Source organism: Carcharhinus amblyrhynchos, chromosome 26 (genome assembly GCF_965287045.1).
Source record: "Carcharhinus amblyrhynchos chromosome 26, sCarAmb.v2.hapA, whole genome shotgun sequence".
In the NCBI taxonomy this organism is placed as follows: Eukaryota; Metazoa; Chordata; class Chondrichthyes; order Carcharhiniformes; family Carcharhinidae; genus Carcharhinus; species Carcharhinus amblyrhynchos.
The window spans coordinates 9,316,687-9,460,865 of NC_137349.1; the positions used below are offsets into that span (position 1 = coordinate 9,316,687).

At 46.7% G+C, this 144,179-nt stretch overlaps 2 protein-coding genes across 3 annotated transcripts; both read left to right on the plus strand.

Annotated features, from left to right (window-relative positions):
• Positions 1–16,447: 16,447 nt before the first annotated feature.
• LOC145358744 (N-acetyllactosaminide beta-1,3-N-acetylglucosaminyltransferase 3-like) lies at positions 16,448–77,844 on the plus strand. 2 transcript variants are annotated; one of them, XM_080213002.1, is made up of 2 exons: positions 16,448–16,584; positions 75,462–77,844. In XM_080213002.1, the coding sequence occupies exon 2, from the start codon at positions 75,469–75,471 to the stop codon at positions 76,612–76,614; it is 1,146 nt and encodes a 381-aa protein (XP_080069128.1). In that variant the 5' UTR covers positions 16,448–16,584; positions 75,462–75,468; the 3' UTR covers positions 76,615–77,844. The 2 variants fall into 2 exon arrangements, with proteins under 2 accessions (XP_080069128.1, XP_080069127.1); XM_080213001.1 differs by lacking the exon at positions 16,448–16,584 and adding an exon at positions 62,062–62,211.
• Positions 77,845–136,055: 58,211 nt separating this feature from the next.
• On the plus strand, positions 136,056–142,198 carry insl3 (insulin-like 3 (Leydig cell)). The gene is made up of 2 exons (XM_080213120.1): positions 136,056–136,266; positions 141,909–142,198. The coding sequence occupies exons 1-2, from the start codon at positions 136,056–136,058 to the stop codon at positions 142,196–142,198; spliced, it is 501 nt and encodes a 166-aa protein (XP_080069246.1).
• The last annotated feature ends 1,981 nt before the right edge of the window (positions 142,199–144,179 follow it).

Below are 144,179 nucleotides of genomic sequence, written 5' to 3' on the forward strand. Positions count from 1 at the left end.
ACCCTTTCCTTGGCTATCCTCTTCCTCTTTACATATGCATAAAAAAGCTTTGGGATTTTCCTTAATTCTGCCTCCCAAGGACATTTCATGGCCCCCTTTTTCCCTTCTAAGTTCCTGTTTAAGCTCTTTCCTGCTATCTTTGTGTTCCTTGAGCCTTATCGGTTCTCAATTTCCTGAAATATATGTATGCCGCCGCTGTCTTTTTCACTAAGCTCACAATCTCTCTTGCCATCCAGGGCTCCTGAATCTTGCTAACTTTACTCTTCATTTTTACAGGGACACACTTGTTCTGACTTATTAACAACTGACTTTTAAAAGACTCCCTCCCACATATTAGATGAAGATTTACCCCCAAACAGCCACACCCAGTCTATATTTCCTAGTTCCTGCCTAATATTGTCGTAGTTAGCCTTCCCCCAGTTTAGTACTTTCACTCTGGGATAACTTCTATTCTTTTCTACAAGTTTTTTGAAACTTATAGAATTGTGATCACTGTTCCCAAAAATATCCCCCATTGAGACACCAGTCACCTATCTGGGCTCGTTTCTCAGAACCAGATCTATGATAACTCTTCTCGAGTTGGACTATCTATACGTTGCCTCAAAATGCACCCTTGGATACACTGAACAAACTCTGCCCCGTTCAAGCCCCTGGCATTGTAGGAATCCCAGTCTATGTTGGGGAAGTTAAAATCATCCATCATATTCTAAATGTATTTATACCCTGTCCCTCAATATCTTCTCCAAAAGCTTCCCCAGCACTGATGTCAGGTTCACCGGTCTGTAATTTCCTGGATTATCCCTGCTTCCCTTCTTAAATAAAGGAACAGCATTGGTTATTCTCCAGTCCTCTCAAACTTTGTCTGTGGTCAAACAGAGTGTGAAGATATCTGTCAAAGCCCCAGCTATTTCTCCCCTTGCCTTCCAAAGTAGCCTGGGATAGATCCCATCTGACCCTGGGGACTTGTCTACCTTAATGCAATTGTCGCCTGCTGCACAGCCTGTTTTAACCCTTATACGGTGGACAAATAAATATGAGTAGACGTCTTATTAGTACAAACAATATTTATTTAAACCCACACAATCAATAATCACCCACCCAACCCACAATAAGTTATCTTACAGAAAAATACTAAAGTTCAAGTACAATACAAAACCTTGACTTAACTTTGCTTGACTGGCAAGTGCCCAAGCAGATATGTGCACTGGTCTTGGTAGTCGTCTGCGTAGTTTGGTCCCTTGGTCTGGTGTGGCACTCTGGCTCTGGTCTTTCTTCCTTCCTTCTCTTCCTGTGGTGGCTCTCCTCGAGCTGGCGATGGTCACCATTGTTGTAGCTTGTTCGTGGGGTCAGAGAGAGATTCCTGGTTGTGCAGCACCCTTTATACCCCATTTGGTTTCATGCCCCTTTTTGGCCATTGCCAATCAATTGATCAGGACTTGATCCCCCTGATCGATAAGAGTCCAATCATGTGCTACCACACTGCTCTTTGGGTGTGTTTCCAACGGCTATGTCTGTACGTGCTGGAGGCACATAGGTCACATACCTCCCTCCTAAATAAAGGTTCACGGTGCCCTTATGTCTGGTACAAAACCCAGTGTGACCACAAAGTCTCTTTCATCCTGGAGATGAAACAAGCCAGTGTGACTATAAAGCCCCTTTCATCCTGGAGATGACCCGTATCCTGTTTATTCACACGTCAGGGTTGCGGCCTGTCGTTTTAGTTCTTGCCCAATTGTCCCAGAGTGCTTTACAAAACGCCATTTTAGATGGCCTGTTTGGCCACAGTCCCCCCTTTGATCCAGAACGCCAAGCGTGATGGGTCACAAACTCAGGACCAGTATGTGTCAGGAATTCCACAGTCATTCAGTCAAGTAAGGCCCAGGCATTGACATGCACAGTAATAATACATTCATACAACATATTCCAGAAACTACAGACAACAACACTCTACCTGGTCTGGCTTACACGTGACTCCAGAGCCACAGCAATGTGGCTGACTCTCAACTGCCCTCTGAACAAGGGCAACTAGGGATGGGCAATAAATGCTGGCCAGCCAGCAACGCCCATGCTCCATGACCGAATTTAAAAGACAACTAAATTGAAGATAGCATACAATCTTTCTACAAAAGCCACAGGGCTCTCACCCATTCCATGATGAGGTTTGTTTTGATCAGGACTTGAAGGAACCAGCAGGAACAAATTCCACAATTTGCTGTGGCAGGATTCAAACCCGGGTCTCCAGAACATTAGCTTAGTTTCTGGATTAATGGTGTAGTGATAATACCACTGGGCCATCGCCTCCCCTTTGATATAGAGCAGAAGATCGGGCTGATGAAGGTACGCAGAATTTGCGCAAACAGTTAGTGAGTTATTTTCATGGGTTAGGGCAAGAGAATTGTCAGAGAGCCCTGGGGACATTTGCCAGGAATCAGACAGGAACTGAAAATCATAAATTCCAGTCCTGGTGTAACTTCATTATAAACCTGAGATCAATTGCAATTACAAACTAAATTGGGGCAGCAGGTCAACAGGAACTTCCAGTTCAGACAAGCTATAAATGTGCACAGAGCCAGGGCGTTTTCACAAGGGTCACACATTGTATTGTGTTTTCCATAATTAGCACAAAATTGTTGTACTTGGCAAAGGACAAAGAGCAGTGGTCAGCAGCCACGTTCATTACGGAGCACTGGTCCTCTATCTGTTGTTTACAGGACTCTGTGTCTCCCAGTTGAAGTGTTTTGTTGCTTTTATGAAACCTCGCTGATGTTATGTGTGAGAGTGCTCCTACCCGAAACACTGGTTTCGCATCGTGTATTGTTTTTGGGTGTTAGCGAGGAACGCTTGCAGAAACAGTGAAAACTGTAGGGTGACACAGTGGTTAGTGCTGCTGTCCCACAGCGCAAGGGAACCTGGGTTTGATTCTTGTCTTGGGCCTTCATAGCGAGGGGGATTGAATATAAAAGTAGGGAGGTCTTGCTGCAGCTGTATAGGGCATTGGTGAGGCCGCAGCTGGAGTACTGTGTGCAGTTTTGGGCGCCGCACCTGCGCAAGGATATTTTGGCCCTGGAGGGAGTGCAGAGGAGGTTTACTAGGCTGATACCGGAGTTGAGGGGATTGAGCTATGAGGAGAGGCTGAATAAACTAGGCTTGTACTCGTTAGAGTTTAGAAGAATGAGGGGAGATCTCATTGAGACGTATAAGATGATGAATGGGATGGATAGGATAGAGGTGGAGAGACTCTTCCCGCTCAAAAAAGACAGTAGGACTAGGGGGCACAGCCTCAAGATAAAGGGGAGGCGGTTTAGAACGGAGTTGAGGAGGAACTTCTTCACTCAAAGGGTGGTGAATCTCTGGAATTCTCTGCCCGTTGAAGTGGTGGAGGCTGCCTCGCTAAATATTTTTAAGAAGCGGGTTGATGGGTTCTTGATAAGAGAGGGGATTAAGGGTTATGGGGAGAGGGCGGGAAAGTGGAACTGAGCCACAACAGATCAGCCATGATCTTATTGAATGGCGGGGCAGGCTCGAAGGGCTAGATGGCCTACTCCTGCTCCTACTTCTTATGTTCTTATGTTCTTATGACTGTCTGCGTGGGGTTTGCACGTTCTCCGCGTGTCTGCATGTGTTTCCTCCAGGTGCCCCGTTTACACCAACAGTCCAAAAATGTGCGGGTTAGGTGGATTGGTCATGCTAAATTTCCCCATAGATCAGGGGTACTAGCTGGGGTAAATACATGGGGTTACGGTGATTGGGCCTGGATGGAACTGTTGTTGGAGCAGACCCGATAGGCTGAATAGCCTCTTTCTGTATTGTAGGGATTCTATGAACTCAGATCTCTCTTTTGTTAAACAAACAAAATAAGTATTTATTAAAGTGTAAGAAAGATAATAAAACACTACAAAGTACAATCTTATATTTTGACACATTAATAATAAGCACTTGTTCCTCAAAAACGGAAAACCCAAAAATATCTTTTTCCCCAGTGCCTGAACTCTGCTGAGACCCCATTTCCCACGTAACGCCCATAAACCTTTTAGTCAAATCTAGCCAGTGATTTCCACGTTTTAGAGATTAAGTGATCAGAATCTGGGAGTTGCTTTCAGTTCAGCAAAACAAAACTATCTTTTGCACAAACTGGCTTCCCTTCAGCACCTATCTTTAGCTCAGCTACTTCCTAAATATGGCTGCCTCTCTCTGTCTCTCTCTTGTGCTGCTGCTTTTCCAATGCCTCATCTGTATCTAAACTGCTTCCTACTTCCAGCACGCTGAATATAATTATATCAATAGCAAAGAACATGCTGTATCCTATTCTTTCCTTTCTCTTGGTTGCTGCTCAGGCATGGTTGACATGGAAGTGTCAATTACAAGGGGGCACAGGTTCAAGATGAGAGGGGGAAAGTTTAAGGGAAATGTGCAGTGGAAGTTTTTCTACATAAAGAGTGGTGGGTCCCTGCAACGCGCTGCCAGAGGAAATGGTGGAGGCAGACACATTAGCAACATTTAAGAGACATCTGGATGGGTACATGAATAGGGAGGGAATAGAGCGATACGGACCGAGTAAGGACAGAAAGTTTTGTTTTAGTTTAGGTCATGATTGGCACAGGCTTCAGATGGAGGGTGTCGGGGAGGGGGGGGACAAAGGGCCTGTTCCTGTGCTGTACTTTTCTTTGTCCTTTGCTGTTTGTACAAAATACACGATAGTTTGATTTTACTTGTGAAAAAAAATCATTTTATTAACAGCCTACCAATTCACGACATTGCAAAAATATACCTCATAAAATTTCTGAAATAAACATTGCAAAACCTTTGACATTGTCAGGGCAGGACAGAGCAAGGATATTCACATTTCCTACACGGATCAGAAGGCGCTCTGACGTTCTTCAATACAGTAAGGAGAACATTACAAACGTAACATTATTTCCATTGCTGAAAGTACAATGTTGTTCAAATTTAACACAGAGGTCATGCTGCACTCTGAGGTGCTTCAACACAAACCGTGTACTGTCAAAAACAAGCTTACAGTCCAAGGGGTTCGACACCATTACCAGCCCCTGGGTATACAACGGCTGAAAGGTCTCACACGCTGGCCTCTTCCCATTGGGCAGCACAGTAGCACAGTGGTTAGCACTGCTGCTTCACAGCTCCGGGGTCCTGAGTTTGATTCCCAGCTCAGGTCACTGTCTGTGTGGAGTTTGCACATTCTCCTCGTGTCTGTGTGGGTTTCCTCCCACAGTCCAAAGATGTGCAAGTTAGGTTGATTGGCAATGCTAAGAAATTGCCCCTTAGTGTCGAGAGATTAGTGGGTATAATATGTAGGGATATGGGGGTAGGGCCTGGGTGGGATTGTGTTCGGTACAGACTCAATGGGTCGAAGGGCCTCTTTCTGCACTGGAGGGTTCTATGGTTCATTGGGCCTTGATGGTGGCTTTAGATTGATGTTTTCTCTTCCTGTTGATAACGATATGGAATTAGTATCTGACAAATCTTTATTTTATACACTATTCCTAGCTTAACTTTGATTTGATTTGTTACTATCACATGTGTTGGGATACTGTTTCTTGCGCTACACAGACAAAGCATACCATTCATAGAGAATGAAAGGAGGGAATGTTAAGGTGTAGAGAAAGATCAACTTAGTGCAAGGTAAGTCCATTCAAAAGTCTGGTGGCAGCAGGGAAGAAGCTGTTCTTGAGCTGGTTGGTACGTGACCTCAGACTTTTGTATCTTTTTCCTGATGGAAGAAGGCGAAAGAAAGAGTGTCTGGGATGCGTGGGCTGTGTGACCTGTGCTGGCTGCTTTCTCAAGGCAGCAGGATATTGAATTTGATGATCAGCCATGATCATAATGAATGGTGGAGCAGGCCCGAGGGGCCAAGTGGCCTACTCCTGCTTCTAATTTCTATGTTAGGGCAGTAGCTACATTGATTATATGCTCTTGGACCCCGTGGAGAATGTGCTAGATGAGGGAATAGGCTGTCCACTCTGAAATGTCCCCTATCTTTCAGGCAGCTTGCCTTCTTGAGGTTTAGGTTCCCCTGGAAGGAGGGGGAATATCCTGCAGGGCCCGAGTGTGAGCCCAGGCAGGGGGGCTCCGTGTGATCCGAACTTCTCCTATGAGACTATGTTCGTGATATCCTGCATGTGAGTGTGTACACTGTCAAACCACGACTTGCGCCTATGGTCTACGCTGGTGTTCCTCTTTCTCTCCGAGGTTTCCTTCTGTTATCGGGGTCAGTAGGGGTACTGATTTAGGCTCTGATCCCACAGAGTAACTCTCACCTTGTTGGTGGGGGGGGGAGGATTGTATCTTTACTCGGGAGGTCCCATCTGTGGGTGTCTTGTTGATTCTCCTTCTTCTGGGGTCTCCTTGGTGGGGAAATGGGTGAAATTTTCTGGCTGATGTTGGGGTTTGAGTGGCACCTCCAGTGTGGCTAGGGATGAGTGAGGCTGGTTTTGTTGTGAGCCCATGTGTGGTGTGTTCTTGGCATATTGGTTCCTCTTTTCAACTGTCTCAATATCCCTGACTTTCTCAGACTGTGTAGGCAAGGGTAGCGGTTTCAAAAATTTGTACCTTGGTGTGGAGATTATATTAGTGGTTTGGGTCTCCCTGATGGATGAAGTCCTGTTATCTCTGGACCTGAAGCAAGGGGCGCACCCAAAGCTCCCAGCATGGAGTCAGCATCTGCAGAAGTTTTGTCAGCCCGCTGGGTATGGTCCGGGTCACGATCTGAGCCCACAAAATAAAGGGAAGATCCAGCTTGGATTGGCTGTGAGTGCATAAGGAGACCCGAGACTGCTCGGTACCTCAGAGGGCGATCACGCTGTGTCTCCCAGTGGGTGAGGTCCTCGAGGCTTGGGAAGGGATGGGGTAGGGACAGTGACTGCTTGTGGGGCAACATGGTGGCACAGCGGTTAGCATGGCTGCCTCACAGCACCAGGGACATGGGGTTCGATTCCCGGCTTGGGTCTCTGTCAGTGTGGAGTCTGCGTGTTCTCCCTGTGTCTGCGTGGGTTTCTTCTGGGTGCTCCAGCTTCCTCCCACAGTCCGAAAGACATGCTGATTAGATGCACTGGCCATGCTAAATTGTCCCTTAGTGTATCCGAACAGGTGCCGGAGTGTGGCCACTAGGGGATTTTCACAGTAACTTCATTGCAACGTTAATGTAAGCCTCACTTGTGACACTAATCAAGAAACTTTAAACTTTGCACGTGTGCAGTGCTACCTTCACTACCCATCTTAGGTGAGGCTGTCACTGATTGGTTCAGTAAAAAGTCTGACAACACCAGGTTTTAGTCCAACCTATTTATTTGATAATATACTCGCAAGCTTTCGGGTTAGCCCCTTCGTCAGGTGAATGGAGAGTTCTGGCCTCAGACAGAGCATATAAAGCGACACACGACAGCGCAGAGTCGCTGAACAGAGACTGATAGCCAAGTTCCGCACACATGAGGACGGTCTCAACAGGGATCTTGGGTTCATGTCGCACTATCTGTAACCCCCGTGACTTGCCTGGGTTTGCAAAACCTCACTTACTGTACTGTCTGGAGACAATACACATCTCTTTAAACTGTGATCAGTGCTCCTTCCACTCACATTATCAGCCACTTCAGGTCTTGAACAGCAGGTTAGGTGTAAGGATTCGCATTCTAATCAGTAATCTCTAAACTGTCTGTGCTTTATATGCTCTGTCTGAGGCCAGAACTCTCCATTCACCTTACGAAGGGGCTAACCCGAAAGCTTGCGAATATATTATCAAATAAATAGGTTGGACTAAAACCTGGTGCTGTCAGACTTTTTACTGTGTTTACACCGGTCCAACGCCGGCATACCCACATCATGACTGATTGGTTCAGCCAGGGGTCAGGGTGTGTCACGGGCCCTGGCTGTTTGCCGTATCACTTTAGATTGCCATTACTGTTACCACAGCTACAACATGCTAGGTCTGAACTCTTGCAAAGGGACTCTGTAGCAGACCAGGGTATTTAGTTAAATATGAGTTTATTTAGGCCAGTTACAACACGTACAGGATAACTTACTATGAAGGCATTTGTCATCTCAGGGAGCCCAGGACATGACTGACTGATTTCCAATGCTACAATGTCATCTGCATCACAGATTAACCTCCCCGTTCTGTGACACAATCGTTGAACCCCAGAAGTGCAGAAGAGGCTATTCGGCCCATCGAGTCTGCACAGACTCTCTGGTAGAGTTTTTTACCCAGCCCCCCCTTCCCTGTCCTATCCCTGTAACTCTAGCATGGCTAATCCATCTAACCTCCACATTTTCAGACACTAAGGGGAAATTTAGCATGGCCAATGCAGCCAATCAACGCATCTTTGGACTGTGGGAGCACCCGATAAAACCCTTTATACACCTTTATACAACAGTTCCTTCGCTAATTTTGCAGATTTATTGGTCTATTTAGCAGCATACCTGAACACACCTGGTACCCAGCACTAGCCTTGGTAACTGGGGGTATACCAGACAATCATGGTGTCACTCTTGGTGCTACTCCCTATTCTCTTGCTCTAGTCAGCCAGCCAGCCGGCTCTGTGCTGTACATGTGCCGCCATCCCTCAATGCCCACTTTTTGATTTGATTTATTATCGTCACATGTATTAGCATACAGTGAAAATTGTTTCTTGTGCCTTAAACTGACAAAGCATACCGTTCATAGAGAAGGAAACGAGAGAGTGCAGAATGTAGTGTTACAGTCATAGCTAGGCTGCAGAGAAAGATCAACTTACTGCAAGGTAGGTCCATTCAAAAATCTGACAGCAGCAGGAAAGAAACTGTTCTTGAGTCGGTTGGTACGTGACCTCAGACTTTGGTATCTTTTTCCCAAAGGAAGAAGGTGGAAGAGAGAATGTCTGGGGTGCGTGGGGTCCTTCATTATGCTGGCTGCTTTGCTGAGGCAGCGGGAAGTACAGACAGAGTCAGTGGTTGGGAGGCTGGTTTGCATAATGGATTGGGTTACGTTCATGACCTTTTGTAGTTCCTTTCAGTTTTGGGCAGAGCAGGAGCCCATACCAAGCTGTGATACAACCAGAAAGAACGCTTTCTATGGTGCATCTGTAAAAGGTAAAACTATCACTGGGAGGGGGTCAGTAGCTCCATATAATACAACAGGGCCAATCTAGGGGCCTCGGCTAATCCTCCAAAGACATTCATTCAAATCCTGCCCTGCCAGGTGGAAGAACTTAAAGTTTAATTAATTAATAAATCTGGAATAAAATAATTGAACATTGCAGTATAGGAGGAGACCATTTGGCCCATCGTCTGGTTGCTTGTTCGAGCTGTCCAATTAGTTCCACTCCCCTGCCTTTTTTCCCAGAGTTCTGCATTTCGTTTTCATCAGCATTTATTTGGTTCCTGTTGAAGGTTCCTTTTGAATCTGCTTCCACTTCCTGTTCAGACAGCACGTTCCAGATCACAGCAACTCCCTGAGAACAAACAGAATTTCCCTCATGTTGCCCCAGGATCTGTTATCCTGAATCTATGTCCTCCAGTTATTGACCATCATGTCAGTGGAAACAATTTCTCCTTATTTAACCCATCAAAACCTTTGATGATTTTTAAACGATTCTCCTCCGAGCTTTCACTGCTCAAGAGAGAACAAACCTTGTTTCTCCCGTGTCTCCACTTAACTGAACTCCCTTATCTTTGGTGCCTTTCCGCTAAACCCTCTCTGCACCCTCTCCAATGATCTGAAAGAACCATAAAACCATGAGGCATCAGAGCAGAAACAGGCCATTTGGCCCATTGAGTCTGCTCTCCCATTCAGTAAGATCATGAATGACCTGATGTGATATTCCTCAACTCCACTTTCTTGCCTTATCCCCATTACCCTTGATCCCTTTACTGATTAACAATCTGTCTATCTCCGCCTTGAACATACTCAATGATCCAACCTCTACAGCCCTCTGTGGTAAAGAATTCCACAGATTCACTATCCTCTAAGAGCAGAAATTCCTCCTCTTCTCTGTCTTAAATTGATGACCCCCTTACTCTGAGATTATGCCCTCTGGTCCAAGACTCTCCCATAATGGAAACAACCTCTCAGTATCTTCCTGTCCAGCACCGCCCCGCCCCGAGAATCTGATATGTCTCAATAAAGTCATGTCTCATTCTTCTAAACTCCAATGAGTGCAGGTCCAACCTATTCAACCTCTCCTCATAAGAAAATCCCTCCATACCCGGGATTGACCTAGTGAACCTTCTCTGGACTGTCTCCTATGCGAGTAAATCTTTCCTTAGATACGCGGACTAAAACTGTTCACTGTATCTCAGGTGTGGTCTAACTAGTGCCTTGTATAGTTTTAGCAAGACTTCCCTATTTTTACAATCCATTGACTTTGAAAACCTTATATCTTGAGCAAGAACCTCCCCTTCACCCCCATCAATGAGCTGTACTTACTATCTGCGCCAACCCTCAGTTGGGTTCAAACTCAGTGGGGGTCCATGGTTTTAGGAGTCCCCTCTCAGAGACTTGACCTTACACCCCCTCAAGAGTGCCATCCGTGGTTCAGTGGGTCGCACTCCTACCGTTGAGTGAGAAGATTGTGAGCTCATGTTCCAAGCCAGAGACCTGAATCACAATCTGCGCTGAGATGCCCATTGCAGTACTGAGGGAGTGCTTCATTGTCATGGGTCCACCTTTCAGATGGGGCATTAAACTGAAGCCACTCAAGTGGACATGGGCAATATTTGTTTGCATTAGTGTAATTATTTTCACCAAAAAAATGTTGTGTATGATCTTCACAGAATAGTGGCTTTACTCCGTGTTCAACAATAAATACTGTTCCTTTCCTGTCAGAATTCCTGAATTATTGCAGATTGCCAAATAACCCGAGGGAGTTGTAGATCCAGTCAGAGGGAACAGGATGAGATAAGAGATGATTGGACTGAGCTGATTGATTAGGGGTAGGATTTTCCATTCTGGAGACCATGTTGGCAGGAAAATCAGTGTAATTCCCACAGGACAACAGATTTTGCGGCAGGTAAGACAGGAAGCCCTGTTGTTATCTGATGGGGTCAAAAGTGCTGGCGCCATTTTTAAAGAACACATTCAAACCCGTCACGAGGGTAGGGGAGTTAGGGGGAGACAGTAACCACAAGGCCTCAGCCTTCCCCTTGCTTTTATAGGGCAATAATGTTCTGTCAATATAATAACAGAGGAACAGTCTTGAAAAGGGGTGTGAAAGGAATGTGGGGAGGCAGTGGTGCAGTGGTATTATCATAGAACTAGTAATCCAGAGACCCAGAGCAATGATCTAGGGACCTGGGCTCAAATCCCACCGAGGCAGATGGTGAAATTTAAACTCGATTAAAAATCTGGAATTAAAAGGCCAATGCTGACCACGAAGCAATTGTCAATTGTGAGGAAAAACTCATCTGGTTCACGAATGAGCTTTAGAGTAGGAAAACTGTAGCTCTTACCCAGTTTGGCCTACACGTGATTCCAGAGCCACAGCGATGCGATGGATGGGCAATAAATGCTGGCCAGCCGGCAATGCCCTTGTTCCATGAACAAATGAAACAAAAATTGAAAGCCTGAATTTACTTTTCACCATCACTTCAATGTGTCCCGTGGCCAAAGTGTAGTTACTGTTATAGTGTAGAAAAAGTTTGTAAAAAGATTATCGCTGAAGATAATGATGTGGCTTGGCCAATCAACCCAAAAGCTCACAACCAATGCAGAGCTGATCAGACATTGCCCTGGTGTAAGAATATTTCCTGTAACATTATTGTAGAATGCTCAAATTGTTGCCTTGAATTTCACTGATGTAACATTTGAAATGAGGCTTTTGTATTCTTGTCATTTGTCATAAATTTCGGGTTAAAGAATATGAAATCCTGCAAGGCCCAGGGTGAAGCCTCACAACAGCTCAAGTGGTTTTCCAACTCAAAGATTTGGGCATGACCATATTAAAGATCCTTAGACAGAATGAGCTGCTTGGAATAAGAGACTCTTTCACTGTCCAACCACCTGACCTGACTTTTGTCATGAAGAGTTAAGTAATTACTTTCAAAATATATTTGAATTTGATTTATTATTGTCATGTGTATTAGTATACAGTGAAAGGTATTGTGACCTGCGCACTAAACAGACAAAGCATGGTGTTAAGAGAGAAGAAAATGACAGAGTGCAGAATGTGGTGTTACAGTCATAGGTATGGCGTAGAGAACAATCAACGTAATGCAAGGTAGGTCCATTCAAAAGTCTGACAGCAGCAGGGAAGAAGCTGTTCTTGAGTCGGTTGGTATGTGACCTCAGACTTTTGTATTTTTTTTCAACTGACGAAGGTGGAAAAGACTATGTTCAGGGTACGTGGAATCCTTAACTATATTGCTTGATTTTCTGAGGCAGCAGGAAGTGTAGACAGAGTCAATTGATGGGAGGCTGGTTTGTGTGATGGACTGGGCTTTGTTCATGACCCCTTGTAGTTTCTTGTGATCATGGACAGAGCAGGAGCCATACCAAGCTGTGATACAACCAGAAAAAATGCTTTCCATGGTGCATCTGTGAAAATGGGTGAAAGTCGTGGCGGACATGCCGAATTTTCTTTGCCTCCTGAGAAAGTAGAGGCGTTGGGGCACTTTCTTGACTATAGCATCGATGTGGAGGGAGCAGGACAGGTTGTTGGTGATCTTGACACCTAGAAGTCTGAAACTCTCAGGCACTGTTAGAGAGAATGTGGCAGCCAATTTGCGCATCGTAAGCTCTTCACAAACGCTAATGCAACTTTGGACAGATTATTTGTTTTAATGATGTTGGCTTAGGAACAAATATTGCCCAATGGACACAAGTCTTCTTGTGAAAATAATTAAAATGAAAGCAAACAAATATTGCCCAGGGGCTTCAGTTTAATGCCTCATCTAAAAGGTGGTCCCGTGGCAATGAGGCACTCCCTCATTACTGCAAGTAATGGTTAGGTGACCCAAACAGGCGCAGGGCTGTGGCAGCTAGGGGAGTTTCAGAGTAACTTCATTGTATGTAAGCCTTACTTGTGACTAATAATAAAACTTTAACTTTAACTTTTAACTTTAAATTTATGGGAATCTCAGTGTGGATTGTGACTCCGGTCTGTGGCACTGAAGTCACATGTAGACCAGTCTGGGTAAGGGGAGGACAGATTTCCTTCCCTAAAGCACAGTAGTGAACCTGATGGGTCTTTCCCAACAGTTGACAATTTTTTCATGGCCATCATTGGAGTTTTAATTCCAGGTTTTCAATCGAGTCTAAATTTCACCATCTGGCATGGTGGGATTTGAGCCCACGTCCCCAGGTCATTGCCCTGGTTCTCTGGACTACTGGCCCAGAGATAACACCACTGCCTCCCCACATGCCTCTCACACCCCTTTTCAAGACTGTTCCTCTGTTATTGTATTGACAGAACATTATTGTCCTATAAAAGTAAGGGGAAGGCTGAGGCCTGAGGCTGAGGTCACTGCCTCTCCCTAACTCCCCCATCCTCGTGACATGTTTTCCCATTGAATGTGTGCGCTCTTTAAAAATGGCGCCAGCACCTTTGACCCCATCAGGTAACAACAGGCCTGGGTGGCCATCTGCCTCACCTATCGCAAAATCTGTTGTCCTGTGGGAATTACACTGATTTTCCTGCCAACCATTATACATGGTCTCCAGAATGGAAAATCCTACCCCTAATCTATCAATCTGAGTCCCATCATCTCTTATCTCATCCTGTTCCCTCTGACTGGATCAACAACTCCTTCAGTTTATTTGGCAATAACTCAGGAATCACTGTCAGTAACTCAGGAATTCCGGCAGGAAAGGAACAGTAATTATTGTTGAACACAGAGTAAAACCACTATTCCGTGACAATCTTACACAAGGTCTAACATTCTTCTCGTGAAAATGATTGAACTAAAATAACCAAACTGAAGGCAAAGCAAGGAAACCCCCTAAAATAAAAAAAACCCAAAATGTACAAGAAACTCAAAACATCAAACCAAAATGTGATTAGATGAGTCAATAGTACAGCCCAGCCCCTGGGGTGCCCAATGGGCATGGAGGGCCTCAGTGGTGCTCATCGACATCGCATGCTCTGTCTCCAGGGACACTCAGTTGCGAATACAGCTGCAGTAGAGGGGCAGACAGCCAGGTTGCACATCCTCCCCCCTTCCCCCCTCAGTCACGCATTGCCTGGATCTGTTGATGGCAAGCTGAGAGCAGTTTGTTTTCTGTCACAGTTCTGTGGTTCTTTCTTCCGCACTGACCTCCCTCTCACTGTACAGTTTTACTTTGAAAAATGATCTCCCCACCTTGCAAAGTGAACGGGTAAAATCTGGTCCATTTCTCAGTTTGATTAAGTGATTTTGATTTTTGATTTGGTTGTTTTGATTTGATTTATTATTGTCACGGTGAAACGTACTGTTCCTTGCACGCTGTACAGACGAAGCATACTGTTCATTGCGAAGGAAAGGAGAGGGAGTAGAACTTAGTGTTACAGTCACAACTTGGGTGTGGAGAAAGATCAACTTAATCTAAGGTAGGTCCATTCAGAAGTCTGACAGCAGCAGGGAAGAAGCTGCTCTTGAGTCAGTTGAGACGTGACCTCAGACTTCTGTAGAAGGCGGAAGTGAGAATGTCCAGGGTGCGTGAAGTCCTTAATTATGCTGGCTGCATTTTTGAGGCAGCAAGAAGTGTAGACAGAGTCAAAGGCTGGGAGGCAGTGACGTTCAAACTGTTCCAATGGGTTGAAAACTTTGTGCTTCTCGATCCATGTCCTGCCTCACAGGTGCAGTCCCAAAAGAGTCACAAATTGGCTTACAAAGAGGGTGTGTCAGCCTCTGATAAAGCTAACTTCTCCAAGTATCAGAAAGGCCTAACTGACTGGGCCGGATAGAGTCATAGAACCCTACAGTGCAGTGGACAGAAGGGCATTTCTTCACCCAAAGAGTGGTCAGCCTCTGGAATTCGCCCCCACAGAGAAAACAGTTGATGTCAAAACATGGTGGGTGGGATTTTATCCCGAGGTCACTAGATCTTTCCATGGTTCAGTCCTCGCCCACTCCGATTCCTGTGGTGAGTGGGATGGTAAAATTTCAGCCTGTATGTTTTCAAGAAGCACTTAGATATAGCACATGAGGTGAAGGAGATCAAAGGATTGGAGGTGGGGGGAAAGGCGAGATCAGGCTACTGATTTAGATGAATAGCCACGATCATGAACAATTGCGGAACAGGCTCAAAGGGCCAAATGGCCTCCACTTGCTGCTGCTTTCAATGTTTCTGTGACCCCATTATAAATGCACCTTCTTTGGCCATCATGTCCTGAGGCGGGACTCAAACCCAGAGCTTCTGGCTCAGAGGCAGGGATGCTACCCACTGCACCACAAGACACCCTTAATCCAGGGGATTGATGGTTAAAGAAAACAAGCTAAAATCTGTTTTGGGGTCTCGGAATGTCAAAGAGGACATGCCCACAAGTTGGTTTGAGGTCTGTACAGGTCACCGTGGCAGTCAACCATTGATCATAGAACCCTACAGTGCAGGAAGAGGCCCTTTAGCCCATCGAGTCTGCACTGAACACAGTCCCACCCAGACCCTACTCCCAATATCCTTACATATTATACCCGCTAATCCCTCTAACTTACACATCCCTAGACACTAAGGGGCAATTTCCCTTATGGCCAATCAACCTAACCCGCACATCTTTGGACTGTGGGAGGAAACCGGAGCACCCGGAGGAAACCCATGCGGACATGAGGAGAATGTGCAAACTCCACACAGACAGTGACCCAAGCCAAGAATCGAACTCAGGACCCTGGAGCTGTGAAGCAGCAGTGCTAACCACTGTGCTACCGTGTCGGTAGGATTCTACACGGAATCAGAGTGGGAGAGGGGCAGACGGTGGAAATGTCTGCTGTCCTCGGGCAGGATTTTCCAGTCTCGCTTGGGTGATGCTGTAACGTGGTTAGCACTGCTGCCTCACAGTGCCAGGGACCCGGGTTCGATTCCCAGCCTCGGGTCACTGCCTGTGTGGAGTTTGCACGTTCTCCCCATGATGGTGTGAGTTTCCTCCGGGTGCTCTGGTTTCCTCCCACTGTCCAAAGATGTGCGGGTTAGGTTGATTGGCCGTGCTAAATTGCCCCTTAGTGTCGGGGGACTAGCAAAAGTAAATACACGGAGCTATGGGGATAGGGCCTGGGTGGGATTGTGGTCAGTGCGGACTCAATGGGCTCCTTCTGTGCTGTAGGGATTCTATGATTAAGTTAGAAAATAACAGGAGTTTTCATTGGTAAAATCCGAATCTGTAGACCAGACTTTTAACCATTCAGGCAGCAAGATGATACTGATTGGCATAGTCCCAGCCTATAAGAGATCAGCTTCTACGTGTTTTCATTGAAGGTTGGGGAAATTTGGTCTTGTTTGTTACAACCCTGTATAGACGCGTTGTGACTTTAGCTAGTTCCCTGCATCTTGTGAAGTATTACGTAGCTGTGAGGGTTGGATTTCCTGCTGCTGATTAGAGTAGCAATTCTATTGTGTCCAGAATTGGCTGTGAGTGTTGGAAATATCAGCTGCAGAGGCTCCGTTTACTGTGCAATGCCTGTGACTCAAAGGTAGGAGTTTTATTATTCACTCCAGCGACGCGGCGAGGACAGTAACTCTCGAGGGTAAGAAGGCAGAAAGAGCCTTCAGTTGTTCAGCGGGGAGCGTGCTGAGCAGCTTTGCAGAGTTTCGCACACACAACGGGACCCCAAACACTGCGACCCAGAACATTGCTTTACACAAGGTGCTCAACACATGGGATGGGTGAGTGAGTGAGTGTGGGAGTGTGTGCGAGTGCGTGTAAGTATGAGTGTGAGTGAGTGTATGTGTGCTGTGCGAGTGTGAGTGAGTGGGTGTGTGTGCGTGCAAACGTGTGTGTGCGCATGTGAGTGTGAGCGAGTGTGTGTGCCTCTATGTGAGAGCGTTTGAGTGAATGAGTGAACTAATGTGTGTGTGAGTGAGTGTCTCTTTGTGAAAGAGTGTGTATACGTGTGTGAGTGTGAGTTCACATGAATGTACGAGTGTCTGTGGCTGAGTTTGTGTATGTGTGTGTGTGATCAAATATGTAAGTGCGAGAATGTACGTGTGAGTATATGTGCGTGCGCATGCATGAGTATCTGTGAGTGTGTGTGTGAGAGCGTGTGAGTGTCTCTGTGTGAGTGTATGAGAGAGTGGTGGAGGCTGCCTCGCTAAATATTTTTAAGAAGCGGGTTGATGGGTTCTTGATAAGAGAGGGGATTAAGGGTTATGGGGAGAGGGCGGGAAAGTGGAACTGAGCCACGACAGATCAGCCATGATCTTATTGAATGGCGGGGCAGGCTCGAAGGGCTAGATGGCCTACTCCTGCTCCTATTTCTTATGTTCTTATGTTCTTATGTGTGTGAGAATGTCTCTGTGTGCGTGTCCCTGTGAGAGTGTGGTGTCGGTGTCTCTGTGTGACAGCGTGTATGAATGTGAGAATGTCTGTGTGAGAGTGTGTGCGTGTCTCTGTGTGAGTAAGTGTGTGACTGTGTGTGTGTAAGTGTGTGGCTCTGTATATGTGAATCTGTGAGTGTATGTGAGCGTGTAAGTATGTGCTGAGTGTGTATGGAGGTGACAAGAGGATCACATTGAGATTTGACATCCTGCACCATGAACAGTTTCCTGGCAATCTCTTAATTGAGGTATCAATAACAATCAAACAGAAGGAAAAGAAACAAAAACACTCAGCAGTGAGGAGAATCTGTATTTATATAGAGCTGTTACATGGCAAAATTGGTTTCCTCCCACACTACAAAGATGTGCAGGGTAGGCTGATATGCCATGAAAAATTGCCCTTTAGTGCAAAGGGAATGGCAGGGTAAATATGTGGGGTTATGGGGATAGGGCCTGGATGCGATTGTTGTCAGTGCAGGCTCGATGGGACAAATGGCCTCCCCTGCACTGCAGGGATTCTATGAAATGCCCAAGGTACTTCACAGGACACTGATCCACGTGGGTGTATGAGAACGGGTGGGTGAAAACTTGGTCAGAGAGGTAGGTTTCTGAGAATGTCTTAAAGGAGGAAAGAGAGATAGAGGAGCAGAGAGGCGTATGAGGCATCAAGAGCTTTGGGCTTCCCAGCTAAACGCAGCCTCCAATGGGCAAGTGATTAAATTTGGGGATGCGGAAGAGGAGGAATGCAGAGATCTTGGAAGGTTGCAGGGCTCAAGGAGATTGCTGAGATAAATCAGGAGGAATTGACAATGGAACAAAAAGAATGAGATTTTTAAAACTGAGCGTTGCTGAACCAGAGGCCCACGTAGGCTGGAGAATTTGGATCTGATGAATAAAAGGGACTTGGAGCCAGCGTAGGAGCAGGCAGCAGAGTGTTTCAGATAAGTTTTACTTAAACAAAGTGATTTATTAACCCTGGACCTCTCAAAGTACTTTACAATCAACAAAATACCTTTTAAAGTGTAGTCACTGTTCTAAAGTAGGAAACATTACAGCCAATTTAAGGTGCCACAAATAGCAACGTGATAACAACCTGATTACATATTCTAATAATGCTGATTGAAAGTTAAATGTCGGTCAGGATATTGATCCTTGTACCTTGCTGATTAACGTCATGGGATTTTTGATGCTGACTTGAGAGGTTTAACATTGCATCCAAAAGGCAATACACCTTCTACAGTGCAGCACTCTCTCAGGACTGCACTGGGAATGTCCATCTTAATTATGTGCTCTCGTCTCCAGAGAGTGTCTTGAACCCATGCCTGTTTAACTCAGATATGGAGATGCCGGTGTTGGACTGGGGTGGGCACAGAAAGAAAACCCACAACACCAGGTTAAAGTCCACCAGATTTATTTTGGGAATCACGAGCTTTCGGAGCGCTGCTCCTTCATCAGGTGAGTGGAGGATCTGATGAAGGGGGGGTGCTTCAAAAGCTTGTGATTCCAAATAAACCTGTTGGACTTTAACCTGGTGTTGTGAGACTTCTTACTGTGTCTTACTAAGAAGCAAGAACTTTAACCACTGACATTCTAGGTTATGAAACTGGTGGCTCGGTGGCACAGTGGTTAATACTGTTGCCTCACAGTGCCAAGGACCAGGGTTCGATTCCCGGCTTGGGTCACTGTATGTGTGGAGTTTGCACATTCTCCCCGTGCCTGCGTGGGTTTCCTCCGGGAGCTCTGGTTTCCTCCCACAGTGAAAAGATGTCTGAGTAATGTGAATTGGGCATGTTAAATTGACTCTTAGTGTCAGGTGGATTATCAGGGTAAACATGTGGGGTTACGGGGCCTGGGTGAGATTATTGTTGGCGCAGGCTCGATGGCCCCCTTCCGCACTGTAAGGATTCAATAATTCTACGAACAGGCACTCGGTTGGATTTTCCTAACTAGGAGGTCGCAATCAGAAGACGAGAATAATTCCAGGTTTCGAATTTAACTGAGAATTTGTTGGAGGAACTGCCTGAATTGGTGTGGCGACAGCTTCCATGTCCAGGCCCAGCTGGAGGACCAATCAGAGACCTTCCAGATTGAAGGGTCCATCAGGCAGCAGGGCAGGATGGGTCAGAGAGAGGCAGCTTCAAAACACAGGCCAATACTTTGAAATATTTAAGGATAAATTGCTCCCACTCAACATTTGATTGGATTTTTTGTTGCCACGTGTATTAACAGTGAAAAGTATTGTTTCTTGTGCACTGTCCAGACAAAGCATACCATTCATAGAGAAGGAAATGAGAGAGTGTAGAATGTAGTGTTACTGTCGTAGCTAGGGCGTAGAGAAAGATCATCTTAATGCAAGGTAAGTCCATTCAAAAGTTTGACAGCAGCAGGGAAGAAGCTGTTCTTGAGATGGTTGTTATGTGACCCCAGGCTTCTGTATCTTTTTCCCAAAGGAAGAAAGTGGAAGACAGAATGTCCAGGGTGCGTGGCGTCTTTATTATGCTGGCTGCTTTGCCAAGGCAGCAGCGAGCGTAGACAGAGTCAATGGATGGGAGGCTGGTTTGCGTGATGGATTGGGCTACATTCACAGTCTTTTGTAGTCCCTTGTGGACTTAGACAGAGCAGGAGACATACCAAGCTGTGATACAACCAGAAAAAATGCTTTCTATCATGCACCTGCAAAAGCTGGTGAGAGCCGTAGCTGACATGCCAAATTTCCTTAGTCTGCTGAGAAAGTAGAGGCATTTGTGACAGAGGGAGCCCTGCTATCGGGTGGCCAGTGACTACCTTGGCACCCGGGCAGGAAGCGAGGGCCTCTAGCCAACACCGAAACCCTGACTGTCTGCCCACATGCAGGTTTCATAACGGGGCCCACTACCACCTGCAGGAAGCTGACTGCAAGATCCCATTTGGGCCTGTTTGATTGGGCTGAACAAGCCTCTCCCTGAGCCTAATTGGCTGCGTGGGGAATGGGCAGTCTGGTTGGGGCCCGAAACCACTGGCGCTAAGAGCATGGTTGGGAAACCGGCATGCCGGCTGGTTTCTCCCCGGCACCGTCCGCTTCCATTCCCAATGGGCAAGTCAATGGCAGACGCAGTACCATCTGGAAAAACGTGAGGTTTGAAGCACTTTGGAAGCAAAATCAAGCGAGCAGATTACTACCTGGTTGGCTGCAAATTGGGAGTGTGCAGCGGGATCTGGGTGCACCAGTCACTGAAGGTAAGCGTGCAGGTACAGCAGGCAGTAAAGAAGGCAAATGTCGGCCTTCACTGCGAGAGGTTTCGAGTAAAGGAGCAGGGTTGTGTTGTTGTTGTAATTATTCAGGGCCTTGGTGAGGCCATGCCTGGAGCGTTGTGCGCGCTATTGATATCCTTATCTGAGGAAGGATATTCCTGCTCTCGAGGCAGTGCAGCAAAAGTTTATCTGGCTGATTCTGGGAATGGGTGGGGCTGATGTATGAGGAGAGGTTGACTGGGTTCGGATTGTTTTCACTGGAATGAGGGGGTCTCTCATAGAGACTTATAAAATTCTAACAGGACTACGTAGAGTAGATGTGGGAAGGATGTTTCCGATGGTGGGAGAGTCCAGAACCAGGCGTCACGGTCTGAGAATTTGGGGTAAACATTTAGGACGCAGATGAGGAGACATTTCTTCACCCAAAGAGCCTGTGGAATTCACTACCACAGGAAGTAGTTGAGGCCAAAACATTGAAATTATTCACGAGGCGAGTGGATATAGCACTTGGGGCAAATGGGATCAAAGGTTATGGGGAGAAAGCAGGATTAGACTATTGAGTTGGATGATCAGCCATGATCGTGATGAATGGCGGAGCAGGTTCGAAGGGCCAAATGGCCTCCTTCTGCTCCTATCTTCTTTGTTTCAACCCATTAAAGCAGGAGGGCCAATGGTCATGACATGGTCCCTGCCATGGGCTTGCTGTCCAATGATGAAAGGCAGAATTAATTGCGTTTATACTCTCTGGAGTTTAGAAGAATGAGAGGCGATCTCATTGAAACATGTAAGATGGGTCTCGACAGGATAATCACTGAGAGATTGTTTCAACGGGGCGGGGAATCTATGAGATGGGGGCACAGGATAGGAGGATGATCATTTAGGACTGAGATGAGGAGAAATGTCTCCGCTCTAAAGGGTTGTGAATGTTTGGAATTCTCCATCCCAGAGGGTTGTGGACGCTCCATCATTGAACATATTAAAGGCTGGCTCAGACAGACTTTTGGTCTCTTGGAGAATGAAGGGAGATGGGGAGCAGCTGGAGAAGTAGATTTGAAGCCCAACATTAACAATGCTCGTATTAAATGGTGGAAGAGGCTCGATGGGCCGAATGGTCTACTCTTGCTCCTAGGGTGGCACGGTGACACAGTGGTTAGCTGTTGCCTCACACTGCCAGGGACCTGGGTTTGATTCCTGCCTTGGGTTACTGCCTGTGCAGAGTCTGCACATTCTCCCCGTGTCTGCGTGGGTATCCTCCAAGAGTTCCGGTTTCGTCCCACAGTCCGGAAGATGTGCTGGTGAATTGGCCGTGCTAAATTCTCCCTCAGAGTACCCGAACAGGCGTCAGAAGATGACGACTTGGGGATTTTCACAGTAACTTCATTTGCAGTGTTAATGTAAGCTGACCCATGACGCTAATAAATAAACTTTAAACTTAAGCTTTTGTGTTTTTGACTCTGGTTGAGTCCCGCAAACCTGTGAGATAGCACCCGGACTGAAGGCAGTTATCTCAACGTCCCAGCCAGGGCTTTCATTTCCTCCGACTTCCTGCCACTGAATAGAATGGTGTTGGACGAGACTCAGAAACAATCCGAGGTCCAGGAACAGTTAAACTCCTTCCTGTCCAGGACCCAGCTCGACATTAACGGAATGGAAACCATTGTTAGCGACAGTCGACTGCTTGTTGTTTCCTGCATATTCCCTGAAGGTTTTGTCAAAGAGCACTGTGAGGTGAAGGTGGGCGAGGAGAAGTACAGCAATGTCCCAGGCAGTTAATGTCAGGCTGCTCTCCTTCATACAAAAGATCTTTAAAATCTACCATCCCCCCCACCACGCCTTCCAATCCCCTGGCAAAATACTGTTGAGTTTGGGAATTAGTTGAAATTTTCAAAACTGGGACTGATGGATATTTATTAGACACCCAGGGATTAACAGTAATGAATCTAAGGCCAATAAATGGAGTCGAGATACTTGTTAGCCTTTCATAGAATCCCTGCAGTGCAGAAGGAGGCCATTTGGCCCATTGAGTCTACACCGACCACAATCCCACCCAGTTCCCCCTCCCCATAACCCCCCATATTTACCTTGCAAATCCCCCTGACACTTTGGTCAATTTAGCACGATCAATCAACCTATTCCGCATATCTTTGGTAGGAAGAATGGTAGGAAGGACTATTACTTACGGGGCGAAAAACTGCAGCAGGCGACGGTGCAGAGGGACCTCGGGGTCCTTGTGCATGAGTCGCAAAAACCCAGCTTGCAGGTGCAGCAGGTGGTCAGGAAGGCGAATGGGATGCTGGCCTTCATAGCGAGGGGGATTGAATATAAAAGTAGGGAGGCCTTGCTGTAGCTGTATAGGGCATTGGTGAGGCCGCAGCTGGAGTACTGTGTGCAGTTTTGGGCGCCGCACCTGCGCAAAGATATTTTGGCCTTGGAGGGAGTGCAGAGGAAGTTTACTAGGCTGATACTGGAGTTGAGGGGGTTGAGCTATGAGGAGAGGCTGAATAAACTGGGCTTGTACTCGTTAGAGCTTAGAAGAATGAGGGGAGATCTCATTGAGACGTATAAGATGATGAATGGGATGGATAGGATAGAGGTGGAAAGACTCTTCCCGCTCAAAAAAGACAGTAGGACTAGGGGGCACAGCCTCAAGATAAAAGGGGGGCGGTTTAGAACGGAGTTGAGGAGGAACTTCTTCACTCAAAGGGTGGTGAATCTCTAGAATTCTCTGCCCGTTGAAGTGGTGGAGGCTGCCTCGCTAAATATTTTTAAGACGCGGGTTGATGGGTTTTTGATAGGAGAGGGGATTAAGGGTTATGGGGAGAGGGCGGGAAAGTGGAACTGAGCAGCGACAGATCAGCCATGATCTTATTGAATGGCGGGGCAGGCTCGAAGGGCCAGATGGCCTACTCCTGCTCCTATTTCTTATGTTCTTATGTTCTTGTTGAAGCATTTTAATCCACGTCACTGAGTCCCAATCCAGGAACTCCTTCCCTCACAGCACTCCCTCACTAGCGAGGGTGATTGTCTTCCATGATTCTGAAGGTGGTTGACTAGTTGGTTCAGGATCTGCAGATTTTATTCAGGTATTTGTTGCCCTGTGGGATGTCTGCTCCCACATCGAGGCTGTTCTTTTTGCAGACTTTGCTTTCCCTCTTTGTTTAGTCGTCATTGGTTCTCAAAGCTGTGAGGAGGATGCAGAGAAGCTTCATTGATTTGGACAGTGTGTGGGGATTTAGTCTATGTTATTATTGGAATTCAGCCTCCTTGGGCAGGACAAATTAGTCGCTGCCCCAGCAGACTCACTCACTGCCCCTGCTGGAGTGGTCACTCCTCCACTTCTGAAACAAGGTCAATTTATCCCTCTTGTCCCTCAGCTCTGGTCACACACGACCCTCGCTGGTTAAAGCTGTGGGTAGCTGAGTTGTGAGGAACTGCAAGGTTCATTCCCCCACTCAGAAACATTGAAGGAAGCTTGATATCAGCCAGGATGGTGGGGGCAGGGAGACTGGGTTCCAGCTCCAGTGATTTGGACAGGCTGAGTGTGTAGGCAACTGCATGGTAGATGCAGTATAATATGGACAAATGTAAGGTTGTCCACTTTGGTAGCAATAATCGGAAGACAGATTATTACTTGAATGGGGGTAAATTGGAAGAGGTGGATACTCAACGAGACCTTGGAGCCCTCGTGCATCAGTTGGCGAAAGTAAGCGTGCAGGTACAGCAGGCAGTAAAGAAGACAAATGGTATGTTGGCCTTCATAGTGGGAGGATTTAAGTATAGGGATAGAGATGTTTCGCTGCAATTGCGTAGGGTGTTGGTGAGGCCACACCTGGAGTATTGTGTGCTGACGAAGAATGTCCTTGCTATAGAGGGAACACAGTGAAGGTTTACCAGGCTGATTCCTGGGATGGCAGGGCTGCCATACGAGGAGAGACTAAATCAGTTTAGGATTATATTCATTGGAGTTCAGAAGAGTGAGAGGGATCTTATAGAAACTTATAACATTCTAACAGGGTTAGACAGGGTAGATTCAGAAAGAATGTTCCAATGATGGGGGAGTTGAGATCCATACTTTGAGGATCAGGGGTAAAACTGAGGTGAGAAGAAATTTCTTCACCCAGAGGATGGTGCAGAAAGTAGTTGAGGCCAAAACGTTGTGTGATTTCAAGGAAAAATTAGATATAGTTCTTGGAGCTAAAGGGATCAGGGGAAATGGGAGGAAGGGGGATCAGGATATTGAATTTGATGATCAGCCATGATCAAAATGAATGACAGAGCAAGCATGAAGGGTCAAATGGCCTCCTCCTGCTTCTAGTTTCTATGTTTCTAAAATACCGGGATTGTCCTCACGGACTCCGTCCCCATCTGGTTGGGTCCAAGGCGATTGTCTCCCAGGAGTTGATGTCAATGTTGCATTTCTTCCTGTCGCCTCTCAGCATTTCCTTGAAGCATTTCTCCTGCCCTCCTCTGGCCTGAGATACGGAGGCCCCACTCCGGAAGCCTGGTATTTGACATCCCAACTATATGACTGACTTAATAGAGTCACACCACACACACACCTGTGATGGTTCAAGAATGATGTGGATGTGCCGGCGTTGGACTGGGGTAAACACAGTAAAAAGTCTGACAACACCAGGTTTAAGTCCAACCGATTTATTTGATAGTAAACTCACAAGCTTTCGAGGTTACCCCCTTCGTCAGGTGAATGGAGAGTTCTGGCCCCAGACAGAGCATATAAAGCACAGACACTTTACAGATTACTGATTAGAACATAAGAACATAAGAACATAGGAAATAGGAGCAGGAGTAGGCCATCTGGCCCTTCGAGCCTGCCCTGCCATTCAATAAGATCATGGCTGATCTGTCGCTGCTCAGTTCCACATTCCCGCCCTCTCCCCATAACCCTTAATCCCCTCTCTTATCAAAAACCCATCAACCCGCTTCTTAAAAATATTTAGCGAGGCAGCCTCCACCACTTCAACGGGCAGAGAATTCCAGAGATTCACCACCCTTTGAGTGAAGAAGTTCCTCCTCAACTCCGTTCTAAACCGCCTCCCCTTCGAATCTTTACACCTAACCTACTGTTCAAGTCTTAAAGTGGCCAACAATGTGAGTGGAAGGAGCACTGATCACAGGTTAAAGAGATGTGTATTGTCTCCAGACAGTACAGTAAGCGAGGTTTTGCAAAACCTCACTTACTGTACTGTCTGGAGACAATACACATCTCTTTAACCTGTGATCAGTGCTCCTTCCACTCACATTGTTGGCCACTTTAAGACTTGAACAACAGGTTAGGTGTAAAGATTTGCATTCTAATCAGTAATCTGTAAACTGTCTGTGCTTTATATGCTCTGTCTGGGGCCAGAACTCTCCATTCACTTGACTGAGGGGATGACCTCGAAAGCTTGTGAGTTTACTATCAAATAAATCGGTTGGACTTAAACCTGGTGTTGTCAGACTTTTTTACATGGTTCAGGAAGACATCTCACCTGCACCTTATCAGGAATAATTAGGGATGGGCAATAAATCTGGCCTTGCCATCAATGCCCCTACCCCACAGTGAATCAACAGAAATCCCCTAAAGAAATTTGACTGCTTGGAGGTGGACAAGTAGAAATAGACCCTTTGATGGTTTGGTGGACATTGATTAATTGGTTACATTGTGCTGATATGTGTTAACTTACCCAGTGTTTTGTTCACATTGTGTCACTTGGAGGAAACGTATTAAAGTACAGACAGTAACTACAGCAGAGTACGCAGACAGCATCTCTCTCTCTCACACACACACACACACACACACACACAATCTGAGCAGATACTCAGCATCTTGTGTCTCTCTAAACTGTTCACTTGTGGAGTTTAGCTTCTAAATAACCTGCCTGGATAATGATTTGATTTTCCTTAATCTTTTATGGGACGTAGCTAGCCAGGCCAGTGTTAATTGCCAATCCCTAACTGCCCCTGAGCTGTGTGGCTTGCCAGGCCATTTCAGAGAGGAAGTTACGAGTCCCAGAGCATTGTCAGCTGTTCTCCTTTCACTGTTTGTCTTTGCATCCTTTTTGTTGACCAGCTTTGTGTAATTGCAATGGAACTCCTGTCTTTCAAACACAGATTGTATCTCTTTTTCCCAAAAGACCTTTGTTCTTAGTGCTGCATCATGAGGCAAACACAATACTGACCAGCTCCCACCCAAATCTTTTATTCAAACATTGTGAAACATTGAAAAGGAACACAATGAGTGGAACATTTGGGATGAAGACTCGGTGAGGGGGCATGGTGGAACGGGTTGGTTCCTGAAAGTGGGAGTGACAGGGCACGAAGGGGTGGGCTTGAAGAGGGTGTAATGGTGGAGTGGTAACCAGGGTGAGATCCGTTGCCTGCAGGTGGAGGTCCCAGAGTGAGGCCAGCACACGTGGGAGGGAGGATGGATTTCTCCCGCACCATTGCCAGGAGGAGGCGACCGTGAGTTGGTGGGAGGGGGCGATGACCAATGAATGGTGGTTAATGGGGTTTACCCAACACCAGCACAAGACAGCTGCTGAGGTAGCAAGGAGTGTGTGTCACTGCCTCCATGCTGAGGTGTCAAATAAGTTTCTAGCATACATAAAGGGAGAAGGCCAAGAGAATTTGGTGGCGCGGTGGCACAGTGGTCAGCCTCACAGTGCCAGGGTCCCGGGTTCAATTCCGGCCTCGGAGGACTATCTGTGTGGAGTTTGCACATTCTCCCCATGTCTGCGTGTGTTTCCTCCGGGTGCTCCGGTTTCCTCCCACAGTCCAAAGATGTGCGGGTTAGGCGGATCGGCCATACTAAATTGACTCTTAGTGTCAGGGGAGCTCGCAGGGTAAACATGTGGGGTTATGGAGCTAGGATGGGATTGTTGTCGGTGCAGACTCAATGGGCCGAATGGTCTCCTCCTGCAGCATAGGGATTCTATGAATGGAGGGGAAGCTGCTCCAGTTGGGGCTGCAAACGTGCCACTTGCTCTCGTGGCCTCCTCTTTATGCTCTGGAGCCTCAGGCCTCAAAGGCCCTCGGGTGAACACCGAGATGCCACCTTGGTGCTGTCGGCAGAGGTTCTGCGTTGCTGAGGGATGTTGGCGTTTCCTCCAGAGGCAGAATGACATCAGTCCAGGCAAGTTACCCATGATTGGACCATTCATCTTTCCGACTGGCTTTCCACCTCTGCTCGCTGGGCAACAGTGTCAGGGCTGCTGGAAAATATCTCAGTCACGGACTGTGTCAGGAAAACCTCCTCTCATGTTTACCAGTTCCCCCCAGGAGCGGAGGGTGTGGACTGGGGAAAAGGTCGAGAGAAGGCTACAGAGGAACTTCACTCAAAGACTCTAGCCTCAAAACAAACCTTCTGCCTTTCAGATTGGATGTTAAGGTGAGGCCCCCTCTGTACCTTCTCATGTAGATGTTAAAGATCCCCACGCTCTCCAGGATTCTCCGGTCTCGCCCGTGGCTGCGATTCTCCGGTCCCACTGCAGTGAATGAAGATTTGGCTGAGCGCCAAATTCTCCGTTCTTGCCTTTAGCGGTGATGGGGCGAACGAGGTTGGAGAATTCTGGCCTTTTTGGTTTTAACTTTTGGGTGGAAGGAGAGAATGGCCGGAATTTTACCACCTCGCTTGCCCCAGAATTGGGGATGGGTGAGGTGGGCATTCTCTGTTGGCCTCGGAAGGGACTTTATGAGCCTCGGGTGGGTGAGGTGGTAAAATTCCGGCAAACGTCTCTCCAATGTCCTTTTCTTAAATTCATCCATGGGACATGGGCATCGCTGGCTGGTCAGCATTTATGGCCCATCCCCAGTTGCCATTGGAGGGCTGTCAACCACATTGCTGTGGCTCCGGAGTCACGTGTAGGCCAGACCAGGTAAGGTCGGCAGATTTCCTTCCCTAAATTACATTAGTGAACAAGGTGGGTTTTTCCCGACAATAAACAATCGTCATCAGTATGTTCTTAATTCCAGATTTTTTTTATTGAGTTCAAATTCCACCACCTGCCGTAGTGGGATTCGAACCTGGGTTCCCAGAACACTAGCTGAGTTTCTGATTAATAGTCTAGCGGTAATAAGACTAGACATCACCTCCCCTGCAACAACCTACATCACTAAAATGGATGATCTGTTGGTGGTTACTGGTTGTAGGTGCTTGAAGATTGGTTGCCAAGGTTCCTCCATTACAACAATGGACGGTTCAACCACTCTGTGACTTGACACCCTGAATGCCTTTTGTGCAAAACGCTTTGGGATGTCTTGCGGTTGTGAAAGGTGATGCGTAAATGCAAGACTCCCTTGGTTGAACATACAATATTAACTTGCTTTCCTGTTGGTTACTTCTCACCCTCATTTTCTGGTTTCTCGCTTTATTTAAATATCACATTTTTCTGTCTGTGTGAATCTTTCACCTTCATTGAAACATAGAAGATAAGAGCAGGGGGGGCTCCTTTGAGCCTGCTGCGCCATTCATTACAATCATCCAACTCAATAGCCTAATCCTGCAGTTCTTCACTCAAAGGGTGGTGAATCTCTGGAATTCTCTGCCCGTTGAAGTGGTGGAGGCTACCTCGCTAAATATTTTTAAGACGCGGGTTGATGGGTTTTTGATAAGAGAGGGGATTAAGGGTTATGGGGAGAGGGCGGGAATGTGGAACTGATCCACTTCAGATCAGCCATGATCTTATTGAATGGCGGGGCAGGCTCGAAGGGCTAGATGGCCTACTCCTGCTCCTATTTCTTATGTTCTTATGTTCTTATCTTCCCCATAACCTTTCCTTCATCTGCCGGCCTCTGTTTTGAGGGGGAGGAAGTGAAAATAAATTCTTGGAGGAACCAGAATCAATGATCCAGAAAGTTAAGAGTATTTTTGCTTTTGAGCCTCTGCGTTTGAGCTGAGCACTCCAAAGTATTTGGCGGAATTATAAACTCGGTCATCATGTTCGGAACAGGAAGAAGGAATTCAAGCAGTTTATTTGAAGCCACCACACCATGTGTGGGTGGGGAGTAAGGTGAAATAGCCTTTCAGCAAGTAAATATATGAGGCTGATTCGAGAAACGTGTGGTTACTTGTTAATGGAAAAAAAAAATGACATTTACATTGCGCTTTCCATCGCCACAAGCTGCCTCAAAGAGCTTTGTGGCTGTTATTTATATCAAAACTTTCAGCAACACGCTAACAACCAGAACATGGGACAGCACGGTAGCACAGTGGTTAGCATTGCAGCTTCACGGCTCCAGGGACCTAGGTTTGATTCCTGGCTTGGGTCACTCTTGGTGTGGAGTTTGCACATTCTCCCCGTGTCTGTGTGGGTTTCCTCCGGGTACTCCAGTTTCCTCCTACAGTCCAAAAGATGTGTGAGTTAGGTTGATTAGCCATGCTAAAATTGCCCCTTAGTGTCCTGATTTGCGTAGGTTAGCAGGATTAGTGGGTAAATATGTAGGGATATGGGGGTAGGGCCTGGGTGGGATTGTGGTCGGTACCGACTTGATGGGTCAAATGGTTCTTTCTGCACTGTAGGGTTTCTAAGCATCTGTGATGCTGAAATAATGTGGAGATGCCGGCGTTGGACTGGGGTAAACACAGTAAGAAGTCTCACAACACCAGGTTAAAGTCTAACCAGTTCATTTGATAGTAAACCCACAAGCTTTCGGAAACGCTGTTCCTTCGTCGAATGAGTGGGAAGTTCTGATCAGAGAAGAGCACACACAGTTTACAGAATAATGATTAGAATGTGAGTCTTTACAGCTAACCTGTTATTCAAGTCTTAAAGGTGCAGACAATGTGAGTGGCGATACCATTAAGCATAGGTTAAAGGGATGTGTATTGTCTCCAGACAAGACAGTAAGTGAGATGTTGCAAGTTCAGGCAAGTCATGGGGGTTACAGATAGTGCGACATGAACCTAAGATCCCGGTTGAGGCCGTCCTCATGTGGGCGGAACTTGGCTATCAGTCTCTGCTCAGCGACTCTGTGCTGTCGTGTGTCGTGAAGGTCGCCTTGGAGAACGTTTAACGATCAGAGGTCGAATGCTCGTGACCACTGAAGTGTTCGCTAACAGGAAGGGAACAGTCTTGCCTGGTGATTGTTGAGCAATGTTGCTCAGCGTTCTGACTTGCCTGAACTTGCAACATCTCACTTACTGTCTTGTCTGGAGACATTACACATCTCTTTAACCTATGCTTAATGATATGTCCACTCACATTGTATGCATTTTTAAGACTTGAATAGCAGGTTAGATTAGCATTCTAATCATCCTGTAAACTGTGTGTGCCTTTGTATGTTCTTCTCTGATCAGAGCTTCCCACACACCCGATGAAGGAACAGCGTTTCCAAAAGCTTGTGGGTTTACTATCAAATAAACTGGTTAGACTTTAACCTGGTGTTGTGAGAATTCTTACTATGCTGAAATGAGTCAGGGGAACTATCCCACTCTTCCTTGAAGTACGACCATTGTATGGTTTACGCCCACCCAAGCAATATAGGGCACCAGTTTAAACATTTTATCAAGAGGAACAAATGCCAGTGTGGCACACCCTTAGATGTACATACACCATATATACTGCAGCAGTTCAAGAAGGCACCTCACCATCATCTGGGCAACTAGTGTGTGTGTGTGTGTGTGTGTGTGTGTGTGTGTGTGTGTGTGTGTGTGTGTGTGTGTGTGTGTGTGTGTGTGTGTGTGTGTGTGTGTGTGTGTGTGTGTGTGTGTGTGTGTGTGTGTGTGTGTGTGTACGCGCGCACTCTGAGTATCCAGGTCTCTGCACACATTTATGCACGTGTGTGAGTTCCCATGGGCACACACCTATATTTCTGTTCATTCCTGTGTTGTCTGTATATACATATACTGAGGGCAGAGGTTCTAAAAAGGGACACTAGACTTATCCCACAGTGCCGTTATTGTAGAGAGTTCCAGGATTTTGACCCAGTGACAGTGGAGGATCAGCTGATATACTTCAGGATGGTGAGTGGCCAGGAGGGGAACTTCCAGGTGATGGTGTTCCCAAGTATCTGCGCTGCCTGTCCTTCTAGGTGATAGTGTTTGTGGGTTTGGAAGGCGCTGCCTCGGGATCCTTGGTGATTTCCCGCAGTGCATCTTGTAGATGGTACACACGATTGCTATTGTGCGTTATTGGTGGAAGAATTGAATGCTTGCGAAGGGTAGCAATCAAGCGGGCTGCTTTATTCTGGAGAGTGCTGAGCTTCTTAAGTGTTATTGGAGCCGTACTCATCCGGGCAAGTGGAGCGTGCATTGCATCACACTCCACTTGTGTCTAAATGGTGGACAGGCTTTGGGGAATTGAGAGGTGAGTTACTCGTTGCAGGATTCCTAGCCTTTGACCTGCTCTGGTATTTACATGGTTAGTCCGGCTAGTCCAGTTGGTCCCTGGTCAATGGCAACCCAAGGATGTTGATTTCTTTCCTTCCCCCTAACCCAAGGAGACTGGGGCTAAATGTGACAAAACCCCAACCCTGATCCCACAACCATGGCAGTTTGAAGGTGATTAGGGATTGAGATCTGCTGTTCTCAGAAACTCTCGGCAATAAACAGGCTGAGATTACAAACCATTTTACTCGTTCTGCCCCACTCCCACTCTTTCATCTTCTAACTAAAAGTGAAACTTGCTAACTACAGTTAAGGTATGTTGACATATGCATGAGTTCCCTTTTCGCTGAGTTACTGGTTAAAAATACACTCCACGCACAACACAATTCTTACCCAAGCATTCACAATCAATGCAGCCAAAACAGTACTGAGGAATCACAGAATCCCTACAGTGCAGAAGGAGGCCATTCGGCCCATCGAGTCTGCACTGACCACAATCCCACCCAGGCCCTATCCCCTTAACCCCCCATATTTACCCTACTAATCCCCTGTTGCCAAGATCAATTTAGCATAGCCAATCAACCTAACCAACACACCTTTGGAGTGAGGAAGGAAACTGGAGCACCCAGAGGAAACCCACGCAGACACAGGGAGAATGTGCAGACTTCACACAGTCACCCAAGCCAGGAATTGAACCCGGGTCCCTGGTGCAGTGAGGCAGCAGTGCTAACCACTGTGCTACCGTGCTGCATTGTCCGAAGTACTTCATTTTTAAAGTTTAACAGCAGTTGTAATGTAGAAAATGCAACAGGCCAATATGTGCACAGCAACTTGCTGCAAACAACAATGTGATATAATCAGTTAATCTGTTGATTGAGGGATTAAATATTGACCTGGACACCAGCTGGAATTTCCTGCTCTTTCTTGAATTGACTAAGTGGATTTTGCTCTTTTAAATCCACTTGGCAGGAGAACTAGAACTTGGATCACCTGACAGACAGTGCCTCTGACAGTGCAGCATTCCAACACTGGGTCTCCCTGGATATATTTCCGAGCTGGGATGGTGAATGATTGGAGGGGCATTTGCAGGTGGTGGTGTTCCCAGGTATCTGCTGCCCTTGTCCTTCTGTGCGGCAGATGTCATGGGTTTTGAAGGTGCTGTCACAGGAGCCTTGACAAGTTGGTTCTGTGCCACAAGGTACCTGATAACCTCACTGGGGATGTCAATATCAGTGGGTGCATCTTGCATCTTTACAATATGGCACACCCTCGTCATTCAGGACTCAGGGCAACACAGTGGTTAGCACTGCTGTCTCACAGCGCCAGGGACCCGGGTTCGATTCCCAGCTTGGGTCATTGTCTGAGTGGAGTTTGCACATTCTCCCCGTGTCTGCGTGGGTTTCCTCCGGGTATTCCGGTTTCCTCCCACTTTCCAAAGAAGTGGGGGTTAGGTTGATTGGCCTTTAATTGCCCCGTAGTGTCAGGGGGTTAGTAGAGTTAACAAGTAGGATTATGGGGATAGGGGCTGGGTGGGATTCTGGTCAATGCAGACTCGATGGGCCGAATGGCCTTCTTCTGTACTGTAGGGATTCTATAATGTCTACAATTCTATAATGTTCTGCATCTAACAGACACTCCACCACACCCATGACAATGTTGCCAGTCCCTTGCTCACCTCTCACTGTCTCCACAAAACTCCACCTATATTCAACATTACCATATATATCATCCCAACATGGAGCTACACAACAGCTCACATCCTCCTCTCACTCTTTCAGGGCTGGGGGGCGTGCAATGTTCTGTTCCAGAAGGCCAGTAAGTGAAGAATGACATTGGAATCAATCTTGCAGCTGGAGTACTGTGTGCAGTTTTGGGCGCCGCACCTGCGCAAAGATATTTTGGCCTTGGAGGGAGTGCAGAGGAGGTTTACTAGGCTGATACCGGAGTTGAGGGGGTTGAGCTATGAGGAGAGGCTGAATAAACTAGGCTTGTACTCGTTAGAGTTTAGAAGAATGAGGGGAGATCTCATTGAGACGTATAAGATGATGAATGGGATGGATAGGATAGAGGTGGAGAGACTCTTCCCGCTCAAAAAAGACAGTAGGACTAGGGGGCACAGCCTCAAGATAAAGGGGGGGCGGTTTAGAACAGAGTTGAGGAGGAACTTCTTCACTCAAAGGGTGGTGAATCTCTGGAATTCTCTGCCTGTTGAAGTGGTGGAGGCTGCCTCGTTAAATATTTTTAAGAAGCGGGTTGATGGGTTTTTGATAAGAGAGGGGATTAAGGGTTATGGGGAGAAAGCGGGAAAGTGGAACTGAGCAGCGACAGATCAGCCATGATCTTATTGAATGGCGGGTCAGGCTCGAAGGGCTAGATGGCCTACTCCTGCTCCTATTTCTTATGTTCTTATGTTCTTATGTTTTCTCAGTCCTAAATTTATTTATTAGGTGAAACATTACAACACAGGCCTCCTAACACAAGCCCATTTCAATACACGTCTCTCTTTTCATGTGCTTAAGTGTATTCTCAATCAGTTTTCATGTGGCCTCCATCCAGTTTGACACATTTATTACACAATTAACGCAGGAGGAAGCAGGGATGGCGAAGTCCTACAGCAGCAATGGTTCTCTGAATCCTGGCCAACTGCCTTGGGACTTTTGGGATTCAGTGGATGACGCATCTTCCTGTTTTATGCTCCTTCTCAACTCCCACCTCATCTGCATCTGGCTATGTGACAAGCTGCAGATGGTGTGACTGTCAATTTCTCACTTCCCAGCCCTTCCCACAGAGCAAACTCCCCTCCTGTGTCCCTGACACCAAAGCATACCCCACACCCCCTCCCCCCTTCCCCCCTTTCTGTCCCCCACTCCCCCCTCCCCTTCCCCCACTCTCCCCTCCCCAACTCTCCCCTCCCCTCCCCCACTCTCCCCTCCCCCTCCCTCCTCCCCCTCCCCCACTCCCCCGCTCCCCCTCCCCCACTCCCCCCTTTCTGTCCCCCTCTCCCCCCTCCCCTTCCCCCACTCTCCCCTCTCCCACTCTCCCCTCCTCCTCCCCCACTCTCCCCTCCCTCCTCCCCCTCCCCCACTCCCCCGCTCCCCCTCCCCCACTCCCCCCTTTTTTGACTTTGACTTTGCTGCAATGAGTGGCCAGGCTCTTTAGATAATCCTATTGCCAGGATTCAGGGATGATGGCACAGATGGTACCAGGGCCTAAGTTGTCTAGTGCAACACATCAGCCAGGTGCACTGAGTGACATCAGACCCATGCGTTCAGGTTAGCACAACTGTGCTCCAACCCCTTCATGTCTCACCACTCCCCCCACCAACTCTCCCCACCCCTGACTCTCCCCAAACCACTCATCCCCATTTCTGTTACCTTCCCCAACCCCACAATCCCCTGAGATCTCTGTGCTCCTGTAAACTCTGACCTCTTGAGCAATATCCATGTCTGTCACTCGACCACTGGGGGCAATGCCTTCACCTGCTGGGATCCTAAGCTCTGGAATTCTCTCCCTAAAGCTCTTTATCTTTCAAACTCTCTCTAACTTTCTCTCAGTCTCCCTAACTCTAACTCTTTCTCTCCAGCTCTAACTTTCCCTTGCTCTCTGTAACTCTGTCTCTGTAATTTCCTTTCTCTAACCTTCTCTCCATAACTTCCTCTCTCCAACTCTCTCTATAACTCTCTCTCTCCAACTCTCTCTCCAATTCTAATTCTCTCTAACTCTCTCAATCTCTCTCTAACTCTCCTCCCTGAAAACAATCCTTTGAACCAGCCTCTTTGACCAAATGTTTGCCCACCTTTCACGGTGTCAGTTTCTGTAAGATTGCGCCCGTCCATGAGGCACCTTGGGACATTTGTATTACGTTAAAGGTGCTATATAAATGCAAATTGTGATTTTAATTATGTAGGTGACTCAGACTCAGAAACATAGAAACTAGAAGCAGGAGGAGGCCATTTGGCCCTTCGAGTCTGCTCCGCCATTCATCTTGATTGTGAACGATAATCAAATTCAATATCTTGATTTCCCCTTCCCCCCTATCCATTGATCCCTTTAGTCCTAAAAGCTATATCTAATTCCTTCTTGAAATCACACAGCATGTTGGCCTCAACTACTTCCTGTGGTAGCGAATTCCCTCTGGGTAAAAAAATTTCTCCTCACCCCACTTTTAAAAGGTTTAGCCCTTATCCTCAAACAATGACTCTTCCCCCACCATTGGGAGCATTCTTTCTGAATTTACCCTATCTAACCCTGTTAGAATTTCATAAGTTTCTATGAGACCCCCTCTCGCTCTTCTAAACTTCAATGAATATAATCCTAACTGACTTAGTCTCTCCTCAAGTGACAGACCTGCCATCCCAGGAATCAGCCTGGTAAAGCTTCGCTCTACAGCAAGGACATTCTTCCTCAGTTTAGAACACCCAAACTGCGCACAATATTCCAGGTGTGGCCTCACCAACGCCCTATACAATTGCAGCAAAACATCCCTCTCCCTACACTCAAATCCTCTCGCTATGGAGGCCAACATACCATTTGCCTTCTTTACTGCCTGCTGTACCTGCGTACTTACTTTCAGCGACTGATGCATGAGGACTCCAAGGTCTTATTGAGTATCCATCTTTCTCAATTTACACCCATTCAAGTAATAACCTGTCTTTTGATTATTGATACCAAAGTGGTTTTACCCACATTACACTGCATCTACCATGCAGATGCCCACACACTCAGCCTGTCCAAATCACGCTGGAGCAACTCTGCACCTTCCTCGCAGCTCACCCTCCCACCCAACTTTGTATCATCTGCAAATTTGGAGATAATACATTCAGTTCCCTCTTCCAAATCATTAATATATAATGCGAACAGTTGGGTTCCTAGCACAGATTCCTGCAGAACCCCACTAGTCACTGATTGCCAATCAGAAAAAGAACCATTTATGCCAACTCTCTGCTTCCTATCTGTTAACCAGCTTTTTATCCATCTCAAGACATTACCTGAAAACTCATATGCTTTAACTTTACGTAGTAGTATGTTATATGAGACCTCGTTGAGGGCATGGCACAGTAGTTAGCACTGCTGCCTCACCGCATAGGGAGCCAGGTTCGATTCCAGTCTTGGATCACAGTCTGTGTGAAGATTGCATTTTCTCCCTGTGTCAATGTGGGTTTCCTCCAGATGCACCGGTTTCCTCCCACAGTCTGAAAGACGTGCTGGTTAGGTGCATTAGCTGTGCTAAATTCTCCCTCAGTGTATCCAAACAGGTGCTGGAGTCTGGTGACTAGGGAATTTTCGCAGTAACTTCATTGCAGCGTTAATGTAAAATTACTTGTGACTCTAATAAATAAACTTTAAACTTTTGAAAATTCTGAACGTCTAAATAAATCACAACCACTTGTTCTCTTCAGTCAGTTCTACTGGTTCCATCCTCAAAAAATTCCAATAGATTTGTCAAGCATGATTTCCCTTTTGTAAATCCGTGCTGTCTTTGTCTGATTATCCCACTGTCATCCAAATATTGAATTATGAAATCCTTGATAATAGACTCCAGCAACTTTCCCAGTACTGACATTAGGCTCACTGGGTTATAGTTCCCTGATTTCTCTCTACATCCCTTTTTGAATAGCAGGCTTACATTCGCCACCCTCCATCTGTAGGAACCAGTCCAGACTCCAAAGAATTTTAGAAAATAACCACCAGTGGGTCTACTATTTTCGGGGCTATTTCCTTAAATACTCTGGGATGGTTGCATGGTGGCACAGTGCTTCCTCACAGTGCCAGGGACTCGGGTTTGATTCCTGACTTGGGTCACTGTCTGTGTGGAGTTTGCACGTTCTCCCCGTGCACAGATGTGGGGATTATGCTAAATTGCCCATAGTGTCCCGGGATGCATAGGTTAGAGGGATTTGTAGGGTAAACGTGTGCAGTTGTGGGCTTAGGGCCTGGGGTAGGATTGTTGTTGGTGCAGACTCGATGGGCCGAATGGCCCCCTTCTGCACTGTAGGTTTTCTATGATTCTAAGATTATCAGGACCTGGAGATTTACCCACCTTCAATCCCATCAGTTTCCCCCATTTCTCTACTAATGCTGATTTCCTTCAGCTCCTTACTAAACCCAGCAGACAGTAGCTATACTTCAATGCCAAACCGCACCATGAGATTGTTGGACATGACCTGTGAGGGTCAAACAGAACGCGGGGAAATAAAATGTTTCAGTCCAGGAGAGTATAAAAAGCCAAAACAAGGAAGCAGAAAGCTGAGCTGCCAGAGTGATAAATATTACAAACCAAAACTAATCAGCCATAACAAAGCTAACAAAATGACTGAGCAGACTATAAACAGCAGAATGGTACAGTCCATTAACTGCACCCTTTGAATAATGTTACTGGCCCTGGTCGCCAAGAAACGAGAGAGAAAATATCCACGCATCAAACAGCGAGGCAGCCAGCAATTTTGAAACTGATCTGGTGCCTCAGCCGTAGAGATAAATGGGAGGAAGTTGGAGCTCGTTCGCTTGGGAGTGAGGCAATCGGTGGGAGGTGAATTCGTAGGCAAGACAAGACTCTTAAACCGGAGAAACGGTAAAAAAAAAAGCACATCTTTCCCAATCAGCTTTGATTTGTGTGGGTGACTAGCAGGATATACCTTTCAGCTGTAGGCCTGGTGTCAGGGAATTAGGTTACGCTGAGTGAGTGTGGATTTAACATTGGATAAAGGAGACAAAAACCAGGAAATCAAATGACTGGAGCAATGTTGGGGTCCCTCAAAGATGGGCTGAATGGTTTGTCTCATTGCTAATTATCTTGTGACAGGCAAATGGTAGGGCTTTTGATCATGGCACTAAAATAGTGGATCCCTATTTCCAGAGCCGTATGTTTAACAACGGAAAAGTCTATTGTTTTCAAACATTTGGATCACTCCTTATTCCTCAGGGAGGCAGCTTAAACACCTCTATATAGAGATCATAGAAGAAAGGAGAATGTAATTAATGAAAAAATATGTGCCAGATTCAATAAAAACACTTAGTTAAACTAACGGGAGAGGAGAGGTGTAAGGAAGAGAAGCATTAGGCCCGATTTTACCATCAAGTTGCACCCTTTCTCGAGCACAAAAACTTGGTAAAGTTGGATGTGAGATGAGTACCGTGATCCGTGCCCACCTCCAAGTCAGTTCCCCCATTACCAAGGCCTGAAAATGGCCTTGATGAGGACCATGCCTCAAATGGGCACGACTGCCATTTTAATGTATTTGCATGCATTTAAGTTGACTTAATGGGTGCACGCACAACCTTACCGGCACTTCCCCCTTCACCACCACATTCACCCATCGACGCAAAACAGACATGCTCCACAAAAGTCCGATTTGGGCGCTCCAGTTAGTGAGGATGTAGGTGCCAAGTGTTCAACGGCCCTCTGCTAGAGATCTGTAGGGGGTGTTGGGCAGGGGATCCGCTGCCACTCAGCCTGAGATCAGTGGGGTGGGGGTAGGGGGCTTCCGCTGCCATGCTGCCTGAGATCATTGGGGTGGGGGTAAGGGGTTTCCAGTGCCACTCTGCCTGTGATCAGTGAAAGAGAGGGGAGGTCCGCTGCCACTCTGCCTGAGATCGGCAGCGGGGAGGGGCCTGTGATCGGTCTGGGCTGGGAGGGAATGGGGGGAAATGGGGGTCAGTAATGTTGGGGGGCGCTGGGGCAATGTCTGTGGGGGCCAGGGAGGGGCATTACCCTGCCTGGCAGCGATGTGGCAGGGGAGCAGCATTCCATCATTTCTTTTTCTGCACATGCGCAGTTGGAGGCGCCGATTGCAGCTGCAGGATTTTGGGCGCGTTAAATTCTACCCATAGGCTTCTGCAGCACGATTTGTACTTGGTGATATCTTTTCAGGCAGAGTGCGTAGGGGGTGCCTGAGAACAGGTCTAAAAGTCGGACCTGAAACACTCCCAGTTTCAAGTCCGCCCAGCACTTAGAATCAAAATGGTAAAATAAGGACCTCTTTTTTGTTTATTTATTAGTACCACAAGTAAGGCTTACATTTACACTGCAATGAAGTTATTGTGAAAATCCCCTAGTCACCACAGTCCGGCACCTGTTCAGGTATACTGAATTAGTATAGCCAATGCACCCTAACCAGCACATCTTTTGAACTGTGGGAGGAAACCGGAGCACCTGGAGGAAACCCATGCAGACATGGGGAGAACTTGCAAACTCAACACAGACTGTGACCCAAGCCAGGAATTGAACCCAGGTCCATCGGACTGTGAGGTAGCAGTGCTAACCACTGTGCCATTGAGCCATCTCTACATGTTAAAGGCTGCATTCGGCAAATTCATAGAATAAAGGTGTTATTTTGCATAAGCTTGGAGGAACAGATCAATTGGCAATTTAAAAAATAATTTTGCAGTTTCATTCTCAGTGCAGAGTGAAACAGTTTTTTTGTTCCAGTTTTTATATTTAGAATGCTTGCTGATGCCTTGTTTTGGAGAAAGTTAGGAGAGAGAAAAGGAATGTTTTTGGAGGATAGTGTATGAAAAAAAGAGACAATGAACGTGGAAGAACAGCTACACACAGGAATAAAGCACATCACGTGTATAGAGTATTTGAGTAGAGAATAGTGTAAATGTACAATGCCAGGAAAAATATCTTGACAGGATATTTGTGTAGCTTTTACAAAACTAACTGGGAGTAAGCACATTTGGTTTTGGAGCAAGTTTCTCCCTTTGTAGAAATGTTTCACCTTTATCTTCCTGCCTGAATCCATATCCAGCAACTTCTGTCCTTAGATAACTTGCTTCACTTGCAGTGGGCAGCAGGGTGGCACAGTGGTTAGCAATGCTGCCTCACAGTGCCAGGGTTCTGGGTTCAATTCCTGTCTTGGGTGACTGTCTGTGTGGAGTCCGCACGTTCTCCCTGTCTCTGCATGGGTTTCCTCCGGGTGCTCCGGTTTCCTCTTGCAATCCGAAAGACTTGCTGGTTAGGTGCATTGGCCATGCTAAATTCTCCCTCAGTGTACCCGAACAGACACTGGAGTATGGAGACTAGGGGATTTTCATAGTAACTTCATTGCAGCGTTAATGTAAGCCTACTTGTGACAATAAAACAAGCTGGTTAGGTGCATTGACCCAAACAAGCACCAGAGGGTGGTGACGAGGGGCATTTCACAGTAACTTCATTGCTATGTTAATGTAAGCTTTACTTGTGTCTCATAAATAAATAAGCTTTAACTTTTAACTAAACTTTAAGTTAATGCCCCTAATTTTAAAGTGACTGATGCGTTTGTATAGGATATTGTCATAAATTGCTAATGCTTTTATGTGAGTTATAATGGGATATTGACAGATATCCCTACTGTTTTGAAAGGGGGTACTTAAAAATATTCTCTCTTGTGGTGTGAGTGTCAAAATACATTCCCGGGATGTGGGCATCGCTGGCCAGCTCAGCATTCATTGCTATCCTTAAGTGCCCTTGAGAAGATGATGATGAGCTGCCTCCTTGGACCACAGTAAGAAGTCTCACAACACCAGATTGAAGTCCAACAGGTTTATTTGGTAGCACGAGCTTTCAGAGTGTTGCTCCTTCGTCAGACGCTCGCCTGATGAAAGAACAGCGATCTGAAAGCGCTGGCACTCCCCGATGAAGGAGCAGCGCTCCGAAAACTCATGCTACCAAATAAATCTGTTGGACTTTAGCCTGGTGTCGTGAGACTTCTTACTGTGCCCACCCCCATCCAACACCAGTAACTCCACTTCTTGAACCGCTGCAGTCCATGTGGTGTAGGTACACCCACAGTGCTGTTAGGGAGGGAGTTCCAGGACTTTGACCCAGCAACAGTGAAGGATTGTGCAAGATATTTCCAAGTCAGAATGGCAAGTGATTTGGAGGAGAACTTGCTGTTGGTGTCACAGAACATCTTTTATCTCCGATAGAAGCTCAGCAATGAGGAAGCTTTGAAACACTTAATACTCTTAATTAGCCCAAGTCAATTAGGTAATAAAATTAGTTGGGTGGTAAATCACAAATTGTTAATTGTAGAGTAAATAGATATAAGTACTAGTGATAACAACTTAAAAGGCAAGAGATTGAACATAAGAACATAAGAAATAGGAGCAGGAGTAGGCCATTCAATAAGATCATGGCTGATCTGAAGTGGATCAGTTCCACTTACCCGCCTGCTCCTCATAACAGTTAATTCCCTTATTGATCAGAAATCTATCTACCTGTGACTTAAACATATTCAAGGAGGTAGCCTCCACCACATCAATGGGCAGAGAATTCCAGAGATTCACTACCCTCTGAGAGGAGAAGTTCCTCCTCAACTCTGTTCTAAACTGCCCCCCCCTCCTTATTTTAAGGCTGTGCCCTCTCGTTCTGGTTTCCTTTCTAAGTGGAAAGAATCTCTCTACCTCTACCCTATCTAGCCCCTTCATTATCTTATATATATCTATAAGATCCCTGTCATAAGATTACTATCACTAGAGAGGTAGTGCTTGATCGACTAGCAGGACTGATGGTGGACAAGTCCCCAGGACCGGATGGAATGCATCCCAGGGTTCTGAAGGAAATGGCAGGGGTGATAGTAGATGCCTTAGTGATTATTTACCAAACTTCGCTGGATTCCGGGGAAGTGCCGGAAGATTGGAAAATGGCTACTGTTACGCCGCTGTTTAAAAAAGGTAGCAGGCAAAAGGCAGAGAATTATAGGCCGGTTAGTTTAATGTCTGTTGTTGGAAAAATGCTGGAATCCGTCATCAAAGAAGAAATAGCGAGGCACCTAGAGAAGAATTGTTTGATAGAGCAGACGCAGCATGGATTTGTTAAGGGGAAGTCGTGTTTGACAAATTTATTGGCATTCTATGAGGATGTAACTAGTGCGGTAGACAGAGGGGAACTGGTGGATGTGGTGTTTCTTGATTTTCAGAAGGCGTTTGATAAGGTGCCGCACAAAAGGTTGCTTCAGAAGGTTAGGGGGCATGGAGTTGGGGGTAAGGTGTTAGCATGGATAGAGGATTGGCTTTCTAATAGGAGGCAGAGAGTTGGTATCAATGGGTGCTATTCTGATTGACGGTTGGTGACTAGTGGAGTGCCGCAGGGATCGGTGCTGGGGCCTCAGCTATTTGCCATTTATATAGATGATCTGGAGGAGGGGGCTGAGTGTAGGGAGTCAAAATTTGCTGATGACACAAAGATGAGTGGAAAAGCAAATTGTGCAGAGGGTGCGGAAAGTCTGCAGAGGGATCTGGATAGGCTGAGCAAGTGGGCGAGGACCTGGCAGATGGAGTATAATGTTAGCAAGTGTGAGATTATCCACTTTGGCAGGAATAATAGTAGGAGGGATTACTGTTTAAAGGGCGAAAAGCTGCAGCATGCTACAGTGCAGAGGGACCTGGGGGTCCTTGTGCATGAGTCGCAAAAACCCAGTCTGCAGGTGCAGCAGGTGATCAAGAAGGCGAATGGGATGCTGGCCTTTATAGCGAGGGGGATAGAATATAAAAGCAGGGAGGTCTTGCTGCGACTGTACAGGGCACTGGTGAGGCTGCAGCTGGAGTACTGTGTGCAGTTTTGGTCGCTGCACTTGTGCAAGGATATTTTGGCTTTGGAGGGAGTGCAGAGGAGGTTCACTAGGCTGATACCGGAGATGAGGGGGTTGGACTATGAAGAGAGACTAAATAGACTGGGTCTGTACTTGTTGGAGTTTAGAAGGATGGGGGGGGATCTTATAGAAACGTGTAAGATAATGAAGGGGATAGATAGGGTAGAGGTAGAGAGATTCTTCCCGCTCAGAAAGGACAGTAGGACGAGAGGGCACAGCCTCAAGATAAGGGGTGGGCAGTTTAAATCGGAGTTGAGGAGGAACTTCTTCACTCAAAGGGTGGTGAATCTCTTGAATTCTCTGCCCATTGATGTGGTGGAGGCTACCTCGCTAAATATATTTAAGACACGGGTAGATAGGTTTTTGGTAGGCAGGGGAATTAAGGGTTATGGGGAGAAAGCAGGAAAGTGGAACTGAGCCACTTCAGATCAGCCATGATCTTATTGAATGGCGGGGCAGGCTCGAAGGGCTGGATGGCCTACTCCTGCTCCTACTTCTTAGGTTCTTAAGATCCCCCCTCAGCCTTCTAAACTCCAACAAGTACAGGCCCAATCTACTCAATAAAAGTGACTTGAAAGTGAATTGCCTTGATATCTTAGTGTAGTTTCAGCAAAACCAGATCCAAAGAGTCTAAGGACACCCACTGCCTGTACCTTTGGGCTGGATTTTGCAATTCTTGGCAAGCTGACAGAGGCAGAGTGCCAGTGGAATGTTCCATTTGCTCCTGGACTCAGCACACCGGATCAAGCATTGAACATCCAATCATCAGCGTGAATCGTGGGGCTCCCGCGTCCAATCAGGAGTCTAGGCTGGGATGCTATGTGGCAGTGGGGGTTATGCTGTGAATGGATCACAGCCCCCAATTCATGCAAAAGACCATTGACCCCTGGCAGGGTTTTCCAGTCTTGTGGTGAGCGCAGCCGGATAATCCCACCCTGTGACTCTGATGACTGGCTCAAAGCGGTGAGAAGCCAGGAAACATGCAGATAGCTCAGTAAAGTTAATTTATTAGTCACAAGTAGGTTTACATTAACACCATGGGAGGAAACTGGAGCACCTGGAGGAAACCCGCGCATTTTGTGAATGAACTCATGTGAAAAACTGGCCCTTTGTTTGCCAAGTCCATTGAACCAAAACGCAGTTCCTTTTGGGAAAATTGTTCATACTGTGTAAGAGTTCAATATCTTATCCGACGTCTAAGTGCGATAACAGCTTCAGAATTTAGTGAGAAAGGAAAATGAAAGCAATATTAACAATGCTAAAGTTAGTCAGAAATAAGATAAAGTTTCTTTACTTTCAAAGATAAAGATTATGGTTTAATCTGATGAAATTTCAGGGTAATTAATTATTACCTGGTTAATCTTTAATCTTATAGCCACTTCAGATGTTCTTAAATCAGCTGCTTTTTCAGCATTAAATGCAGAACGTGCCTTCGAGGAACCAAGCTTGGCTCATTTCTCAAACATTTATTTTGATCGAGATGTTCAAAATCAGGATGAGGCTGGACAGAGCAGACAGGGAGAAACTGTCCCCGCTTGTAAAAGAATCAAGAAAGCAAGGCATAGGTTTAAAGTGATTTGCAAAAGAAGCAAATGTGAGAAAGATGATTACTTGAATAGAAACAATGTGGAGAATCAAACATCCACTCACTCTGCCAAATCCCCATGACCTCTCTCATTTCCCATGGCCAATCCACCCAAACTACACATCCTGGGACACTAAGGAACAATTTAGCATGGCCAATCCACCCAACTTAGAAAGAAAAAGTGAAATAATATTTTGAGTGACGTCATGCCTCCTCAGTTCGTAGCCTTATCCTGGCCTAAAACTATGCCTCTCATTCTAAAATGTCCAACAAGAGGAAATGTTCACTCTATGTCTACTCTGTTAATTCACTTTAGCATCTCAAACGCCTCAATTGGATCTCCTCTCATTCTCCAGAGAGTACAGGCCAAAGCTACTGAATCTCTCTTCATAAGAGAAGTCCTTACTAATGACTAATAAATAAACTCTACTTTAAAACAACACAACTCAAAGAGTCAAACACACACGCACTGAAATGCTTGTCATTACCAGGAACCTTCTTACCAGCGAGCGCTGGCTGGTGTCTCCCATCCTGGTGCTGCCTAAAGACTCTAAAGAAAAATTGTAAGAAAAGTAACTATTCCAGTACTCCACTATCACGGAAACTCCAGGTCATATCTCAGTCTGGCTCAGTTACTCCCACTGAGCTGTTTAGCCCTTCAATGGCCTGTTATTAAAGAGACCTGATCATTTTTTTTTACATTTATTTATTAGTGTCACAAGTAGGCTGAATGGTATGTTGAGAGACAGGTTGGCATGTGGAATGAACAACCTGATAATCTGGAAAGGATTACTGGCAGAACATGACCTGGACTTAAAGAGAGCTATTGCAAAGTGCAGAAAAACAGGCTCCAGAACTACAATGATGTCCAAAAGTGATGTCCTCCAGATTGAGAGAGGGACCATGAATGATAGTCTAATTTATTTATTTATTATTAGTGTCACAGGTAGGCTTACACTAACACTGCAATGAAGTTAGTGTGAAAATGCCCTGGTTGCCCCACTCCAGCACCTGTTGGGGTACACTGAGGGAGAATTTAGCATGTCCACTGCATCCAAACAGCATGTCTTCAGTCGGCAGTTAGGAAGGCAAATGCAATATTAGTTTTCATGTCAAGAGGGCTAGAATGCAAGAGCAGGGATGTACTTCTGAGACTGTATAAGGCTCCGGTCAGATCACATTTGGAATATTGTGAGCAGTTTTGGGCCCATATCTAAAGAAGGATGTGCTGGTCTTGGAAAGGGTCCAGAGGAGGTTCACAAGAACGATCCCTGGAATGACGAGCTTGTCATATGAGGAAAGGTTGAAGACTCTGGGTCTGTATTTGTTGGAATTTAGAAGGATGAGGTGGGGGGGGGTCTTATTGAAACTTACAGGATACCGCGAGGCCTGGATAGAGTGGACATTGGGAGGATGTTTCCACTAGTAGAAAAAACTAGAACCAGAGGGCACAACCTCAGACTAAAGGAACAATCGTTTAAAACAGAGATAGTGAGGAATTTCTTCAGCCAGAGGGTGGTGAATCTGTGGAACTCTTTGCCGCAGAAGGCTGTGGAGGCCAGGTCATTGAATGTCTTTAAGACAGAGATAGGTAGGTTCTTGATTTATAAGGGGCTCAGGGGTTATGGGAAAAAGCAGGAGAATGGGGATGAGAAAAATATCAGCCATGATTGAATGGTGGAGAGGACTTGATGGGCCGAGTGGCCTAATTCTGCTCCTATGTCTTCGGACTGTAGAAGGAAACTGGAGAACCCGGAGGAAACCCATGCAGACGGAGAGAAACCTATGCACACATGGACTCCGCGCAGACAGTGACCCAAGCCGGGAATTGAACCCAGGTCTCTGGAGCTGCGAGGCAGCAGTGCTAACCATTGTGGCACCGTGCCATCCCTGATCATTTTACCAGGTGGAACTTTCTTACGTGAGCAGGATCTCGGAGGAGGATCCACACTCCCTTCCCAGTTCGCCTCCTGTTTCAAAGCAAACTCCCAGAAAGAAATCTTTCCATTTCCTGTTTGGAATCCTCTTCTATTTAAAAAGAAAGCCCATTGTAAAACTCATTGTACTCAAACATTATAAAGGATGAAAAACAGATGGAAAATACAAGCAGCAGATGTTGGACAGGTGTGGGACAGGTTACCCAGCAAAATGCCACACTCTCAGAGGGTCAGTGCTGAGGCAGTGCCGCACTGTCAGAGGGTCAGTGCTGAGGGAGTGCGGCACTGTCAGAGGGTCAGTGCTGAGGGAGTGCGGCACTGTCAGAGGGTCAGTGCTGAGGGAGTGCGGCACTGTCAGAGGGTCAGTGCTGAGGGAGTGCCGCACTGTCAGAGGGTCAGTGCTGAGGGAGTGCCGCACTGTCAGGGGGTCAGTACTGAGGGAGTGCCGCACTGTCAGAGGGTCAGTGCTGAGGTAGTGCCGTGCTGTTAGAGGAAGTGCTGTTTTTTGATGGGACATTAAACTGATCTCCTAGTTGGACATGAAAGAGTCCATGCCACTTGTTCAAAGAGGAACAGGGAAATTCTCCTTGGTGTCCAGGCCAATATTTATCTTTCAGTTAGCACGACTAAATGCAGGTTGCCCGGTCATTACCACGTAGCTGATTGTGGGATCTTGCTGTGTGCCAAATGGCTGCAGCATTTTCTCCACTACAATAGCGAGTGCCTGTAAAATGCTTTGTTCCTCGTAAAAGCAGTTTGGAATGTGCTGAGATGTTGAAAGTTACTTGGTAAAGGTCAGTTTCCTTTTCCTACCATGAGAATAGGATTCTCGACATTAACCGGGAGAATGCAATAGATTGTCAACCACGCAACAACAATTTGATTTAAGTGGCAAGTGTAACCTCAATGAGCAGTTGAAGAATGTGCAACAGTTGCTGTTGTGAAACTGAAGTGGTTGCCTCATGCAGGCAGAACAAAGGTACAAACATTTGGTGGCTGAAGAGTTCTGACTCAATTCTGGTATTGACTCATGTTGCTGTCCCTTCATGTTATATGGCTGGTATTTCTTTGATAATGAGCCCGAAAGGGCTATTTGACTTTGTTGGCCATCACAGGTGAATCCAACCATGTTCCCACCACCACAACCCCCCCAACACTCACATGCGTCAGTCACAGAGACAGACAGAGAGGAGGACGTACAACAAAGTGTTGGTGCTTCATAGCAACGCCTCTGTAATTGCCTCCAAAACAGCTCATCTCTTCTCACAGTGCATCAGGGAAAACACAATACACGAGCAGGGATGCCACTACCCCGCCCCCCCCCACTCCAGAATGTATATTGGTCTTCAGAGAAGCAAACATTCTTGCATTCACATAGCATCTTTTACAACCTCAGGACTGCTCAAAGTGCTTTACCGTCAATGATGTACCACCATAGAGTTGTCATTGCTATAGGAAACAGGGCTGTGAACCTGTGCACAGCAGGATACCAAAGGCAGCAATGAGATATGACCAGATTCTGTTATCCTGATGTTGGCAATAAAATTGGGAGTTTGCCCATAGTTGTCCTGCGACTCGTGCTCTTGAGTTGTTTTCCTGTCTGGGTTCTGGATTAGTCCTGAGCTGTCTCTGCCCTGGATTCTGTGTTAGTCTCGAGCTGTCTTTGTCCTGGGTTCTGGATTAGCCCCGAGCTGTCTCTGCCCTGGGTTCTGGATTAGTCCTGAGCTGTCTCTGCCCTGGGTTCTGGATTAGCCCTGAGCTGACTCTGCCCTGGGTTCTGTGTTAGTCTCGAGCTGTCTTTGTCCTGGGTTCTGGATTAGTCCCGAGCTGTCTCTGCCCTGGGTTCTGTGTTAGTCTCGAGCTGTCTTTGTCCTGGGTTCTGGATTAGTCCCGAGCTGTCTCTGCCCTGGGTTCTGTGTTAGTCTCGAGCTGTCTTTGTCCTGGGTTCTGGATTAGTCCTGAGCTGTCTCTGCCCTGGGTTCTGTGTTAGTCTCGAGCTGTCTTTGTCCTGGGTTCTGGATTAGTCCTGAGCTGTCTCTGCCCTGGGTTCTGGGTTAGTCTCGTGCTGCTTTCCTGTCCTGGGTTCCGGGTTAGTCTCGAGCTGTCTATGTCCTGGGTTCTGGATTAATCTCAAGCTGTCTCTATCCTGCGTTCCGGGTTAGTGTCCAACTGTTCTCCTGTCCTGCATTCCGGGTTAGTCTCGAACTGTTCTCTGTCCTGGGTTCTGGGTTAGTCTCGAACTGTCTCTGTTCTGGATTCCAGGTTAGTCTCGAGCTGCCTCTGTCCTGGGTTCTGTGTTAGTCTCGAACTGTCTGTTTCCTGGGTTCTGGGTTAGTCCCGAACTGTCTCTGTTCTGGATTCTAGGTTAGTCTCAAGCTGTCTCTGTCCTGGGTTCTGTGTTAGTCTCGAACTGTCTGTTTCCTGGGTTCTGGGTTAGTCTCGAGCTGTCTTTGTCCTGGGTTCTGGATTAATCTCAATCTGTCTCTATCCTGCGTTCCGGGTTAGTCTCCAGCTGTTCTCCTGTCCTGCATTCCGGGTTATTCTCGAACTGTTCTCTGTCCTGGGTTAGTCTTGAGCTGTCTGTTTCCTGGGTTCTGGGTTAGTTTCGAGCTGTCTCTGTTCTGGATTCCAGGTTAGTCTTGAGCTGCCTCTGTCCTGGGTTCCGGGTTAGTCTCGAACTGTTCTCTGTTCTGGGTTCTGGGTTAGTCTCGAGCTGTCTCTGTTCTGGATTCCAGGTTAGTCTCCAGCTGTTCTCCTGTCCTGCATTCCGGGTTAGTCTCGAGCTGTCTCTGTCCTGGGTTCCGGGTTAGTCTCGAGCTGTCTCTGTCCTGGATTCCAGGTTAGTCTCGAGCTGTCTCTGTCCTGGGTTCCAGGTTAGTCTCGAGCTGTCTCTGTCCTGGGTTCCGGGTTAGTCTCGAGCTGTCTCTGTCCTGGGTTCCAGGTTAGTCTCGAGCTGTCTCTGTCCTGGGTTCTGTGTTAGTCTCGAGCTGTCTTTGTCCTGGGTTCTGGATTAGTCCTGAGCTGTCTCTGCCCTGGGTTCTGGGTTAGTCTCGTGCTGCTTTCCTGTCCTGGGTTCCGGGTTAGTCTCGAGCTGTCTCTGTCCTGGGTTCTGTGTTAGTCTCGAGCTGTCTTTGTCCTGGGTTCTGTGTTAGTCTCGAGCTGTCTTTGTCCTGGGTTCTGTGTTAGTCTCGAGCTGTCTTTGTCCTGGGTTCTGGATTAGTCCTGAGCTGTCTCTGCCCTGGGTTCTGGGTTAGTCTCGTGCTGCTTTCCTGTCCTGGGTTCCAGGTTAGTCTCGAGCTGCCTCTGTCCTGGGTTCCGGGTTAGTCTCGAGCTGCCTCTGTCCTGGGTTCCGGGTTAGTCTCGAGCTGTCTCTGTCCTGGGTTCCGGGTTAGTCTCGAGCTGTCTCTGTCCTGGGTTCCGGGTTAGTCTCGAGCTGTCTCTGTCCTGGGTTCCGGGTTAGTCTCGAGCTGTCTCTGTCCTGGGTTCCGGGTTAGTCTCGAGCTGTCTCTGTCCTGGGTTCCGGGTTAGTCTCGAGCTGCGAGTAACTTTAAGGAGAAGTTTGACAGATTTTTGATTGGTAATGGGTTGAAGGGTTATGGGAAAAAGGCAGGAAAATGCAGATGAGGAGCAAATCAGCCATGATCGAATGGCAGAGCAGACGTGATGGACATCACGGTGGTACAGTGGTTAGCACTGCTGCCTCACAGCGCCAGGGACCCGGGTTCAATTCCAGCCTCAGGTGGAACAAAGAACAAAGAAAATTACAGCACAGGAACAGGCCCTTTGGCCCTCCAAGCCTGTGCCGAACATGCTGCCCGACTGAACTAAAATCCCCTACCCTCCCAGGGATTATATCCCTCTATTCCCATCCTATTCTGCTCCTATATCGTGTGAACTTATGAACTAAATTCACACAAGTCCTTATGTGTGTTGACTGTAACATATTTCTGGGATGCCTCGTCCAGTTTGAGTTGAAGATAAGCACGGCTCATATTCAGCTGGGTCCATTTGCCCAGCAGCTAACTTGATGTACAAGTCTTCAATCCCGGGTTTAGGATATCTATCTAATTTAGAAACCTGGGTGACCATTGACTGATAATCCCCACAGTTGTGGACAGATTTATTCAGCTTGAGGATGGAGACGTTTGGTCCAACCTACTCCGAAAATTATACATGTCCTGTAACACTCAGACCTTCAAGGTGCTCACGTTCAGCCTTCCCTTTCTCTAATAGGGAGCAGGGGGCAGGTCCTGCTCTGTGATATTTTGGCCTGGCATTGTGGTCTTCTGGCTTGGGTTCCTCTTACTTTCACAACTCCTCTCTGATGTTTGTTAATGACTTCATACAGCCCTCCCCTTCCTAGCCAGGAGATCTCCAACTCATTTAATCCGATTTGCTGGAGCTAATCTCTTCCCATTAGGCTCAGTCCTTAGAGTCATGGAATTCCTACAGCACAAAAGGAGGCCATTCGGCCCTACACCAACAACAATTCCACCCAGACCCTATCCCCGTAACCCCACATATTTGCTCCGCTAATCCCCCTGTCATTAAGGGTCAATTGAGATGGCCAATGCACTTAACCCGCATGTCTTTTGGACTGTGGGAGAAAACCAGAGCATCCGGACGAAACCCATGCAGACACGGGGAGAACGTGCAAACTCCACACAGACGGTCACTCAAGCCGGGAATTGAACCCGGGTCCCTGGCGCTGTGAGGCAGCAGTGCTAACCATTGTGCTACTATGCCTTGCCCGTATGTGATAATGAGTGGGAGTTGGGTTGATTGCTGTCCATAGGTCACTAGGGTCATTATAGTGCCCTTTACCCTGGATAGTTCACTGGTGTAGAGTCTGGTCCTTGTGTTCTCCAGTTTCTGAAGCTGCGTACTGGTTTGGAGGTAGTTATATGTCTACTCCCGATAAAGGAAACTACGGCTCCTGTGTCTGTCTCCATTTCCAACAGCAGATTAGCAGATCTTTCTTTATTGAGGCAACCTTGGTCATGATAAAATGATTTAGTTGCATTGTTTCTTGCTCTGATGTACCGCCATGGTACTGGCCTTGACTTCCTTCTGGGGCAACACACGTTTTGTCTACTCCTGTAACAGTGCCTTGACTGAGTCACCAGGCTGTGCCTATAACATCCCAACCATTGGCACTTGCAATGTTCCCGAGTGTGATCTCGTTCACATGGGGATATCATTACGTTTCCTCAGCTGCTACGTGAGATTAGCTGGGCCTTGATTTTGTCATGGGAACCCTGACACCTTACTTGCACGAGCGCCCTTAGAGGAACGATGGTTAGGGGTAGCACAGTCACTCAGTGGTTAGCACCACCGCCTCACAGCGCCAGGGACCCGGGTTCGATTCCTGGCTTGCGTCACTGTCTGTGTGGAGTCTGCATGTTCTCCCCGTGTCTGTGTGGGTTTACTCTGGGTATTCCTGTTTCCTCTCACAGTCTGAAAGATGTACTGGTTAGTTGGATTGGCCATGCTAAATTCTCCCTCAGTGTACCCGAACAGGCGCCGGAGTGTGGTGACTAGGGGATTTTCACGGTAACTTCATTGCAGTGTTAATGTAAACCAACTTGTGACACTAATAGTAAATAAAGAAAATAAACTATCATTCATGGTTCCACTCTTAATCTGGAGAACATTGTTTTTGGATACCCCTTCTAGCTCTAGACCTCCTTTTCCTGCACTTTGCAATGGCAAGGCTATTTCAATAGGTCTCTTTAAGTACAGGTCAGGTTCTGTCAATACTCATTTTTGGATTATCAGGGTTGTTCATTCCACATACCAACCTGTCTCTCAACATTTCATTCAGAGGTGACCCAAATTCAGAATTTTCAGTCAGTTTGCACAATCTGGCCAAAACATCTATATGAATTCCCCTGGCGTTCTCCCTAATGTATTAAAATTACATCTCTGGATTATGATAGAGGATTTTGGTCCATAGCGGTTTAGAACATAGAATCCCGACAGTTCAGCAGAAAGCCATTCGGCTCTGACAGAGCATCTAACCCAGGCCCTATCCCTCTAACGCCATGTATTTACCCCACTAATCCCCCTAACCTACACATTTGGGACACTAAGGGGTACTGTAATCAAATCTGAGAGGTTTTTCTATTCATTTGTCGCTGGCTGGCCAGCATTTATTGCCCATCCCTAGTTGCCCTTGTGCAGAGGGCAGTTGAGAGTCAACCACATTGCTGTGGCTCTGGAATCACATGTTGGCCAGGCTGGGTAAGGATGGCCTGAAGGGCATTAGTGAACCAGATGGGTTTTTCCAACAATCGTCAACAGTTTCATGGTCATCAGTAGATTCTTAATTCCAGATATTTTTAGTTGAATTCAAATTTCACCATCTGCTGTGGTGGGATTCGAACCTGGGTCCCCGAAACACTAACCGAGCTTCTGGATTAATAGTCTAGTGATGATACCACTAAGCCATTATCTCCCCTTCGATTCCTGGCTTGGGTGAAGTCCAAAGGTGTGCAGGTTAGGTGGATTGACTGTGCTAAATTGCCTCTTAGGGGTAGCTAAAGTAAAACGTTTATTTATTAGTCAGGCTTACATTAATACTGCAATGAAGTTAATGTGAAAATCCCCTAGTTGCCAAACTTTGACGTCTGTTCAGGTACATTGAGGGAAAATTTAGCATGGCCAAAGCACCTAACCAGTGCATCTTTGGATTGTGGGAGGAAACCGGAGCATCCGGAGGAAACCCGTGCATTCACAGGGAGAATGTGCAAACTCCACACAGATAGTGACCCAAGCCAGGGATCGAACCCAGCTCCCCAGCACTGTGAGGCAGCAGTGCTAACCACTGTGCCACTGTGCCATCCACTGTAAATGCATAGGGTTACAGGAATAGGGCTTGGGTGGGATTGTGGTCGGTGCAGACTCAATGGCCTCCTTCTGCACTGTTTCTATGATTCTAAAAACACTGATAGTGCGGAGAACTCCACTGCTGTTTGTTGAAGGGATGTCAGACCACAATGTACAAACTGGACACCCTGATCAAAGTGAAGAGTAGAAAACTGTGGGATCATTTAAGAACAGACAGAACATTGCAACAAAGAGAGCTCAAAGCTCTTGGAGATGTTTGCACTCAAAATGGGATGAGTGGCTTTTTGTATCTGTAGCTGCTTCAGAAACTTTTAGTTCCTCATCTGAGTTCAATTAACTTTTTTTCATTAGTGTCACAAGTAGGCTTACATTCACACTGCAATGAAGGTGCTGTGAAAATCCCCTGGTCGTCACACTCCAGCGCCTGGGTTCGGGTTTTGATTTTGATTCGGTTTTATTTATTACTGTTACATGTATGTCACATCAGCATACAGTGAAAAGTATTGTATCTTGCATGCTATACAGACAAAACATACGTTCATAGAGAAGGAAAGGAACGAGCACAGAATGTAGCGTTACAATCATAGCTAGGGTGCAAAGTGAGACCAACTTTGTGTGAGGTAGGTCCATTCAAAAGTCTGATGGCAGCAGGGAAGAAGCTGTTCTTGAGTCGGTTGGTATGTGAACTCAGATGGGTACGCTGAGGGAGAATTTAGCATAGCCAATGCACTTAATCAGCACCTCTTTCAGACTGTGGGAGGAAACTGGAGCACCCGGAGGAAACCCATGCAGACACAGGGGGAACGTGCAGACTCCACATAGACAGTGACCCAAGTCTGGAATCGAACCTGGGTCTCTGGTGCTGTGAGGCAGTAGTGCTAACCATTGTGCCACCATATCATCCCTGGACCTTTCTCAGATGAACAGGATCTCCGAGGAGGATCCATACTATCTTCCTAGCCCGTCTCCTATTTCAAAGCAAACTCCCCAAAAGAAATCTTTCTGTTTCTTGTTACGAGATCATGCAGAGTGACCCAAGCCAGGGACTGAACCCGGGTCTCTGGCGCTGTGAGCAGTGCTAACCACTGTGCTGCCCACAACTCAGTCTGGACTGGAAATCAATGTCTGTGGGGTACTATCTGCTTCAAATACTTGCAGCTTTATCCAAAATCTTTAATTAAGGTTGATCTTTAATTAATGAAATGAGAATGTTAGATGCAAACATTTATCAAAGGACAAACTGTGCACCTTGGGAACAGAATCAATGGATGACAGATTAATGTGAATATCTGATAAAGATACAGGTGACATCGTAAATGAGATGCATTTGGGGTTAATAATAAACTTCAGATGGATTCCAAGAATTGAAATATGTGTGAACCTTTATTCCTGTTGTGAAAATTGGCATGAATTCCTATTATTAACACAGTTGACCATCCCTGCCAAACAATATTTCTCAGGGGTAGAGGTGTTGGAATGTCTTGAAGGTGGTAAAGACAGAGAGAGAAGTTGGAGAAATGTCAAGGAAGAGCAAGTTATTCTACATCCAAGCAACCACGGTTCACTCGGTTGTAGCTCAGTGGGTAGTGGTCATGCCTCTCGGACAGATGCCTGTGGGCTCAGGTTCCACTCAGAGTCACAGAATTGTTATGGTACAGGAGGCCATTTGGCCCAATGTGTTCTATGGCTCTTGGGGCTAAAAGGGATCAAGGGATATGAGGGGGAAATGAATCATAGAATCCCTATAGTGCAGAAACAGACCATTCATCCCATCGAGTCTGCACCTCCACCAATCCCACCCAAGTCCTACCCTCACTTACCTACCCTGCATAATTCCTCTAACCTGTCATATCCTGGAACACTATGGGGCAATTTAGCATGTCCAATCAACCTAACCTGCACATCTTTGGAAACCAGAGCAAACCCAGGCAGACACGGGAAGAACATGCAAACTTCACACAGGTAGTGAGTGACCCAAGCTGGGAATCGAACCCGGGTCCCTGGAGCTCTGAGGCAGCAATGCTAACCACTGTGCTACCGTGCCGCCCAAGCCACTGTGCTGAGATATGGAGGAGGGGGATAGCAGGACATTAAGTTTTTGGATCAGCCATGATCAAAACGAATGGTGAAGTAGGCTCGAAGGGCCGAATGGTGGGTTTCTAGTTTCTATGGGTGGGATTTTACGGCCTTACTCCAGTGAGATCGGAAAATCCCGCCTGAGGTCAGTGGGCATTTCCATTGTCTGTCCCTCACCCGCTCCGATTCCGTGGCAGGCGGGGCGGTAGAATTCCGGTGTGTGTTTCTGCACCGGTTCTCCAAAATGAGCTGGCCTAGTGCCCTGCCTTTTCCCCATACCCCCGGCTATTGTTTCTCTTCAGGTAATCATCCAATGTCCTCATGAATGCCTCAACTGAATCTGCCTCCACCACACTTCCATCCACCACACTCCAGACCCCAACCATTCGCTGTGTCAAAGAGATTTGCCTGACTCCGGAGTATCGAATGCAAAATCCGGGCCAATACTCCAATGCAGGATTTGGGGTGTGCAGCACTGTTGAAGGTTCTGTCCTTTGGCCGAGCGGTTGAACCGGCGACTGGTGAGAAAGATCCCCTGGAGCGATCTTTAGGAGCTGATCTATCCCTCAATAAGGATCAACGGGCACAGATGACCCTGTGGTGACCTCGTTGCTGTTAGTGGGAGCTTGCTGTCCATAAACTGGCTGCATCATTTCCAACCTTACAGAAGGGATTGTACTTTTAAAAAACTTCTTCATTAACTGTGAAGCACATTGGGACATCCAATAAGATTGGAAAGGTGCTGTTTAAATGCAAGCCTTACTTTCTGGGACAGTCACGTGGAGGCTGTTTGACTGGCTCCCCACTGGCGCATGGCTTCCACAAGTCTCCGGCAGCTGCACTCCTGGCATTGTCAGCTCAGTACACCCACGGGGAGAACGTACAAACTGCACACAGACAGAGACCCAAGGCTGGAATTGAACCCGGGTCCCTGGCGCTGTGAGGCAGCAGTGCTAACCACTGTGCCACCATGACGCCCGCTGGCTCTGTTCTCTTTTTGCAGATGCTGTCAGATCTGCTGGTATTTTCCAGCATTTTCTGTTCTTATTTCAGATTCCAGCGTCTGCAGTTACTTGCTTTTACCAGAAAAGAAAGGGAAATGCGTTGACAACACTCAAGGGGAAATAGAATCGATTGCTGGGGTTTTCCAATGCAGGAACAAGACAAAGCAGTACTCAGTGAATGGCAGGACTCTCAGTTTAGAGGAATAGTGGGATCTGGGGGAGCCTGTTTACATATCCCTGGAGTTGGCAGGACAGGTTATTAAGGTAGTTAAGAGGACAGAGGACATGGGTTACAGCATAGATTAGCAGGGAAAGTTGTACAAAGCTTTGGTGAAGCCACAGCTGGAGTTCTGGCCACCACATTATGGGAATGTTGTGATTGCACTGCAGAGGAGATTCATCAGGATAGAATCATAGATTCCTACAGTGCAGAAGGAGGCCATTCAGCCCATCAAGTCTACACCGGCCACAATCCCACCCAGGCCCTATCCCCATAACTCTATAAATTTACCCTAGCTAGTCCCCCAGACACTAAGGGGCAATTTTATAATGGTAAATCCACCTAATCTGCACATCTTTGGACTGTGGGAGGAAACCGGAGCAACCGGAGGAAACCCATGCAGACATGGGGAGAATGTGCAAACTCCAACAGTGACCCAAGCTGGGAATCAAACAGCCTGGGCTCTAAGCCCATAAGACTTAAGAGCAGAATTAGACCACTCGCCCCAGTGAGTCTGCTCTGCCATTCATTCATGGCTGATATTTTTCTCAAACCCATTTGTTGCCTTTTCTCCATAACCCCTGATTCTCTTATTAATCAAGAACCTATCTATCTCTGTCTTAAAGATATTCAACAACCTGGCCTCCACAATTTCTGTGGCAAAGAGTTCCATACATTCACCACTCTCTGGCTGAAGAAATTCCTCCTTATCTCTGTTCTAAAGGATTGTCCCTTTATTAGTCTGAGGTTGTGCCCTCTGGTTCTAGTTTTTTCTACCAGTGGAAACATTCTCTCCCCATCCACTGTACCCAGGCCTCGCAGTATCTTGTAAATTTCAATATAGATCCCCCTCTAAACTCCAACGACTACAGACCCAGAGTCCTCAACCATTCCTCATATGACAAACTCTTCATTCAGGGATCATTCTTGTGAACCTCCTCTGGACCCTTTCCAAGGCCGGCACATCCTTCCTTAGATATGGGGCCCAAAATTGCTCACAATACTCCAAATGGAGTTTCAGAAGTACATCCCCGCCCTTGTATTCTAGCCCTCTCGACATCAATGCTAACATTGCCTTTGCCTTCCTAAGTGCCAACTGATCCTGCACATTAACCTTAAGAGAATCTTGAGCAATGACTCCCAAGTCCCTTTTTGTTTCTGATTTCCAAAGAATTTTCCCATTTAGAAAATAGTCTATGCCTCCATTCGTCCTTCCAAAGTGCATGACCTCACACTTTTCCACATTGTATTCCATCTGCCACTTCTTTGCCCACTCTCCTAACCTGTCCAAGTCCTTCTGCAGCATTCCCCCCCCGCCCCCCCCCACCGCTTCCTCAATACTACCTGTCCCTCTACATATCTTTGTATCATCTGCAAACTTGGCAACAGTGGTTCAATTCCTTCCTCCAAATTGTTAATGTACATTGTGAAAAGTTGTGGTCCCAGCACTGACCCCTGATGCACACCTCTAGTCACCGGCTGCCATCCTGAAAAAGATCCTTTTATCCCCACTCTCTGCATTTTGCCAGTCAGCCAACCCTCTATCCATGCCAGGATCTTACCCTTAACACCATGGGCACTTAACTTATTTAACAGTCTCCTACGCGGCACCTTGTCAAAGACCAAAGTCAGGCTAATCGGCCTATAATTTCCTGTCTGCTGCCTCCCTCCCTTCTTAAACAGCGGAGTTACATTAGCTACTTTCCAGTGCTCTGGTACTCTTCCTGCCTTCAGTGATTCCTGAAAGATCACCACCAATGCCTCCACAGTTTCCTCAGCTATCTCTTTTAGAACCTTGGGGTGTAGTCCATCCGGTCCAGGTGATTTATCCACCTTCAGACCTTTTCACACTACACTCACCTGTGCCCCCTGACTCTCCTGGAGCTCTGGCATTCCACTGGTGTTTTTCATCGTGCAGACTGACACAAAGTAACCATTCAGTTCCTCTGCCATTGCTTTGTTTCCTATTATTACTTCTATTGAGTGGAGCTTTTCAGATATGAAGGGATAGGGGGGTTGTTCTCCTTAGAGCAGAGAAGGCTGTGGGGGGACCTATCATAGAATCATACAGTGCAGAATAGGCCCTTCGGCCCATCAAATCCAGACTGATACATTAGAAACACCTGAACTTCCATCTAATCACATCTGCCAGCACTTGGCTCATATTCCTGAATGTTATGATGTGCCATGTGTTCATGCAGGTGCTTTTTAAAGGATGTGAGGCATCCCATCTCCACCACCCTCTCAAGCAGCGCATTCCAGACCATCACCACCCTCTGGGAAAAAAAAACTGTCCTCACATCGCCCCTAAATCTCCTGTCTCTCACCTTGAACCTATGTCCCCTCATGACTGACCCTTCAACTAAGGGGAGCTTAGTTCTCTATCCACTCTGTCCGTGTCTCTCATAATCTTGTACACCTCGATCAGGTCGCCCCCTCAGTCTTCTCTGCTTCAACAAAAACAATCCAAGCCTATCCAACCTCTCTTCATAACTTAAATGTTCCGTCCCAGGCAGCATCCTGGTGGATTCTCCTCTGCACCCCCTCCAGTGCAATCACATCCTTCCTATAATATGGTGACCAGAACTGCACACAGTACTCCAGCTGTGGCCTCACCAGAAGTTCTATACAGCTCCAACATGACTTCCCTGCTTTCGTAATCCATGCCTCGATTGATAAAGGCAAGTGTCCCATTTGCCTTTTTTACCACCCTACTAACAAGCTCTTCCATTTTCAGAGATCTGTGGACAAAGCCCCTTTGTTCCACAGAACTTCCTCGTATCTGACCATTCATTGAATACTTCCTTGCCAAATTACTCTTCCAAAGTGTATCACCTCACGCTTTTCAGGGTTAAATTCCATCTGCCACTTATCTGCTCATTTGACCATTCAGTCTATATTTTCTTATAGCCCAAGACACTTGGCCCCACTGCAATCCCTCTGCTCAATCTACCACCTCTATCGCCTGATTGAGGTGTATAAGATTATGTGGGCTATGGGCAGGGTGGATGGGAAGCAGCTTTTCCCCTTAGTTGAGGGGTCAATAATGAGGGCGTCTAATATTAAGGTGAGGCACAGAAGGCTTTGGCGGGGGTGGGGGGTGGTGTGCTTAAGGAAAATTCCTTGACAGTGGGAGCCTGGAATGCGCTATCTTGGGAGAGTGGTGGAGGTGGGAAACCTCACAACCTTTAAAAAGTACCTGGATAAACATTTGAACTGTCATAACGTTCAAAGCAATAATAAGCCAAGTGCTGGAAAACGGGATCAAATAGATTTAGGTTGGAATCTTACTGGCCAATCTGCCATGGGAATCAGGGCGGAGCATGGGAAGGTATGTTGACCTTGGGCAGGATCTTTACAGTTTCGGGTCGAGCGCAGCCATAAAATCCCGTCCATAGTATTTTTTTTTGGTGCAGACCTGATGGGCTGAAAGGCCTCTTCTGTACTGAATGAGGTTCGGCCTCTGAAATTCTACCAGGAAGAACTGCTCAGGTGCTGTTTTGTCATATATATAAAAAAATGTAGAATTTTAAACCTGAACAAGTATTTCTTCTTTTTTTTGTGTGTGGAAGGGAAGAGCAACCTTCATTGTAATTACAACAACGTGCTGTTATCAGACAACAAAGGGCTAACCACGTCAAACAAAACCTTTCGTCAATCTGCTATTGCAACAGGTGCTAAACATGTTTCGATGCTGTTTGCCGTACAGAGCTGTTTTACCTGTGTTGAAAGGATTGATAAAGCTCAAGAGGAAATAAAACCTGTTTCTAGGACTTTCTAACACAGGAACAAACTAAGAAAGTACTCAACGAATGCAGCATACTAGGTCTGCCAATGTTAATATTCTCCACGGCCACGGCCCTCCCCCCTTTTCATCTCACCCTTTCAATACATCCTTCCTTTCCCAATACTGTGTCCCAATGGCTCATTAACCACTCTGAGTTCCTCAATCTTGGATGATTTTATTCCTTTCTAAGCCTATTGTGCAGGCACCTTTTAATTGGATATTCCTAAATGTGGAGGGGTTGCAACACATTGCTAAAGTATTTAATCCAATTGGAACAGCACTAAATTATCCCTGAGAGAACACAACAGCAAAGCTGTTCCATGTGAAGGGCCAGAGATGCAATTTTGCAACAGGTAGTCCAATTAAATTGAAAGGAGTTTAAAATCAAGTGGAGATATTTTGTTTTCAAGAAGATATATAAAGCTGGCATTGGGGGTCAGAGAAACAGATCAGCACCTCCTTTTAAATAGTATCATTTGTCATAGTTATCTCAGATTTCCAGTCTCATTCACATTTTGCTTTTATCATTTAGCTTTGCCATTCCAATATGAATTATTTCACCATGCTAAATGCTATTTGTTCTGTGTCTGCATGTTTGTGGACTTAAAGTACTTCTGAAGGCTTTTACTGCTGCCTACTTCTGAATTTTGTATCTTCTGAAATTATTTCCTTATACTCAGTTTGTTAACATATATCAACAGTTATTCTGACCTTGAGGGGGAAGGGATATTATGCTCCCCCTAAAGGCCTGGGGGAAAAAGCTTGTTTGTCAGCCCTGTATTTTCTTGGCCCCTGCTGTCCTCTCCCCTTTTAACCCCTTGGGCTTTAACTCAGCTAACAAGTACTCCTATTTTCTCTGCACCATTAATTAGCTGGCAACCTTTCTGACTCCCTTCAATATTGAATCATCTGCCAATAATAAAAAAAATCACGTTTCCCCCTGGCTGTCTCCTTGTTTGAGGAAACATAACCGAGGCGCAGTTCAGCAAAGATTTAAAATTATGTGAATTGAGGCTGTCGCAATACTTAAAGGCAATTCTGGGTGTGGTGCCAATCATTTGAATCAGTAAGCTGTTAGGTATAGCTGCTGTTTCGTTTCCCTGCTCGCCGGAGAGTGCCCTTCATACCTTGAGAAGGGTCTTCAAGTCTTAACGCTTACTTTGAATCTGAACTAAGTCTTGCTGCGAACCTTCAAAAGGTAGGAATCCTTCACTTGTCTTCTCACCTATTTGCATTTTCTTCGGAAAGCAGCAGTATTTTTGACGGGAAATTGCCAAGTTGCTGCAAACGATCTCTACACTCCTGCCCTCTGTGCCATCCTGTCTCCCTCATGAATGATAGCCACGCATACAGAGGAGGCTCTTCGGTCCATCGACTGTGTACTGGCAAAGCTGCGCTAAATCTTGACTAACCCCTTAGTCTTGAATGTTGTGACATTTCAAGTGCTCATCTATGTACTTTTTTTTTTGAAGATTGTGAACCTTACTACCCCCGTCCCCCCAGACGATGCAATCCAGACTCCCACCGCCCTCTGAGTAAAAAGATTTTCCTCAGATTGCCTCTAAACCTCCTGTCTCTCATTTTAAAATTAAGCCACCCCACTATTGAGCTTGTCCGTACTGCTCATGATTGTAGACACCTCAGTTAGGTCCCCCTTCTGCCTTTGACCATGGGTCATCGGCACTTGACATGTCAGTTCTTTTCTCTCCTTACAGATGCTACCAGACCTGCTGAGATTTTCTAGCATTTTCTCTTTTGGTTTTAGATTCCAGCATCCGCAGTAATTTGCTTTTATCCCCTTCATCCTTTTCTGCTCTAAAGGAGCCAACCTGTGACTATTCAATCTCCCTTCCATAATCTCCTTTCTCTGTCCCCATCCCCATCAACCTGCTTTAATTCACCCACATTGTCCCCCCAGCCTGACTCTGTCTCTATTCATTCATCTCTGCCTCTCCTTTCTGTCCTTCTCGCTTTCTGATGGAGGTATGAAGTGAATTGGATCCGTGGAACTAATTTGATGTATTATTGTCATATGTATCAACATACAGTGAAAAGTGTTCTTTCTTGCACGCTATCCAGACAAAACATACCGTTTATGGAGCACATAGGGGAGAAAGAAAGGATAGGGAGCAAAAGATAGTGTTACAAAGCTAGGGTGTAGAGAAAGATCAGCTTAAAGGTAGGTCCATTCAAAAGACTGATGGCAGCAGGGAGGAAGCTGTTCTTGAGTTAACTGGTAAGCAACTTTTGTATCTCAGCGGAATAAGGTGGGAGAATGTGTCTGGGGTACATGGGGTCCTGGATTGTGCTGGTGACTTGAGTAGAAATGTACTGATATTTATAAATGGAGAAAAGCCTGGAAACCGTCACGACAACGGGGCAGGCTCGAGGGGCTAGATGGCCTACTCCCGCTCCTATTTCTTATGTTCTTGTAACTTGACTAGGGGGCACAGGTTTACGGTGCGAGGGGCAAGGTTTAAAGGAGATGTACGAGGTGAGTTTTTTTTCAGAGTGGTGGGTGCCTGGAACTCGTTGCTGGGGGAGGCAGTGGAAGCTGATACGGTAGTGACTTTCAAGGATTTTGGGTAGAGTGTACGTTACCCCTGATGTGTGATGAACATCATTTAGCCTCGAGCTACCTAACCAACTTCTAGATTGTAAAGAATTGCTCCTTTTATCCAGTTACCAATTGGAATCTAAGGATTCTGACTTTCCTAAAGGGCTGTGCCTTGAAGGATGAATTTTTTTGTCATTGTTTTAAAGCAGATTTACACGACAAATGTTCAATGACGTTAGTCAAACTCAGAGGTTGTTTTCCCTCCCTGGTCGGGCACTATTAAAAAATATGAGGGAGGCACAGTTTCGGGATAAGGGACAGATCATTTATCACTGAGATTAGGAGAATTGCACACTGCAGCAATTCACCAAAGACTCTTAGACTGCACCTTCCAAACCTATGACCACTAGAAGGACGAGGGCAGCAGGTACGTGGGAACGCCACCTCCCGCAAGTTCCACTCACCATCCTGACTTGGAAATATGTCACTGTTCCTTTGCGGTGACTGAGTCAAAATCCTGGAATTCCCTCCCTAATGACATTGTGGGTCAACCCACAATGCACGTGGGCTGCAGTGATTCAAGAAGGCAGCTCACTGCCACCCTCTCAAGGGCAACTAGGGATGGGCAATAAATGCGGGCCAGCCACTGACACCCCTGTCCCAAGAATGAATTAAAAAAAAATTGGAATTCTCTATCCGAGAGGGTTGTGGATACTCCGTTATTGAGTAATTCTGAGGATGGGAAAGATAGACTTTTGGTATCTGAGAATCAAGCCCAAAATCAGCCATGATTACGTTGAATGGCGGAGCAGGTTCGATGGCCGAGGGTCTACTCCTGGTTCTATTTATTGTGATCTCTGTAGCCTGCTACAATGTAAAAGTGTGCAAGACACTGTGTACATATGTACACACATACTCCTTCATAGACACTTGATTACTGGTATTACACTGTCTGAGTACAGCATAGAATATGTATCCATATCTGGAAAGTGCAGTTGTTCATGTGATTTGTCACAAAACTGGAGAGTGCCTTGGTATTTAACTACTGACTCAGAGAAATTGATGCAATAATCGGAATGACGGTGGTTGAGGGGTGACCTGATGGAAGTCTACAAGATTATGAGGGGCATGGAGAGAGTGGACAATCCAGAAGCATTTTCCCAGGGTGGAAGAGTCAATTACTAGGGGGCACAGGTTTAAGGTGCGAGGAGCAAGGTTTAAAGGAGATGTACGGGGCAAGTTTTTTTTAACAGGGTGGATGCCTGGAACTTGTTGCCGGGGGAGGTAGTGGAAGCAGATACGGTAGTGAATTTCAAGGATTTCAGGGAGAGTATACGATACCCCTGATTTGTCATAAACATCACTCAGCCTTGAGCTACCATAACCAACTTCTAGATTGTAAGGAGATTGGGATAAGACCTGTCAGGGAGAGAGGGAAGGAGCATGAGATGCGGGAGGAGAAAGCATAGGGGCAGAAGTGGGCTGGGGAGACGGAAACATGTAATACCAGTATGGAACAGAACAAAGTTCTTGTTGACATTTAGTTATGGGCACAGAGCTCCTAAGTGTGGTCCCTTTCAACCAGATTTGCTGGTAAAGATTGCCTTGTTCATCATTTTATCTTTCTTACTGAATGGCGAGAGATATAATTGATGATATTCCATTGTTTTGCAATGTCCACTGCTCATGGTCACACTTGTTCTGCTTTCCCCGGGGGTATCATTGGCTTTGCTGAATCCAATCCCACTGGCTTGAAATTTCCTGGGACATTTTCAATTAGTTGCACACTTTTTTTATAATAAAGGGTGAGTGAGTCTGGTAATCTGACTTCAAATCAAAATACTGGAAATATAAGTCTGGTGGGATCTGTAGACGTGATGCGGAGATGCCGGTGTTGGACTGGGGTAACCGTAGTGTGCTACCAAATAGTGCTGCAAACTAGTTTCTCTGGTTACAACTGCTTTTAAAAACTGTCCTATGCTCATTTACCCACACCCACCCCAGGGATCAGCTCACCCTAGGTGTCCTGTATTTATTCCACTAATCCCTCGATAAATATTTTTCCAAATGTCACAATTAATTTTTGCCTTTCATTGTTGTGGCAAGATACTGCCCAACACTGATGTTAGCTGGATTGGGTTCTCCCCCTTCTTTAACGTGTGGAGTATGCAACATTTTGCAATCATTCAGTCCTGTTCTGATAATCCCCCTCCCCCCTCCTACAGGATGACTAGAATGCTGTGGCTATTGTCTATCACAATTTCTGAGTCTGACCTTTCTGCTTTGTTTCTTGTGGGGGTGGGGTGAGGGGACGGGATTAATCTTGGCTCCAAGACCTTGACAAACTGGGAGGAATGTCAACGTCATGCTTCTTGCTGTAACAATGGGTGGAGAAAGTCTAGTTGATAAGTAGGCAGTAAATCTCTGATAGTTTAAAGTTTGTTCAATGTCACAAATGAGGCTTACATTAACACTGCAATGAAGTTACCGTGAGAATCCCCTAGTTGCCACATTCCGGTGCCTGTTCGGGTTCGCTGCTGGCATGATGACACAATAGGTTAGCACTGTTGTCTCACGGCATCAGTGACCTGGGTTCAATTCACTGGCTGAATTAACTGTCTCTCTGGAATCTGCGTAGGTTTCCTCCTGGCGCTCCGGTTTCCTCCCACAGTCCGAACGACTTGTTGGTTCGATGCATTTACCCGAACAGGTGCTGGAATGTGGCGACTAGGGGATTTTCACAATAACTTTATTGCAGTGCTAATGTAAGCCTTACTTGTGACACTAATAAATAAGCTTAAACTTTAAATGCTGGGGAGAGTTCAGCATGGCCAATGAAGCTCTTTCTGACTGTGGGAGGAAACTGACACGGGGAGAGCGGGTGGGCTCCACACCCAGTGTCCCAACCCGAATCCCTGGTGTTGTGAGGCAGCAGTACTAAAATACTGTGCCATTATGCACCATGGCTTTGCTTGATTCATAGCAGCGCCTCTGAGTCAGGACCTTGTACGTCCAAGGTTTGAGCAGGGACCTTGGGTTAACACTTTTAGTGCAGTACAGATGGAGTGCAACGCTGTCAGTGGTGCCATCTGTCAGATGAGACATTAAATTGAGGTCTCCACCTCCGGTGCAGGGAAAGGATCCCAATGTACAGTTCTCCAATTGCTTTGTATCATGGAAGCCTGGAGACTTGTATGGAGGACACATCACTGACATCAGGTGACATGATTTGACGTCAAAAGGGAAGGTTCCGGACTTTAGGGAAAGGCGTGACTATTCCCTGGAACACTGAGACCTGTTCTGGAGCAGGGCTGCTGGGCAGTTAGAAGAAAAACACATTCAGAAGTCAAAAAAGATTTCTTGGATCTATACAAAACGACATAATGTGTTCATTGCGCATCTGTAGTAACTACTGCACCTTATGAGTGAGGAATAAACCCCCATTTACACACTCGAGCCTGAATTGGTGAAGGAAGCATCAAGTTACATGACCTTTTTAGCATATTGCTGTTGTCTATTTTTATCCTTTCAAATATTGTACTACTTCCTCCTATGCATTGCTGGTAGTTCCCTCTTCTCAAATACAAAACACAAAGGACAGCACAATGGCGTAGTGGTTAGCACTGCTGCCTCACAGCACCAGGGACCTGGGTTCGATTCCTGGCTTGGGTCGCAGTCGGTGTGGATTTTGCACATTCTCCTCGTGTCCGTGTGGGGTTTCCTCCGGGTGCTCTGGTTTCCTCCCACAGTCCAAAGATGTGTGGGTTAGGTTGATTGGCTGTGCTAAATTGACTCTCGTGTCAGGCGGGATTAGCAGGGTAAATGAGGGGTTATGGGAATGGGGCCTGGGTGGGATTGTGGTTGATGCAGACTTGATGGGCCGAATGGCCTCCTTCTGTACTGTCTGGATTCTCTGACTCTATATACTCATTTCTTATCTCAGCCATGTCCTATCCCTCCATAGTAAACACTCCTTTTGGTTCCCGATCAGCCCAGCTCTATATAGATAGGAAAGAGTTAATCGGTTCCCTTTTAACTGCTAAAAAAGTTCCCTCTACTTTTTTTTTGTCTCCTACTTGTTCCCTTTTTACATTTCTTCTGTACATCCTGTGGTATTAAATGCTAACAGAATAGACATACTAAAGGGCAAATGATGTGGTGCTAACGTTGGACAGTCATGTACTCAGTATTGTGAGATGCATCTGTGAGGATTAATGTCCTTTCCTGACAACTCAAAGAATATGTAGTGTGCGTAAATGAGTATACATCTTGAGCGGCACAGTGGTTAGCACTGCTGCCTCACAGCACCAGGGACTGGGGTTTGATTCCCGGCTTGGGTCACTGTCTGTGTGGAGTTTGTACGTTCTCCCCATGTCTGCGTGGGTTTCCTCCAGGTGCTCCGGTTTCCACCCATGGTCCAAAGATGTGAGTTAGGTGGACTGGCCATGATAAATTGACCCTTAGTGTCAGGGGGACTAGCTAGGGTACATGCGTGAGGCTATGGGGGGTAGGGCCTGGGTGGGATTGTGGTCAGTGCAGACTCGATGGGCCGATTGGCCTCCTTCTAGGCAGAGCACTCACACAGACTAGTCAAACAACCTGGTGTGGTCATACCTTCATGTAACCATGCCTTACAATGTCCCAGGCACCACAATCACCATCCCTAGGAACCTCCTGCCCCAGGGCAGACACACCAAAGATGGAACCCCTGGGAGTTCTCAGCACTCTGGACTCATGAAGCCTCATGGGAACAGGCCAAATCTGGACAAGGAAACTTCCTGTTTCTTAGCCACCTGCTGCCCTTCCCACCCCCCTCAGTACTGCTCAATGTTCAACACCACTTTTAGACAACATGGAGGGTGGCAAGTGTACCGAATGTGCACTGGATTGGAGCTTCAATGTCCATCACCACCCAAGCTAGCCGAATCATAAAGGATACGAGCGCTAAACCGATGGTGAGAGAATCAACAAGAAGGAAAAACATGCTTGACGTCATCCTCAGGAAGAAAGGTCATCGATGAAGCAGCAGAAGATGGTGGGACCTCAGACAATAAGGCATTAAGGAACTCTAACTGCAGTCAATGGGAATCGGGGAAATCTTTCTCCGCTGGTTGGAATCATACCTGGCGTAAAGGAAGATGGTGGTTGGAAGTCAATCATCTCAGCTACAGGGCATCACTGCAGGAGTTCCTCAGGGTCGTGCCCGCTATCTTCTGCTGCTTCATCAATGACCTTTCTTTGATCATAAGGATAGAAGTGGGGATATTCATTGTGCAGCATCAATATTCAGCACCACTCGTGACTCCTCAGATACAGAATGTCCAAAAGCAGCAAGACTTGGACAATATCCAGGTTTGGGCTGATGGGTGACAAGTGACATGCATGCCAGGCAATGACCATCTCCAACTAAAAACTGGACCGGCAACAAATGCTGTCTACAAGAACTGAAATGAAGCATGGAATCCTGGGGGTGAGTAACTCACCTCTTGGTTCCTCAAAGCCTACTTACCATCTATAAGGCATAAGTCAGGAGTGTAATGGAATACTCTTTACTTGCCTGGATGAGTGCAGCTCCAACAAAACTCTCAAGCTTGATACATTTGGAACAAAGCAGTTCTTAGATTGGCACCTTATCCACCACCTTAAACATTCACTTGTCCCTCCAAAAGCGATGCACGGTGACAGCAGCGCGTACCAACGACAGGATGCACAGCAGCAACTCACCAAGACTCCTTTAACAACACCTCCCAAACACACCCAGAAGGGAAAACAACCACCTAGAAGTTCCCCTCGGAACCATTCACCACTCTGACTTGGAAAAATATTGCTGTTCCTAACAGCACTGTGGGTGTACCTACACCACAGGGCCTGCGGCGGTTCGGGAAGGTGGCTCACCAGCAGCTTCTCAAGGGCAGTTGGGAATGGGCAATAAGAAAATGCTGACAACACCCACATTCCATAAAATAAAGTAAAGTTGGCAATAGATATTTACAATCTGTGCTAATGGTCCCTAACCTTTAACGTCAGAGCACACCTTCAATGTTGTAATAGGAGGCACACCTATTTCCTCCAACTAGACTTCCCTCGCACAAAAGCTTTTTATTTCTATAATCTCCCAAAAAGGATGCCAATATAATTTTAGTTAGCTTACAATGAAAGCCTCAACACCATTTGCATGTCAAATATAATAACAGAATCTGTGTCTCATTTTTAACTTTGGTTCCTGTTTCTTGCCTTTTTGTCTTGCTGGGACCTTTTTTTGCTTTTCAACCTCTCCCTGTCTTCCCTCGCTTCTTCTAGACTATTTGTGCCTTTTTTTTTGCACAGGGCCTTTTGTCTTCAATTCCAGAGTCTTTGATTCCCAAAGAACCTGCGATCTCCTGTGTGATTTGGATTGTTATATTGGGAACCTGAACGGTGTACGTGACAGGCAGGGAAAGGGCTGCCTGTGTGCAGTTCTGATATTTTTTAAAAAAAATTACCCTGGTTAGGCCCACGTGTGTGGACCTGCCAACTTTAGAAATACGAACTGCCCAGGTTTGGCCCGTTCCCAGCCTTGGAGACCCGAGGTTCATCGGGACTTAGGAATGCCGACCGTGGAGTTAGAAACAAAGATTTGATTTTAGCTTGTGCACCTCCCATGTTTAGTAACTTTAAATCTAAGTTTGCGGCGGGCGGACTTGTGGGGCCTTCACAGTGGCGCACCGGTTAGGAACTTCTGCTCTACACTGTGCAAAAGTATAGACAGTACGCGTGTGAATTATTATTCATGTAACGTTATGCAAAACCTCTTTTTATATGCTCCATGCAGCATGTTGCAACAAACGTTAAGACTGTACAATGGTTATAAACCACATTTTATGAATGTGATGTAATGCATTTTGGAAAGCCTAATACAGATAGGAAATATACAGTAAATGGCAGATCCCTTAAGAGTATTGGCAGGCAGGGGGATCTAGATATACACTGAAAGTGGCAACGCAGGTAGAGAAGGTAATCAAGAAGCATGCTTGCCTTCATCAGCCTGGGCATTGAGTATAAAAATTGGCGAGTCGTGTTCCAGCTTTATAGAATCTTAGTTGGGCTGCACTTGGAATATAGTGTTCAATTCTACTTGCCGTACTACCAGGAGGATGTGGAGGCTTTGTAGAGGGTACAGAAAAGATTTACCAGGATGCTGCTGCTGGGTATGGAGGGCATCAGCTATGAGGAGAGGTTGGAGAAACTTGGTTTGTTCTCATTGGAATGACAGAGGTTGAGGGGTAATCTGATAGAAGTCTACAAGATTATGAGAGGCGTGGATAGTCAGAATCTTTTTCCCAGGGTGAAAGAGTCAGTCACTAGGGGCATAGGTTTAAGGTGCGAGGGACAAGGTTTAAAGGAGATGTGTGAAGCAAGCTTTTTTACACAGAGGGTGGTGGGTGCCTGGAACTCGCTGCCAGGGGAGGTAGTGGAAGCAGATACGATAGTGACTTTTAAGGGACATCTTGACAAATACAGAAATAAGATGGGAATACGGTCCCTGGAAGGACAGAGGTTTTTAGTTCAGGCAGGCAGCGTGGTTGGTGCAGACTTGGAGGGCCAAAGGGCCTGTTCCTGTGCTATAATTTTCTTTGTTCTTTGGAAGCCACTTGTTTTGCCTCTTTTTGACCTTTTAGGTCTCTGGTCTTCTAGGAAAATCCATCTCTGGGTGCTCTCCCTTTCCCACTCCAGAGGTGAACAGGTAGATTGGCCATGCTCAATTGTCCCAAGACATGTAAGTTAGAGGGATTAGTGGGGTAAATGCATGGCATTATAGAGAAGGGGCCTGGATAAAATATTCTGTTTGAGAATCAGTGCAGACTTGATGAGATGAATGGCCTCCTGCACTGTAGGGAACCAGTCAATGCCTTTTAGCACACTATCCCTATAATCCTTTACTTTTATTGTTAATCAGAAATCTATCAATCTCTGCTTTGAGAACACACAATGACTGAGCTTCGACATCCCTCTGGGGTCGAGGATTTCAAAGATTCACAAACCTCTGTGAAGAAACGTCTCCTCATCTCAGTCCTAAATGACTCTCCCTTATTTTGAAATTGTGCCCCCTGGTTCTAGACCTCCAACCAAGGGAAACATCTTACCCACATCTACTCTGTCCATTCCTTTAAGTATTTTGTAGGTTTGAATGAGATCACCCCTCATTCTTTGAAACTCTAAAGAATATAGTCCCAGTTTGCCCAATCTCTCTTCGTAAGACAGTCCCACCGTCCCTGCAGCAAGTCTGGTGAACATTTGTTGCCCTTCTTCTGTGGCAATAATATCCTTTTTGAGGTAAGGGGACCAAAACTGCACCCAGTGCTCCAGGCGCTGTCCACCCAACCAAGCTCCCACACAGTTTAAACAAGGTCTCGCTACCCCTAGGTGCGAATCCACTTGCGTCAAGGCCATTTGCCTTTGTAATAGTTTGTTACTCCAAGATCAGGGCACCCAGGTCCTCTTGTACTTTTACAAGTTTTTATCTGCAGTGTGATCAGGTGTATCCGCCTCCAAGAAGTCAAACAGAAAATCTGACGCGCACAATCCTGATTCTGCAGCCTGTGAGAGATAAGACTGACAAACAGTCATCAATTTCCTGTTCCTGTAGTGTTCCTTGCAAATGTAGGCAGCAACTCCTGTCATGTCGATGGGGGAAAGGTTTTAGTAAGCATTACAATTAATCTGTTAATAAATGCACTAGTTGCTTCTTGGCCTCTTGTCTAAGACGAAGCCAAAGATTGGGGGAGTGGGGGTGATGGGGATGGCTCATGAGGTCAGCTGGGATCTTGTTTGTCTCTCTTGTGGGGCCCATGAATTGGACTCAGTGTGAATTTGAATTTGGCATTTGGAACAAGCAAGGAACGGATTAAGGGCTTTGCCCTCAATTTGCTCTGCACATTGACTTTGTAACTTTTAAAGAATGGAGCAACTTTTTAATAGAATCGTAGAAATACGACAGTGCAGAAGGAGACCATTCAGCCCATTGAGGCTGCATCGACAACAATCCTAACCAGGCCCTATCCCCGTGTACCTACCGTGTAAATCCCCCTGACACTAAGAGGCAATTTATCGTGGCCAATCCACCTAACTTAGAAGTTATTAAAAGAATAACTTAGACAACTGGCTGCATGCATTTTAAAAAAAATTCATTTATTGGATATGGGCATTGTTGACGAGGTCAGCAATTATTGTCCTCGAGAGAGTGCGGGTGAGCCTGTTTCTGAACCTGAAACAGTCCATGTGGCGTAGACACCACTGTGGGCTTCCGACCCAGCAGCAATGAAGGAGCGGTGATAAATTTCCAAGCTGACGAGATAAGCGGTTGCCTTTCCCGGTGTCTGGCTTGATCTCAGTCAAAAGACTGAGTGGGTTGGAGGCGAATTTGCAGATGGCGTTGTTCCTGCAGTCAGACGTCGAAAAATCCATGTTTTGGTATCTTGAACTGTTTGGATTGTAAACAAGGCACTGTCTCAAACAACAATGACTTTTATTACGCACCATTCTGAAAGCCTCCTGAAACAGTTCACCAAAATGTTCCGGCAAAAACTAACATCAAACCAAAGAGATTTGAAAAGTGTGGATCCAAAATTTGGCCATCAAGATGGGGTTTTGAGGAGCGTCCGGGCGGAGGTTAGAGAAGTCAAGTGCTCTCTTTTATCTCTCCTCATCACACATTCAACTTTCTCCTTTCCCTCTATTGTATTTTCTCTACACAATTTTATATCATATTAAATATTGCACCAATTCCTCCAGTTCCTCAATTATTGGACACCAGCCATTCTCTTTTTTTTAATGTTTTACTCTATTCTTATAGTTACCCAGCCAGTTCTCCGCGTGGTCTGGGCAAAACGAGAATCCATTCCTTGCTTGCTGCAAAAAAACAAATTCAAGTTTGTGGGTGACACAGTGGTTAGCGCTGCTGCCTCACAGCACCAGGGACCTGGGTTCCATTCTGGACTTGGGTGACTGTGTCTGTGTGGAGTTTGTACGTTCCCCCTTGTGGATTTCCTCCGAGTGCTCCAGTTTTTTCCAACAATCCAAACCTGTGCCGGTTAGGTGGATTGCCCATTAAAAAGGGCAATTTAGCATGGCCAGAGGTGTGTGGGTTAGGTGGATTAGTTATGATAAATGCGTGGGACTACAGGAGTAGAGTGGGGATGAGGGACTGGGTAAGATATTTTGTCAGTGTGTCGGTGCAGGCTCAGTGGGCCTCTTCTGTACTGTAGGGATTCTATTAAAAAGTTCTCACGCTCTTAAAGTTACAAAACCAATGTGCAGAACAGACAGGGAAAGCTCTTAATCCACCTCCTTGCTTGCTCTGGAAAAACAAATTAGGATTCACACTGAATTCAATTCATGGTCCCCCACTGGAGAGACAAACAAGATCCAAGCGGAAATGTTGCACCCCAATCTTGGGCTTGACCTGACCCTCGACCTTAGCCTAAGGGTCAATAAGTGATATTGCAAATATGGCTACAATTGGGTGTATGCTCCAGTGGTGATTCTGGGCAGCTGGTTTTAACTGGGGAAATTTGCGGAATATGTATATAAAGAACCACTTTCTACGTGGGTGTGGGGGGAGGGTGTCGGGGGGAAACAGCAGAAGGGGAATGTAATCTGTATTTGGGATATGCATGTTCCTGACTTGCTGAATATTCCATGTTTTATGGATGTACCTCTGGATCCAACTTTTATCTTTACCAGTTTCTCCACAAATTAACATGTACAACTGTGATGTGTGTCTGGACTTTGTGGAAGTCCTGATGTGCTGATCTTTAGGGAAATTGCCCGGGAAAGTGCAACTCTCTGAGAGCAATTCTCCTGCTGCCCAGAACCCTCTTCTGATGTCTCTGAGTTAGAGCGGAGCTTAACTGGATAGTGACCCAGGGAGTGTGAGACAGATTGAAAGCTAGTCTAACTCCTGGGTAACTGCGCAATGGCAACCTCTCCCACCATGCACTCCACAGCTCCAAGCCGTCCCCGCACACGCTACCCTCCTGACCTGACTACCACTTTCCCATCCCGTCCATCTCTCTCACCCATTCAGATTGGGTGTTTAATCTTATCATTGGGCAGCCAGTGACTTGATAAAGGTGTGTGGGGTTCATCGAAATCATAGAATCCCTACAGTACAGAAGGAGGCCATTTGGCCCATCGAGTCTGCACCAGCCACAATCCCACCCAGGCCCTATCACCGTAACTCCACATATTTGGAGTCACGTGTAGGCCAGACTAGGTAAGGGCAGCAGATTTCCTTCCCTAAAGGACATTAACAAACCAGATGGGTTTTACCAACAATCCACAATGATTTCAGGGGTAATAGTAGATTCTTAATTTCAAATTTTTTTTTTATTGAATTCAAATTCCACCATTTGATGTGGCGGGGTTCGAACTCAGGTCCCCAGAGTATTAGCTGGATTAATAATCTAGCAATAATACCACTGGGACATCACCTCCCTGTTGTCCAATGACGTGTAGGTTAGGTGGATTGACCGTGCACAGACTGTGAGGTGAAGGCCTGGGTAATATACTTCTTTGGAAAGTGGGTGCAGACTCGATGGGCCAAATGGCCTCCTTCTGCACTTTAGGGATTCTATGGCACAAGTAAATCCGAGTGTTTTTACAACAACCTTGTAATTCTACAGTCACCATTAGTGAGACTATCATTTAATTTCAGATTAATTTTTATAACTTTACATTCCCCCAATTGCTGAGGTGGTGTTTGAACCCATTCCAAAAATGAAACTTGTCTATACACCTTTTTAAGCACTTTTTTGGGATTTCCTGAAAGGTGCTACATCAATGCAAGTTCTTGCTTCCTTTCCTTTAGTTCAATTGTCCTTACTTTTTTGTTTGTTCTCTCTCTCTGACAGGTGAAGAATGAGAAAACAATTTAGAGTGTTAGAGAAAGCTGCCCTGGTGACCATAGGAATTCTTGGATTGGTGTTCATTTTCAGCCGTGACAGCGCAGTGCAACAGACAGATGAGCTTCCCATGGGAATTATCCAGCCCATCACTGCGTACAATAAGACCACACAGAAGCGAAACATTACTCCCGTGTGCCATCCAGACAACAACATCTCGCAAGTGCCAGCATTCGCAGAACAGCCTCCTCACATAAAGGACTTCCTGAAGCATAAACACTGCAGGGATTTTGATTTCATTCAGAACGTCCCGGGGAAGTGCGGGGGTCCAAGTAAATCGGGGGATGTCTTCCTGCTCCTAGTCATCAAGTCCAACCCTCTGAATCACGACCGGCGAGAGATGGTGAGGCAGACCTGGGGGAAGGAGCGTCAGCATCTAGGGGCCCAAATCAAGAGGGTCTTCATCACGGCCGTCTCTCCTGACCTACGGTCTCGGACGAAGCTGAATCGGCTGCTGGACATGGAGAACCAGCAGCATCAAGACATCCTGCAGTGGGACTTCTCTGACACTTTCTTCAACCTCACTCTCAAACAGTACAAGCTGATGCAGTGGCTGGATGAATACTGCCCCGGGGCCCAATTTATCTTCAACGGAGATGACGATGTCTTTGCCCACACTGACAACATGGTCGAATACCTGCAGAGCCTGGACGCCGCTAAGCACCTCTACGTGGGCTATCTCATTTCGGGTGTGGGTCCCATCCGGGAAAAGTGGAGCAAGTACTATGTCTCGCCGCTGGTGTTTGCTTCCAATTCCTACCCAGCCTACATAGCCGGAGGGGGCATCCTCATGTCTAGGTTCACTGCCATCGCCATCTACCGCTCTGCCCGCGAGCTAGAGTTCCTCCCCATCGATGATGTATACTTTGGCATGTGCCTCCAGAAAGCTGGGCTGACCCCCAGCTTTCACATAGGCTTCAGGGTGAACGGGGTAAGTGCCCCATCTTCTCAGGAAGACTCGTTCAACCCCTGCTACTACCGTGAGGTCCTCATGGTGCATCGCTTCCTGCCCTATGAACTGCTGCTGATGTGGGATGCCGTACACAATAGTAACCTGATCTGTGCCCGAGCCCCACAGCGAGCTTCTTTGCAAAAAGCATAGGGTCGCAAGAAATGACTGAGTGGGAAACGTTGGCAAGAAAGACAGAAAATGCTGGAAAATCTCAACAGGTCTGACAGCATCTGTGGGGGGAGAATAGAGCCAACGTTTCAGGTCTGGATGACCCTTTGTCAGAGCTGGATCCAGACTCGAAACATTGGCTCTATTCTCTCCCCCACAGATGCTGTCAGACCTGCTGAGATTTTCCAGCATTCCCTGCCCTTTATTTCAGATTCCAGCGTCTGCAATATTTTGCAGACATCAGCAACCGTCTGGGATATTGATGTACATATATGTGTATATATATAAAAAAAACTTCTGAATGGAATTAAGTGCGTTATCATGTTATGTTCTGATTGGCCTTGAAGCGTGAAGTCTATATTTGTATTGCCATTTTTTTTCAAACACACAATCCAGCCTGCAGTTGGTGAATGCTGGAAGGATGTTCGACCCTGAGGGGCGGCACAGCTGAGTCCAGTGTCCCCACAAATGCGCACTCGTTCCACAATGGTCTGGAATGCCCAAAGCCGACGCCAGTTGGAGACCCTCATGCCGCTGCGACCGAACAACTCATTCTGCACTGAACACTCAGCTGAGTGCGCACCGAGCCAAGGGGGAGATTTCCATCTGACCTGCTTATGTCTGGACAACATTTCCGTTGGGTTTAACCTCTTCCCCACCAACTTCCACCCCCCCCCCACCACACCCCAAATGCTGAGTGGTTTAAATATTTCTAGAGTGGAAGCACTGAGATTTCAGCACTGGTGTCAGTCATCCAGAGGTAATTTCTGGAGTTGTTCTCGCATAAAGGAATAAATGAAGGGACTTCAAATCATTTATGATGCATTCTGACGCTGTAAAATATGCTGGAATTCTACCGCCTGCCACGGGAGTCGGGGCAGGCAAGGGGAAGGTCCGTTTGACCTTCTGTCGGGCAGGATTTTCCAGTCTTGGGTAGATCGAGACCGTAAAATCCTGGATGAGCTAGGAGTGTGGAAAACTGATGGGCTGAATGGTACCCCTCCTTCTTTGGACAGTTCAAACTGCGGAGTTTTTTGTTCTTGTTGTTGCCTTTTGTCAAACGTATGGATTTAACTCCGTCGTTTAAGTTTGGACGAGGGTTTTGCTGTCTTCATATGATGATGTATGTGTTCTCGCTTTCTTCCCAGACAATCTATTGATATTGTTCATATTTGTGGGACATTGAAAAATCTCATAAACATTCTTTTTTTCACTCATTTGTTTAACAGAATTAGATTTGTTTTAAGAAGTAGATTTTTTTTAACCCCATGCTGACAGATTGAGAGAGATTCTGTTCCTACACAGTGATGTGGATGTGATTCAACATGGGTGTGTCTGTCACTCAGCCCTCTCTGGGGGAAGGCAGAGAGCAATGAGAGAGAGAGGGCAGAGGAGGGGTTGGGCAAAGGGGGGATGTAGGGAAGGAGAGACAGCACTTTAGGGTGGACTGAGGAGCTTAGCAGGAGAGGGGCAACTTGTAGGTGGGGTAAAGGGGGGGTTTGGAGGAGGGGGTCAGGTAGAGAATGAGGTAGATTGAAGGGTGGAGAGGTAGGATATGAACTATTGAGCTTCGTTCATTTGTGTTATGTTCTATATTCATTTGTGGGACGTGGGCATTGCTGGCTGGCCAGCATTTATTGCCCATCCCTAGTTGCCCGAGGGCGGTTCAGAGTCAACAACATTTCTGTGAGTTTGCAATCACAGGTAGGCCAGACCAAGTAAGGATGGCAGATTTCCTTCCCTGAAGGACACTCATTCATTGATGTGACTGCCAATGGGCTTGCAGTTCCCTGTGGGCGTCTCTGGCCTTTGACCCAGTTCTAGACTACGGCATCTCGTGACGAATGACCACGCCCTGCGCTAGTTGGCTGAGGAGCATCGACGATGGCCCTGCCCCGTAACCCTGACAACATGCCTGCCAACTCACCATGTGTCTCACTGTGTGCCCTTCAGCCTTGTTCTGTATGCTGTTCCACCTCCCCCCTTGCAGACCCCAGCAACAGAACTCTGCTTCTCATGATACCAGCTCCAGATCAGCTGAGGATTCATTGTTATCTCTCTCATGGGGCAGCTTTGACAAAGACCAAAATGTGGGAGGCTGGCCAGGAAAACATTGCAACAGTTGATTCCTGAGGTAGCAATGGGATGGATTAAGTTACTTAAAGTTTATTTTTTTTTTAGTGCCGCATTATTTCATTGCAGTGTTAATGAAGTTACTGTCAAAATCCCCTAGTCGCCACACTCTGGCACCTGTTCGGGTACACTGAGGGAGAATTTAGCACAGCTATACACCTAACCAGCAGGTTTTTTGGACTGTGGGAGGAAACTGGAGCATCCTGAGGAAACCCACCCAAACACAGGGAGAATGTGCAGACTCCGCACAGACAGTGACCCAAGCTGGGAATTGAACCCGGGTCCCTGGTGCTGTGAGGCAGCAGCACTAACCACCGTGTCACCTATCAGGTAGCGGTCCTGCCAACAGAAGGTGATGGACATGTTGTCTGAATCTCAATCACCAATTTAGGATTGCTCTAATTCCCTAGGAGAGAGCGGTAAAGGAAGAGTTATTGAGCAGTTAAAAGGCAGAGGTAGAGAGATTCTTCACTAACCAGGGGGTCAATGTTTGTCGGGGGTAAACCTGAGGTCATAATCAGATCGGCCATAATCTTATTGAATGGGTGGGCAGCCTCAAGGGGGTGAATGCCCACTTCTGCTGTGTGTGTGCGCATACACATAACCTCAGGTTAAACTGGTTCAACACGTGACCTTGGAGGTTTGCCCAGGTTTCTATTCAATCACATCAACATTGAATTCAATTCCACTTACTGAAGGATGAGATTTCTTATCTCCTAGAACTGATGAGCCAATAATTGGCTACTTTTGAGGCATTTCCACATCCTCTGGAACATTCCAGTTAGAACCTGTCAAAACAGATTCCGCTAAAACTACTCGAAGATGAAGGAAGTGTTTGATAGGGTAGATGTAAAGAAGATATTCCCACTTGCAGGAGAAAGCAGGGCTAGAGAATCATAAATAGAAGATAGACATTAATAAATTCAGCAGAGGATTCTGGAGGAGCCTTTTACCTAGAGAGAGAGGGCTGAGACACACCATAGCAACGGTAACCATGGCAGCTGTCCCACTGCGGAACTGACCAATGAAGGAAGGCTCCCCCTACGTTGGTGATGCAGCCATGCTTGCCTCTCCACTCTAGCGCTTCCATGGATCTGGCCGGCCCTGCAGCCAAAGTGACCCCTCGTTACCCACATTAACCCCAGGCTGGGCGGGGCCTTCACCCTTCCCGACGAAGCTTGCCTCAGCGACAGGAATGGCACCAGGAAGCTGCCACAACTTTAGTGTCCTTGCCTTTTTGACTGGAAGGACGGAGGCTGAAGGGGAGACCCGATAGAGGTCTACAAAATTCTGGTAGGCGGAGACAGGCTGGATAGTCAGAGGCTTTTTCCCAGGATGGGACTGTCAATTACAAAGGGGCGCAGGTTCAAGGTGACAGGGGAAGGTTTAAGGGGGTTGTGCAGGGAAGGTTTTCACACAGAGTGGTGGGTGCCTGGACCACGCTGCCAGAGAAGGTGGTGGAAACAGGTACATTAGCAACATTTAAGAGGCATTTGGATGAATAGGGAGGGAATAGAAGGATACAGTCTGAGTAAGGGCAGAAGGACTTTTTGTAGTTTAGTTAGGGCATCATGATCAGCATGGGCTTGGAGGGCTGATAAGCCTATTCCTGTACTGTATTTTCCTTTGTTCCTTCTTCTGTTTCCCCCCTCGCCCCCCCCCCCACCACTCTTGGAACCACGGTTGCTACAACTTATTGTTGACAGAACGCTAAGTAACTCTCCCACCTGTGGTTAATCGCAGTAAAGTCAGGAAGGACTGATGGTTGGAAATCAAAGATTCATCAACACTTTGTCACAATTCTTTGAATCTGAAACACCTCAACTGACCACAAGACGTTGGAGCTAAATTAGGCCATTTGGCCCATCAAGCCTTTCAGTGAAATGATGGCTGATCTGAAATTATAACCCTCAAATCCACTTTCCTGTCTCATCCCCCTTATTGATTAAAAATCTTACTATCTTCCCCCTTGAACATACTCAGCCTCTACAGCCCTCTGCAGTAGAGTTCCACAGATTCACTATCCTCTAAGAGAAGAGATTCCTCCTCATCTCTCTTAAATGGGCGACTCTCTACCCTGAGGTTATGTCCACTGGTCCCAGACTGTCCCACAAAGGGAAACAACTTCTCAGCACCTATCCTGTCAAGCCCTCTGAGAATTTTACATGTCTAAACTCCAATAGATACAGGCCCAACCTACCTAACCTCTCCTTGTGGGAAATTCCTCCTTATCCGTGATGAACTACTGAACATTCTCTGGATTGTCTCCAACAGCAGTAAATCTTTCCTCACTCACCTAACCTGGCTTTATCACTCTGTAGACTCTGTGTCACTAACATCTTTTACTTTCCGACTTTCTCTGTGTCAACCACAAATTTGGCAATAGGACGTTCAATCTCCTTGTCCTAGTCATTACTAAATGCTGTAAGTAATTGTGACCCTGAGCCCAGATCTCTGTGGGTTCTGTGAGCAGAGAGCCAGAGCCAAAAGGAAACTTTCACAGCAGCACTGACATGAGTGGCAGGTGTGGTCTCTTCAAATGAAACCATCACACCAAGAATAACCTGAGGATGCAAATTTCAGAGACGTAGGGAAGGAAACGAGAAAGTGCAGAATGCTATGTTACAGAAATAGCTAGGGTGTAGAGAAAGATCAACTTAATGCAAGGTAGGCCCATTCAAAAGTCTAATTGCAACAGGAAAGAAGCTGTTCTTGAGTCGGTTGGTACATGATCTCAGGCTTTTGTATCTTTTACCTGACTTAAGAAGGTGAAAGAGAGAATGCCTGGGGTCCTTAATTATGCTGGCTACTTTTCTGAGGCAGTGGGAAGTGTAGGTGGAGTCAATGATGGGAGGACAGTTTGAGTGATGGGCTGGGCTACGTTCACAGCCTATTGTAGTTTTTTGCAGTCTTGGTCAGAGGAGGAGGCATACCGAGCTGTGACACAACCAGAAAGAATGCAATTGATCCAGAGAGAAGAGGAGAATTATTATTGGAAGGGTGTGGACCACTGGGGAGGTCAGGGGGTAGTTGGGATGGGGTGACTTTGGAAGGGATCAGCCTGTGTAATTGGGTCATCGGTTCCATATTAACACCGACATTAGATGAAGATTTTTTCTGTGTAATTTTGCTGGCTAACTATTCATGGAACTGTCGGAAATCGGTCTCAGAGATGTTCACAAAGAATCCCAGGGGTTTGACACGTTATCCATTGCAAGCTCAAACCTCCCGGGCAATTGCCATGGAATCAGCTCACTGGGACAGGAAAAGGGTCCGAGGTACACGTTGAAGTATCTGGAGAATGGAATCCGACTATCTGGAGAATGGAAAGTTGGGATGAATGCATTGGAAGGCAGAAGAGGGTTTTTGGTAAGCTGTGCAATTTTACTCAAACCAGCTGAAATGATTGGAGAATTTCAATATTTCAATTCTGATCTGTGCAAATAAACTTGACCATTCAATGCTCCCCTGGTTGATCTCCCTCCTGTGCACCCTCTGCAACATTGAGCTGATCCAAAACTCCATTCCTCTTGTCCTTACTGGCCCCAAGTCCTGATCACCTGTTCCCCTGTCCTTGAAACACAGGAAATGGAACGCAAAGATAGGAAATGGGAGCTGGAGTGGGCCATTGGGCCCTGCAAGCTCGTTCCTCCCTTTAACTAGGTCATTGATAATCTTCTAGCCACATGCCATTTTCTCTCACTCTCCCCATATTCGCTTATTAGCTAGAAATCTTTGGATCTCTGTCTTCAACATCCTCAATGCCGGAGTCTCCACATCTTTCTGAAGTAGAGAATTCCAAAGACTACCCTTGACTGGTGAAATTCAGCGTCTCAGTCGTAAATGGCTGATTCCTTATTGTGAGACTGTGTCCCCTGCTTCTCGAAGTTCCCCCAGCCTGACGAAGCATCCACGCTGTTGAGACCGGCAAGAATTTTCTATGTTTCAATGAGATCACCTCTCACTCTTCAAAACTCTGGAGAATACCGGCCCGGTTCCCTCAATCTTGCCTCGTGAGGACAATCCCAAAATCCTAGGGGTTAATCCGGTGAAGCTTCGTTACATCTCGTCTCAGGCAAACATTTCCTTCCTTGGGTAAGGAGATCAAACCTTTACACGATACTCCAGATATGGTCACACCAAGGCTCGATAATTGCAATAAGACATCTTTACTCCTGTACTCAAATCCTCCTGTAATAAATGGCAGCCCATCATTTACTTTCCTAATTGAATCAGAATCATAGAATCCCTACTGTGCAGAGGAGGCCATTCGGCCCATTGAGTCTGCACCAAGGCCCTACCCCGTAAGCCCATGCATTTACCCTACCTAGTCCCCCTGACAATAAGGGGCAATTTAGCATGGCCAACCCACACATCTTTGAATTTCTGGTTGTACCTGTAGCTTTGAGTGATTCATGAACAAGTTCACCCAGTTTCATTCAGACACCACCACTTCCCTCACACTATTTAAAAAGCACTCTGCATTTCTGATTTTCCGACCAAAATGGATGACTTCACATTATTTTCTGTCTGTCACGTTCTTACCCACTCACCTAGCCTGTTCAAATCTCACTGAATTCTCTTTGCTTCCTGTTCACATGTCCCACTCCCACACAAAGTTCTGTGAGAGCAGAAAATGTGGAAATATTGAGGGTGAGTCACCCAAAAGTGATGAATTGGCAGGAAAACTGGTCTAAATCCCGACTACTTTTTCATTGCCGCTTCAGACCTGAATCTCTGCGCATTGCAGAGGTCATAATCGTGAATCTCATTAAAAACCTGGTTGGGGTGCGGTTTGGTGGAGCCTATTCTCGCTGAGTCTGACAGTTCTGGAACTCTGTGCGTGTGCAGTGGCGCCAATCTGTCAGTCTCCCTGTTTGCTGGCCAGCTCGCTCACTGGCCAGCCCAGGACTCCAGCAGTGCTGCCCCCCACCTCCCCAGCCCTCCCTACAGACTGATTGTGACCCCACGGCAGTTCCTGGTCCAGCTCCGACCACCTCCCTGTTCTGGAACACCCTGGTGTCCAGCCCCCCCCCCCCCGAACCCAGAAGTGGTGATCCCCCCACCCACCTCACCCCGGCAGACCCCACTCCTGACCCTCCAATTGAAGGCAGAACCGTGCCCCCCCCCCCACCCCGGCAGACCCTGTCCCCGATTGCTGGCCATCCTCCAGCCCAGATCAATCCCCATTCAGTGGGACCCACCAACTGCCCCCCCCCCATTCCCATCGATCACCCTCTAGGCCCCTAATAGGCCCTGCCCCCTTGGCACTGCCCAATGCCTGGTGGGCAGTGCCAAGGTGCCCCCCTGGGAATGGGCACTTTGCCCCTTGGGCAGTGCCGGGGGCACAGGCTGGCACTGCCAAGGTGCCAATGCCTAGGGGGCACCACCCCCCTGCTGCCCGACCTCCTGGGGGGCCTCGAGTGCCTCCATTCACTCCAATTGGGTCTCCCACTAGTTCCCCAAATGTAGGGAGCTACTCTAAACCCTGGCAGATGAAGTACTCCTGGCGAGGTGGGACGTAAGAACATAAGAAATAGGAGCAGGAGTAGGCCATCTAGCCCTTCGAGCCTGCCCCGCCATTCAATAAGATCATGGCTGATCTGAAGTGGATCAGTTCCACTTTCCCACTTTCTCCCCATAACCCTTAATTCCCCTGACTATCAGAAACCTATCTACCCGTGACTTAGACATATTCAACGAGGTAGCTGCCACCACTTCAATGGGCAGAGAATTCCAGAGATTCACCACCCTTTGAGTGAAGAAGTTCCTCCTTAACTCTGTTGTAAACTGCACCCCCCCCCACCCCCCCCACCCCCCCCTTATTTTGAGGCTGGGCCCTCTAGTTCTGTTTTACTTTCTAAGCGGAAAGAATACTATTGGGTCCGGCGCTACATTTAAACAACATTTAAACTACATTTAAAATATATTTAAACTACATTTAAAATATATTTAAAACAGATTAAAATCACTTAGCTCTCTTCCCTTACAGTCCTGACTGTGCCTGTTTCCTGAACTGTTAAACTGTGCCTGTTTAAAAGCTGATGCGTTTAGAGTGGCTAAAAGTAGTGGGCGAGGAGAAGATTGGGAGAGGTTTAAAAATCAACAAAGAATGACTAAGAAGTTGATAAAGAAAGGAAGGATAGACTATGAAGCTAAACTAGCACTAAATATAAAAAAGGACAGTAAGAGTTTTTACAAATATATAAAGAGGAGGAGGCTAGAGTGAATGTTGGACCCTTAGAGGATGAGAGGGGGGATTTAGTGGTGGGAGATGAGGAAATGGCAGAGGCTTTAAATAAGTTTTTTGCTTCGGTCTTCACAGAGGAGGACGCGATTAAAGATAGAAGGATGGTAGGAGTTGAGGGCCTGAATGTGATTACTGTCACTAGAGAGGTAGTGCTTGATCGACTAGCGGGACTGATGGTGGACAAGTCCCCAGGACCGGATGAAATGCATCCCAGAGTTTTGAAGGAAATGGCAGAGGTGATAGTTGACGCCTTAGTGATTATTTACCAAACTTTGCTGGATTCCGGGGAAGTGCCGGAAGATTGGAAAATGGCTAATGTTACGCCACTGTTTAAAAAAGGTAGCAGGCAAAAGGCAGGGAATTATAGGCCGGTTAGTTTAATGTCTGTTGTTGGAAAAATGCTGGAATCAATCATCAAAGAAGAAATAGCGAGGCACCTAGAGAAGAATTGTTTGATAGAGCAGAAGCAGCACGGATTCGTTAAGGGGAAGTCGTGTTTGACAAATTTATTGGAATTCTATGAGGATGTAACTAGTGCGGTAGACAGAGGGGAACTGGTGGATGTGGTGTTTCTCGATTTTCAGAAGGCGTTTGATAAGGTGCCGCACAAAAGGTTGCTTCAGAAGGTTAGGGTGCATGGAGTTGGGGGTAAGGTGTTAGCGTGGATAGAGGATTGGCTGTCAAATAGGAAGCAGAGAGTTGGTATCAATGGGTCCTATTCTGATTGGCAGTTGGTGACTAGTGGAGTGCCGCAGGGATCGGTGCTGGGGCCTCAGCTAGTTACTGTTTATATAGATGATCTGGAGGAGGGGGCTGAGTGTAGGGTGTCGAAATTTGCTGATGACACAAAGATGAGTGGAAAAGCAAATTGTGCAGAGGGTGCGGAAAGTCTGCAGAGGGATCTGGATAGGCTGAGCGAGTGGGCGAGGACCTGGCAGATGGAGTATAATGTTAGCAAGTGTGAGGTTATCCACTTTGGCAGGAATAATAGTAGGAGGGATTACTATTTAAAGGGTGAAAAGCTGCAGCATGCTACGGTGCAGAGGGACCTGGGGGTCCTTGTGCATGAGTCGCAAAAACCCAGTCTGCAGGTGCAGCAGGTGATCAAGAAGGCGAATGGGATGCTGGCCTTTATAGCGAGGGGGATTGAATATAAAAGCAGGGAGGTCTTGCTGCGACTATACAGGGCACCGGTGAGGCTGCAGCTGGAGTACTGTGTGCAGTTTTGGTCGCTGCACTTGCGCAAGGATATTTTGGCTTTGGAGGGAGTGCAGAGGAGGTTCACTAGGCTGATACCGGAGATGAGGGGGTTGGACTATGAAGAGACACTAAATAGACTGGGTCTGTACTTGTTGGAGTTTAGAAGGATGGGGGGGGGATCTTATAGAGACGTGTAAGATAATGAAGGGGATAGATAGGGTAGAGGTAGAGAGATTCTTCCCACTCAGAAAGGACAGCAGGACTAGAGGACACAGCCTCAAGAAAAGGCGGGGGGGGCGGTTTAGAACGGAGTTGAGGAGGAACTTCTTCACTCAAAGGGTGGTGAATCTCTGGAATTCTCTGTCCATTGATGTGGTGGAGGCTGCCTCGCTAAATATATTTAAGTCACGGGTAGGTAGGTTTTTGATAGGCAAGGGGATTAAGGGTTATGGGGAGAAAGCGGGAAAGTGGAACTGATCCACTTCAGATCAGCCATGATCTTATTGAATGGCGGGGCAGGCTCGAAGGGCTGGATGGCCTACTCCTGCTCCTATTTCTTATGTTCTTATGTTCCTGGCTCTGGGAGATGCGCATACCCTGGGAACGTATGCACGAATCCCGTGAAATGGCTGACACGCGATTCTCCCGACTGGACCTGCCAGAAAATTTGTGGGTCACGATGAGAGAATCGCCCTCACTGTATTCGCTCCCACATCCAAACCATTGATAGAATGTGAATATCTGGGGCCCAAGTACTGACCCTTGCCAGTCAGAGGGTGAACTGTTCATTCCTCCTCTCCGTTTTGCGCCTGTTGTCTAGACCTTAGTCCACCGCAGTATGATGCAGAGAAACCCATCTGGTTCACCAATGTCCTTTAGGGAAGGAAATCTGCTGTCCTTACCCGGTCTGGCCTACACGTGACTCCAGAACCACAGCAATGTGGTTGACACTCAACTGCCCTCTGAAATGGCCGAGCCAGACACTCAGTTCAAGGCCAGTTAGGGATGGGTAATTAATACTGTCCTGCCAGCGACCCCCGAGTCCCACAAACGAATAAAACAAATACATCCTTCAGTCCGAGAACCCTTCTAATTCTGACCTTTTGTGCACCCACACAGACAGTCACCCAATGTGACTGTAATGGGGTCCCTGGGTGTAATTTTACCCGGATCCCTGGTGTGGTGGTGCAGCAGTGCTAACTACCGTGTCACCATGCAACAAAACAAAATACCAAAGAACAAAGAAAATTACAGTGCAGAAACAGTCCCTTCAGCCCTCCAAGCCTGCGCCAACCTCACTGCCTACCTGAAATAAAACACCCAACCCTTCCAGGGACCATATTCCCATCCTATCCATGTATTTGCCCCTTAAAAGCCATTATCGTATCTGGTCCCACTACCTCCCCCGACAGTGATTTCCAGGCACCCACCATCCTCTGTGTCAAAAAACTTGCCTCATAAATCTCCTTTAAACCTTGCTCTCACACCTAAAACCTATGCCCCCCCAGTAATTGACTCTTCCACCCTGGGAAAAAGCTTCTGACTATCCATTCTGTCCGTGCCCCTCATAATCTTGCAGACTTCTATCAGTTTGCTCCTCAACCTCTGTCATTCCAGTGGAGAACAAACCAAAGCTCTCCAACCTCTCCTCATAACTAGTGCCCCCCATATCAGGCAACACCCTGGTAAATCTTTTCTGTACCCTCTCCAAAGCCTCCACATCCTTCTGGTAGTGTGGTGACCAGAATTGAACACTATATTCCAACTGCAGTTTAAATAAGGTTCCATAAAGTTGCAACATGACTTGCCAATTTCTAAACTCAATGTCCTGACCGATGATTGCCTTCCTGACTACCTTCTCCACCTGCATTGCCACTTTCAGTGACCTGTGTACCTGTATACCCAGATCCCTCTGCCTATTAAGACTTTTAAGGGTTCTGCCATTTATTGTATATTTCCTATCTGTATTAGACCTTCCGAAATGCATCACTTCACATTTGTCTGCATTAAATTCCATCTGCCATCTCTCCACCCTAGTCTCCAACCAATCTATATCCTGCTATATCCTCTGATGGTTCTCATCGCCATCTGCAAATCCAGCAACCTTTGTGTTGTCCACAAACCTACTAATCAAACCAGTTACATTTTCCTCCAAATCATTTATATATATTACAAACAACAAAGATCCCAGCACTGATCCTTGAGGAACTCCACTTGTCACAGCTCTCCATTCAGAAATGTATCCTTCTACTACTATCTTCTGTCTTTTATGACTGAGCCAGTTCTGTATCCACCTGGCCAGCTCACCTCTGACCTCATGCGACTTCACCTTCTAGACCAGTCTGCTATGAGGGACCTTGTCAAAGACCTTATTGAAGTCCATGTAGACAACATCCATTGCTCTTCTCTCATCAATCATCTTCGTCACTTCCTTGAAAAACTCGATCAAGTTAGTGAGGCATGACCTCCCCTTCACAAAACTATGTTGCCTCTCACTAATACGTCCTCTTATTTCCAAGTGGGAGTAAATCCTGTCTTGAAGAATCCTCACCAATAATTTCCTTATCACTGATGTATGACTCACCGGCCTGTAATTACCAGGCTTATTCTTGCTACCCTTCTTAAACAAAGGAACAACATTGGCTATTCTCCAATCCTCTGGGACCTCCCCTGTAGTCATTGAGGATACAAAGATTTCTCTCAAGGCCCCAGCAACTTCCCCCTTGCCTCTCTCAGTATTCTGGGAAGTATCCCATCAGGCCCTGGGGACTTGTCTACCTTAATGTTACTCAAGAACTCCAATACCTCCTCCTTTTTGATCAACATGACTCAAACAAGCTACACACCCCTTCCCAGACTCACCATCCACCAAATCCTTCTCTTTGGTGAATACTGATGCAAAGCACTCATTTAATACCTCACCCATTTCCTCTGGCTCCATGCATAGATTCCCTCCCCTGTCCTTGAGCGGGTCAACCCTCTCCCTGGCTACCCTCTTACTGTTTATATATGTATAAAAAGCCTTGGGATTCTCCTTAATCCTACTGGCCAATGGCTTTTCATGACCCCTTTTAGCCTTCCTTAAGTTTCTTTCTACTTTCCTTGTATTCTATGCCTGGTTCTAGCTATGACAAGTTCTTCCTTTTTCTCTTTGACTAGGCTCACAATATCTCTCGTAACAAAAGGTCCCAAAACTTGCCATACTTATCCTTTATCCTGAATCTTGACACTTGAAAGCTTCCCACATGCCAGATATTGATTTGCCTTCGAACATCTGCCCCCATTCTTCAGTTCCTGCCTAATATTGTTGTAATTCGCCTCCCCCCAGTTTAGCACCTTAACTTGAGGGCTGCACTTTATCCGTCAGTACCTTAAAGCTTACTGAATTGTGGTCACTGTTCCCGAACTGTTCCCTCACTGAAACACCAACCTTCTGGCTGGGCTCATTCCCCAATACCAGGTCCAATACCGCCCCTTCCCCAGTTGGACTATCTACATACTGTTTCAAGAAGCCCTCCTGGATGCTCCTTGCAAAATCGGCCCCTTCTATGACCCTAACACGAAGTCAATATAGGGGAAGTTAAAACCTCCCACCACAACAACTGTTATTTTTACACTTTGCTAAAATCTGCTGCATATCTAGTTCTCCATCTCCTGCTGCTTATCATAGTAAACCCACAACATTGTGATTACACCTTTCCTGTTTCTGAGCTCTACTCAAATTGCCTCGCTGTATAAGCCTTCCGAAGTGTCCTCTCGCAGTACAGATATGACATTCTCCTTAACCAGTGGTGCAACTCCCCCACCATTTTTACATCCCCCTCTGTCAGCCTAAAACATCTATATCTTGGAACATTAAGCTGCCAATCCTGTTCTTTCCTTAACCAAGTCTCTGTGATAGCAACAACACCACAGTTCCAAGTACTAATCCAAGCTCTAAGTTCATCTGTCTTACCTAATACACTTCTCGCATTGGAACAAATGCACTTCAGTCCACCAGACCCTCTTTGATTAGCAACCCCACCCTGCCTGCTGTTTCTCTGAGTCTTACTGGCCCTACTCTCTGGTTCCCTTTCAGTTAATTCACCTTTGCTTTGGTTTCCATCCTCCTGCCAAACTAATTTAAATCTTCCCCTGTGACACTAGCAAATCTCCCAGCTAGAATAGCCTTTTCAATTCTTGTACAGGTCCCATCTGCCCCGGGAGAGATTCCAATGCTCCAGATATCTGGAACCCTCCCTCCTACACCAGCTGTGTAGCCATGCGTTGAGCTGCACTATCTTCCTATTCCTGGCCTCACTGGAACGTGGCACAGGGATTACAACCCTAGAGATTACAACCCTAGAGGTTCTGTTTTTAACTTTCTACCTAACTCCTTAAACTGCTGCTGCAGGGCCTCATCTCTTTTCTTGCTTATGTCGTTAGTACCAATATGTACCACAACCTCTGGCTGCACACACTCTCCTTTCAGAATGCTTTCTGCCCAGTCAGAGACATCCTGGACCCTGGCATCAAGGAGGCAACATACCATCCTGGAGTCTCTTTCATGTCCACAGAAGCACCTATCTGTGTCCCTCACTATTGAGTCCCCTATAACTATTGCTCTAGTGCTCTTTGTCCCTCTCAGCTTAACAACAGAGTCAGCCGTGGTACTACTGCTCTGGCTGCCGCCGCTGCTGTTGTCGCCCTTTAGGCCACCCACCCCCCAGCAGTATCCAAAACAGGATACTTGTTAGAGAGGGGATTCCTGCACTGACTGCCTGCCCCTTCCAGTGGCCACCCATCTATCTGTCTTCACACTGGGTGTGACCAGGTCTCTAAAGCTTCTATCTATGATGCTCTCCGCCTCCTTCGTGCTCCTAAGAGCATCCAACTGCTGCTCCAACCTGTCCACGTGGTCAGTAAGGAGCTGCAATTGGGTGCGTGCCCTGCAGATGGAGTTGTCCGAGATGTTGGAAGCATCTCGGATCTCCCACATCTCACAAGCGCAGCACTTAACCCCACCGATTGACATTTCCAGCACCAATTAAATCGTTTAAGAAAATTTATAAAACTCTTATCTTCACTTTTACTTCTCACAGTGGCCTTTTTTCTCAATTCAATCCAATCAAATCAAATCCAATTCAGAGTCCCAACATTTAAAGCGGCATCTCGGCCTTTTGGCTAAGATGCAAATGAGATCAAGCCTTGGAGGAGGAGCTATACCTACTCCAATCAGCTTGGATCATGTAGATCAAGCCCAAGACAGGAGGTGAGAGCCCTGTTGTGTCACAGTGGCCTTATGTTTGGTCGGAGGAGAGTGGGAGTGAAGGGAAACACTAATACAATGTTTCAGGCTTACCGCTCCTTGACACCAGAACTTCCGCTTCCCACTTCTGAGCAGACGTTGCTGGGCCAACTTCTCCCAGAATGCACCAGTGAGGTCCCTCAGCCACCTCGACTGGATGTGCCACCTGAATGTTCCATCGAGAGGTCACGTCTGGAGTTGTACTTGGATAAAGGATTGGAGGAAGGAACTTCAAATAACTGTTGAACCACTTTGATACTGTAATATGGACTGAGTGAATGGATGAGCTAGGGGGGATGGAGGAACTGGATGGGCTGAATGGTATCAGGTCGAGGTTGTAATAATAACATTATCATAGTGAAAGGTGATGGGAATATTGTTTTGTAGGGCAGAGGTAGTGAAGATATTCCCACTCATCAGAGAAAACAAAACTGGAGAATCATAAATAGAAGATAGTCATTAATAAATCCGATAGGTTGTAGATGGGGGTTTTTCTCTCGAGGCTATGTATTGCTAAACTTAAGCTAATACAGAGTCTGATGGAATGTAGTGTACTAATTTAAGAAGTGACTTTATTTAACCAAACAATCGAGTGGGAGATTGATATAAGGAAGCCCAGCACCCAAGGTATGGAATGCAGGCAGCCCAATATCATTCTGAAGAACAATGCCCCTGTGAAGGCAATTATAATTTACCAAATCATATTGCCCCCCTTTCTGGTGGCATTGGCAGCATCTGTAAGGAGAGAAAAGAGCTGACATTTCGAGTCCAGATGACCCTTTGTCAAAGCTCTTTTCTCTCCTTACAGGTGCTGCCAGACCTGCTGAGATTTTCCAGCATTTTCCCTTTTGGTTTCAGACTCCAGCGTCCGCAGAAATTTGCTTTTTTTCCCCCATGGGATTATCCAATAATCATTGATACAAATCAGTCAATAATCATCCTAGTAATTAACACCAGCCCATAACAATACACATCTTGACCTCATGGGATTTTATATCTTCTAAATTATAGATGTACCCACGTCCTGTTGTCTCGTGCATGAGACTCTGGACGTGAAATGGGAGGAAGGTTCCCACCGATTTGAACTCACGTGACTCTTGTCCGACCCTGAGAAATCTCTTATCTCTGCCTACCACCTGTGTTATCAGCTCAAAGTTGTGTAGCTCTATTCATCAAGTTGGCATTGGTAGCCATCTTGTTCCCGACAACTGCTGATAACGTAGCCTGTTTTCGGTACAGCAATTGTCCTCTGGAATGCAAGTCCCACCTCCTGCCTCAAACCTGCTGGGTTTCGCTGTTGGCCAAAGATTTACACAATGTCACTGAAAGCTAACTGCATCCATTTTATAAATCCAGGATGCATGTTTTAAATGGGAAAGCGCTCTCATAGTCCAAGATGATTCGCTCTTAAATCAGTATTGTGTCAGTGTTCTTAAACCTATTGTTATGTGTTTTTATTAACTTAATCAGCTCCCCATTACCTCACAGGCAATTCAGGACAAATGTTTCACTCAGAGACACAGAGATTGGTGCGAATTTGGCGGAAATGGGTGCAATCGAATTTACGCTTTGGAAGGAGTAACAGACGAGGGAATACTTAATGAATGACAGGACACTGGGAGGCTCAAAGGAACTGAGGGATCTCGTGCTACTTATTCACAGATCCCTGAAGACAGCAGATTAGGTGAATAGGGTAGTTAAGAAGGCATGTGGGACAATTGCTTTTATCAGTGTTTGCGTAGAGTCTAAGAGCAAGGAGATAATGTTGGAGTTGCACGGAGTATTGGTGAGTTCTGGTCACCTCAGTATAGAAAGGATGTGATCGCACTCGAGGGACTACAGAGGAGATTCACCAGGATGTTGCCTGGGATGGAGCATTTGAGCTATAAGGAGAGACAAGATAGGCTTGGATTATTTTCTCTAGAGTTGAGGGGGGACATGATCGAGGTGTCTAAGGTTATGGAGGGTATGGACAGGGTGAGTGGGGAGCAGCTGTTCTCCTTGGACGAGGAGGCATAATTTTAGGGTAAAGGGGCAGGAGGATTCAGAGCGGATTTGAGAAAATATCTTTTCACTCAGAGGATGGTGGAATGCACTGCCTGGAAGGGTAGAGGAGGTCAGAAACCTTACAACCTTTAAAAAATATTGGGATGAGCGCTTGAAACATCGTAACATTCAAGGATAGGGGACAAGTGCTGGAAAATGTATTCGTGCGACTTTCGTGGTAGCTATTGTCAGTACAGACTTGATGGGCCAAAGGGTCTTTTCTGCGCTTTATGACTCTATGACTCAATGTTGTCACCTTGTGACTATCTCACTTCCAAATAAATAGTCGCAGTAAAGTCAACTTGGACAGATTGTTACAAATGAAAGATCAGAGAGTCGTCAGCACTTTGTCACAACTCTTTGAACCTGATGCACTTTGACCCACCATAAGGCGTAGGATCTAAAGTAGGCCATTCGGCCCATCGAGCTTGCTTCCCCATTCAACGAAATGATGCTTGATCTGATGTGATAATCCCCAACTCCACTTTCCCATCTTACCCCCATAATTCCCTTACTGATTAAAAATCTGCCTATCTCAGCCTTAAACATACTTAATGAGCCAGCCTCTGTGGTAAAGAATTCCACACTTTCTCTCTCCTCCTGAGAGAAGAAATTCCTCCTCACCCCTGTCTTAAATGGATGAATCCCTATTCTGAGATTCTGCCCTCTGGTTCGAGACTCTCCCACAAGCGGAAGGAACCTCTCAGCATTGACCCTATCAAGCCCCCTGAGAATACTACATGTTATAGTAATCTTGATTTTCTCAACCCCAATAAACAGGCACAACCTGAAGTGGCAGAGATACCAAATCAATACTTTGCCTCAGTTTTCATGGTTCAGGACCCCAGTATCATTCCTATTGGAACGGGCAAGTCAAAGGTAATAGAAGGGGTAGAACTAAGAACAGTCAAAATTGATAGGGAAAAAGCACTCAGCAAACTATTGGGATTGAGGGTGGACAAGTCCCTCGGGCCTCATGGCCTACATCCTAAGGTATTAAAGAAAATGGTAGCAGAGATAGTGGATTCATTGGTTATAATATTCCAAAATTCCCTGGATACTGGAAAGGTTCCAGTGGATTGGAAAAATGCTAATGCTTATTCAAAAAGGGAGGGAGGCAAAATGTGGGAAGTCACAGACCAGTGAGTTTATCATCTGTTGCTGGGAAAGTGTTAGAATCATTTATAAAGGAAGCTACATCAGGACATTTGGAAAGTCAAAATGCTATCCATCGGAGTCAGCGTGGTTTTATGAAAGGCAAATCATGTTTGACTATTTTGCTCGGGTTCTTTGAAGATGGAACAAGCAAAGTGGATAATGGGGATCCTGTAGATGTAGTATATCCGGACTTCCGGAAGGAGTTTGATAAGGCGCCGCACAAAAGTTTAATCACAAGGTTAGATCACAAGGGATGAAGGTAATTTATTAGTTTGGGCAAGTGACTGGCTAATAGGCAGACAACAGAGAGTCGGAATAAATGTTTTTTTTTCAGGATGGCAAGAAGTAACTAGTGGGATGGCACAGGGTTTGGCCCTTGGGCCCCAGCTATTTACAACCTATATTAATGACTTGGATACAGGGATAGGAGGCTTTATATTGTAGATGACACAAAAATAGGTGGGACAGTAAGTTGCAAAGAAGAAATAAGAACTTTACAAATGGATATAGATAGATTAGGAGAGTGGGCCAAAATGTGGCAGATGGAGTTTAACATGGATATCTGTGAGGTCATGCATTTTGGTCGCAAAAATAAGAAGGCGACTTATTATCTAAACGGGGAGAGACTTCAGGGTGCTCTGGTGCAGAGGGATCCGGGTGTCTTTGTTTATGAGTCACAGAAAACTAGCATGCGAGTACAGCAGATAATAAAGAAAGCAAATGGAATGTTGGCATTTATAGCTAAAGGAATAGAATATAAAGTTAAGGAAGTATTATTGCAACTATACAAGGCATTGGTGAGGCTGCACCTGGAGTATTTGTGCACAGTTTTGGTCCCCTTATTTGAGGAAAGATGTAGTGGCATTGGAGGCAGTTCAGAGAAGGTTCACTAGATTGATTCCAGAGATGAGGGGTTTGTCATTAGAAGAGAGATTGAACATTTTAGGCTTATACTCTCTGGAATTTAGATAAATGAGGGGGATTAAATTGAGGTTTTTCAAGATGATAAAAGGCTGAATCATAGAATCCTACAGTGCAGAAGGAGGCCATTCAGCCCATCAAGTCTGCACCAACCACAATCCACCCAGGCCCTATCCCCATGCATTTACCCTAGCTAATCCCTCTGACATTGAATGGCAATTTACCAAAGTGGATAAAGTAGATGTGGAGTGGATGCTTCCTCTGGTGGGGCATTCTAGGACGAGACATCATAACCTGAGGATAACGGGCAGCAAGTTTAAAACAGAATTGAGGAGAAACTTCTTCACCCAAAGAGAGGCAGAGGCAGAAGGAAACTCTCACAGCAGCGCTGACACGAGTGAGAGGTATGGTCTCTTTAACTGACACTATCACATCAAGAATAATCTGAGGATACAAATTTCAATCTTTCAAAGTTATGGATTTTTGTTGTTGTATGTACTGGGACACAGCGAAATGTGCTGTTTCCTGTGCGCTATACAGACAAAGCCTACCGTGCACAGAGAAGGGAAGGAAAGGGTGCAGAGTGTAGTGTTACAGTCAGAGCTAGGGTGTAGGGAACGATCAACTTAATGCAAGGTAGGTCCATTCAAAAGTCTGATGGTAGCAGGGAAGAAGTTGTTCTTGTGTCAGTTGGGTACGTGACCTCAAAATTTTGTATCTTTTTCCCGACAGAAGAAGGTGGAAGAGAGAATGTCCGGGGTACGTGGGGTCCTTGATTATGCTGTTGCCTTTTTGAGGTAGTGGGAAGTGTAGACAGAGTCAATGGATGGGAGGCTGGTTTGTGTGATGGACTAGGCTTCGATCACGACCTGTTGTAGTTTCTTGCGGTCTTGGTCTGGGTAGGAGCCGTACCAAGCTGTGATACATCCGGAAAGAATGCAATTGATCCAGAGAGAAGAAGAGGAGAATTATTTTTAATGTCGTGAGATAATTATATTTGATAATGCTCTGCCCACGAGGGAGGTGGAAACAGATTGAGTAATAAACCTCAAAGGGGTTTGGAATCAGTGTTTAAAAGTAGAATATTTGCAGGGCTGTGAGGGAATGACCAGCAACAGTGAGCCTAAATGGATAATCAAACAGCTTGATGTGCTAATGGCTTCCCTCTGTGCTATCAAATTCTCTAATTCTGTCACACTGAATCTAACCTCAGTTCAGCATTTTACGTCAAAGCAGTGTCGACACTTCAAAAGTACTTCACTGGCTGACAAGTGCAGTTGGAAATCCTGAGGTTGTGAAAGGTGCTATAGAAATGAAATTCTTTCTGTGTCCCTGGGAACGGGAGGTCCGGCCACGCTGAACTGCAGCATCAGCCGAGATTTACACATTCAGGTTCTTCGCAGTAAAAACCCTCCTCCGTTTCTCTGCCAATTGAACATAAGAACATAAGAAATAGGAGCAGGAGTAGGCCATCTAGCCCCTCGAGCCTGCCCCGCCATTCAATAAGATCATGGCTGATCTGATAGTGGGTTCAGTTCCACTTACCCTCCTGCTCCCCATAACCCTTAATTCCCATATTGGTTAAAAATCTATCTATCTGTGACTTAAAAATATTTAATGAGGTAGCCTCCACTGCTTCAATGGGTAGAGAATTCCTAAGATTCACTACCCTTTGGGAGAAGAAGTTCTCCCTCAACTCTGTTCTAAATTGACTCCCTCATATTTTGAGACTATGGCCCCTAGTTATTGTTTCCATTCTAAGTGGAAATAATCTCTCTGCTTCTACCCTATCTAGCCCCTTCATTATCTTATATGTCTCTATAAGATCTCCCCTCAACCTTCTAAACTCCAATGAGTACAGGCCCAGTCTACTCAATCTCTCCTCATAAGCTAACCCCCTCATCTCTGGAATCAACCTGGTGAACCTTCTCTGCACTCCCTCCAAAACTAATATACCCTTTCTTAAATAAGGGGGCCAAAATTGTACACAGTACTCTAGGTGTGGTCTAGATACTGGGCAAGACGACAGCTCAGTGACTATCGCTGATTGCTGTGCAGACACATGGATTTGGGCTGGTGTCTGTGAGAGTTTGTGCATTCTCCCCGTGCTTGCGTGGGTTTTCTCCGGGTGCTCCAGTTTCCTCCCACACCCCAAAGATGTGCTGTTAGGCTGATTGGCGGGAATAAATTGTTCCTAAATTAGTTTCCCTTAATCTGGATGGCCATAAAACATTAGACAGGGGTCGTGGGTGGAGAGGGGGACTGGTGGTGTTGAGATGGCGGTGTGGGCTCGTTGGGCCGAAGGGCCTGTTTCCCAGGCTGATTTTGTTCTTCTTTGTTCTTTGAGTACCAGTACCTTGCACAGTTGCAGCAAGACCTCCCTGCTTTTATATTCTATCCCCCTCGCGATAAAGACTAACATTCCATTTGCCTTCTTGATCACCTGCTGCACCTGCAGACTGAGTTTTTGTGATTCATGCACAAGGACCCCCAGGTCCCTCTGCACAGTAGCATATTGTAATTTTTCACCATTTAAATAATAGTCCATTTTACTATTATTCCTTCCAAAGTGGATAACTTCACACTTATCAACGTTATACTCCGTCTGCCAGATACTTGCCCACTCACTTAGCTTATCCAAATCTCGCTGCAGGCTTTGTGTCCTCCACGCAATTTGCTTTCCCACTCATCTTTGTGTCATCTGCAAACTTTGTTACCCGACACTCGGTCCCCTCCTCCAGATCGTCTATGTATATGGTAAATAGTTGTGGCCCCAGCACTGATCCCTACAGCATGCCACTAGTCGCTGTTTGCCAACTGGAAAAGCACCCATTTATTCTGACTCTCTGCTTTCTGTTAGATAGCCAATCCTCAATCCACGCTAACACTTTACCCCCAACTCTGTGTACCTTTATCTTACGCAGCAACCTTTTGTGAGGCACCTTATCGAACGCCTTCTGGAAATCTAAATACACCACATCCACTGGTTCCCCTCTGTGAACGGCACTCGTTATATCCTCATAAAATTCCAAATAAATTAGTCAAACATGACTTTCCCTTCATGAATCCATGCTGCATCTGCTTGATTGAACCATTCTTTTCCAGGCGTCCTGCTATTTCTTTCTTAATGATAGAATCCAGCATTTTCCCAACCACGGATGTTAAGCTGACCAGCCTGTATTTACCTGCCTTTTGTCTACCTTCTTTTTTAAATACTGGTGTTACATTAGCTGTTTTCCAATCAGCTGGCACCTCCCCAAAGCCCAGCAAATTTTGATAAATTATAACTAACGCATCTGCTATTACTTCTGCCATTTCTTTTAGTACCCAGGGATGCATTCCATCTGGACCCGGGGACTTGTCTACCTTTAGTCCCATTAGCCTACTCAGTACTACCTCTTTAGTAATAGTGATCGTTTTAAGGTCCTCACCCCCTACAGTCCTTTGGTAAACAAAGTCATTGCCCTGGATTTTCCCCAGAACCACGATCGTCATCGGATTGCTGCTCGAATGCTTCCCTCCTCAATGTTGCTGCACATTCCCTGCTGGATCTTCCTATCCAGCTTCTCCGGAAATACAGACCGCAGCATTCCTTGGAAAACTCCATCTCTCCGGAGTGAAGCCAAGGCAGGGGCAAGATGGAACACACCCACTTTTTAAGGCATTTGCTGCCATATCTTTTTTTTATTCATTCGTGGGACATGGGCATTGCTGGCTGGCCAGCATTTATTGCCCATCCCTAGTTGCCCTTGAGAAGGTGGTGGTGAGCTGCCTTCTTGAATGGCTGCAGTCCGTGTTCTGTGGGTTAGGGAGGGAATTCCAGGATTTTGACCAGTGGGACTTGCAGATGGCCGTGTTCGCCAGGTATCTGCTGCCTTTGTCCTTCTAGATGGAGGTGATCGTGAGTTTGGAAGATGCTGCCTAAAGATCTTTGGTGAATTGCTCCAGTGCAACTTGTAGAAAGCAAATAAACTTGACCATTCAATGCTCTCCTGGTTGGTCTCCCTCCTGTGCACCCTCTGCAACATCGAGCTGATCCAAAACTCCATTCTTCTTGTCCTTACTGGCCCCAAGACCCAGTCACCTCTTCCCCTGTTCTTGAAACACAGGAAATGGGACACAAAGATAGGAAATGGGAACTCGAGTTGGCCATTTGGTCCCTCAAGCTTGTCCCTCTCATTAACTAGGTAATTGATAATCTTCTAGCCACATGCCATTTTCTCTCACTCTCCCCATATTCATTTATTATCTAGAAATCTATGGATCTCCATCTTGAACATCCTCAATGCCGGAGTCTCCACAGCTTTCTGAAGTAGAGAATTCCAAAGACTCACCACCCTCTGACTGGTGAAATTCAGTGTCTCAGTCGTAAATGGCTGATTCCTTATTGTGAGACTGTGTCCCCTGCTTCTCGATGTCCCCCCAGCCTGAGGAAGCATCTATGCTGTTGAGACCGGCAAGAATTTTCTATGTTTCAATGAGATCACCTCTCACTCTTCAAAACTCTGGAGAATACCGGCCCGGTTCCCTCAATCTTGCCTTGTTAGGGCAATCCCAAAATCCTAGCGATTAATCCGGTGAAACTTCGTTACATCTCGTCTCAGGCAAATATTTCCTTCCTTGGGTAAGGAGACCAAACCTTTACATGATACTCCAGGTGTGGTCACAACAAGGTTTGACAATTGCAGCAAATTACCTTTATCCCTGTACTCAAATTCTCTTGTAATAAGTCATTTGCCTTGTTAATTAGTTGAATCCGACAGTTAGCTTGGAGCGATTCATGAACAAGGTCACCCAGTTTCATTCAGACATCACCACTTATCTCACGTTATTTAAGAAGCACTCTGTATTTCTGATTTTCCTACTAAAGTGGATAACTTCACATTATTTTCCATCTGTCATGTTCTTACCCAGTCACTTAACCTGTTTAAATCCCATTGAATCCTCTTTGCTACCTCTTCACAAGTCCCACTCCCACACACAGTTCTGTGTGTGAAATATTGTATTCACTCCCACATCCGGATCGTTGATAGGTTGTGACTACCTGGGGCCCAAGTATTGATCCTTGCTGTGCCCCAGTAGTCACCGTTTGCCAGTCTGAGAATGATCTGTTTATTCCTACTCTCTGTTGTGTGCCGATTGTCCAATTTTTCACTGAGGTTGAGGGGTGGTTTTATAGAGATACAAGGTTAAACCCATGTCCCCTGGTAATTGACTCTTCCACCTTGGGAAAAAGCTTCTGACTATCCATTCTGTCCATGCTCCTCATAATTTTGTAGACTTCTATCAGGTCGCCCCTCAACCTCCAGTGAGAACAAACCACGTTTCTCCAACCTCTCCTCATAGCTAATGCCCTCCATACCAGGCAACATCCTGGTAAATCTTTTCTGAGTTAAAGGTCATGGTATATGTTGGTACCAACAATATAGGTAAGGTGAGGAATGAGGACTTGCTTCAAGAATTCAGGGAGCTAGGACTTCAAAGATTGCAGTCTCTGAATTACTCCCAGGGCCACGAGCTGGCGATTATAGAAATAAAAAAATCAGGCAGATGAATGTGTGGCTAAACAGTGGGCTCGGGAGGGAGGGTTTTAGATTCCTAAATCACTGGGACTGTTTCTGAGGAAGGTGGAACCTGTACAAACCTGAACCACATCCACATCCTTGGGGGGCCAGCATCCTCACTGATTGGTTTGCTAATGCCTCTGGGAGGAGTTTGAACCGGTCTGCCTTGAGGGGAGGGGACGCAGAATATTGGTGAACTGGAGACACAGCATGCTACAGTAAAGGGCGTAAGTCAGATTGAGTTCAGCCCAATATGGATGGCACGATGGCACAGTGGTTAGTACTGCTGTCTCCCAGTACCAGGGATCTGGGTTCTATTCCCGGTTTTGGTCACTGTCTGTGCGGAGTCTGCACGTTCTCCCTGTGTCTGCAAGGGTTTCCTCTTGGTGGTCTGGTTTCCTCCCACATTCTGAAAGACAAGCTGGTTTGATGCACTGATTCAAACAGGCGCTGAAATGTGGTGACATTCTCTCTTCCACCTTCCATCTTTTTTCCATTGGAAAAAGGTATAAAAATCTGAGGTCAAGTAGCAACTGACTCAAGAATAGCTTCTTCCCTGCTGCTGTCAGACTTTTGAATGGACCTACCTTGCATTAAGTTGATCTTTCTCTACCCTAGCTATGACTGTAACACTACATTCTGCACTCTCTTACTTCCTTCTCTATGAATGGTATGTTTTGCCTGTATAGTGCGCAAGAAACAATACTTTTCTTTGTGAATACATGTGACAATAATAAATCAAATCAAACAGGGGAATTTCACAGTAACTTCATTGCAGTGTTAATGTGAGCCTACTTGTGATTAATAAATGAATTTTAACTTTAGCTATGTTGAGTGTATAGAGAGGAAGGCAAGTCTGGATTGGCTTTACTTGAGTGCTAGGAGTATAATAGGTATGACTGATGACGAATTGAGGTGTGAACTGGCATACAGAAGTATGAAATTATTACCATTACCACAGAAATGTGGATGTGGGAAGGGCAGGACTGGCAACTCAACATTCTGAGGTACAGGATCTTTAGGTGAGACAGAGGAGGGTACAAAATGGGAGTTGTGTTTGGCACTATTAATTAAGGAGTCAGTTCTGGCAATAATGAGAGATGATATCTTGGAAGGTCTTCAAATAAAGATTTGTGGGTAGAATTCAGCAAAATAAAGGGAACAGTCACATTACTGGGAGTGTATTATCGGCTTTCAAAGAGGAGCAGATATGAAGACAGATCTCTGAAGTGTGTAAGAATAATAACAGGGTAATTACCAGGATGCAGCCTGGTATGGAAGGACTTAGCTACGAGGAGAGATTGGGCAAATTGGGGCTGTTCTCCCTAGAAAGACGGAGAATGAGGGGCGATCTAATACAGGTGTTTAAGATTACGAAGGGTATAGATAGAGTGAACAGTGTAAGCTTTTTCCCAGGTTGGATACAAAAATCACGAGGGGCCACGGGCTTAGTGTGAGGGGGGCGAGATATAATTCAGATGTTAGAGGGAAGTTTTTCACACAGAGGGTTGTGGGGGCCTGGAATGCACTGACAAGTAGGGTGGTGGAGGCAGGCACGCTAGAATTATTTAAGGTTTACCTAGATAGGCACATGAGCAGACTAGAGACGGAGGGATACAAAAGATTGTTCTAAATAAGGATCAAGAGCCTCAGGATGTTCCTGGGAATCAATAGATTCCTATGGGCTGTCCAACATATTTTATTGCTCACCTGTCTCTTATGTTTGAGTTCTGGGGATCTTCCGTGAATGTCTGTATAAGCTGTGTATGTTTATTGATGTCTTTTTCTTTACATCCACAGGTCCGCCTGTCCGCGTACACGCGGTGGTTCGTGCGAGGGCTGCTCTTGGATGTTGCTTCGAGAGTTGTCTCGTGCTTCATGTCGTTAGTGTACACTTAAACTGGACCATCTGACGGGCAACACGACAGCTCAGTGGCTATCACTGTTTGCTGTGCAGGTACATGGATTTGGGCAGGTGTCCGTGGGAGTTTGCACATTCTCCCCATGCTGGCGTGGGTTTTCTCCGGGTGCTCCAGTTTCCTCCCACACCCCAAAAACGTGCTGTTAGGCCGATTGGTGTTAACAAATTGTCCCTATGTTAGGTGTCCCTCAATCTGGTTATAATTCTCTAAATTTGCACACCTTTATTGTGGAGTCCAATAGGCGTAGACAAAGGTCATAGGTAGAAGAGGGCACTCACTGAATGTTAAAATGGCGGCGTGGGCTCGTGGGGCCGAAGGGCTTGTTTCCTGTGCTGTGTTGTTCTTTGTTCTTTGTATTATACAGGAGGATTTCTCTGCCACAAGGATCAGCACCGGGACCCTTTTTGTTTGTTATGGACACAAATGATATCGATGATAAAGTTGGGGGGAAACGATAAACTAGTTTGCAGATGATTTCAAGATTGGTAGGGTGGTTAACAGTGAAGAAGAAGATTGTAGATGGATTGGTCAGATGGGCAGAGCATTGGCAGACAGTATTTAACCTTGATTAGTGCAAAGTGATGCACTTTGGAAGAAGTAACAAGACATGGGAATATTTAATGAATGGCAGGACATTGGGAGGCTCAGAGGAACTATGGATCTTGGGGTATCTCATAGGTCCCTGAAGACAGCAGGTCAGGTAAATACGATGGTTAAGAAGGCATATGGAATACCTGCTTTTCTCAGTCGTGGCATAGTATATAAATGCAAGGGCGTAATGTTGGAGCTGTGCAGAGCGTTGGTGAGGCAACAGCTGGAGTACTGTGTGCAGTTCTGGTCATCTCACTATAGGAAGGATGCGATTGCACTGGAGGGGGTGCAGAGAAGATTCACCAGGATGCTGCCTGGGATGGAGCATTTGAGCTATAAGGAGGGATTGGATGGACTTGCATTGTTTTCTCCAGAGCAGAGAAGGCTGAGGTGGGACATGATTGAGGCGTATCAGGTTGTGAGGGGTACGGACAGAGTGAGTAGGAAGCAGCTGTTCCCCTTGGTTGAGGGGTCAATCACAAGGGGACATATTTTTAAGGTGAGGGGCAGGTGATTCAGAGAAGATTTAAGGAAAGGAAAATTTACTCAGAAGGTGGTGTGATCTGGAATGCATTGCCCGGGGCGGGTGGTGGAGTTTGGAAACCTTACAACCTTCTTAATCCCAGTGATTAGTATGATCAAACTTCGGCACACTCTGTCTCTGGCAAATATTTCCTTCCTTAGGTAAGGAGACAAAAGGTTTACACAGTATTCCAGGTGTGGTCTTACCAAGGCTCTATAGTTGCAATAAGATGTCTTTACTCAAATCCTCCTGTAATAAAAGGGCAACTGATCATTTGCCTTCTTAATTGCTGGTTGACCCTGGAGGTTAGCTTTGAGTGATGCATGAACAAGATCATGAAGATTCATTCAGGCATCACCACTTCCCACACACCATTTAAGAAGCTCTCTGCATTTCCGATTTTCCTGCCAAAGTAGATAACCTCACGTTATTTTTCCTCTGTCACGCTCCTGCCCATTTTCCTAACCTGTTTAAATTCCATTGAATCCTCTTTGCTACCTTCTCACAAGTCCCACTCTCACACTAAGTTCTGTGAGAGCAGCAAACGTGGAAATATTATAGTGTCACAGAATCCCTACAGTGCAGAAGGAGGATATTTAGCCCATCGAGTCTGCACCGACCGTAATCCCACCCAAGCCCAGACGCCATAACTCTACGCATATACCCTAGCTAGTACCCCTGACGTTAAGGGGCAATTTATCAAGGCCAATCCAGCTAAGCCACACATCCATGGACTGTGGGAGGAAACCGGAGCACCCAGAGGAAACCCATGCAGGCACGGGGAGAATGTGCAAACTCCACACAGACAGTGACCCAAGTCAGGAATCGAACCCAAATCCCTGGTACTGTGAAGCAGCAGTGCTAACCACTGTGCCGCCCCAATTATTCAGTCCCTGCATCCAGATCATTGATAGATTGTGAATATTTGGGGCCCGAGTATTGATCCTTGTTGTGTCCCAGTAGTCACCATTTGCCAGTCTGAGGATGACCTGTTTATTTCTAGTCTCTGTTTTGCGCCTGTTATCCAGACCTCGGCCCGTTGCAGTATTTTACCCCCCACCCACTGGCCCTAATTTTGCTCATTGACTTGTGTTCATTTCCAATCGAGCCAAATGTCAGCTTTGAAATGAGTATCCTTTTTCTCAAGTCTTTTTGTGGCGTCTACTCTCTCCCCCTATCTCTGTCACTTCCTCCAGCTGTACGTCTCTCCAAAATCTCAACGCTCCTCCAAATGTTGCTCCATCAAACCCATCTCTCTGACTAAATCTTTGGTTACCAGTCCCTCATATCCCTTATGTAGTTTCATGTTCAAACTTTGCTGGATTATTACAGCATGATACAATGCAGAAAGGGAATATTCAGTCAATAACTGTGCCAGTAATTGTTCCTGTAAAGTGCCTTTGGATGTAAAGGGTGCTATACAAATGGAAATTGTTGGTAAATGGAGGCCCTGTTCAGATGGAACTAAAGATCTCGTGGCATTGCTCAAAGAAGAGGTTAGTTGTCTAATGTACAAAGAACAAAGAAAATTACAATAAGAAGTCTCACAATGCCAAGTTAAAGTCCAATAGGTTTATGTGGGATCATGAGCTTTCAGGGCACTCCTCCTTCATCAGGCCAAACTCAAAAGCGTATTACCAAGTTACCACCAACACTTCTCCTGCTCTACCAGAGGCCCAAACATCCTAGACTACTGCTACACAAATATCAAACATGCCTACCGCCCTATCACCTGCCACACTTTGGCAAATCAGACCACTCCTGCTCCGGGCTTACAACCAAAAACTGAAGCAGGAGAATCTATCAAAGAGAGTCGTGCAATGTTGGTCTGAAGAATCGGATGATCTCCTATGGGGGTGCTTGGAGTCAGTGGACTGGTCAGTATTTAAAAACACTGTGACCAGTGTGAATGAGTACGTCACTACAGTAACTGACTTCATTACTAAGTGTGTAGAAGACTGTGTGCCAAAGAAGCAAATCCATGTGTTCCCCAATCGGAAACCATGGATGAACAGGGATATCCACTGCTTGCTGAAGTCCAGGTCTGAGGCGTTCAAGTTAGGTGACACTGACCAATACAAGAAAGCCAAATACGAAATAAGGATATCCATCAAAGATGCCAAAAGACCCAGCTAGAGTCCCAGGCTATCCACATGGACCTCCATAGACTATGGCAAGGTCTGCAAGACATAACAGGCTACAAGATGAAGGCATGTAAAATCGCCGGCCCCAATGCAACCCATCCTATTGAGCTCATTGTATCCTATGCCTGTTATAAGCAAGAGGCCAGCGAGAGCCTGCCCTCCAGCCTGGAAGCCCTGGATGAACCTCTATCTGGGGTCAGCATTGCAGATGTCAGAGCAGCTTTCTTGAAGGTCAACCCACAGAAAGCGACTGGCTTGGATGGGGTGCCCGGATGTGCACTTGGATCCTGCACAGATCAGCCAGTGGGGGTATTTGCAGACATCTTCAACCTCTCTTCACAACAATCTAAGATCCTCATCTGCTCCAAGAAGATGGCCATCATCCCGGTACCTAAGAAAAATCAAGCAGCGTGCCTCAATGACTGTTGGGCGGTGGCTCTGACATCCATCATTATGAAGTGCTTCGAAAGGTTAGTCATGGCACGAATCAATTCCAGGTTCCCAGACTACCTGGATCCATCACAGTTTGCCTACTGCCACAACAGGCCCACAGCAGATGCCATCTGCATGGCTCTGCACTCAACCCTGGAACACCTAGATAACAAGGACACCAACGTCAGACTCCTATTTATTGACTATAGCTCAACCTTCAACACCATTATTCCCACGAAACTCACCTCCGTGGCCTGGGCCTCAGCACCTCCCTCTGCGACTGGATCCTGAACTTCCTAACCCACAGGCCACAATCAGTAAGGATGGACAACAATACCTTCTCCACGATCATTCTCAACGCCACAAGGCTGTGTTCTCAGCCCCCTACTATACTCCTTATACGCCTATAACTGTGTGGCCAAATTCCCCTCCAATTCAATTTTCAAATTTGCTGACGACACCACTGTAGTGGGTCAGATTTCAAGCAATGATGAGACAGAGTACGGGAATGAGATAGAGAATCCGGTGAACTGGTGCGGCAACAATAATCCCTCCCTCAATGTCAACAAAATCAAGGAGATTGTCACCAACTTCAGGAAGCGTAAAGGAGAACATGCCCCTGTCTACATCAACGGGGACGAAGTAGAAAGGGTCGAGAGCTTCAGGTTTTTAGGTGTACAGATCACCAACAGCCTGTCCTGTCCCCCCCATGCAGACACTGTAGTTAAGAAAGCCCACCAACGCCTCTACTTTTTCAGAAGACTAAGGAAATTTGACATGTCCGTTACAACTCTCACCAACTTTTACAGATGTATCATAGAAAGCATCCTTCCCGGAGGTATCACAGCTTGGTATGGCTCCTGCTCTGCCCAAGACTGCAAGGAACTACAAAAGGTCAGGAATGTAGCCAAATCCATCACACAAACAAGCCTCCCATCCATTGACTCTGTCTACACTTCCCACTGCCTCGACAAAGCAGCCAGCATAAGTAAGGACCCCACACACCCCAGACATTCGTTCTTCCAGCTTCTTTCTTTGGGAAAAAGAGACAAAAGTCTGAGGACACATACCAACCGACTCAAGAACAGCTTCTTCCCTGCTGCCATTAGACTTTTGAATGGATTTGCCTTGCATTAAATTGATCTTTCTCCACAGCCCGGCAATGACTGCAATACTACATTCTGCACTCTCTCCTTTCCTTCCCTATGAACGGTATGCTTTGTCTGTATAGTGCGCAAGAAACAACACTTTTCACTGTATGCGACAATAATAAATCGAATCGAAACAGCGTACATGGATTGCATGAGTCAGATCTTCGGGAGACTGCAGAAGACATTAAAGGATTTGGTGAGTGTTGTTAGGAGGACTGAGGTCATTCGTAATATTTGCAGCTGAATGGGAGGCCATTTCCTGTTTCGAAAGGGTGATATATTCGACTGCCCAGATGTTTAACTCTGTTTTCTCTCTTGCTTGTAGTTACTCAATCCTGTCACTGGAGGCCCCCAAAGGCCAGCGGCTCCGATGATCGGTGAGAGCAGCAGTGAGGCAATCCGAAACAGCTCGAATAATGAGAATAAAGCTGGAAGACCAATCCCTGTGCCGGGATTGAGGGCTCCACATCATCCCGCTGGGATGTCAGACTGCATTGTGGTTCAGGATTTCTCAATCTTTGCCTATTGCCATCTTGTATCTAAACACACTGGCCTTCAACATGGGGCTGTATCTGCACTGGGGAGGAGGCTGTATCTGCACTGGGGAGGAGGCTGTATCTGCACCGGGGAGGAGGCTGTATCTGCACCGGGGAGGAGGCTGTATCTGCACTGGGAAACAGGCTGTATCTGCACTGGGGAGGAGGCTATATCTGCACTGGGGAGGAGGGTGTATCTGCACTGGGGAAGAGGATGTATCTGCACTGGGGAGGAGGGTGTAACTGCACTGGGGAGGAGGCTGTATCTGCACTGTGGAGGAGGCTATATCTGCACTGGGGAAGAGGATGTATCTGCACTGGGGAGGAGGGTGTATCTGCACTGGGGAGGAGGTTGTATCTGCACTGGGGAGGAGGGTGTATCTGCACTGGGGAGGAGGCTGTATCTGCACTGTGGAGGAGGCTATATCTGCACTGGGGAAGAGGATGTATCTGCACTGGGGAGGAGGCTGTATCTGCACTGGGGAGGAGGCTATATCTGCACTGGGGAGGAGGCTGTATCTGCACTGGGGAGGAGGGTGTATCTGCACTGGGGAGGAGGCTGTACCTGCACTGGGGAGGAGGCTGTACCTGCACTGGGGAACAGGCTGTATCTGCACTGGGGAAGAGGGTGTATCTGCATTGGGGAAGAGACTGTGTCCGGGTAAGAGACTGTATCTGCACTGGGGAAGCGGGTGTATCTGCATTGGAGAAGAGGCTGTAACTGCACTGGGGAACAGGCTGTATCTGCACTGGGGAAGAGGGTGTGCGGGAAACACTGCACTCTTTCCATGGGTTGCTCAGCAGTTTCATTTGGGACAGGTTAAAAATGTTTCAAGACACTGGTTGGTGAGAAATAAAGCAATGTATTTGTTCCCTGTTAGGGACCTGAGCGCAAAATCTAGGCTAGCACATGTCTAGACTGTACTACCGGGGTGGCACAGTGGTGAGCACCGATACCTCACAGCACCAGCAACCTGGGTTCGATTCCTGGCTTGGATCACTATCTGTGGGGAGTCTGCACATTCTCCCCGTGTCTGCGTGGGTTTCCACTGGGTGCCCTGGTTTCCTCCCATGGTCTGAAAAATGTGCTGTTTAGGTGAATTGACCTGAACAGACATTGGAGTGTGGTGGAATTTCACAGTAACTTCATTGCAGCGTTAATGTAAGCCTTGCTTGTGACTAATAAATTAACTTTAGCCAATGTTGTGGGATTCATTAAGCTGAGTGCCAAAGTATTCTTTCCAGTTGTATCACAGCTTGGTATGCTGCTGCTCTGCCCAAAACCACAAGGAACTACAAAGGTTGTGAATGTAGCCCAATCTATCACGCAAACCAGCCTCCCATCCATTGACTCTGTCTGTACTTCCCGCTGCCTCAGCAAAGCAGCCAGCATAATTAAGGACCCCATGCACCCCAGACATTCTCTCTTCCACCTTCTTCCTTCAGGAAAAAGATACAAAAGCCTGAGGTCACATAGCAACCGACTCAAGGACAGCTTCTTCCCTGCACCCATCAGACTTTTGAGTGGACTTACCTTGCATTAAGTTGATCTTTCTCTACACCCCGGCTATGACTGTAACACTATATTCTGCACCCTCTCATTTCCTTCTCTATGAATGGTATGCTTTGTCTGTATAACGTGCAAGAAACAATACTTTTCATTGTATGTTAATACATGTGACAATAATAAATCAAATCAAAATTCTCCATCCTCAGTTGCAGCAGTGGTGGGAAGTGAATGTTTGGAAAATTCTGGCCATGGTGTGCACACTCAGGTACTCATTGAGCAGATGATAGGAACAGATCTGTGAACTAAACTCACAGATATTTCTCTGCACAGTTTTATCTCTTAAGTAGAAGACCCCTAACACCAACTGAGTTACCCAATCCTCTTCAAATACTAGGTGTGTTTGTGTAATAGAATCCCTACAGTGCAGAAGGAGGCCATTTGGCCCATCCAGCCTGCACTGATAATAACCCTACCCAGGCCCTATGCGCATAACCCCATGCATTATCCTGCTAACCCCCTGACACTAATGGGTAAGTTAGCATGGCCAATCAACATAGCTCGCACATTTTTAGACTGTGGGAGGAAACCGGAGCACCCGAAGGAAACCCATGCAGACACGGGGAGAATGTGCAAACTCCACACAGACAGTGACCCAAGCTGGGAATCAAACCCAGGTCCCAAGATCCGCTGTAAGGCTGGAAACAAACACCCAGTGCAGCACTGAGGGCGTGCCGCACTGTTGGAGATGTTGTCTTTTAGATGACATGTTATAGTGGGGTCCGTCTACCTTCTCTTTTTGGATGTAAAGGATCCTAACAACATTAGTCGGTGAGAGTGGTGGAGCGGTGTTCCCAGTGCGCTGACCAATCCCTCAATCAGCATATAGAAGGATCCTGGGCAGAGCTCTATGGCCTCGCTTATTCCGAAACCGTAAAATTCCGCACGAGGTCAATGAGCCTTTCCACGTTCTGTTCCTCGCCTATTCCGGGTCCTGTGGTGGATCGGATGGGAAAATTCTGGTCAGTGTCTTTATCACATAACAGTGGGATCCTGTTATGCACAAATTAGCTACTGTGTTACCGTCACTTCATATAATAATGCTTCCTGGGCATGTCCCAGAGGATTGGAGAACAGCCAATGTTACTCCCTTGTTTAAGAAAGGTAGCATGAATAATGCAGGAAACTCTAGGTCAGTGAGCCTTACATCGGTGGTAGGGAAATTATTGGAGAGGATTCTTCAGGACAGGATTTATTCCCACTTGGAAATAAGTGGACATGTTAGTGAGAGGCAACATGGCTTTGTGAAGGGGAAGTTGCCTCACTAACTTCATCGAGTTTTTTGAAGAAGTGACAAAGATGATTGATGAGGGTGGGGCAATGGATGTTGTTTACATGGACTTCAGTAAGTCCTTTGACAAGGTTGCTCATGGCAGACTGGTGCAGAAGGTGAAGTTGCATAGAATCAGAGGTGAGCTGGCAAGGTGGCATACAAAAGTGGATCTGTCAAAGTTTGGTCACCTCCTTAAGTCCGCAGCATCACAGATGCCAGTCTTTAGCCAATTTGATTATATCAAGTAACGCCTGAAAGCACTGGATATTGCAAAACTTGTGGTTCCGAATAAAGTCCCAGCAATAGTACAGAAGACTCCAGAACTTGTTACATCCCTCGTACAGCTGCAACACTGACATCTACCCGGCAATGTGTTAGATCTCAGTTCCAAGCAATATGTTGCGTTCACAAAAAGCAGGACAACTCCAATCCACCCCATTACCAGCCCATCAGTCTACTCGCATGCATCAGCAAAGTGATGGAAGGTGTTGTTGACAGTGTTATCAGTAATGTCTCTCAGATTGGATTCCACCAGGGTCACTCAGCTCCGGACCTCATTACAGTCTTGGCTCAAACATGGACAAAAGAGTCGAAATCCGAGAGGTGAGGCGAGAGTGACAGCCCTCGTCATCAAGGCAGCATTCGACTAAGTGTGGCGTCAAGGAGCCCTGGCAAAAGTCTCCACTGGTTTGAGCCATACCTGATTCAAAGGATGATGGTCGTGGTTGTTGAAGGTCAATCATCTCAGCTCCAGGAAGTCACTGTAGGAATCCCTCCGGGTGGTATTCTAGGCCCAACCATCTTCAACTGCTTCATCAATTATCTTCCTTCCATCGTAAGATTGGAAGTGGGGATGTTCGCTGATGACTGCACAATAGAAATGTTCGAGAGCTTCAAGTTTTTAGGTGTCCAGGTCACCAACAACCTACCCTGGTCCCTCCATGCTGACACTATCATTAAGAAAGCCCATCAATGCCTCTATTTTCTCAGAAGACGAAGGAAATTTGGCATGTCTGCTACAACTCTCGCCAACTTTTACAGGTGCACCTTAGAAAGCATTCTTTCTGTCACAGATTAGTACTGTTTCTTGTGCACTATACAAACAAAGCATACTGTTCATAGAGAAGGAAACAAGAAAGTGCAGAATATAGTGTTACAGTCATAGCTAGGGTGTAAGAAAGATCAAGTTAATGCGAGGTAGGTCCATTCAAAAGTCTAAATGCAGCAGGGAAGAAACTGTTCTTGGTATGTGTCATCAGGCTTTTGTATCCTTTTCCAGGTGGAAGACGGTGGAAGAGAGAATGCGCGGGGTGCGTGGGGTCCTTAATTATGCTGGTTGCTTTACCAAGGCAGCAGGAAGTGTAGACAGGGTCAATGGATGGGAGGTTGGTTTGCTTGATGGATTGGGCTACATTCATGACCCTTTGTATTTTCTTGCGGTCTTGGGCAGAGCAGGAGCCCATTCCAAGCTGTGAGACGTCCAGAAAGAATACTTTCTACGGTGCATCTGTAAACGTTTGTGAGAGCTGTAGCTGATATGCCAAATTTCCTCAGTCTTCTGAGAAAGTAGAGGCATTGGTAGGCTTTCTTAACTGTACGCGATTCCTCAACCGAGTCAGAGATCTTGTACTCTTGAAAGAATAAACACTGCTGCCTCACAGTGCCAGGGACCTGGGTTCGATTCCCAGCTTGGGTCACTGTCTGTGTGGAATCTGCACATTCTCCCCGTGTCTGCATGGGTTTCCTCCGGGTGCTCCGGTTTCTTCCCATAGTCCGAAACATGCGCTGGTTAGCTGCGTTGGTTGCGCTAAATTCTCCTTCAATGTACCCGAACAGGTGCCGGAGTGTGGCGACTAGGGGATTTTCACAGTAACTTCATTGCAGTGTTAATATAAGCCTACTTGTGACACCAATAAATCAACTTTAAACTTTTACTTTCAAACAGGGAGGGGAGAAAAGATTTGAATAAATTGATGCAATGGTGACCAGTGGACATGGCGGGACTGTAGTTTTAGAATAAGCCTCCAATTCACAACAAACTTGGTTGAACACTGTTTATCAGGCTGTGATTTTTTTTTGCAGAGAAATTGCTGAATCCAACACAAAATGTTTTTTTTTAAATGCATTTGGCACGGAATGCCCAAAGTTGGAGCGTAAAACCATATCTCCAAAGATAGGCAGTGCAGAATGTACAGATTGGAAACGAGCCACATGATTTGAGAAATTATCAAGGGTTCCTTAGAATAGATTTGACCACAGCTGTGGCACTGTTTTGGAGACGTGATCTAGCTGTGTTTATAATTTCTATAAAGGAGAAAGCTTTGCATTTATATAATGCTTTTTGTGCCCTCGGGATGACTCAAAAAGTGCTGGTGGCCGGCACGCTGGCATTGTGGGGGTGGTACAGTGGCACAGTGGTTAGCACTGCTGCCTCACAGCGCCAGTGACCCGGGTTCAATTCCTGGCTTTGGGTCACTGTTTGTGCGAAGTTTGCACGTTCTACTCATGTCTGCGTGGGTTTCCTCCAGGTGCTCTGGTTTCTTCCCACACTCCAACGATGTGTAGATTGGGTGGATTGGCCATGCTAAATTGCCCCTTAGTGTCAGGGGGACCACTAGGGTAAATATTTGGGGCTGCAGGGGATAGGGCCTGGGTGGGATTGTGGTCAGTGCAGACTTGATGGGCCGAATGGCCTCCTGCACTGTTGGGATTGTATAGCTTGCTTTATGGTCAATTAATTATTTCTGAGACGCAGGCTTTCTGTTCCCAGTTTTCTTGCTCCTTTGATGAGGTGTGTGAAATTTCAGGATACAATGCGTTATAATTTGTCCCATCATATTTACGGGTGGCATGGTAGCACAGTGGTTAGCACTGCTGCTTCATAGCTCTAGGGTCCTGGGTTCGATTCCCAGCTCGGGTCATTGTCTGTGTGGAGTTTGCACATTCTCCTCATGTAGGTTTCCTCTGGGTACTCCGGTTTCCTCCCACAGTCCAAAGATGTGCGGGTTAGGTTGATTGGCCATGCTAAGAAATTGCCCCTTAGTGTCCAGGGATAGGTCGGTTGGAGGGATTAGTGGGTATAATATGTAGGGATATGGGGGTAGGGCCTGTGTGGGATTGTGTTTGGCGCAGGCTCGATGGGCTGAAGGGCCTCTTTCTGCACTGTATGGTTCTATCTATATTTGGGTTTATAGAATCCCCACAATGCAGAAGGTGGCTAATCAGATCTGCACCAACTGAGCATCTTACCCAGATCTTTTCCCTATAAAAGTTATATATTTACCCCACTAATTCCCCCTAACCTACAAATCTTTGGACACCGAGGGACAATTTAGCAAGGTGAATCCACCTAACCCGCATACCTTTTGGAGTCTGGAAGGAAACCGGAGCACCCGGAGGAGACCCAGGCAGATATGGGGAGAAGGTGCTAACTCTGCACAGAGTGCGGTTGTTTGGCCCAATATGAATGACGGCTCCCTCCACGGGCTAGCCCCAGTTAATTACTTGTCAGTTTAGGAGAAAGAAACTGGCACCAAGTCCTGTTCCCCTCTCACATACCCTGTGCCCGCTGCCCTACACTAGCTCCCAGCCCGGCAACATCTCGATTTTAATATTCTTATCCTTGTTTTCAAATCGCTCCATGGCCTCACCCTTCTCTGCCCCTGGAATCTCTTCCAGCCAGACAACCTCTGCAATCCTGGGATGGCAGGTCTGCCATACGAGGAGATGCTAAGTCGGTTAGGATTATATTCACTGGGGTGAGAGGGGATCTCATAAAAACTTATAAAATTCTAACAGAATTAGACAGGGTAGATTCAGAAAGAATGTTCCCGATGGTGGGGGAATCCAGAACTAGGAGTTATAGTCTGAGGATAAGATGTAAACCTTTTAGGACTGAGGTAAGGAGGAATTTTTTCACCCGGGGGGTGGTGAATGTGTGGCATTCACTACCAAATGGTCCCAGGATCCATTGGTTAGAGGGCTTAGGAGGGTAAATATGTGGGATGATGTGGAGATGCTGGCGTTGGACTGGCGTAAACACAGTAAGAAGTCTCACAACACCAGGTTAAAGTCCAACCAATTTATTTGATAGTAAACTCACAAGCTTGTGAGTTTACTATCAAATAAATTGGTTGGACTTTAACCTGGTGTTGTGAGACTTCTAAATATGTGGGGCTACGGGGATAGGGCCAAGATGGGATTGTTGTTGGTGCAGACTCGATGGGTCGAATGGCCTCCTTTTGCACCGTAGGGATTCGATGATTCTATGACACGGTCACAAATAGCAGAGGGAGCACAGATTTAAAATAATCGGTTGAAGAACTTCTCTGGCGCAAGTTGTTACAAACTGGGTAAAGCAAAACGAAGCTCAAGCACAAAGCTGCCCGAAAAGGTGATGGAAACACAACTTTCAAAGTGGAATTGGACATAAATTTGAAAAAAGGAAAATTGTTGCAGGAAGTGCAGAGGGCAGAGGGGTTAATTTTGATAGCTCTCTCAAAGGGTGAGTCTGATTGCTTTGTTCTATACTGTCTGGTACACCCGATGAAATGTTTGGCCCCTAAGGGCTCCTCTTACGCACGTGAAGCCAGATGTAGTTGAACTGTAGCCTCATACTGTTTATGGTGTTATCAAAGAGTGGCTCAAGGCAAAACACAATATTATCGTCATTCCTCGATAGTGTATCTTTTTCTCAAAACACAGTCAATATCAAGGTAATGATCCCAAATATCTGCCAGTTCTCACTCAAAAACAGCCCAGTCAAATGTAACAGGGGATAAGTTGTCAAAATCCACGGGGGAATAAGTTGCTGTGAAAATAAACAAATCCTGGGCACGCTCTCGGACCTGATCAATAACCGTCGGACATGTTTGTTACTAAGCAATAAGAGGAGGAAAGTTAGTTAAAAATATGTAGTTGTATTGTTTAGATAGAAATGTTAGAACTCAGTTATCAAATACTGATGTCCAGGTGAATGGGATCAAAGATTATAGAGAGAAAGCAGGATTAGGGTATTGAGTTGGACAATCAGCCATGATTGTAATGAATGGTGCAGAAGGCTTGAAGGGCAAAATGGCCTCCCCCTGCTCCTATTTCCTATGTTTCTATGTTACAGCAGTGCTAATGTCTGTGTCAAGTCAAGGAGTCAAGAGTGTTGATGAGTTTAATGCATTTGATGTGGCCTATATAGACTTTAGCAAAGCTTTTGATAAGGTCCCTCATGGCAGATTGGCCAGGGTGGCACAGTGGCACAATGGTAGGGTAGCACAGTGGTTAGCACTGCTGCCTCACAGCTCCAAGGACCTGGGTTTGATTCCTAGCTTGGGTCACTGCCTGTGTGGTGTTTGCACATTCTCCCCGTGTCTGCATGGGTTCCCTCCAAGTGCTCTGGTTTCCTCCCATAGTCCAAAGATGTGCGGGTTAGGTTGATTGGCTATGATAAATTATCCCTTACTGTAAGGGGCATTAGCAGGGCAGATATGTGGGGTTATGGGGATAGGCCTGGGTGGGATTGTTGTTGCTGTAGACTCGATGGACTGAATGGCCTTTTTCTGCACTGAAGGGATTCTATAATATTTCTATGAAAGTAAAGGCCCATGGAATCCGATGCAAAGTGAAATATTGGATCCAAACTTGGCTGAGAGGCTGGAAGCAAAGAGTAATAGGAGAGGAATGTTTCTGTGACTGGAAGTCTGTTTCTAGTAGGGTTTGACAGGGTTTGTTGCTGGCACCCTTTCTACTTGTGGTGCACTTTAATAGTTTGGACTTATATAATTAAAGAAAAAAGTATAATTAAAAAACTATAATTCAAGAAAAAGAGTTACTTTTCTGGTGTGTCTTTCACAACACAAAGATCCTAAAGTATCTTAGAACCAGTGAAGTATTTTTGACATGTGGTCACTATTGAAATATCAAGAACACACTGGCCAGTATTTTGTGACCTGGCTTTGGCTTGTAAAATCCCACCTGAGGCCCTCTGAGGGAGAACTCTGTTCTGCGAGCCCCGCTCACCCTGATTGCAGGGAGGGCGTGCCGATAAAATTCCAGCTACAGCAACGTGATCAGGACCAGGTAATCTTTGTGTCATATCGATCGAGGGATAAATATTGGCCCCAGGAGGAATCTTCCTTTTGCAGGATCTTCTGCATCTGCCTCTCAGACCAGATGGGACCTCAGTTTACCATCTCACCAAATGATTGCGCCTCAGAGAGTGCAACTCTCCCCCAGAGTCGGAGGGAGCTGTGCTGCGCTGAGCCGTTACCCTAGAGAGTTGCGTTTGAGTCCTGGACTCGGTATTGAGAACACACAACCTTCAGACTCAGACATGGAGTGCGACCAACTGAACCACAACTAACGCTCACTATTCCATGCTATATTAGCCATGTGTATAATGTTACTCTACATATGCCACCTCTGAGCATATTGGCCCCAAAATGTCTTGAACTGGACAATGAATGGCACCCACTATTATTCAGCTTGCACAGCAGAGGATAATGGAACAGCACAGTGTAGAAAGAGACCATTCGGCCCATTCAGTCTGCGTCAACTCTTTTGCTGACTAGTGCCAGTGTTATTTCAGACAGCAAGTTACTGTAAATCGGAGATGGAAAAAGCACCATGCTCTTTACAGAATGTTGTGGACCTGAGTGACCGGGAACTATATATGTCCTTAACCAATTCGAACAAACCATTCCAGCAGGGCCTGAATTGTAGAATCATAGGAACCCTACAGTGCAGAAGGAGGCCATTTGGCCCATCCAGCCTGTACCGACAACAATCCCAGCTTACCCAGTACCCACACGTCTTTACCCTACTAGTCCCCCTGATACAAAGGGGTAATTTAGCATGGGCCAATCGACTTAACCTGCATATCTTTGCACTGTTGGAGAAAACCGGAGCGCTCAGAGGAAACCCATGCAGACATGGGGAGAACGTGCAGACTCCCCATGAACTGTATTTGAAACCGGTGCCCTGGTGCTGTGAGGCAGCAGTGCTAATCACTGTGCCAACGACAGAAAGAGATAGAGGAAGAGAAAGAATGATTGGATTAGGAAACAAATAAGACGAAAAGCAAAAAAGTTAAAAAAATGAATGGTGACAATAAGATTTTGAAGGGATAAGATTCCAGTCTTGTAACAGTGAAATTTCAGCACCAGAGTGGCTGACTTGCAGCAATTAATACTTGGCACTTGGTTAAAATGGACATTTTACCAAAGGCACAACCTCAGGCTAAAGGGACGATCCTTTAGAACTGAAATAAGGAGGAATTTCTTCAACCAGAGAATGCGAATGTGTGGAACACTTTGCCGCAGAAGGCTGTGAGGTCATTGAGTGTCTTTAAGACAGAGATAGGTAGATTCTTGATCAAAAAGGGGATCGGGGTTATGGGGAAAAGGCAGGAGAATGGGGATGAGAAAAATATCAGCCGCGATTGAATGGCGGAACAGACTCGATGGGCCGAGTGGCATAATTCTGCTCCTGTGCCTTATGGTCTAAAATGGTAATGAGAATTGAAATGCATAAGATGTAACTTTCTGGGGATTCGTGTTTCCCCACACTTTGTGCCTTGCAGATAGTGGAGAGTTTGGGGCTGAGTTACTCCCCACAGAACTCCCAGCCTCTGACCCGCTCCAATGGCCACAGTATTTATACACTGTTATTGGGTCTGATTTTACCATCAAATTGCACCCTATTTCCGGGTGGGAAAATTTGGTCAAGTTGGGCATGAGGCGATCTGCGCCTGTCTCCTCACTGGCTCCCCCTTTACCAAAACCTGAAAATGGCCACAATCAGGACTGCGCCTGAATCAGGCGCGACGGCCATTTAAATGAATCTTAACGGCACTTCTCCACTTCACCACCGCATTCGTCCATCCACAAACAGACATGCTCTACAGAGGTCCAGTTCAGGCACTCCAGTTAGTGAGGAAGTAAGTGCCCAGCGTCCAACAGCTCTTTGCTTGAAATCGTTGTGGGGAAGGGGAAGGTTGGGGGGGCGGGGGGGGGGGGGGGGTTGGCTACTGCCACGCTGCCTGAGATCATTGGGGGGGGGGAGGGGGGGTCTGCTGTCACTCTTTCTGAGATCAGTGAGGGGAAGGTAGGGGGGTCCGCTATTACTCTGCCTGAGATCAGTGAGGGGGAAGGGGGGGTCCGCTGCCTCTCTGCCTGAGATCAGTGAGGGGGAAGGGGGGGTCCGCTGCCACTCTGCCTGAGATCAGTGAGGGGGAAGGGGGGGGTCCGCTGCCACTCTGCCTGAGATCAGTGAGGGGGAAGGGGGGTCCGCTGCCACTCTGCCTGAGATCAGTGAGGGGGAAGGGGGGGGTCCGCTGCCACTCTGCCTGAGATCAGTGAGGGGGAAGGGGGGGGTCCGCTGCCACTCTGCCTGAGATCAGTGAGGGGGAAGGGGGGTCCGCTGTCACTCTGCCTGAGATCAGTGAGGGGAAGGTAGGGGGGGTCCGCTGCCACTCTGCCTGTGATCAGTGAGGGGGAAGGGGGGGGTCCGCTATTACTCAGAGTGAGACCAGTGAGGGGGAAGGGGGGGGGTCCGCTGCCACTCTGCCTGAGATCAGTGAGGGGGAAGGGGGGGGTCCGCTATTACTCAGAGTGAGACCAGTGAGGGGGAAGGGGGGGGTCCGATGCCACTCTGCCTGAGATCAGTGAGGGGAAGGTAGGGGGGGTCCGCTGCCACTCTGCCTGAGATCAGTGAGGGGGAAGGGGGGGTTCTGCTATTACTCAGAGTGAGACCAGTGAGGGGGAAGGGGGGGGTCCGCTGCCACTCTGCCTAAGATCAGTGAGGGGGAAGGGGGGGGTCCGCTGCCACTCTGCCTGAGACCAGTGAGGGGGAAGGGGGGTCCGCTGCCACTCTGCCTGAGATCAGTGAGGGGGAAGGGGGGTCCGCTGCCACTCTGCCTGAGATCAGTGAGGGGGAAGGGGGGTCCGCTGCCACTCTGCCTGAGATCAGTGGGGTCGGGGGAAGGAAAGTCCACTACTGAGATCAGTGAGGGGGAGGGGGGGTCCGCTGCCACTCTGCCTGAGATCAGTGGGGTCGGGGGAAGGAAAGTCCACTACTGAGATCAGTGAGGGGGAGGGGGGGTCCGCTGCTACTCTGCCTGAGATCAGTGAGGGGGAGGGGGGGGGTTTCCACTGCCACTCTGCCTGAGATCAGTGGGGTCGGGGGCAGGAAAGTCCGCTACCGAGATCAGTGAGGGGGAAAGGGGAAGGGCCCGCAATCAGTCTGAGTAGCTGGGGGTTTGGGGAGATAAGGGGGTTAGTAATGTTATGGGGGTTGGGGCAATGTCTGTGGGGGTCAGGGGGAGGCATTATCTGACCCGGGAGGGATGTGGCAGGGCAGCCGCATTCCATCATTTCTTTTCTGCGCGTGTGCAGTTGGAGATGCCGATCGGAGCAGCAGGGTTTTGGGTGTGTTAACCCCGCCCATAGGCTTGTGCAGCACGATTCGGAATCGCTGCTATTTTTTCAGGCAGAGTGCGTATGGGGGTGCCTGAGAACGGGTCTAAAAGCTGGATTTGAAACTCTCCCAGCACTTAGAATCAAAATGGAAAAATAGGGTCCATAGATTTATACAGCACAGAAAAGGCTCTCCAGTCCATCAAATCTACACTGACAATAACTACAACTAATGGATGCACTAATCCCATTTTTCAGCACTTATCCTTGCATGTTAGGATATTTCAAATGCTTATCCAAATATTTTTTAAAGGTTATAAGGTTTCCAGCCTTCACTACCTCCAGACAGCGTATTCCAGATTCCACCACCCTCTGAGTGAAACAGATCCTCAAATCTCCTCTGAATCTCCTGCCCCTTACCCTAAAACTATACCCCCTCGTGACTGACCCCTCAACCAAGGGGAAAGCTGCTCCTTTCCTGGGGTAGGTTCTTTACCCAGAGGGTGGTGAGGGATTGGAATCCCCTGCCTGCTGCAGTTGTAAATGCGCCTAGTTTGGGGGCGTTTAAGAGATCCGTGGATAGGTTTATGGACGAAAAGGGATTGGTTTAGGTTAGTGGGTCATTGTTTTGTAACTGGTCGGCGCAACATCGTGGACCGAAGGGCCTGTTCTGAGCTGTAATGTTCTATGTTCTATGTTCTATGTTCTTACTCACCCTACCATATCTTACACACCTCAATCATGTCCCCCCTCAGTCTTCTCTGCTCTAGAGAAAACAACCCAAGCTTATCCAGTCTCTCTTTATAGCTCAAACGCTCCATGCCAGGCAACATCCTGGTGAACCTCCTCTGTGTCCGCTTTAATACAATCACATCCTTCCTACAGTGGGGTGACCAGAACTACAACAGTACAAGGGTGGCAATGTGACACAGTGGTTAGCACTGCTGCCTCACAGCACCAGGGGCCTGGTTTAATTCCAGCCTTGGGTTACAGTCTGTATGGAGTTTGCAAGTTCTTCCCGTGTCTGCATGGGTTTCCTCTGGGTGCTCTGGTTTCCTCCCACACTCCAGAGGTGTGCGGGTTAGGTGGATTGGCCATGATATATTTCCCCATAGTGTCATGGGGACTAGCTAGGGTAAACACGTGGGCCTATGGGGATAGGGCTTGGGTGGGATTGTGGTCAGTGCAAAATCAATGGGCTGAATGGCCTCCTTCTGCACTGAAGGATTCTATGATTCTATATTCCAGCTATGCCCTAACCAACGTTCTGTACTCCTATATTCTATGCCACAACTGATAATAGCAAGTGTCCGAAATGCCCTCTGAGCTATACCATCCACCTGCTCTGTTGACTTCAGGGATCTGTGAATATGGCTGGTCCAGTTATGTTTCTGATCAGTGGTAACCCCCAGGATATTGTTGTTAGGGGATTTAGTGATTATTGCTGTTGACTGTTAACAGGGGGGATGGTTAGATTCTCTCTTGGTGAAGATGGGAGTCATCTGGCATTTGTGTGGCACAAATGTGAATTCTAAGGAAGGACACATAATGTTCTCATCCAGTTTGGGCCATGAGGTGTGCTGGGATGGGGGGTGGGGGGGGGGGGGGGGGATGGTGGAATGGGGTGACTCTTCCACATCATAAGTGGCCATCAACTTAGCTTCTTTGGACCATAAGGAATTTTGACTTGATTTGACTTATTATTATCACATGTATTAACATGCATTGAAAAATACTGTTCCTTGCACCCTATACAGACCAAGCATACCATTCATAGAGAAGGAAAGGAAAGAGTACAGAATGTAGTGTTACAGTCATAGCTAGGGTGTAGAGAAAGATCACCTTAATGCAAGGTATGTCCATTCAAAAGTCTGACAGCGGCTGGGAAGAAGCTGTTTTTTGAGTCGGTTGGTCTGTGATCTCAGACTTTTGTATCATTTTCCCCACGGAAGAAGCTGGAAGGGAGAATGTCCGGGGCGCTTGGGGCCCTTAATTAAGCCGGCTACTTTGCCAAGGCAGCAGGAAGTGTAGACAGAGTCAATGGAGGGGATGGGATTGCATGATGGATTGGGCTACAAATGGATAATAAATGTTATCCTTGAGAAATGACGCCAACATCTTGTGACATCAAAGATTTGTAGAAGTTATTCCTCAGGCTGATTAGTGAGATTGGAATGTGAAAGGGGCAAATTCATGCCATTCAGATTGGAGCTGACATCTGAGGTGGAAAAGCAAAGGTTTGACCAAGCACCCCGACAGATTCCCGTTTGAGATGAAACTTGTTCCGACGTCGGATTATCAGCGCCTCAGCTGTGACTGAGTATATCCCTCACATGACTTGTCCCCAAATTCCAGCCATTTGTTGGCCAACACATCCATCCCAGTGACACACCCAACGCCAATTGGAAAGCAAGAAGACTCATTAGCCAGTTGGATCATGCTTGACTGTCAACTAGACAGCCTCACCCCCAGCCCACTCCCACCCACCCCACCCCCCAGCCCCCCCACACCCCTCCCACCTCACCCCACCACCATTTTCAATATTTTTATACCTGGCAAAGAGTAATGTTGAAGGAAACTGACAACAAAAGCCAATGGTTGGAATTCTCCGGTTGTTCGCGCCAGCAGGATTCTCCAGTCCCGCTGGCAGTGCACCCCTGCCTGTGGGTTTCCAGCAGCATGGAGTGACATCAGTCGGAATCCCCACTGAGAGCAGTGGGGCTGGAGAATCCTGCTGCCAGCAAGCAATGCACCTCCTCCTGCCAGTGGGAGACAGGCAGCTGGGAGGGCTGAGAAACGCGCCCAATATTCTTTCATGTCCCAAAGATTTTTCTTCAGGATTCCTCCCAGCCGTATCCTGGAGACTGATCTTCAATTGCTGGTGACTCCAGGCCAATCCTGGAGTGGTGGCACCCTGAGGAGCTATCGGCATTCCAGGAGTTAACCTGCCTGAGTTACTCTTTGGAGCCACTTAAAATGCTTAAAGTGGTCATTAACGCTCACACTGAAATATTTAACATATCCTTCAACCATGCTGATCTCCTGCTGCTGCCTCAGAACCAATGTGTGTCACATTAGAACTCGCTGTATTGTACACTCTGCCAGGGATTCTTGTGCCAAATTAGATACTGACATTCAATAAAATGGAACAAGATTAGAGATTTCATAAAAACGAACAAGGTTACTTCACGCTGGCAACTGGCAAAATTTATTTTATAAACATTTCCACACTTTGCAAAGTTCAGGAGCAGTGAGTGTGGGTCAGACCTTTCTGCATCCATCCCTCCCTCCAAACAATCACCACCCTCCAGTCACCCACATCCCTCCAGTCACCCACCTCCCTCCAAACACCCACCTCCCTCCAGTCACCCACCTCCCTCCAGTCACCCACCTCCCTCCAAACACCCACCTCCCTCCAGTCACCCACCTCCCTCCAAACACCCACCTCCCTCCAAACACCCACCTCCCTCCAGTCACCCACCTCCCTCCAAACACCCACCTCCCTCCAAACATCCACCTCCCTCCAGTCACCCACCTCCCTCCAAACACTCACCTCCCTCCAGTCACCCACCTCCCTCCAAACACTCACCTCCCTCCAGTCACCCACCTCCCTCCAAACACCCACCTCCCTCCAGTCACTCACCTCCCTCCAGTCACCCACCTCCCTCCAAACACTCACCTCCCTCCAGTCACCCACCTCCCTCCAAACACCCACCTCCCTCCAGTCACCCACCTCCCTCCAAACACTCACCTCCCTCCAAACACCCACCTCCCTCCAAACACTCACCTCCCTCCAGTCACCCACCTCCCTCCAAACACTCACCTCCCTCCAAACACTCACCTCCCTCCAAACACTCACCTCCCTCCAAACACCCACCTCCCTCCAAACACTCACCTCCCTCCAAACACCCACCTCCCTCCAGTCACCCACCTCCCTCCAAACACTTACCTCCCTCCAAACACTCACCTCCCTCCAGTCACCCACTGCCCTCCAGAGACCCACCTTCCTCCAGGAACTCACTTCCCTCCAAACTCAAGTACATGACAGAAAAAGGATAAAAAGGTTAGCTGGAAGGATGAAGTTTAAGTTTTCTTTATGATTATTTATTAGTCATAAGTAGGCTGACATTAACAGTGCAATGAAGTTACTGTGAAAATCCCCTAGTTGCCACACTCCAGCGCCTATTTGGGTACACTGAGGGAGAATTTAGCACGGCCAATGCATCCTAACCAGCACGTCTTGTGGAGTGTGGGAGGAAACTGGAGCAGCTGGAGGAAACCCACGCAGATATGGGGAGAATGTGCAGACTCTGCATAGACAGAAGTGAGGGAGTTGGAATGGAAGGAGATTAATAAGGAGTTTAAACCTCAGTGCACCGACAGAGCGAGACTGAATGGATTGGACGGGATGGTTATGTAATTCTGTGTAATTCTACAACAACAACATCATCTCATCCAGTCGGTATTTTTGTCTACCCCCTTCTCTCTCATGGATTCGTCCAGTCTCCTCACATTATTGGAATGGGTTTGTGTTCACATTTACAACAGAACTTTTTAAAAATACCAACGTGTTCTTGGGGATTCTGAATATCACTCAGTGAGGAAGCTGTGATCCGTGGAGAGACTGTGTTGCAGACAGCAGAGCGAAAAACCAAAAGTTTGCATCTTCTCCCTCTCTGGCCGTAAGCAGAGATGTTTTGGAGTAATTCTGACAGTCAACTGTGGTGTGTTACCCCAATCACTCAGCACAATAAACACTCACAGCAAAATAACGTTATGATAAACTTAGAAGGTTAGTTTATTCACATTGAAAACTGGCGGTGGTGGTGGGGTAGGTGGGGTGGGGAGGCAGGAGGGCTGATGGGAGTGTTTGCAAACATACATGTACACATGTACATTTACACACCTGCATGCATGAACACATGTACATGAACACGCCCACATGCATGCACACATGTACATAAACACACGCACACACACATGTATGCACACACACTCACACAATATATCACTCTCATAGACTCTCTCACGCACTCACACACACACTCTCACACTTACTCACTCACATACTATCACTCTCACAGATTCCCACTCACACACACACACTCACTCACTCACACACTATCACTCTTACAGACTCTCTCTCACGCGCGCACACACACACACACACATATACTCCCACACACACAGACACACAGACATTAATGGTGTATCGAGAAGAAAAAGGGCAACAAAACTAAAACATCTAATGAAATAAATATTAGTTCCTATGATTTCTGAGAAGACAAACTCCAGACAGATTTCCTTCGTGGTGGGGTCCAGATGAGTTCCTGGTTAGAGACAGCAACACAAAACTCCCTGAAATGAGTGACACTGCAACACCATGGGGTCTCTATGTTTAAACCCCGTGGGCAGATGACGACCAGAGAGTTTTACCATCAATCAGGTTTCAGGGAGTTGAGAGATGCTGGCCAGGTGTCTGCTCAGCCGAGAGCTACTGGCGTTCTTGCTGACTGCAGTGAAAGTAGCTGAGCTGTATTTGCAATGTAATATTCAAATGATCCAAAAGCTAGCAGCCTGGGGGCCACGTGACCCATTAATGAGTTAATGCAGTCACAGTTTCTATGTTTCAGGCCAAAATCCATTGCGTCCCTTCAGAGTGAAATAGTGGTTCTTAACACCTCTTCATACAAACATAGAATCACTCCAAGAGGCAATTTGGCCCATCGAGTCTGCACTGACCACAATCCTACCTACGCCCCACTCCCATAGCTCCACTTACCCTGCTGGTCCCCATGACACTAAGGGGGCAATTTAGCTAGGCCAATCCACCTAATCTGCACACCTTTGGACAGTGGGAGGAAGCTGGAACACCCAGAGGAAACCCACGCAGACAAGGGGAGAATGTACGAACTCTACACAGACTGTCGCCTGAGGCTGGAATTGAACCCAGGTCCCTGGCACTGTGGGGCAGCAGTGCTAACCACTGTGCCACCATGCCACCCTAAAAATTCAAAGACTAACTGCAGCAAATGTCTGTGAGCCTGACTCTTCAGGAAGGACGAGTTTCAACGTTTCTGCCTTTGTAATTGTCTAGGTCAGGGATCAGGTTGTCTGTTGGTGGTCTCGTTTTGTGATTATACTGTGGCCTTACCATGGGGTGTGAGAGCCCACAGGGATGAGGGTGGAACTCTATGCTAGGAGCTTCCAGAGCACTATACTGTAAATGGCAGAACCCTGAGGAACATTAACATACAGAGGGATCTGGACGTGCAGGTCCACAGTTCCCTAAAAGTGATTAAGATGGTATATGGCATGCTTACTTTCATCAGCTGGGGCATTGAATACAAGAGTTGGGAAATCATGTTGCAGCTATATTAAACCTTGGCTAGGTCGCACTTGGAACATTGCGTGCAGTTCTGGTCGCCACACTACCAGAAGGACATGGAAGCTTTGGAGAGAGTTCAAAGAAGGTTCACCAGGGTGTTGCCTGGTCTCGAGGGTGTTGGCTATGAGGAGAGGCTGAATAAACTAGGATTGTTTTCGCTGGAAAGACAGAAGCTAAGGGGAGACCTGATAGAGGTCTACAAAATTATAAGATGATGAGGAGATGCCAGCGTTGGATTGAGGCGGGCACAGTAAGAAGTCTCACAACACCAGATTGAAGTCCAACACATTTATTTGAAAGCTTGTGCTACCAAATAAACCTGTTGAGCTTTAACCTGGTGTTGTGAAAATAATGAGAGGCATAGGCAGGGAGGATAGTCAGAGGCTTTTTCCCAGAGTGGAAGTGTCAATTACGAGGGGACACGGGCTCAAGATGAGAGGGGGAAAGTTTAAGGGAGATGTAAGGGGCAAGTTTTTCACACAGTGGGTGCCTGGAACGCGTTGCCAGAAAAGATGGTGGAAGCAGGTACATTAGCAACATTTAAGAGGCATCTTAATGAGTACATGAATCTTTGTTAATACCTGGCCAACCTTGTGAGTCATGTGACCTGCAGCAGCCATTTTGTGGCTCAGCAGAAGTCTATTTGAAAACAGCAAAAGAAAATTGATGCAAACAGTTTTGATTTATTTCCATGTCTTTTTGACAAAGCACCGGCAAAGCTGGGATCATTTACCTTTGAGCAGACAAGGTTAAATAGAGATTCAATAAATGCGTTCAAAATTCGGAGAGGTTTTGATATGGGTTTACAGTGGATAAGTAATGAGAGGATATAGATTTAACATAACTAATAAAAGGAGAAGGAAATGGGGGAGTAATTGTCAGGTCAGACATTGTCTATAAGGAGAGACTGGATAGGTTTGGATTGTTTTCTCTAGAGCAGAGAAGGCTGAGGGGGAACGTGATTGAGGTGTATCAGATTATGAAGGGCTTGGACAAGATGAATAGGGAGCAGCTGTTTCCCTTGGTTGAGGGGTCAATCACAAGGGGACATAGTTTTAAGGTGAGGCACAGGAGATTCAGAAGGGATTTGAGAAAAAATCTTCCTCACTCCGAGGATGGTGGGAGTCTGGAATGCACCGCCCGGAGAAGTAGTGGAGGCCGGAAACTTTACAACCTTTCAAAAAGTATTCGGATGAGCACTTGAAATATCCTAACACTCAGGGATATGGGACAAGCTTGGTGTGACTCCTGCTCTATCCAAGACTGCAAGAAACTACAAATGAAGTCCAGTCCATCACTCAAACCAACCTCCCATCCACTGACTCTGTCTACACTTTCTGCTGCCTCGGAAAAGCAGCCAGCATAATTAAGGCTCCTTGCACCCCGGGCATTCTCTCTTCTGTCTTCTTCCATCTGAGAAAAGATTCAGAAGTCCAAGGACCTGTACCAACAGATTCAAGAACAGCTTCTTCCTGCTGCCGTCGGACTTTTGGATGGAGTTACCTCGCATTAAGTTGATCTTTCTCTACATCCTAGCTATGGCTGTAACACTACATTCTCCACCCTCTTCTTTCCTTCTCTATGAACGGTATGCTTTGTCTGTATAGCGTGCAAGGAATTATACTTTTCACTGTATACTAATACATGTGACAATACTAAATCAAATTAAAATTAAGTGCTGGAAAATTTGATGAGCGCATCTTTAAAGTTAAAGTTACTTTGTAAAGTTAAAGTACATGTGTGATGCTAATGTGCCTTTAAGAAATGATTTTCAAAATCGTGTTCTGTACAGGTATAAGCAGGTTCTTCATTTCGGTTCTGGCTACCTGCTTAGCAAACATTTTTTTGCTGCTTCAGTGTTTTCAATGGGGTTTTGTTTGCTTTTATTCTGGGCCTAACGCAGTGTCTGGGATTTTACAAATTGTTCGGGAGAAGATTGATGGACGAGTCAAAGGCAGGTGGTTCCTCCACAGAGGAATCCAATGATTCACTCTCAGTTTTGGGTTCAGGGTCAGAAGGTTTTCGAGTTGCAGGCAGGTTTTCTTTCTCTCTCTCTGGTATTATAGATTCTGCTGGCTAGTTGGAAGCAAGTCTTCCTGCGTTCCTAATGTGAGAATTCTATCCTTTGCGGCGGTTCACTGTCATTATCTCTACCTTGAGGTCGGCTAGAGGTTACAAGGCTAAGAAGTCAAAGTTTCTACTCTCCAACCAAAGGACTAAGTTCCAGCATCATGAGAGCAGTCTTATTTTCTGTTTTAAACCTGTGGCAGGGATATGTTTTAAGGACATTTGTTTGGTTGGAACATTTCATATAGTTGTTAAGGGTTATACAATATCATCTTTTTGTTTCTTGTTTCTAATTGGTAAAAGTTATTGCTACATGCTAACTGTATGTTAACTAATAAATATATATAAATGATTTGGAGGAAAATGTAACTGGTTTGATTAGTAAGTTTGCAGGCGACACAAAGGTTGGTGGATTTGCGGATAGCAATGAGGACCATCAGAAGATGCAGCAGGATATAGATCAGTTGGAGACATGGTCGGAGAGGTGGCAGATGGAGTTTAATCCAGACGAATGTGAGGTAATGCATTTTGGAAGGTCTAATACAGATGGGAAATATACAGCAAATGGCAGAACCCTGAAGAGTATTGATAGGCAGAGGGATCTGGGTATACAGGTACACAGGTCACTGAAAATGGCAATGCAGGTGGAGAATGTAGTCAAGAAGGCATACAGCGTGCTTGCTTTCATTGGCCAGGGCATTGAATTTAAAAATTGGCATGTCATGTTGCAGCTTTGTAGGACCTTAGTTAGGCTGCACTTTGGAATATAGTGTTCAATTCTGGCTGCCACACTACCAGAAGGATGTGGAGGCTTTGGAAAGGACACAGGAAAGATTTACCAGGCTGTTTCCTGATATAGAGGGAATTAGCCATGAAGAGAGGTTGGAGAAACTTGGTTTGTTCTCACTAGAACAACGGAGGTTGAGGGGCGATCTGATAGAAGTCTACAAGATTATGAGGGGGCGTGGACAGAGTGGATAATCAGAAGCTTTTTCCCGGGGTGGAAGAGTCAATTACTAGGGGGCATTGGTTTGAGGTGCGAGGGGCAAGGTTTAAAGGAGATGTACGAGACAAGTCTTTTACACTGAGGGTGGTGAGTGACTGGACATCGCTGCTGGGGAAGGCAGTAGAAGCAGATACAATAGTGAGTATTAAGGGTGCCTTGACAAATACATGAATAAGATGGGAATAGAGGGATATCGTTCCCAGGAGGGGTTTAGTTCAGTCGGGCAGTATGGTTGCTGCAGGCTTGGAGAGCCTGTTCCTGTGCTGCAATTTTCTTTGTTCTTCGTATTCTTAAATAAACTTTGTTTGATAAATGCTCCCTAATGGCTCAATTGCATCATATCTAAAGTGAAACACATCATGTTTATCCTAGCCAAATTTAAAGTGCCAAACTTACGAACCAGGCAGACTTCATAAAACACTTTGGAGTTTCCGACCTGAATGGGATTGCAGGTAAGTCCTGAGATGGATAGAAAGCTGGTTAGCAGATTGAAAACAAAGAGTTGGCATAAATGGGCCTTTTTCTGATTGGTAATCAGTGACTTGTGGGATTCCGCAGGGGCTAGGACTGTTCACATTATATATTAGTGATTTGGAAGAGGGAACTGAATGTATTATCTTCAAAACTGCAGATGATACAAATTTGGGTGGAAGGGTGAGCTGTGAGGAAGATGCAGAGTTGCTTCAGCATGATTTGGACAGGCTGAGTGTGTGGGCATCTGCGTGGCAGATGCAGTGTAATGTGGATAAATGCGAGATTATTCACTTTGGTAGCAATAACAGGAAGACAGATTATTACTTGAATGGGTTTAAATTGAGGGAGGTAGATATTCAACGAGACCTTAAGAGTCCTCGTGTAACAGTTGCTGAAAGTAAGCGCGCAGGTACAGCAGGCAGTAAAGAACGTTGACCTTCACAGCGGGAGGATTTGAGTATAGGGATAGGGATGTTTTGCTGTAATTGCAGAGAGCATTTGTGAGGCCACACCTGGAGTATTAGGTGCTGTTTTGGTGTCCCTATCTGAGGAAGAATATCCTTGCTATAGAGGGAGTACAGTGAAGGTTTGCCAGGCTGATTGCTGGGATGGCAGGTTTGTCATCTGAGAAGAGACTAAGTCGGTTTGGCTTATACTCACTGGGGTTTAGAAGATTGAGAGAGGATCTCATAGAAACTTAAAAATTCTAACAGAGTTAGACAGGATAGATTTAGAAAGCATGTTTCCGATGGTGGGGGACTCCAGAACTAGGGGTCATAGTTTGAGGATAAGGAGTAAACCTTTTAGAAACGAGGTGAGGAGAAATTTCTTCACCCAGAGGGTGGTGAATGTGTGGAATTCACTACCATAGAAAGTAGTTGAGGCCAAAACACTGTCTGATTTCAAGAAGAAATTAGATATCGATCTTGGGGCTAAAGGGATCAAGGGATTTGGGAGGGCAGGGGGTATCAGGATATTGAATTTGATGATCAGCCGTGATCAAAATGAATGGCAGAACAACCATGAAGGGCCGAATGGCCTACTCCTACTTCCAGTTTCTACGTTTCTAAGTGCTGTAATAGTAGCAGCCTCTACCGCCTCCTCTGGCAGCTCATTCTATATATGCACCACCCTCTCTGTGAAAAGGTTGCCCCTCAAATTCCTTTCAAATCTTTCCCCTCTCACATTAAACCCAAGCCCTCTAGTTTTGGGCTTCCCTACCATGGGGAAAAGACCTTGATTATTCACTTTATCTGTGCCCCTCATGATTTTATAAATATCTGTAATCTCACCCCTCGCCCTCCTACATTCCAGGGAAAACGTCCCAGCCCATCTAGCCTCTCCTTATAATTCAAACCTTCCAGTCCTGGTAACATCCGTGTAAATCTTCCTTGTACCCTTCCTAGTTTAATGACATCCTTCCTATAGCAATCAGAATTGTACACAATACTCCAAATGTGGCCACGCCAATGTCTGGTACAGCTGGAACATAATGACCCAACTTCTGTACTCAACGCGTTGGCCGATGAAGGCAAACGCACCAAATGCCTTCCCCACCTTGTCTACCTGTAACTGATTGAGGATTAAATGATGGTCAGGACATGAGGAAGGACTCCTCCGCACTTCTTAAAATAATGCCACAGTGTCCTTAAGCTGACAACAGAGGTTAAAGTTAGGCCACTTGGTTTAACATCACATCCAGTACACATCTCCTCTAACAGTGCAGCACCCCCTCAGTATTGGGTTTCGTGCTTTGAGACACATTAATCTATGATGGGAAAGCCCAGACAAAAAGCCAACAGGAACATTTGAAGATTCCCATTCTTGAAAGGAAGAGTAGGATTTGGATTGTAGGTAAGGTGCTCCACCTAGTGGCTTGGCTGATAAATGACGACAGTCATTGAGCAATTTTGCAATTGAAACCACAACAATGCAGGAATGCGTAGAACAAGAGACAGGAACAATGGGTAAACCTATGCCACTCGGCATGTGTGTTGTTCATCACCATCTTCTCAAGGGCAAATTGGGACAGGCAATAAATGCTAGGCTTGCCAGTGATTCAATCAGTCCAAGAGTGTTGAAATTGGGCAATGCCTGTTATTTGGGCAGACAGGGTTTGGCTGTGACCAACACTCCTCCCATTCCCACTGCTGTCCACATATCCCTGATTCATTTGCTGGAAAAACACAAGAGTTGACCAGTGCTGAGATGGTTGAACATAGCGGACAATAGGAAGTGTTGTCAGGGATTCTGTGTTTGGGATTAACATTCTGGAAGTGCCATGCTCAGAACTTGAAGAACCTTAGTGTCATTGATTGCCAAGAAGCAGAGTGTATGTGAATAGAGGCAACTCGACTGGCCAGCATAGATCAGCTATGATCTTATTGAATGGCAGGGCGGGCCTGAAGGGTCCGGTGACCTCCTTCTGCTTCCATTTCTTGTACGAGTTCTTGCTCTTGTACTCTATATCCCAATGCCCCAACTAAGAAAGCCCAGAATACTGTATCCTTTACTTGCTGCTCTCTCCACCTGTCCTGCCACCTTCAGTGATGTATCCAGCTGTAAACCCACTGCTCCTCAACCCCCTTGAGAATTTCACCCCTTAATTGACACAAAAATACAAGACCTCAGCTGGAATATTGGCTGGGATTTTACAGCCTCGCTCGCCCTGAAACTGTAAAATGCCAGCGATCCACTCCTCGCCTGCACTGATTTCCTGGCAGGCAGGACAGTAAAATTCCAGCCATTGTGTACAGCTCTGGGCACCATGCTATAGGAAGAATGTGAACACGTTGGAGAGAGTGCAGGAGGGGCTTACAGGAATGGTTCCAGGGATGAGAAACTTCCAGTTTTGAAGATAGATAGGAGAATCATAGAGGCTCTTCGGCCCACCATGTCAATGCCGACTATCAAATACGAATCTACAGTAATCCCATTCAGGTAAGGTGCTCCACCTAGTGGCTTGGCTGATAAGTGGCAACAGTTACTGAGCATTTATGATGCTGAGGCTGGGTTTGAACCCACGACAATGCTGGAATGCACGGAGCAAGATAAACGAACAGTGGGCAAGTCTACAGAGTTTGTGCGACTCACCACCATATCCTCAAGGGCAAGGACAAGAGGTTGGGTCTGTTCTCCTTGGATTGGACGAGGTTAAGAGAAGATTTAATACAGATTTCCAAAATCAGAAGGGAGCTTGATAGAGGGGACAGAGAGAAGCTGTTCCCGCTCGTCAAAGGATCGAGAATGAGAGATTGTAGGGAAGCAAAAGGGATGGGAGAAAAAACTTTTCCACCCAGCGAGTGGTTGGGGTCTGGAATGCTCTGTCTGGAAACGGGGTGCAGGCAGGTTCAATAGAGGGATTCAAGAGGGATGATTGAGTTAAAACAATCTGCCGGGGTAGGGGGAGAAAAGGCAGGGGAAGCCATGATGCTCATTTGGAGAGCTGGTGTGGGCTTGATGGGCCAAATGGCCTCCTTCTGCACCATATCAATTCTGTCCAGTGTGCCAGCGAGAAAGCTGAGCCTCTGAATCAGATGATTTTAGGCCTGAGACCCTTCCCAAGATGTTCGAGCACAAAGTCTAATGTTTGCCCCGCATGGCGATTGGGATTTTCTAGCCCTGATACTGCCGGACATCGCCGCGGCTGAGATGGGAATATTTTGAGAGCTGCAACAAATCTCCATATCTCAAAAATAAATCAGCCATGGTTGAACGGCGGAGCAGACTCGATGGGCCGAGTGGCCTAATTCTGCTCCTATGTTTTATGATCTTATGGCCCATATGTTCCCATCTCACCCCTCGGTGCCAGCGCCCTGAGTCCCCGCTCCTTCATCACACCCGTGCTTCCCAATCTATCCTGGGTGTAGCTCAGCGATATCTTGAGTTTTCAAATTGAGTTTTCAGACTCTGTCCACATAACCTCATGCATTTTATAGAAACTCTGCAGTGCAGAAGGAGGCCATTCGGCCCATTGGGTCTGCATTGACAACAATCCCACCCCAGGCCCTATTCCCACAACCCCACACATTTACCCCACTAACCCCTCTAACCTACACATCCTGGGTCACGGTTGAGGACTCTGGATCTGTACTTGTTGGAGTTTAGAAGAATAAGAGAGGATCTTATTGAAACTTACAGGATACCGCGAGGCTTGGATAGAGTGGATGTGGAGAGGACGTTTCCACTAGTAGGAAAAACTAGAACCAGAGGCACAACCTCAGGCTAAAGGGACGATCCTTTAAAACAGAGATGAGGAGGAATTTCTTCAGCCTGAGAGTGGTGAATCTGTGGAACTCTTTGCCGCAGAAGGCTATGGAGGCTGGGTCATCGAGTGTCTTTAAGACAGAGATAGATAGGTTCTTGATTAATAAGGGGATCAGGGGTTATGGGGAAAAGGCAGGAGAATGTGGATGAGAAAAGTATCAGCCATGATTGAAGGCAGAGCAGACTTGATGGGCCAAATGGCCTAATTCTACTCCTGTGTCTTGTGGGACATTATGAGCAATTTAGTGTGGCCAATGCACCTAACCTATCCATCTTCAGACTGTGGGGACGAAACTGGAGCACCCAGAGGAAACCCATGCCGACACGGGGAGAACGTGCAAGCTCCACACAGATAGTGACCCAAGCCAGGAATTGAACCCGGATCCCTGACGCCGTGAGACAGCAGTGCTAACCATTGTGTTACCGTGCCGTCCTGCTGCCTGACAATACCAGGGACCGAGGTTCAACTCCAGCCTCGGGTCACTGTCTCTGCTGAGTCTGCATGTTCTCCCCGTGTCTGTGTGGGTTTCCTCCAGCTGCCCCAGTTTCCTCCCACGGTCCAACAATGTGTGGGTTAGGTTGGTTGGCAATGCTAAATTGCCCCTTAGTGCCAGGGAGATTAGCAGGGTAAGTACATGAGGTTACGGAGATAGGGCCTGGATGGGATTGTTGTCGGTGCAGACTCGATGGGTTGAATGGCCTCTCCTGCACTGTAGCGGTTCTAAGATTAATGAATGGAAGAAAAGTCACCTTGGCTGGCTTGTTAAAAAAAAACTTAAAATTCTCCAAGAAGAGCAGAAACATCCAAGGATGCTTCCGAGAAAGCTCGCCCCATTCCCTCCGATACTCTACGCACGTGTTAGCATCACCAAGGCCGTGGAGGTTAGCCAATGATCCACTTCATCTCCTGGGCTAAGGGCCAATTGAGCTCCAGCGCTGATAACGGGTGATTATAAAAGGCCAGGCGACATTGCGGGAGCAGGAGATCCGAACAGTTACCACCTGCAGCGTCACAGCTTCGAAAACCAGGTGCTGCTCCGTCCCCCCTGCTCGGCCGTGACGCCCCGCTCCTCACCTCGTCTCTGCGTCCCTCTCCTCACCCTCAGACAGAAGAAGAATGAAGACCCTCTCCTGCTTGCCTGCCGGGGGGCTGGTGCTGGTGGCTGTCGCCCTCGCCACGCTCCTCCGCGGGGTCAGCCCCCAGCCCTCCGAATCGGTCATCAAGCTGTGCGGCCGTGACTTTGTCAGGGCGGTCTTCGTCTCGTGTGGGGGCTCCCGGTGGAAGCGATATTCCCCCGAAGAAAATGACCAGAGGGGCAGCTTGTACCGTAAGTAGCAGGGGTTAGGGCTTGTGGGGGGAGAGGGGGGGAGGTGGCGTTTGGAGTGAGTAGGGGGGAATGGGGAGGTCAGAGTTCTCTTGAGAGATCGAGCAGCAATCAGGAACATCTATTTAACTGCTCACTCACAGTGGTTAGCCCTGCTGCCTTGCAGATCCAGGGACCCCGGGTTCGAAACTGGCCTCGGGTCACCGTCTGTGTGGAGTCTGCACATTCTCCCCGTGTCTGCGTGGGTTTCCTCTGGGTGCTCCGGTTTCCAAAGATGTGCAGGTTAGGTTGATTGGCTATTGCTAATTTGATCCTTAGTGTCAGGGGGATTAGCAGCGTAAATATGTGGGGTTACAGGAATAGGGCCTGGGTGGGATTGTGGTCAGTGTAGACCCGATGGGCTGAATGGCCTCCTTCAGGGGCAGGCGGGAGGGGGGACACAAACGTAATGCCTCTCACAATTACTGCGCACTGGTGGCTACACCTGGAGTGCTGCGTACAGTTTTGGTGATCTTACTTAAAAGGGGCAACATACACCCATTGGGTGAAGGTTGACTGGCTTGATTCCTGGAATAAAGGGGGTTGTCCTGGGAGGAAAGGTTGAGCAGGTTGTCCCTACAACCATAAAGCGACTCAGTGGGTAGTACTGCTGCCTCACAGCGCCAGGGACCTGGGTTCGATTCTGGCCTCGGGTGACTGTGCAAATGAGCACTTGAGACATTATAACATTCAAGGATATGGGGCAAGAGCAGGAAAATGGGATTAGCGCGCTTTTATTGGTAGCTATTGTCAGTGCAGACTTGATGGGCCAAAGGGCCTTTTCTGCTATGTGCGAGCCCATGAGCAGAATTTTCCCATCCCACCCACCTTGGGAATTGTAGTGGGCTGGATATGGACCATGCAGAGGTCCACAGACCTTGGGGCGAGTGTGGCTGGAAAAGCCATTATTTATTTATTCATTAGTGTCACAAGTAGGCTTACATTAACGCTGCAATGAAGTCACTGCAAAAATCTGCTAGTCACCACGCTCCAGCGCCTGTTCGGGTACACTGAGGGAGAATTTAGCATGGCCAATGCACCAAACCCGGACTGTGGGAGGGAACCGGAGCACCCGGAGGAAATCCACGCAGACATAGGGAAGAACGTACAGACTCTGCACATACAATGACCCAAGCCGGGAACCGAACCCGGAACCCTGGCGCTGTGAGGCTGCAGCGCTAACCACTGTGCCACAGTGCAGTCACAGAGATGGCATTTTAACTTGTGTGTGAAGGGAAACAAATCAGGGTCTATCGCAATGAGAGTGTTGCTAATAAATCCCACAGGGAATCAGGATAAACAGCTTTATCCAGGGATTGTTGGGAATGTGGAACTCAGTCTCACTGAGAGTGGATGAGAGTGAATTGGATCAATGTGAGGTATTGCACTTTGGAAAGACAAACCAAAGTAGAACATACAGGCTAAATGGTAGGACTCTGAAGAGTGCAGTTGAACAGAGGGATCTGGGAATAGAGGTACAGAATTCCCTAAAAGTGACGTCACATGTGGATAGGGTTGTAAAGAGTGCTTTTGGTACATTGGCCTTTATAAATCGGAGTATCGAATATAAAAGTTGGAGTGTTATGGTAAGGTTGTATAAGGCATTAGTGAGGCTGAATTTAGAGTATTGTGTACAGTTTTGGTCACCTAGTTACAGGAAGAATGTAAATAAGGTTGGAAGAGTGCACAGAAGGTTCACAAGGATGTTGCCGGGACTTGAGAAGCTAAGTTACAGAGAGAGATTGAATAGGTTAGGACTTTATTCCCTGGAGCGTAGAAGAATGAGGGGAGATTTGGTAGAGATGTGTAAGATTTTGATGGGTATAGATAGAGTGAATGCAAGCAGGCTTTTTCCACTGAGGCTAGGGGAGAAAAAAACTAGAGGGCATGGGTTAAGGGTGAAAGGAGAAAAGTTTAAAGGGAATATTAGGGGGGACTTCACGCAGAGAGTGGTGGGAGTGTGGAATGAGCTGCCAGATAAAGTGGCAAATGCGGGGTCACTTTTAACATTTAAGAAAAACTTGGACAGGTACATGGATGAGAGGGGTGTGGAGGGGTATGGTCCAAGTGCAGGTCAGTGGCACAAGGCAAAAAATGGTTCAGCACAGACAAGAAGGGCCAAAAGGTCTGTTTCTGAGCTGTAATTTTCTATGCTTCTATGTATCAAAAGGGAAGAAAGCAAATTACTGCGGACGCTGAAATCCGAACCCAAAAGAGAAAAAGCTGAAAAATCTCAGCAGGTCTGGCAGCATCAGTAAGGGGAGAAAAGAGCTTTGACAAAGGGTCATCTGGACTCAAGACATCAGCTCTTTTCTCTCCTTACAGATGCTGCTAGACCTGCTGAGATTTTCCAGCATTTTCTCTTCTGGCATCAAAGGGGAAGATGAAACCCACATGGGGGTAAAAGTAACAGGGATGTACGGGCATAGACAAACTCAGGGGGAGCTGGCTAGTATGGAGCAACATGAACCAGTCGGGCAGAATGGCCTGATTCCACAAATACTCTCAGGGTGAAATCTGATGAAGGGGCAAATGTAACTGACTCCTGCCCAGGCAACTGATTGAGACTGGAAAACTGGGGGGGATTGTGGTTAAGAACACAAAACAATCCCCTCGTCAGTTCAGCAAATTCTGCTAAAGTGTTTAAAAAGTATGAAAATGCGACTTTGTACTAGCCCAGATCTGGGAGGAAAAAAAAACCTGTCGGATATCCAGTTCTGAGCAAGTGTGAACAATGTGTCCCAGCGAAACAGCAGCTGCTTGCAAAACCTGAGAACTGACAGATAATTGTATCAGCTCCAGATGAATGAATGGAATCTCAGACCTGTTTTGTTACATTACAGGCACGATTATTTCCATCGCGCATCGGAGTTGCGAATCAAACAGGGGCAACTAAACAACCAACTTGTTTTTCCTGTAATGATTCGTCTCCTGTAATGTTTAATCCAATGCCCCAGCCAATCAATTCAGAGGGTATGATGGAGGTGTTCAGTTAATAAGGACAATGAAGGAGGTGCTCGAGGCAGATTTTTTTACACAGAGAGTCATGGGTGCCTGGAACTTGTGGCCAGGGGAAGTAGTGGAAACAGACACGGTAGTGACTTTTAAGGAGTGTCCCGACAAATACATGAATAGGATGAGAATAGAGGGATATGGTCCCCGGAAGGGTAGAAGGTTTTAGTTAAGTCGGGCAACATGGTCAGTGCAGACTCGGAGGGCTGAAGGGTCTGTTCCTGTGCTGTAATCTCCTTTGTTCTTTGAATGTTTGTATCCAGTATTGTAACAGCAGAAACTTTATACAGCGAGCATCGAAAGATAGCTTCAGAATTTAACACTTCTGAAATCAAGCACATTTTACAATGAAACAATTAGTATCCGAAAACTCTTTTTTTTTGCGCACCGAAGTGTCAAGTTCATCAAGTTTTACAATGATGCTGTTTAGGAACCCAAATCCTTTCCAGTTATGGTCAGCACAGGATTAGATACAGAGGGGAGGCGGTGATATTATTGCTAGGTGGTATTACTGGTATTATCGCTGGACCATTAATCCCGCAAGTCAGCTAATGATCTGAGGCCCCGGGTTTGAAACCGGACGCAGCAGACAGTAAAATTTGAATTCAATAAAAAATATCTGGAATTAAGAATCTATTGATGACACTGTCCCCATCAAACATTCCCAGGACAGGTACAGCACGGGGTTAGATACAGAGTAAAGCTCCCTCTACACTGTCCTCATCAAACATTTCCAGGACAGGCACGACATGGGGTTAGATACAGAGTAAAGCTCCCTCTACACTGTCCCCATCAAACATTCCCAGGACAGGTACAGCACGGGGTTAGATACAGAGTAAAGCTCCCTCTACACTGTCCCCATCAAACATTCCCAGGACAGGTACAGCACGGGGTTAGATACAGAGTAAAGCTCCCTCTACACTGTCCCCATCAAACATTCCCAGGACAGGTACAGCACGGGGTTAGATACAGAGTAAAGCTCCCTCTACACTGTCCTCATCAAACATTTCCAGGACAGGTACAGCACAGGGTTAGATACAGAGTAAAGCTCCCTCTACACTGTCCTCATCAAACATTTCCAGGACAGGTACAGCACAGGGTTAGATACAGAGTAAAATTCCCATTGCTTTTAAAATTCTCAGCCTCGCTTTCAAATCCCCCATAGTCTCACCCCTCCCTATTTCTGCAATCTCCTCCAACCCCACATCTCTCTGAGATCTCTGTGCTCCTCATGTTTGGGCCTGTTACAGATCCCTGATTTTAATCACTGTACTATTGGTGGCTGTATCTCCCATAGTCTGGGCCCCAAGGTCTGGAATTCCCTCCCTACACATCTCCATCTTGTTTTCCCCCTTTAAGACACCCCTTAAAATCTACATCTTGGACCAAGTTTATGGTCATTTGTCCTAACATTTCCTTACGTCCTTTACGTCCTTTGTGTTTTATAATTGCTCTGTGAAGTGCCTTGGGAAGTGGCTATCTAAATGAAGGTTGTTGGTAGTTCTGACCACTCAAGTGTTAGTGCAAAAGTGAGACTAAATGAGTTGGAATTATATTCACTAGAAGAGTGAGAGGGGATCTTGTGGAAACTTATAAAATTCTAACACGATAAGACAGGATCGATTCAGAAAGAATGTTCCTGATGGTGAGGGAGTCCAGAACTGGGGGTCATGGCTTAGAACTGAGGTGAGGAGAAATTTCTTCACCCAGAGGGTGGTGAATGTGTGGAATTCACTCTCACAGAAAGTAGTTGAGGCCAAAATGTTGCCTGATTTCAAGAAGAAATCAGATATAGCTCTTGGTGTTAAAAGGATCAAGGAATCAAGTTGTTTAAGAGTAACTTAGACAGGCACATGAGTGGGTTGGAGATGGGTGGATATAGGAGATTGTTTAAATAATCATTGGGGTGTCCCTGGTAAAGTAAATGGATATGGTACAATAATAATGTTTTTTTTTCTCTTTTTCATTCACAGGTTTTATGTCGGTCTGCCTTGTTGTCCAACGAGGGGCATACAAGCGATGGGTCGTACTTGGGCTGCTCTTGGTTGTTCGAGATTGGCCTAGTGCTTCATGTCGTTAGTGTGTGCCTAAACTGGACCAGATAGTGGGCAAGACGACAGCTCAGTAACTATCACTGATTGCTGTGCAGACACATGGATTTGGGCTGGTGTCTGTGGGAGTTTGCACATTCTCCCCGTGCTTGCGTGGGTTTTTTCCGGGTGCTCCGGTTTCCTCCCACACCCCAAAGATGTGCTGTTAGGCTGATTGGCAGTAATAAATTGTCCCTAAATTAGTTTCCCTCAATGTGGATGGCCATAAAACATTAGATAAGGGTCATGGGTGGAGGGGGGACTGGTGGTGTTAAGGTGGCGGCGCGGGCTCGTTGGGCCGAAGGGCCTGTTTCCCGGGCTGCTTTTGTTCTTTTTTCTTTATATGGGGGCGAAGACGGGATCAGGATATTGAATTCAATGATCAGGATGAATCGAAGGGCCAAATGGCCTACTCCTGCTTCTAGTTTCTGTGTTTCTCTGTCAAAATCTTCTTTTTACACCTACCCCAGTGTGTAACATGTTTGCTTTGTGTTCACGTCACAGGTGCTCTGCTAGACTCGCTGAGCTCACCAACTCAGGAGCCCAAGGCAGGAGAGGTGGAAGACACAGAACCAGAAGCTCCGGTTGGGGAGAACGGGACACTGCTTCCTCAGCTGGAAAGTCATGGAGCTTCCGCGGGGTCAAGTGAGGATCGGGATGAAGAGAGCAGGTTATCTTCGACTGTGCACAGCCTCTCGGAAGAGATATCCTCACGATCTAAGCGTAGCGCCGGACTGGGGAAGACCTGCTGCAAACAAGGCTGCACCAGGAGTGATATCATCAGACTTTGCTGATTGGTTGGTCTTCTGAGGCTAGATTAGTTTTGTAGCCCCATCACTGGGATTCCTTTGCTGGTTTGTCTCATTATGATCAAAAGGTTTCATTTATTTCAATTTGTCACGCCCCTGGTTTATCCTTGTACAACCCTTGCTTTCCGCCATGTTTCTCCTTCCAGTCAGAGGCTGGCATTCTCTGGAATTTAAGATATTGCCGTCAATGCCACTCTGATCAGTTGGCATTGAATTCAGGCTTGCCATTGACATGAGGCAAGCCAGGGTTACAGGTGCCATGGGCAAACACCACTCCTAGTGAAACCAGCAGCTTAAACTCACCAATCTCAACACAAATCCATCTCCAACAATTAATGGAACTTACAACAGAGAAACAGGACATTGAGCCCCAGTGACCTTTTTTTTTAATTCATTCGTGAGACATGGGCATCGCTGGCTGGCCAGCATTTTGTGCCCATCCCAGACACCCAAGAACTGAATGCCTTGCTTTGCCATATCAGAGGGCAGTTGAGAGTCCATAAGACCATAACACCATAAGATATAGGAGCAGAATTAGGCCACTCGGCCCATCGAGTCTGCTCCGCCATTCAATCATGGCTAATAATTTTCTCATCCCCATTCTCCTGCCTTTTCTCCATAACCCCTGACCCTCTTATCAATCAAGAGCCTATCTATCTCTGTCTTAAAGACATTCAATGGCCCGGCCTCCACAGCCTTCTGCGGCAAAGAGTTCCACAGATTCACCACTCTCAGGCTGAAGAAGTTCCTCCTCAAAGGATCGTCCCTTTAGCCTGAGGTTCTGCCCTCTGATTCTAGCTTTTCATACTAGTGGAAACATCCTGTCCATGTCCATTCTATCCAGCCTCGCAGTATTCTTTAAGTTGCAATGAGATTCCTCTTCGTTCTTCTAAACTCCAATGAATTCTGTCCTATATTGCTGTGGCTCTGGAATCACATGTAGGCCAGACCAGGTATGGATGGCAGATTTCCTTCCCCATTGGACATTAGTGAAGTGTCGTACTAGCTTCTGTGCTCCAGACATGCCACCCTCACCCCTCCAGTAGTGGCAATGTCGCAGGACTGATAACCCAGACCCCCCTCAAGTCTGGTGTTCTGGGATAATGGGTTCAAATCTCACAATGGCAGTTGGTGGAATTTAAGTTCAATCAATAAATACTTAAATAAACAATCCAATTAATTTTAGGTCGAATATAATATAAGTTCAAATATAATATAAGGTCGAATATAATATAAGTTGGTCTCAGTAACAGAAACCATCATTGATTGTTGGAAAGAAACTCCATCTGGTTCACTAATGTCCTTTGGAGAAGGGAATCTGCTGTTCTTACCTGGTCTGGCCTACATGTGACTCCTGAGCCACAGCAATGTGGTTAACTGTTATCTTCCCCTGTCAAATGGCCCAGCGAGACACTTGGTTGAAGGGCAATTAGGGATGGGCAACAAATATCTGCCAAGTTAGTGATAACCACATCCCATCAAAGAATAAAGAAAAACGGGTGGGATTGTCCCTTAGTTTCAAGGGGATTACATGGGGTTACAAGAATAGGGCATGGGTGGGATTGTTGTCAGTGCAGACTCGATGGGCCGAGTGGCCTCCTTCTGCACTGTAGGAGGTTCTATGATTCAATAAAATTCTATGTAACATAAACAGCTTTGACTTCCCTCTCCCAGTGGGGTGATAGGTCCCCTGTGGAAATGGCCTGTAACTGACAAACAGAAATGGGGTGTTTGGAGGCAGGATGGGAGTGGTGACGTTGTTCCTCTGGTTAGGATTTTTCCAGCATGATAAAGCTTTGAATTTGGTGTTGGATGGGGACGGGTGGAGGACAGGGACGGGAGGGGTGGGTGGTGGTGGGGGGAGCCAGTGGGCAGGGGGGATGTGGTGCAGGAGAGTGATGAGGAGGGAGGGGAATTTGTTCTGAACCAGATTTAGTGCTGTCAACTTTTATCGTTCTTTTCATTT

Coding starts and splice junctions, on each gene's coding strand:
- insl3 (XM_080213120.1), top strand. CDS start 136,056: ATGAAGACCCTCTCCTGCTTGCCTGCCGGGGGGCTGGTGCTGGTGGCT. Junction 136,267..141,908: donor CCAGAGGGGCAGCTTGTACC/GTAAGTAGCAGG, acceptor TTCACGTCACAG/GTGCTCTGCTAGACTCGCTG.
- LOC145358744 (XM_080213002.1), top strand. CDS start 75,469: ATGAGAAAACAATTTAGAGTGTTAGAGAAAGCTGCCCTGGTGACCATA.